Source organism: Hemicordylus capensis, chromosome 1 (assembly GCF_027244095.1).
Source record: "Hemicordylus capensis ecotype Gifberg chromosome 1, rHemCap1.1.pri, whole genome shotgun sequence".
NCBI classification, from domain to species: domain Eukaryota; kingdom Metazoa; phylum Chordata; class Lepidosauria; order Squamata; family Cordylidae; genus Hemicordylus; species Hemicordylus capensis.
The window spans coordinates 124,004,852-124,107,942 of NC_069657.1; the positions used below are offsets into that span (position 1 = coordinate 124,004,852).

Consider the following 103,091-nt stretch of genomic DNA (forward strand, 5'->3'; position numbering starts at 1 on the left):
TCATTAGTTCTCTGACATAATTGACACATTGCTGTACAGCTTGAAACACAATATAGTGAAGGTTGCAGTTCTTAAAATATTTTCTTAGAATATTTATTCTGGGAGACTCATACTGTATATACTGAAGATATAATACCTCTGTATTTGCTTTAAAATTGCAGCCAGTAGCTGATATCCAGACTAAGTTACTCAATACTACTATTCAGGAGTTACTCTAAAGGACTACTTAATTTCAATGGGGCTTCCAGCGAGTGCTTTAATCAGGAAGTCAGCCAATATTATACACATTGTACAAAAATTAACCATTAAAAAAGGTTTACTAATGCAAAGAAACATAATGTAGATAATCATTTTTTCCTGGGATATTTTCTTTTCTTTTTGCAAAAATGTTTTTGAATTGCACAAAGCAATTCATCAGGCAGAATCAAAAGGTAAGTAGTTCTCCACTACAAAGTGCAAAATGAACTACTTAGGCTGTCTACATGAGCAATCTTTCACGCAAAATTTCTTTTCACAAGAAACTTTATTGGTTTCTTATATGTTTGTTGACTACATTTTGCAAAGGTTGGCATAGGAACATTGTGGGTAAATTCCCTGTGTTAGGCTGGGGTGTTTACTCTCAAGCAGCTCCACCTGTAGGTGACACCTCAATTTGCTATTTCAAACAGCAAGTATATCACCATCCTGCAAATGTAGGCAATCAGACTATTTTGTTCTTTGGCATAACTAACACATGCATTGTGGCAAATTACATTCTTAGATTACACTCCTAGCTTCCATTTCAAGTGTCAAACTTGCAGGGAATGGTGTTCACAATGTCTGGATATTGTGTGAGGTACCTCTCTCTACAGTAAGGACTTCCCTACAACATAATCCAGGGGAAGCCCTGTAGAGTGTTGTATTCTATCCAATATCTTTTAATGTTTTGTTGTTTAGAAGTTTGCCCGAGTGGGATTCTGTAGAGAGTGTGGTGGGTAGAGTCAGAAAGGAAAAGGGAAGGAAAGGAGGAGAAAAGTGTAGTGGTTAGAGTACTGGACTAGGACCGGGGAGACCCAAGTTCAAATCCCCATTCTGCCATGAAACTAGTTGGGTGACTCTGGGCCAGTCACTTCTCTCTCAGCCTAACCTACTACACAGGGTTGTTGTGAAAGAGAAACTCAAGTATGTAGTACATACTTATGTAGTACTCTGGGCAACTTGGAGAAGAGCGGGATATAAATGTAATAATAATAATAATAATAATAATAATACATAGGGGCCACAGAAATCACCATCAGCCAATTACAAAAAGCAACTTTACTTGGAACAGCCTATATTCTGCGACGATATCTAGAACAACAGCAACAACATTAACAATAAAATTCAGCCATCTCAGGTCCTTGGGAAGGACTCGATATCTGGATAAAACAAACCAGTCAATAACACCTGTCTGACTGTGTAAATAAATAAATAAATAAATAATAAAGAAAAAGAAAACTGAAAGCAAAGAAAATTTAAAATTGGACTGCACCAGGCAACGAAGAACTGCATGGCTTTTGGCGTAAACACCTTACAAGCCTTCATAAACAACTATCAAAACAGTTCAATCACATTTTGCAAGGAGGTGATATTGAACAATGGCTAACAACTGGGAAAACTCATCTCATAATGAAAGACCCAGCAAAAGGTGCAGTTCCAAGTAATTATAGACCAATAACCTGCCTGCCAACCATGTTCAAATTATTAACTGGAATAATAGCAGATGAAGTGATGCAACTCTTATTAACTAACAAACAGCTTCCAGTTGAACAGAAAGGAAATTGTCCAAACACCAGAGGCACAAAAGACCAGCTGCTGATTGACAAAATGATTTTAGAAAATTGCAAGAGAAGAAAAACCAATCTAAGTGTTGCATGGATTGACTACAAGAAGGCCTTCGATTCATTGCCTCACACGGTTACTAAAATGTTTTGAAACAACTTGTGTCAGCAAAAACATTCAGATGTTTATTAAAAAAGCAATGAGCATGTGGAGTACACAGTTAACAATCAATGGCGAAACACTTGGACAGGTTAGCATTAGAAAAGGTATTTTCCAAGGGGACTCACTATCCCCTCTGTTGTTTGTAATCGCCATGACCCCACTTTCACAAATACTAAACAAAACAGCCCTTGGATACCAAACATCTAAAACATCAAGTCAAATCAACCATCTGTTGTACATGGACGATCTGAAGTTGTATGGAAAGTCCCAGTCAGAAATCGAATCACTGCTAAACACTGTCCATATATTCAGTAGCGATATAGCAATGGAGTTTGGACTAGACAAGTGTGCTGCATTAATAATGAACAGAGGGAAAATAAGAAAAACAGAAGGAATAGAACTACCCAATGGAAGCAAGATCAAGAACCTGGAAGAGAAAGAACATTACAAATACTTGGGCATTCTCCAGGCTGATAACATCGCACACACTGAAGTTAAAAGAAAAATTGGAAGTGAATACATCAGGAGAGTTAGAAAAATCCTCAAGTCCAAACGCAATGGCGGGAACACCATACAAGCCATCAACACCTGGGCTATACCTGTTATCAGATACACTGCAGGAATAATAGACTGGACCCAGGCAGAGCTAGAGACGCTAGATTGTAAGACCAGGAAAATAATGACCATCAATCATGCTCTGCACCCCCGCAGTGATGTAGATAGGCTATACCTCCCTCGCAGCTCAGGTGGAAGAGGAATGCTGCAAGTCCATCAAACAGTAGAGGAGGAGAAAAGAGGCCTTGAAGAATATATCAAGGACAGTGAAGAAGATGCACTTAAAATGGTCAATAATGAGAAACTATTCAACACCAATGAAAGAAAGCAGGCCTACAAGAAAGAACAAGTCAAGAACCGAGCAGAAAAATGGAAAAAGAAGCCCCTGCATGGTCAATATTTGCACAATATAAGTGGAAAATCAGACATCACCAAGACCTGGCAATGGCTTAAGAATGGCAACTTGAAGAAAGAAACTGTGGGTTTAATACTGGCTGCACAAGAACAGGCACTAAGATAAAATGCAATAAGAGCAAAAGTCGAAAAATCAACCACAAACAGCAAGTGCCACCTTTGTAAAGAAGCAGATGAAACAGTGGACCACCTAATCAGCTGTTGCAAAAAGATCGCACAGACTGACTACAAACAAAGGCATGACAAGGTAGCAGGGATGATACACTGGAACATCTGCAAAAAATACAAGCTACCTGTAGCCAAAAATTGGTGGGACCATAAAATTGAAAAAGTGGTAGAAAATGAAGATGCAAAATTATTATGGGACTTCCGACTACAAACAGACAAACATCTGCCACACAATACACCAGATATAATTGTAGTCGAGAAGAAAGAAAGAAAGAAAAGTCAAAATAATCGACATAGCAATACCAGGGGATAGCAGAATAGAAGAAAAAGAAATAGAAAAAAATCATCAAATACAAAGATCTACATATTGAAATTGAAAGGCTGTGGCAGAAGAAGACCAAAATAATCCCAGAGGTAATTGGCGCCCTAGGTGCAGTTCCAAAAGACCTTGAAGAGCACCTCAACACCATAGGGGCCACAGAAATCACCATCAGCCAGTTACAAAAAGCAGCATTACTGGGAACAGCCTATATTCTGCGACGATATCTATAATAACAACAAGAACAATATTGATAACAAAATTCTGACATCCCAGGTCCTTGGAAAGGACTCGATGTCTGGATAAAACAATCCAGTCAATAACACCTGCCAGCCTGACTGTGTAAACAAGAAATAATAAACTTAGTTAAATCTATATAAGATTACTTTCTGTTTGTGAGGAAGCAGCCATACAACATAGAGGCTGTTCACATGCGTAGCCAAGAATGGTCTAAGGTAGCCAAGCCTTATCTTGACTGTGCATGTGTACTGCCGGGAAGCAAGCGGCTGGGTTTTGGGTGCAAAGGCGCCCTGAAACCGGGCTTAGTGCTTGTGTCAGTGCCATGTGACTCCGCATGGCACCTACACACAAATAGCCTCCCAGACAGTGCAGGGAGAATCCCTATAGTGCACCGCACTCTGCATCTGGGAAGATGCATCCCAGCCCCCAACGCTCCATGCTGGCAATAGCTGGCAATCGTCTGGGCTTCCCCTGCCCAGAAAGGAGCCCTCAATCATCTACCTGGGAGGTAAGCATTTTAAGGCTTCCTCCCCTGCAGGTTGAAGCCCTTTCTCACCGATTGTGAGAATGGTGTCACAGAATCTTGAGAATTAAGGATGATAATATACACACAGTAGCTTGGATCAAGGATTGGATTTCCTACAAACACCACAAGCCCTACTCAGCTGCTCCTGGTATATCCTAGGACGTATTCTGGTTGGTCAAAAGAAATCTGTTTTGGGGCTCAAAAAGGTGCTAGATGGCTCTAACTAGATAATTTGGCAGCAGAGTCAAGGCACTTTGCTCTCTGTGCCACAGCAACGGCTGACAGTTGGAGAGACTAGCTGGTCATTGTTGAATAACAACACAGCCCCCCTTGCCTTGTCTTCCCTCACTTTGGCTATTGATGGAATCTGATCCCCAACCTGTCTTCGTCCCCTCCCCACCCAGCCACCCCCATCATTTGCATCTGTCCCGGCTGGGCCATGACAGGCCCCTTCTGATGAGTGCTGATCTGAAATATATTTCCTTTAGCCATTTCAGAGGAATGTCAGGATGCTGCCCCCACCCCTGCAATTCTGGAGTGGGATGAACTTTAGCAAATCTTGTGGGGACTTGGGAAGATGCTCCACATTTTTGAAAAGACTTGGGGTTGTGGTGGCTTATCAGAATAAGTGATTGGGGTGGCAGCAGCAGTGGTGTATAATCTTTATTGTACAGAAAAAGGAAAGAATATACTCTCCTCTGTGGAGTGGGGTGGCAGCAGTCTTTGAAGCCACCATTTTTTTTCATGGAATGCACTGAAAATGATGGTATCCTGAGTCATATACTGATAAATAAATTGTGATATTTATTTTTAAAGTGGGTCCTCTCACCAAACTGTTGAAAGGCCCCTCAATCCTGTGATCTGCAAAGGGCATTATGAAAATTGACTGGGGCAGTGGTGGGGAGGGGAGAGTTTGGATCAGTGTTACTTCAGGCATTATCTTTGCAATATGGGAAGCATTGGGTCATGTGCCCTTCCTGTATTACGCTTATAAGAAAATCTAAGCTGTATATCGTGCACTGGGATCACTCAGGCATGGCTTGACTTGCAGAACTCTGTGGGACAGGTGATAGTCAACAGTTGGGAGCAGAAGCAGTCTTTCTTGGCAGAAGTTCAGGGAGCAGAGGAGTGAACTGAAGCAACTCTCTGTAATGGAACTGTGAGCACTGTTTTTGTAGTGCAATGGAAGCATGTTCAGGAAGTAAAGAAAAGGAATTTTTATGTGACAGAGAGAGGCTGCAGTAGTGGGACCCCTGCAGGCAGCTGGGGAAACCCTGTTTGGAATGTAAGATGAGGAAGAAAACAGTTAATATAAACAAGGGAAAGGAGTTAGTTGGTATGTTTTTGAGAGGGTGATTCTTGAGTTGGGGAAGTAAATATGATTGAACAAGAAAGTGATTACTCCAACAAAGAGAGATGAGAAGATTGTATCTAGAGGCAGAGGAGTTTCTGTCCTCTAAAAGGAAAACCAAATTTCTCTTCAGGGAAAACCTGGGGGAGTCCTCAACTGGGAGGCAGGCAGGTCTGAAATGAAACAAAATAAAGGCCGAATTCAGATGTAGCATAAAACCGGAGTTAAACGTGGCAGAGGTTGGAACTCCAGTACATCCAAATTCATGAAACGGTAGCTTCAGAGTAAAAGCAACATTCCTCCCTGCCGCCCCTGCCCCCATCGTTGGCCGGAAAAAGGGGGAAGTTGCCTCCACGCATGCACCCGTTGCGGCGTGCGTCTGTCGCCACCGTGCGCGCGAGCCGCACACATCACACGTTGGGTGAGTGTGACGTGCGTGTGTGCCGCAACAGGCACATGCGTGGAGGCAACTTCCCCTTTTTCCGGCCAATGGTGGGGGCAGGGGCGGCAGGGAGGAACACTGCCGCCCCAAAATCTTTGCTCTGAAGTGGAGCACTGGAGGGGGGAAAGTGGCGGGAGGGGTAAGTACTACCCCCCTGCCCTTAAAGCTACATACCTCCCAGTGCCGGACCATGCCTCCGTGGTTCAATGCACATCCCTACTCCATAACTGCGGTTTCATGCCGATTTTCAACCCGCAATCATAGAGGCATTGCTGTAGAGACACTTGGGATCATGGCCACTCCATGGCTGCAGCGATTCTCGCTGGCTGCCTCTCCGAGCACCAGGTCCACCCCACCTGTCACCTATCTAGCTATGGAGTTGCCCGGAAACATGGATGCCACCATGTCCCACCCCAGACTTGTCAGCCTCTCAAGTGTCACAGTTACACAGGTGCATTCCTTCTTCGTACTCTGTCCCCTGCTCCCCCCACACAATAAGCAAGAGGGAAAGGGGATGGAACGATGGAACAGGCACAAAGTGCTTTGCTCCCAGAGAAGGAAGTGGCAATGATGTATGCTCACAATCACAAACATTCCAGGTGGCAACATAAGTAGGGCACCCCATCACAGCGCTGGGAGGGGAACAAGTGGCTGTGGGGGCTTTGTGTGCCCAGGGGCAGGTTTAAAAATCAGCCCCAACCAGGGATTCTTCAGCAGCCAAATTCTATTCTTTTTTTCACAGAAAGGTTAGGGAATGGCCCCCCAGCCCCCTTCCCTTTGGGGGGTTTGCTGTCCCTAGACTTCCTCATGAAAAGGGCCAGTCACCATGGTCAGCAGTGCTCCAGTCAAAGGAGCTATTCGACATATGTGATGATGATGGATGCTGACCCGAGGTGGACTGCACTCACTCAGGAGAGTGCCAGGCCATGGGGACTCCCCCTAACAACTCACAAGAAGAACCATCAGAGTGGAGGGGAGAGAACTGCCGAGCAAGATCTCTAATCATGTCTGATGACAAAACATCCACTTCTCCCTTGGACTGCTCCCTCACGAGAGTATATCGAGCCAGGTTACTGTATGGAGGAAATCCACAGGGACAGTACTACTATTCTCCCTGTCTTAGTGACTGCCACCAAGTAGCTGTCAAAGTGTGCCCCCTGTCAGCCCACCTGCTTACGTGGACATGTGCACCCTTGCTTGTGCCTCGAAATGGCGACCCCGCTTTCCCGGAGTTGCTGGAAATCAGGGTTCCCCTCTCCCGTGATTCCCTGTACTGGCAGATCTGCATACGGTGCAATGCCAGACTGAACCCAGGAATTTGAATGGGTTTAAAGATCCGTTCATGCACTCAAAGTTCCCCCTGTCTGTGCATGTGGCCAGATTCTGACACATCAAGCGCCAAAATCTCATTTGGGTGTGCACAAGACTTCACAGGGAAAGGATTGCAGCAATACTTTTCTATTTTTGACCATGGACAGCTGAGGGTCCCACACAAGCTGGGTCTCTTTTGCTGGATTAGCTCAACTCATGAGCGTGCAGTCTGAAGGGAGACCTAGGGGTTCCAGCCTCATGGTTCTCTCCAGTAGTCTGGCCCTCTCATGAGAGTATGAGCCCACTGGCAGAAAGCTGGAGTTGGAGTTCAGGTCTGGTCTACATGGAATGCAACACCACCTAGGTCATGGCAGGACAGACCCCCGCTCCCCAGTTCCTTTGCCTTTCCTTAATAACATGGAAATAGTGCCCCCCTCCCACAGATCCCCCAATCATGCTTGTGCGGGACTGTTTGGGTGCAGGGCTCTTGGGGGCGGGTGGAAGTCGCATTGGCACGGAATAGGGAAAAGGGACTAGATGCCCTTTTCATGCTGAGGGTGAATGGAGCACTCCGAAAATGCATGATCATGTTCCCTTCAAGATCATAGCCAATTGCATCTACTCCAATAGTGTGCAGACACTTTCCCCACAGTCTGGCTGTGGAGCTTGCTGGGATCAGCTTCAGTGGCTGAGCAGCAGGGCAGGGCTCTCTTCTCCTGGAACTAGAGGCTTGCGGTTTGCGGTTGGATGAACATCTGTATGATTTACAGTTTAGAATGGAAATGGCAGGTTTGCCAACCTCTGGTTTTGTGCTATGCCCGATTTCAGCCAAAGTATCCAAGCAAGGCATCCTAACCTTAAAAAGGAAAATCACAGAGAAATATTCATATCAGTAAAACTTCACCAAATATCAACACTGTTATAAGTTATGTTTACATTTTGATGCCTAAAACCATTACGCCTATAAGAATTTGTTCAATGTTTGAGTAAGCCTAAGTAAAATAGAAGCTGTGACTTCCATGTTATAAAGGTGCTTCTTTTCTCTCCCATGTTCACCAGAAGCATTTTACCATGCTATAGAGTAACAGCATATTGGAGAAATATAAAAAAAAATAATAAGCTCTGTCACAAGTCTTTCATAAGATTGTGATATTTGTCTCAGATGTGTCAAAGTGTCTGAGTGGTGGCAGCAGAGTTACTTAGAAGAAGGGTCACAGGGTCATCACAGACCCCTTGGAAGGCAAGTTTCTGGCAGCAAGATGTGCATTTCTATGTTTAGTTTGGAGGATTTATCTGATTTGGTGGTGCCTTCAAGTTTGAGGGCTTCAAGGACCCTATTAGATGGGCGATGCAGGGGGATTCCTGTAGTGGTCCTTGGAGAAAGGTTTCTGCAGAGATTCTAGCTCTGAAGGTGCAGGGGTGATTCCCAGGGGTTCTTCAGGTCAGAGCCAGAGTCAGTGGGAACCTCCTCAGATCAGCAAGAAGGGATCAGGAGGAACCAACTCCCCACCCCCCAGTGGAGAATTCAGGACAGCTACTATGAAGGACACCCCATCCCTGGACCCCACTGAATCAAGAGAACCCAGGCCTCATGAGTCCATGATTAGGCTATTCCTATTCCTGTGCCACAGCCTATATCCCGCACAATTAATTACCTCCCCACCAATCCAAATAACAGAGCTATCAGTGGATGCAGGTAGAATCCACCATTAAAAGAACACCATTAGAGAGCAGAGCAAAGACTTCCTCCACCATGTTCTGCTCCTGAGGACAACAAAAACTTTACAAAGTGCTTCTCAGATAAGCAGCAGACTGTAAGGCCTACTAGAATACCTCCCCCCCTGCTTCCTGGTTAATGTTAGTGCAAAACCTATCCTGCTCAGCTCCTTAGCTTAGCACTCAAGTAGACTGTTCCCACACAGTCTGTGGCTACACATTGTCTTCCCATATAGTAGTTGATCTAAAGAGAACAGGAGGTTTGCCTACACCTAACACACATCCAGTTTGAATGATTTGTGTAATCTACACCACATGCACTGCTGTCAGTGTCTAGCACAGGGACAGCACAGATTGGAATAATCAAGAGCTTTGTCTTGTTATTCACCATACTATTTCTATTTAAGCAGAAAGAGTTTGTTCTGCTCCTGTTTCTTCCTCTACTAGTGTTAGTGTGATGGACACATATGCTTAAGAGACACTGAATTATTCCAGCTATGATATGTAAGCATGCCTGCCAATATGTCCCTATTTTCCTGTTTAGGTGAATGGGAAAATAGGGACATGTTGCAGGTATATCTGAGCAGAACACAGACACTGAATTCAATGAGCTGTCTTGTACTGTTAGACCATTGCTCATGGAAGTCTATTCGGCTGGTGTGAAGTGAGGCCACTTTGCTTCAGATCTCCTGAGGTGTCCCCAGTTTGCCTTGGCCCCTTTCGGCCTCTCTTTGAGGTGGGATGCTTCACTTCAAGCTGAACCTCGAAGCAAAGCTTTGGCTCCCCTTCACCCCTCAAAGTGCTTAGCAAGACCAGCAAGGAGGAAAGACTCATTGTCTTCACTTCCTGTCATGAGAGAGCAAGCAGCTGTTCTGCGGCTTGACTTTAGAAAGTTATCTTTATGAGAAAAGATAACTTTCTAAAGTAAAGTTGCAGAACAGCTGCATTCTCTTTCATGAAGTCCCAGGAAACAGAGTCCCAGGAAATGGTTCAGAGGTGTTCCTGGAATTTGTAGTCTTTTCTGAGGCTGCAGCAACAGAACTGTGCCAAAGAGTGGGAGGGGTGAGGGTGAGTTGAAGAAGAGCTTTGACAGGCTGAAGGGTTTGGCTTGACTTGCTTTGCTTTGGCCCCCCAGATTGTGCTTTGCTTCAGGCCAAAGAGAATAAAAATGGGTTCAAATGGGCCAAACCTGAATAGGACCCCAAAACCTTGCACGACCCTACTGCTTATGGTCCTCTGACTGGAAGTAGCTCTCCAGTCCCTGCCCTTTCCCCAGCCCTCTTTCAAGCTGAGATGTGTTCCACTACTTACAACCCCGGACATACCGTAATTTCAATACTTTTCTGTTATAAAGTGTTCTAAGGTGATTACTGATAATCCTTACCAATTTTATTCTAGTTATCTTGCATTTTGCCTTCTTGGGGGTGAGTGGAGAACAAGGATTCACTGAATCCTCTGCACTGCTCAACTTATGACTTTTGGAGGGTTTTGTGTGTGTGCTGGATACATAAGAATGCTTTAAATCAGGGATTCTCAACGTTGGGTCCCCAGATGTTACTGGACTTCAGCTCCCATGATTCCCCAGCCCCAGTGGCCTTTAGTTGGGGATTATGGGGGTTGAAGTCCAATAACATCTGGGGACCCAACGTTAGATATGTTAGGACCCAATGTTGAGAATCCCTGCTTTAAATAGTGCCAAAACATAAACTAAATAGGATACTACAACTGATTTTTGTAATGCCTAGCAATTTTTTACATTGTCTCATTCACAGCTCTGATACTGTTTTGGTCAATAAGGAAAATAATTGACATTAATGTGTTGAGAAGTATTCAAAGTGCAGTGTGGATACAAATAGCTTGCCTTTTGCTAACAGTTAAAGAGTAGTATAATTATTAATAGGAAAGCAGGATGTAATTCTTTAGGTGTACGAACAGTATTTATCTGTGGGTTCTTAAGTATGCTAATTATCACAGATACCAAGCATTCTTTTTAGATATCTCCTCGGTAATGGCATGGAGCCAAGAGTCTGAGCAGTGATAGTACAGTCATCCCTCGCCAACTGCTAGGGTTCTGCTCTGGCAAAACCTCGCCTTTGGCAAATTCGCAGTTGGTGAGGCATTAAAGTCTATGGGAAACAGGAGGTTAGGGGAACTGTGACTGCAAAAAGACCCAGAAGTAACGGAATTTTTTAAAAAAATGCTTTAAACATCACAAAAAATCCTTTAATATCGCCAAGAGCCACCAAGAAGAATGAGCAGTCGAACCTCGAGAAAATTTTTGAACTCCCCCCCAAATCACTCAAATCATTCAAAAATCACCCCCCCACACACACACAAATCACAACTCACATATACTCAAAACACGATTGGTAAAACTGTGGTTGGCAAGGGATGGATGTATACCTTTCTGACATTTAAGGTTACAGCTGTACTAGAAAAAGTATCTCAGGTCCTTGCACTTACTATTCAGCACTGAAAGTTGCCTTTACTTTCTGTCTTGCACTGTCTTGTTCTGTTCATGGAAACAAACAAATAATTCAGGGAATGAAAATTATTTTGCATTCCTTTGCATTTTAACATGACTACAAAAGTTTTGTACTTCTACTTTATGTGGCCTAATGTCTCAGCCCTCAAAGTAGAAGCTTTCAAAGGCTAGCCCACTCTAGAAGTTTTTCTAATATTTTAGAAATATTAGAAATATATTTTCTTATATTTTTCCAGCTATCATTGCATCATATTCTGACCTGGAATGAACATGGTGGAGTTCTCCAGGATCACAGATAAGACACACAACTCATGTATAGATGTTAAGCTTGTCATTTTCAATTTAGCTATGTTGTCAATCATTTTAATACATGTGAACAAAAAGCAAACAATATAGGGTATTCAGGACTGTGCTTAATTCTGCATTATTCATATAGGCTTTATGTATAGGATGGCATTCTCTAGTTTCCATACATAGTGAACTTCATATTCAGTGAAGTCATATTAGGCTATCCCAGAGCATTGCAACACTTTCTCAAAAGAAGGTAGTCTTTGTTGGAAGGAAAGGACTTTGCGCTGTCTCTTTGCCTCAGACAGTGGAGGACAGACTAGTAAGTCAGAGGGCTAGAAGGTCAAAGACATTTGGTCATCACTTCCTGCTGCTCTGATGCTATCCCTTTGAAATGTAGATTGCTAATCTTAGGGGATTCAACTTCCTTCCTCCTTCTCTCTCTTCCTACCTGGCTGTTGACCTTGCAACATGGCAAGTCTCTTGCCCTGCACCATATGTGCAGAGAAGATGGTGAATCCATCTGCATCCATTTAGATAGATAGATTAGAGATCCTAAATCCTCACTTTCCTATCTAGAATGGAGTTCCTTAATAAATACCTTTTTATATTGATTTGAAACTAGCAATTGGCTCCAAGTTACTTTACTCTTAGCACACATGCATGCATAACTAAATCCGCTGTGTTTGTGCCTCTGTGCACTCTGCTATATTGAAAAAGGGATTCTCTCACCACAGAGAATTTCCAACAGGTTATGGGCTCCAGCCAGTTATGGGAGCAGTATTTTGAGCTGCGTGTGCTGCAACTAGATAGTTAGGTTTGTTCCAGGAGATCCATTGAGATCTAGCGTGGACACTTTGAATTGCTAATCTACAGCAACTGCCTTTTGGAGCCGGTGAGCATGGCTGCATACCTGGAGGGAAAACTCAGGCTTACCATCCTGGAAGCGGATAATTACTTGGAATGGAAGACTCGACTGAGGATTGCACTGAAAGCAGAGGGACTCCACCAAGTTACTGAGGAAGACCCGCCGCCAGATGGAACCTCGGATGCTGAGAAAAAGGAGAAGGAACTCTGGCTAATTAAGGACCGAAAATCACAAGCGATGATTGCAGCTTCCGTGAGTAAAACTTTCCTTTATGCTATTTGTGATCTTGGAACCTCAAAGGAGATGCTAAACAAGCTAGATTCTATGCATATGAGGAAAGGATGGGCATACACGTTTAATTTACGCCGAAAATTGCAAGATCTCCAATATAAAGATGGGGACTGTTTCTCTACTTTTATTGGGACTTTGGAAGATTTCTTTTTTCAATTTAGACAAGCAGGAGAGGAATTTACAGAGAGTCAAAAGCTGGAGACTCTGTTCTTGAGCTTGCCTGCTTCCTATAGCACTATAATTGGGCAATTGGAAACCCACACCAATCTAAACTTTGAAAAGGCTGTAGAAACATTGTCTTCGGAGGCTAACCGAAGAAACCTTTTAAACTCACGCTATGAAAGTGAACTGGCTAGCAACTTTGCTCTTAAAGCAACAATTGATCATTCCAGACGTAACCCGAGATGGGGAGGGAATGCTGGAGGAAATGCTGCAAGAGGGAACCGCATGGGCACCTCACATTTGCATACAAAGAGAGCCGATTACACCAGAGAAACTCAGCCCAGAGAGAGAGGTCACATGACCGCCAGTGCTGAAATGAGGTCAGCTGGAAACAAAGCCTTCAGGTGTTTCCTATGTAACGAATTTGGCCACCGGGTGGCGCATTGTCCCAAGAATCAGACCAGGAGGTCTGGGAATATCAGTCAAACAAAGGAGAATGAAAATAGAGATTCCAAGTATACAGACAGACATTTCAACAAGAACTATAGTGTTAATTTAATGAAAAATAATGAAAAGCTGATTTTAGATTCTGGGTCATCTGTCCATATTTCTAAAAATCTAAGTTTCTATACTGAACTGTTTGATATTCCTGAAGAGACCGTTTATTTGGGCAATAATACTACAATTAAAGCAAAGAAAAAGGGCGAAGGAATTTTATATTGCAAATTGCTGGATGGATCTGTTAAACCATTTTTTCTGAGAGATGTTTTGTATATCCCTGAATTCTCAAGCTCCTTGATTTCAATATCCAAGCTAGAGCAACAAGGCTGTGAATTGTATATTAAAAATGGACAATGTGTTGTTACCCAGAATGGAAAAGTTTGCCTTGTGGGCTCGGAATTTCAAGGTCTTTATCATGTGGAAGAGCAATTTACAGACAGAGAAAGACCAGCCCAGTCCAGACCTGAGGCATACCAGCCTAATGTAATGAACCTAGCCAAGTTGTGTCAGCATGGAAACTGCTTACAATTATGGCACAGAAGACTAGGACACAGAAGTTTTGAATCAATTCAAAACATGAAGGAACAGGGATTAGCTAATGGCATTGATTTTGTACCATGTGACACTGTAACTAACTGTGTTTCTTGTCTCGAGTTCAAAGCAGTAAACAAGCCATTCCCAAAGCAGAGTGAAAGGAAGACGAAAGGACCCTTGGATCTGATCCACAGTGACATATCTGGACCACTACCAGCAACCATAGGTAATCATAAATATTTTCTAACTATAACAGATGATTTCTCACGATACACGTGTGTTTATTTACTGAAGGAAAAATCAGAGATGCTGGAGAAATTAAAACAATATGTGGCGATGGCAAGCAACAAATTTGGCTGGAAGCCAAAGATCCTGCGCACAGACAATGGAGGAGAATACATGTCCAATGCTACACAGCAGTTCTTGAGAGAACATGGAATCGTGCATCAAACTACGGTGCCTTACTGCCCGCCCCAAAATGGAATCGCAGAAAGAATGAACAGAACTCTACTGGACATGGTAAGATGCATGCTTGCTGACGCACACCTCCCACAGAAATTCTGGGGAGAAGGCATCATGACTGCTACATACATACACAACAGAATGAACACAAAACCTATTGAAACAACACCTTATGAACTTTGGCATGGTCATAAGCCGTCCATGACGCATCTGCGTGTCTTTGGAAGCACGGCTTACTCATACATCCCAAAGGAAAAAAGGACTAAGTTAGGGCCTAGGGCCACAAAAGGGATTTTTGTAGGCTACGCAGCACAATCCAAAGCCTACAGAATTCTGGATCCTGACACCAACAGGATAACCATAAGCAGAGCAGTGTGTTTTGAAGAGGATGAAAGAGCTACACCTTCAGAGGGGGCCTACACTGAAGCAAGCAACCAGACCAAGCACCCTGATGACTGGATTATGCTTCCTGATCTCAGAGGAACTGAGGAGGAGGAGGAGACAGCAGATCCAGATCCAACCACACTTGACACAGAGACCCCCAGCGATCCACCAGACGCACCTGAGGTGATAGAAGAGACCACAGAGGGTGAGGTGAGGCGATCAACGCGCTCAAACAGAGGTGTTCCAGCTCCGAGGCTGTCCTACCTCGCAAGAACAGCGGAACAACCAGAACCTTCATCATGGGAGGAAATATCCCAGCTACCACAACCAGAAGCCCAGAAGTGGAAACAGGCTGCAATTGAAGAGCTTGAGGCTCTACAGAAAAACAAAACCTGGACTCTTACTAAGTTACCACAAGGAAGAAAAGTTATTGGCTGCAAATGGGTTTTCAAACTCAAACATGATGCTGATGGTGAGATTCAGCGCTACAAAGCCAGATTAGTAGCAAAAGGATATTCACAAAAATATGGAGAAGATTATGATGAAACCTTTGCACCAGTGGTTAAACATACCACAGTAAGGACTCTGTTAAGTATTGCTGCTAGCAAAGGAATGCATGTTGAGCACCTAGACGTGAAAACTGCATTCTTGCATGGTGAACTAGAAGAGGAAATTTACATGCAACAACCACCAGGTTTCTTACAGGAAGGCAAAGAGGACTATGTATGCAAACTGCAAAAGAGCATTTATGGTTTAAAACAAGCTGCCAGAGCATGGAATATAAAACTGAATGATATGCTGCTTCAAGCAAACTTCAAAAGAAGTGAAGCTGATCCCTGCCTGTACACGAGATGCAGAGATGGGAAATGGACTTACATTTTGGCGTATGTTGATGATTTGATTTTTGCCTATGAAAATCCAGATGACAGCAAGGAAATAATGGATCATCTGAACAAAGAAGTGGAAGTCAAGAAACTTGGCAACATTGCACACTACTTGGGCATTCAAGTACAAAGAGAGAAAGATGGAAGTTTCCTGATCAACCAAGAACAGAAAATTAAAGACTTGATAAACTTGCTCAGACTGGAAAATGCAAATCCTACACCAACTCCAATGGAAGTGAACTACATAAAGCAAGAAGATCAAACTGAGCCACTATCTGACAACCATAGATATCGTGAAGCATTGGGTAAGCTTTTATACATTAGTACACTCACTAGGCCAGATATTAGTACAGCAGTTGGTTTACTTTGTAGAAAGACTGCATCACCAACAGTCAAGGACTGGAATGCAATGAAAAGACTTGTTAGGTACCTAAAGGGTACTGCACACTTTAAGCTCAAGCTGCCAGCTAATAGTGAACCAAAACTAGAAGCATACGTAGATGCAGACTGGGGTGGAGATATAACAGACAGGAAATCCACCAGTGGTCACATAATTTTCTATGGAGATGGAGCGATAAGCTGGTCAAGCAGAAAACAAGACATAGTAGCATCATCAACCACTGAAGCGGAATATGTATCAGCTGCACAGGGCTGTCACGAGATACAATGGCTGTGTCAACTACTGAAGGACCTAGGTACAGATGTACCACAGCCCATACCAGTGTATGAAGACAACCAAAGCTGCATTCAACTCTCCAAACAAGAAGATGTAAAGAGGAGTACCAGACATATTGATGTGAAGTACCATGTAGTGAGAAGTCTGCAGAAAGATGGACTAATCAAGTTGCTCTACTGCCCGACAAATGAAATGCTCGCAGACTTACTCACTAAGCCACTACCAAGACCCTGCTTTGAAAAGCTGAGAGAGAAAATGAATATTGTGAACTGAGTCACGAGACAACGAGAGGGGGTGTTGGAAGGAAAGGACTTTGCGCTGTCTCTTTGCCTCAGACAGTGGAGGACAGACTAGTAAGTCAGAGGGCTAGAAGGTCAAAGACATTTGGTCATCACTTCCTGCTGCTCTGATGCTATCCCTTTGAAATGTAGATTGCTAATCTTAGGGGATTCAACTTCCTTCCTCCTTCTCTCTCTTCCTACCTGGCTGTTGACCTTGCAACATGGCAAGTCTCTTGCCCTGCACCATATGTGCAGAGAAGATGGTGAATCCATCTGCATCCATTTAGATAGATAGATTAGAGATCCTAAATCCTCACTTTCCTATCTAGAATGGAGTTCCTTAATAAATACCTTTTTATATTGATTTGAAACTAGCAATTGGCTCCAAGTTACTTTACTCTTAGCACACATGCATGCATAACTAAATCCGCTGTGTTTGTGCCTCTGTGCACTCTGCTATATTGAAAAAGGGATTCTCTCACCACAGAGAATTTCCAACAGTCTTTGCGCTAGATAGAGGTATACTGAGAAGAAAGAGGGTAGGCTCCACATTGGTAATGTTCATACGATCAAATCCTTCTGGAGTTCTGGCTCCTTTTACATGAGGAACCCATATTTTTGCTTCCTCCTTAACTTAGCTCCACTTTCAGGCCAAGTAGACAGGAATAACCTGTGTCAAGGCTGGGCATCTGAAAACTTGCATAATGATGCCCAATGTGGCAGCTAGTTGAATTATAGCAGCCTGGCCAGGCATGGGGTTGTCAGGTCCTGGACTGACCTTACAGGTATGAACCACCAGTCTTCCCAGCAATTCTGCAGTTCTGTTGTATTGTGTTAGAGATGCAGCTTCCGATGGCCTCGACTCTTAGCACCAGCAACCCTATTGACCACTAGGGGCATTGGGGTAGAGATAGCCAGTAAGGCATTCCCCCTCTGATCATGCTTTCTCTACTCTTTCCCCTTTGTTAGACTGACAATCTCAGGTTTAATTCTCTCACCTGAGAGAGAAACTTCTATTTCTTCCCTTCCCCCACTTCCTGTATATAGCTAGCCATGAGGTATGATAAGTCTTAATCTATCTCTGATGGATTTCCTAAATAAACTACTTTATTTGGAACTTTAATTCCATGTTTCCAGACAAGATTTTAATCCCATGTTTCCATGAGAGGAGAACAGCTAAAGAACATCTGAAGACGCAAGCCCAGACAGGTGGCATTGGAGTTGTCATAACTATACGTTTTGATGGATGTGAGCATTCACCTCAAGAGCAGTCAAGGACCAAAAAGAGTATAAAACCATAAAACTCCAGACACAACTTTCAGAGGGCAAGTCCAGAAGATCTAACGCTGCAGCAACCCCGCACCCAGCATCTGCACCTCATCATCTCATCAAACCCTAGCATCTCTGTAATCACAGGGAAAAACTTCGAACTGGCCACTCAAGGTTTCCCTGAACCTTGATAACAAACTTTACCTGCTTTCCTCTCTTCCCTTCTCCTGCTAGGTAACTTGCTTGTCTTAGAGTTAGACAAATTAGCTTTGCTTGCCAGGACAGTATCTCTTCAGATCTGATCCTTTAAGTAAAATAATAAAAGACATATGTGGTCTGGTGGTCTGGATCCTTGTGTCTCTTCACACATCCACTGGGAAGATCCCCTCTAATTCATGTATTGCTTGCATGCCAATCTATGGAGTTCCATAGGATTAGGCCAGGTAGTTAAGCCTTCCCAGAGGAAGCAAGCACTGTGCCTTAAAAGAATAAGATTGGTTTGTGAAGCCCCTCCATGCAAAAGGGTAGGTAAATATCCCCAGGGAGTAAGCCCCTTGAACACTCTGGGTAGTAGTTAATGTCCAACAAACTAGGTGGCAAGGTCCTCCGGGCACCCCTCCTTGTTACAGGCAAGCCTCCCCGAAGGGACTAGATAAGCCAACAGCCCAAGGAGTGAGGACTGAGGCAAGATATTTGAGATCAGCTTAGTCATTGGCTATAGTAGAATTTTCTGGGGCTGAAGCCTGTAGCTACAGTCTAACTTGGATCAGAGAGGAGAGTTGGTCTCGTGGTAAGCAAGCATGACTTGTCCCCTCCACCCTGGTTGCATTTGAATGGGAGACTAGAAGTGTGAGCACATCCACTGAGCACATCCACTTAAGATATTCCCCTTAGGGGATGGAGCCGCTCCAGGAAGAGCAGAAGGTTCCAAGTTCCCTCCCTGGTTTCTCCAAGATAGGGCTGAGAAAGATTCCTGCCTGCAACCTTGGAGAAGCCACTGTCAGTCTGTGAAGACAATACTGAGCTAGATAGACCAATGGTCCGACTCAGTCTGTGGCAGCTTCCTATGTTCCTAACTGGGGTGGTTGGTGAAGACTGTGGCTATAGTCCAATACTGGCTGGTAAAGCTCGGGATACAGTCTAACCACTGCAGTTGGTGAATCCCTGGATATAGTTTGGTGTTGCACTGGTGAAGCCTCTAACCACAGCTTGATAAGGACTGGAGCCTGGGAAATGGATTGGACATTGGAGCTTGACCAAGCATGGATTGGAGCTTGAAAAAGGCAGAACATGACTTTTGCATAACATTCCAGCCAGCCTGTTCACTGGACAAGAAGGATATAAAAGCTTCCAGTCTGGGTTCAGGCTTGTCTTGGTTTCAGTGTCTCCCTGGTCCTGGTGTATTGTACATTTTGGTTCCTGCTTGGCGTGATCCCTGACTTTGTCTTCTTTCTGGCTTGTCTGCTTGGCTTTGACCTTGGATTCGGGTCATGATTCTTCATCATGACTCAGATCTAGAACACCACATTTGGGGAATGAGGGGGGCAGTTAAGAAGATGAGACAGGGTGAAAAGACCCTATGACCCATTTAGAAAATTGGGCAAGGCCACTTTAAATAACAAAGAAGGGGTGGGACCAGTTACTCTGCCTGGACAACAGCCATGAATACCTGCATACATTTGGTTTCAGGTCTGACTCATTTGTCTGCTTGGCTTTGACCCTTGGCTTCAGATCTTACTCATGGCTTGTCTCCTGATCTTGGCTTACCTATTTGGCTTTGGTGTTGACACCCAGCTTGCTTCCTAACCTCCATGATAGCACCAGTTCAAACACTGTGGCACAGGATCATTGCCACTAAAACTTCTGCCCCCACACTAACAGAATGGAAACACTTGAATCTGCTTCATTTCTGCTGTGGACAGGTCTTAATTTTTGACAGGGCTCACCTCTGGGGTCCCTTTCTAGAAAAAATTCTAGAAAGCACAGAGCTAAGAGAGTTTATCTCTGAACTGCTACAGAATTCTATAGCTACAAACAGAACACTGAAAGGCTACATTGGCTCATTACTCTCCCCACACTGAAGGATTTGGGGAGACCAGGAGCAGAGGGTGCTGCTGGCTAGTCATTCCTTCCCCTGGTGCCAATGCATTTGATGGCCACATGTCCCTGGGCATCGTTATATTCAGCACTTGCCTATAGAGGGAAGCACTGAATACAGAGAAAGATCTTCCCTGCGCTTAAGAACCCTGGCCCGTGTGAAAGATCTCTTCCTGCATTCAGCACTACCCTCTATAGAAAAGTGCTGCTTAGGGTGCTGCCCAGGGATGTGGCCAGTTAGCACATCGATGTGGGGACACTCCTGATCCCTTTCTCCCTGCTTTAAATTAAATTAATACAAGGAGAGTAACACGTCAATAGAACCAGATAAATTCCACAATTAGGGGTTAGCAGGAAGGGCTACTCAAGCAGAGAGTTGTGTTCCTAGACAGACCTAAGTCCTGGCTCTCTTTTTCTAGAAATTTAGCTGTGCACATGAGTCCTCTACTTTATGTAGCAAGGTCTACATGCCACTAATACACCTCCTTAAAGCAGTTACTACGAGGAAGGATTTGTGATGTTGCCCAAACATATGAATCAGCAACAAATGAATTGTACTCTTTATAACCGGGGAATTTTTTTTGCTACTAATCTGTATTTCTGAGATCAGGGAGTATCTTTATTTTACAGCATTGTCTAAATATATAAAGTAGGCCTTAATGTGACTGGAATAGGAGTTTTAAAATTCAATCAACGTTGGTTAAAAAGAACATTTAAATAAGAACCAGCTATATTTTCCAGGATATATGTACAGTAGAATGGCTCAGTTTATGGCTGGCTTATTCTACCATGACTACAAAATAAATATGGCATCTGAACACTCTAAATTAAGGATAATTTTCAGGAACAATTTGTTGATTTCTTAGTAACAGGTATGTGCAGTATGTTGCCAAGTGCTATTTCCTTCTTCCTTGAACAAGGAAAATCATTTGGCACAGCCTCCAGATTCTTTACCCTCACGCTGGGAAATAGATCATGTTTGCGGCAGCTGTTTACTAATTGCTGGAACAGTTAGATTATGAAGATTACTTATCATGTATATACTGCATATTTTCTTCGGCCATATAAGTTTTGCACTTAGTTTTCATGGCATTTATCATGACATGCCATGAAAACTAAGTACTGTAGAATCATGCTGTCAATAGTAGCAAATAGAGTTGGTCTCTCAAGCATTTAAGATGCAACAGCCCTGGCAAAATCTAATGATTTCAAATTCAGGCTGGAGTATCATTAATACTGTGAAGTGCACGTGCGCACGTGTGTGTGTGTGTGTGTGTGTGTGTGTGTGTGTGCAGGGAATAAACTCTCCATGGTGGAATTTCATAGTTTCAATAACACAATAGTACTCAGGTTTCGGTTTGGGCACCAATACCTGAACATGATGGGAAAGTTAACCCATCCAAATGGAAATGTTTGGGAGGAAATTGAGGTTGGGGATATGTGCCTGACGATGCGTACCCCCAACTACATTTCATCCCTCTAGGATTCTTTCAGTTGTAATGTGGTCTGCCCCCTACATAGCTTAAATAGTCCTTTGGAGTGAGGTTTAATTTGGAATGGAGGAAGTACTTTTCTCTCCCGTCTATCCCAAAGGACCCTTTAATCTTTGAAGAGGGCAGACCCTCAACAGCTTAAAAGGTTGTGGAGGGAGGAAAACTGGAATAGGGAATGTATATCTGCAATCCAATTTCCCATTAGGCTGAATCTCTCCCAACTCATGTTTGCATGAGTTAAACATCTGCGCCTGATTGTCTGGGAACTTCAGTGCTCCCTCAGATTGCTGTGGGCTCATATTAAGTTCTACATCTCAGAAGGATACTATCAGACAAAACTGTAATATAAATAAATGTTAGTGACAAAAGAGAGATTACTTTAAAAATGTAGTCAGACATTTCACCTTCAACCTTCATCAGTAACACACAGTTGTGATTTAAATGAACATACCAAGTGAAGGTTAAGAGCAAGATGATGTGTGGTGGAATACTAAGCAGAGTGGTACAGGCAGATAACTAAATACACATGTATGCACATGAAATATTTTCTTTAAGATCAAGGCTATGGAGTATTAGGATCTTAAGTATAGATCCAGAAGCTCTCTCTTTCTGTTAGTATTCTTGGGTTACATGGTTTCTTCCACTCACAAGGCTGCTGCCATCAGAATGAAAATACCTTGCAACAGGTTTTTCAAGATTCTCTGTTGTGAATGCTGACTTGTGGTTTCTAACTCATATAGGAAGGCCTATTTTTCCAACATGCCGAATGTTCCATCCAAGTGCTTCAATTCTATAACATGCTGTATATTGTTGGATTTCCATGTGATGTTTTGTTTAATGAAAAAGTTTTATTACAACTTATTCTTCTTGTGAAGCTAGCTGTATCTCTGAGTGCAGGCCAGTGACTGGATTCAGAATGATGTGACCCAGGATTGATGATGAGTGTTTTTATTTCAGCTCTCACAAGTAAGCTATGTAGATCAGGAGGTGTGATGTACTGGACACCAAGGGGTAGTTTTCCTTAATAGTCAGGTCATACTTCAGAGATGATGGACAGAAGTCAACAACAGATGGGATATGGTGTCCTTTGTACACATTCTTCCTGGGGTTTTTTGAGGAGAAACTCACTTGTCTTCTGTCACATACAGAAGATACCTCTGCAAAAGATGTAATGTGTTGGTTCTTTTGCAGTATGTATCTTTATTGCATATACACTTAGCAGATTGTAGATAATGTTTCATTTTATGTGTCCTGGGCAGGAAGAACTCTCGTCCAGGTAAACATGAACATAGATCTCTGATAACAAGACCATAGGGAGCTGCCTTATACCGAGTCAGACCATTGTTCCATCTAGCTCAGTATTGTCTACATAGACTTGGCAGCAGCTTCTCCAGGGTTGCAGGCAGGAGTCTCTCTCAGACCTATCTTGGAGATTCCAGGGACGGAAATTGGAACCTTCTGCATGCAAGCATGCAGATACTGTTTCCAGAGTGGCCCCATCCCCTAAGGGGAATATCTTACAGTGCTCAAACATGTGGAGGCAAGTCTCACAATCAATGAGACTCACCGGGAAGGGGGTTTGCGGGAAGAGTGGGCTTAGCCCACTCTCCCCACAGACGAGCAGGAAAGCAGCCCTGGGTAGCCAGACTGGCCGCCCACATGACTCCATCACAGAGCCGGGGGGGAGGCTGCGGAGATTGGGGGCCGTGCGGCTCCTAGAAGTTCCATGATGCCCTGCACGAGCGTGTGGGGCATCCTGGAGAGACCCCCAGGTCCAATAGGCTTGTTTCAGCCTCCCACCGGGGGTGGGGGGTCTCCTCATGTGTTGCTGTGGTGCGGAGCTGTGCCGCGACAACACACGATCGAAAAGATGGGGTTATCGAAAAGATGGAGAGAGCTAACTTCGTCTAAGGGGGGCAAATTAGGAGGGTCTGCTGCTGGGAGCCACGCAGCTCCCGTGGCAGCAGACGATAGGGCAAAAGCGGGCTAGCCCACTTTTGCCCTATCATGAGAATACCCTCGTAGTCTCCCATTCAAATGCAAACCATGACAGACCCTGTTTAGCAAAGGGGACAGTTCATACTTGCTACCACAAGACCAGCTCTTCTCCAGCATAACAACCAGTACAACAATCTTGTTATGCTAAATTATCAGGAGAACATCAAAGAATATCTCAAGGAAGGAATATATTAGTCACACCCAAACCCATACATACAATTAAATGGGCTCGTGCATAAAAAGGGGTTGGGTTGTTTGACCTGTAGCAACCAACTAGAAATACTCTTGGTGAGCCTGTCACAGTGTACATATGTATGTATGTTAGGCTAAGTGTGAATGTGCCTGTCAGGTAATTGTGAATGTTATTTAATTAAAGGGGAATGAGAGTGCCTCTTTAGTTAAGGCAAGCAGCAAAAAGAAAACAAGTTGTTCTAGTAAGAACTAATCAGCCTACTTTCCTTTCACTGTCTCTACAACTGGACTAAATTTGATTCAAATCAAGGTCCACAAATTAGATCTCTTGTACCTCAAATGTTCATGCATCCACCATCTTGGATTGGGGTGGATGACATCACTACAAACTACACTACTGAGGTGTCCCTGTGTGTCACTCACTACAACTGTACCAAATCTGGTTCAAATCGGTTAGATAGTCCTAAGGTTAGTGCACTTGCACCTCAAAAGTTCACATGTCCACCATCTTGGATCGCAGTGGATGACATCATCACAAACTGTGCCATTGAGGTTTCCCTATGTGCCCCTACAGTTATAGTAAATTCGGTTCAAATTGGTTAGACTGTCCAAAAGTTATTGCACTTGCACCTCAAAAATTTGCATGTCTGCCATCTTGAATTGGGGTGGATGACATCAACACAATCTTCGCCGTTGAGGTGTCCCTATGTGTCCCTACAACTGTAGGGGCAAATTTGCTACAGCTGTAAAGCTGTAGCAATTTTGGTTCAAATAGGTTAAGTGGTTCACAAGTTAGCTCATTTGTGCCTCAAAAGTTTATGCTTCCGCCATCTTCAATCAGGGTGGATGACATCATCACAAACTACACGACTGAGCCGTCCCTGTATGTCACTCACTAAAACAGTACCTAATTGGTTAAACAGTCCACATTAGCCCACTTGCGCCTCAAACATTCACATGTCCACCATCTTGGATTGGGATAGATGACATCAACTCAAACTATGTCATAGAGATTTTCCCATGAACCCTGACTGCTGTAGCCAATTTGGTTTAAATCGGTTAAGCAGTTCAAAAGTTAGCCCACTTGCGCCTCAAATGGCCATGTCCACCATCTTAAATTGAGGTGGATGACATCACAAACTACACCATTGAGGTGTTTCTGTGTGTCACTCACTACAACTGTACCTAATTTGGTTCAAATCAGTTAGACAGTCCACAAGTTAGCCCACTTGAGCTTCAAACATTCACATGTCCACTATCTTGAATTGGGGTGGATGACATCATCACAAACTACACCACTGAGGTGTCCGTATGTGTCTCTACAACTGCAGCAAATTTGGTTCATATTGGTCCAGGCATTGCGAAGTTGATGGGTGGGGGGGCGGACACACAGACACACAGAATACTGGGTGATCTCACAAGCCTTCTAGAAAGTAGGCTAAAAGGGTTCTGCCATTATAAGTTTCAAAATTACATGGTATATATATATATATATATATATATATATATATATATATATGACAACCATTGAACTAATAATTTGAAACTCCTAAATCTCTTTGTTTTACAACAGAAAACTTCATAGGACAGTGATATTCATTATTTTTCAAATGGGGGCCAGTTTGGCAAAAAAAAAAAAAAACCACCCCTGCAATGTGAAATTTATTTTGCACTTGTGTTGGAGAACTCTATTTTCATTCTTGAATGGAGGAAGAGGATAGGAATGAGCTCAGTGATCAAAAATTAGTAAGATATATTTCAAAGGCTTACTGTCAGTAATCTGGCCACCCAGTAGGGAAGTCTAAGATGATAGTTCACAAAAGACCAAACTGGGTAGCAGAAATGAAACACGGCTCAGAAATATTTCTTTCGCTCAGGCTGAAGGCTGTCGACACTAGAGATGACATAAATTACCTTCCAGCCGCTAACTGCAAGCTGTAGACGTGTTTTATAGCTCAAGCTGATAACTCTCAGCTGGCAGGGATTCAAGGTTTATCAGCCCTCTGCAAGAGGCACTTATTTCTCCTGTTTGATTCCATCTGTGCCTGCCTCCTTGTGACCCGTCTCTGCTGGGGAGTCAATGGGGGTTGCCTGCATAGGTCATCCTCCAGTTCGTCAGTCCCTGTCTCTTGCTGCCTCAGACTGCTGTGCATGCTCTGAGACATCAACCGGACCTGCCTCAGCCGTCTCTTGGGAACAGCCAGCCAGGCTATGCCCCTCAGGCACCCCTGCATCAGCTGAAGGGCTGTCAGCATCCCCTTCCTCCTCAATATCTGAGAGCGAGGGTGTGACACTTACTGTGTCTGATAGATCAACCAAAAATATGTCAACATCAAGGAGATAAGAACATTGTAACAACTGAAGGATTGGGTATTGGTTAAGATGGGGCTAGGTATGACAAGGAAGGTGTTGGTGGGGTGGTAAAAGCAGCTTTTAAAAGTATGGCATTTTATATTTGGACCCACAACCTATTTTCATTGCAAACACTTACACGTGTTTTATTAGCATGCAGAGAACCTATTAAACATGTTTACAACACACAACACAAAGCATGTGTGGGTTGGTGAGTTAAAAGAAGCATACAAGGATCTTTAAGGTAATAATTTTTGACACAATAAATGTGCAGCTCGTACTGATTTGTAGCATGGTTGTGAAGATGTCTCTTTTCAAGGTAGTGCTTTTATTATGGGACACTGCATTTTTACCAGTACCAAAAATGTTGCAGTTTAAGTGCTGGGAGACTTGATTACAATTCTAGTTTGGGAAGGGAACACTAATTTAACACTTGCATAACAACAAAAATGGCAAACAGCAGCGTCAGCCACTGCCCCATTGCAATGGCTCACACATTACCTATATGCTAATATTTTACCTATATGCTAATATTTTTTTGAAATTATGTTCTTCCCCTCTTCTTTGCTGGAGTCACAAAAAGGATGGTTACTACACCCACCTCGATCATCTGGGGACAAGATATAGATAGACTTATTCTCAGAAAAGTCGTCCGACTGGTGCCAACTCTACGCTGATAATAAAAGAAAGAAAACATTTTTTTCTCTCTCTTCGTCTAGAAAAAAAGCCAAAAAAGATCAAGTATAGGAAAAGAAACCAAGGGCTTTTAATTAACGTTGTTCAAGAAATGTTCATGTAACTTAACATGGAGGGTTCAGAACCAAAAAAACAACATTAATGGGCTAATCACAGTGTTAAATCTATTGAACTCCTTTAAACAGAACTCCTTTTTGTTTGAAGTATATGATGAAGGGGGAAATGTACATCGAGGGCTATGAAACGGCAAGCGAGTGACTGTTCTATATACGGTTCTGCTGCCCTGCTGTCTGGGTGTGAAATAACTAATCATCCGGTCTTTGTGAGGAGTTCCAGAATTTGGAATCCAGAGACAGAGGACAAGAGACAAAGATCACAAGACAACCCAACCGGTAAGACCTCTCAGGCTTCCCTTATCCGTAAGGAGCCAACCAGTGGAAACTCGGGAAAAACCTTCTTAGCTTCTCCCATTGGCTCTTCTGCCTCGTTTTTCTAGCCCCCTCCGTTTCCCTCTTCAATGCAGCGCGTCAGTGAGGTAAAACAAAACTAGCCCCGCCCACTCTAGTTAACGCCACGTACCTTCACCAGTGCAACGCAGCTTCATCCTTTTTTGCCTGTTTGCTCAACTGAACTTGGCTGCTTTAGAGTCGACCAATCGTAGTCCAACGCGATGCCCAGGAGGAGGGCAGGCCCCGCCAATCCGTGCACGCCAAGAGGTGGTACCTATTACTATGGGAACGGGAACTAGGTTTTGCTAAAGACCTGCTTAAGGGGGTGTATCAGCAAAGAAAGAGAGAAAGAAAGGGAAAACGGAGAGAAAGGACGGACTGAAGGAAGAAAAACATTCACTAAACACCAGCAACCTGGTAACTGGGCTGCTGTTCTCCTAGCATACACGTGCACAAAAGGAGGAAGGTTCATCAGCTGAAGGCAAAAGCGCTCAGGATTACTCTCGTCTCGACCCATCTCCATCGCAATGAATCACCGGAAGATAAAGGTAAGCTAAATTCCCTTTAATGCTGGACTTGTAGGGGCAAGCTGGCTGTGTACCGGGATCACATGCCCTCTTCTTTGCTCTTGGGTCCCCAGGCAATGGGCACTCAGAGCTGGGTAATCAGGTGTCACCCCAAGTTTCGTCTTGGTCCAACAGGTTATCGCAACAGGATCTTCCCCACCCTGGACCAGTTAAGAGTGGTGGCTGATCGGTTTGTTTGGTTTTCAAAAAATTAGGGGCTGTCAAGACTTGTGGGTGTGACCATCTAATGAGCATGACTCTTGTTTGTCCCTCCTTGAGCACTTGGAAAAGTATGATTCTCAAGGCAGGAGAATTGTTGTACTGGTTAAATTGATGGAGCAGAATTGGTTAAAGGGATTACGCTCTCTGAGAAGCTCCCCTTTGAATGGCAGAATGAATGCTACTAAATAAAGCTCTTGGTCGTTACATCAGTTCTTCTGAGGAGAAAGAAGTTTGCTTCAAAAAATCAGTCACTAGGAATCTCGTTACTTGGATAAAGCACTTTACCTGATTCAAAGTACACAAGTAGGATAGACTTATCCGGATGTCATGGTTCAGCTTTCCTTCTATAAAACACAGTGAAGATTTACCCCAACACAATACTTTATTGTTGGGTTACAAAAGTGTTTGAAACAAGTCTGGTGCTTCTTGTATTACCTGTTGGGGAAATGGTATCCAAAATGGGCATACAGTAATCAAACTCCAGGAATAATCCCTGATTATTGTATTTTTGAACAGGTCAGGTGCTGTATGTTTTAGAACCTGGTCTTTCAAGTTCTTATGCAAAGTGTTCCTTATGTGTCAGCCACACCAAAGTTAATTGATTTGTGGGGGGAAATAACTGAGTGATCTGTGGGCAGGCAGAGTTAGCTCTCTCATGTTAGGATGTGGGATGCTCATCTCTGAATGGCAGAATGTTTCTGTGCTGTCTTATTGGGCCATCACAACAATGATCATTTAGTTCTGTAAACCGCCCATGTAACATCTTTTTCCATGTGTGGTTGAGTAGCTGATCCAAAACGTTGTCTAGACCTTAGTGGTCAATAGAGTTTCACACTGTATTCCACCATAAGAAAATTGGTAAATTCATGTAGTTCTTTCCATTGCATTTCTGTCCAGGTGCAGCCACTTCATGAGGCAAGATGAGGCAGTGGTGTCAAGTGGCAAATTACTGGAGTGCCAGCAATAATCCAGCAATAATCCAATCCAGTCAAGATGCTCCCCACTGCTGTCTTGGAGCAGCTCTTCAGGACTCTTCTGATCCTTGCAAGCTTTGCAAGAAGAGTCTCTCCTTACATTTCTTCAAAGCTTGCAAGAAGCATAAGGAGAGAAGAGAAGGCAGCTGGCAACCTTCCCTGTCCCCCCTTCAAAGCTTGCAAAAGTCAGTTTTGAAAGGAAACTGGCCCCCACAAGTCTTTTTCCTACATTCATCTCTCCCTTCCTTTGTTGTTTTCCCAATTAGTCTAGTTTAGACATCACACAAAACCATATTTAATCATGGCTTACTCTGGACTAGTTCAGATAATACTTTGTGAGCCCTGGAATGTGCAATAAGGACATGCACACTCACGTGCATGCACATCTTTTCCCACTCCCAGAATGCTGTTCCTTTTGCATAATTACATGGGGAAGGAAAAGTTCTTCTGAATTATACTAAACAAAACTTTGGTTTCGTATGACATCTGAATTGGGCCATTGTCTCTATAAACTCCTTGAGGGTAGGGACCTGATTGCTGTTGCTATGTAAACAAATATATAATTATTATTTACTATAATTATTAAAGTGGTTATGATGCTGTTGATAGTTGGTTGAACTAGAAAGGCCTGGGTTCAAATCGTCACTTAGCCTTGAAGCTAGGTGACCTTGAGGTCATTCACGCAATCAAAAACTGTAAGGCTGTTCTCACGAGCAGCCTAACCCAGGTTAGAGCAGCTTAGTCTGGGTTAGGCTGTTCGTGTGGAGTGCTGAGATCGCTCCTGATCCTGGTGCTCCCGCCCAGCCTAACCCTTCTTTATGCTCTTAGCTGAAGTTAAGGGTGCAAGCACCCTCTTAACTCTGGCGTTGGGATTGTGTGTTTGCTCAGACTGCTTGCAGCCCGAGCAGACAGAGTCAGGAAGCTAGAGCTCCTTTCTGACTGGGGAATCTCCCAATGCACTGTGCTTGGTGTGCAGTGCATTGTGGGATTCCCATAGACCAAGATGCTTTGATTGCCCTGGCCTCCAATAAGCTGCATGGCTCCAAGGAGTGCTGCTCATATGCACGGCCAAGCTGCATAGCCAGGCAGACAAGGAGACTGTCTGCAGGGAAGGTAAATACAGCACAGCCTTCTTCCTCACCACCCTCTCCACCTCCCGGTAGTGTGAATAGCCTTCATGGGAACTACCTAGGTTTTCCTTCTACCTTGCTTCCATGCAATCCCTTCTACTCAGGTTTTCCTCCTACCTTGCTTCCACACAACCAAAAATTGGGAGCACACTTTGCTCCCAAACCTGGGTAGAACGCAGTTTTTGATTGTGTGTATGCCCCACTTGTGTCAGTCACTACCTCTTAGCATAGGCTGCCTCACAAGTAGATTAGGCTGATGATAAAATGTTTGGTGGAGGAAAGAACCAAGTACAGCACCCTAGAGAATGAGTGGCGGTGGCGGGGTGGTGGTGGAATTAATAGATAAAATATGAATACCTTGGAAATATTTTGAAATGGTGTTGTGTTAAAGCTGAGGAAACTTCAGGTACAACCTCAGGCCACATTTTGACTGTTAAATGTTGAAACAGAAAATAACTCTTTAGGTAAGGTCTTCCTCCATGCAATAGTTTCTTAACTGGACGTGGTTAGCCTAAAAGGAAGAAGCATAATGTGAAATTGTGTCCAAACATCTGAAACAATATTGCAAAGATGGACAAAAGAAATTGATCACTGTTTCCCCTAAAGAAACGAAGCAATGGTTAGACCATTGAATAGTAGGTTATTCCTGGGAATGCGGGCTGTGGAATCTCTTTTCAAGGAAGGTTGGACAATCAGCTGTCAGGGATCCATTAGGAATAGGATATCTTATTGTGGTCTCTAGAAGGTTAGATTAGAAGATACATTAGATGCTTTTGATTTCTCTAAATTCTCTCATTCATTAGCAACACCCGAGTAGAAAATGTGCATGAAAAGATAAAAGGAGCGATGATGATGTAGAAGAGGACAGAATATATTAAAATATTCTAAAATGTTATTTTAGAAAATAGAATGGGAAAGAACATGTAGGAGCTTTTTTTTTTAAAAAAATGTGGCTTTTAAAGAGAGTTTGTGCCACTTCTGCTTTTTCAGTATTAGCTTCAGTATAAATTAGGCCTTGTCTTATGGGAGAACTTCTGAAGACTTGACAATTAGTCTTAAAAGTTGATAAGGCAAAGGTCAGCCACTTTAGTATAAATGTGTATTTTTAAAATAAGGCCGTTAAAAAAAACTTCTATACCACCACCTACATTGACACAAGTTATACAGAAATGTCTTTTTTTTTGCCAGTTGTGTAGCCGCCTTTTTCACTAAGTTATGACAAATCACATGACCTTTCCTTTCTATTCCTCTAGAAAACCTGGGAAGATCAAAATCATGTTTTATGGAAAAATATGAAAGAGCATTTCTTTTAAATGGAAGAAATATAGACAGTGAAGTCTCAAAACAGAGACAGACAGACAGAGCACTTGGGAAAACAGAGGTACAGAGATTTTATCACATGTCATCTAAAGCAAGTTGCCTCTGAGCGCTGAGCAGGGCTGTACAACTTTGGCCCTCCAGCTGTTTTTGAACTACAACTACCATCAGTAGCAAAGGATTCTGGGAGTAGTAGCCTAACACCTGCAGGAGGGCTAAAGTTGTGTAGCCCTGAGTATAGAGTTGAATTTTTTTTACTTCCATTAGCTGGCAAGACCTCAAGAGAATGCCATACATTTCAATTGTTTCGTATTCAGGTGTGACTAAAAGAGAAGAGTGGCTTTAAAGGTAAGGAAGTTGTTGGATGCAAGACTGGATAGGAAGCCAGTTTATTCAGCAACAACTCCATTTTATCCCTCTCCTTTTCCTTCCCCTCCCTTTTCCGTTCTGACTCTGCCCTTCACACTCTCTATACAGGATCCCCAAGGGGACAAACATCCAAACACAACAGATAACTAGACAGAATACAACAGTGTGACTAAAAGAGAAGGGTGTCACAGCCGTGGAGAACTTTGAAGGTAAAGAGGTTGTTGGATGCAAACTGGATAGGAAGCCAGCACAAAAGAGAGATGTTGCATGATCTGAATCATACAATTCTTGTTTAGGAATTCAACCAGTTCATTGTTGTTCAGCACAAGTTTCAAGCCCTCTAGGAGGATTAAAAGATCTTAGTGTAACTTACCTAAATGTTCAAAATCATGAATCAGCTTTTCAGCATCACAGATGGAACCAGAACATATTGGAAACCAAGAATTGTGAAGGTCTTTCTCTGGCTGGATTCAGACACCATACAAAACCAGAGGTGCATTCCCATTGGGTTTCACTAGCCAAACGTCTGGACCTGGGGAACTGGAGTTAAAAGGAAAAAAATGGATTTCCTGCGGTTTCCCTCCCCTAACTCCATTTGTTACCTTCGGCTTTCATTAAATTATGTCATCACTAGTAAACTGCATTTCAGCGGTGACCAAGGTACCTCTGATCCCAGGATTGTAGTTAGCCGTTACCTCAAAAAAGGAGTTGAGGAAGGAAGCTCCTCCCCCACTCTGGCTGCTATTGACTGTATGGGCTGTCCTTCAGGAAAGAAGGAAGCCCGCACAGCCAGCTTCCCCGCCTTTCTGCAGTCTTGCTGACTGCAGAGCCCTTGCTCTCCAGTACATCTGAACACAGATGGGAGAGCGGGCGTGGAACCGTATTTTGTCTGAACTGGCAATCTGTGCTAGAATTTTTTTAAAAAATTGTTGTATATATTACAGTATCATGCAAGTTGAGATTTTTTTTAAATGAAAGATTAAATTCATAAAAGTACATTTCAATACACATGATATTCTTATAACTAGTTCACATATAATGAATGAAACTTAATTTGGCTTCACTGATCAGCACTGTGTTAAACTGAGGTGATACGTTGTTATGCCTACATGTGTACAAGGGGGTTAAGGATTTGTATGTGTGAACCAGCCATTTCTGTGCAAATGTATTTCTCAATATAGTCTAAATAGCTATTTTTCGAATTCCATTATATATGGTATAGTCAGCATAATACCAGACTCTGTTCAGCTTGCCAGTGGGTTTCCCCTGGTTGGTGCAGCCCCGTGCCATCTTCTGCTCATCCACAGCTGAAGGTGAGGCCTTATATATTGTATTGTTCTGGGGTGAGACAGAAATAATAATAATAATAATATAATTAATAAACAACTTTGTTAGTCGCTCCATAACAAATTGTTTTCTGGGCAGCTCACAACACAGCATTGAAACATCAAGTAAAACCACATAACTCATGAAATCATAACACACCAAAAAAAACAAGCAAACCATTTAAACACCTTTTTTTTAAAAAAAAGCCAGTTTTAAAAATCAAATTAAAAATCAAAATTTAAAAGGCCTGAGTGAAGAAAAAGGTCTTTAGCTGCCATCTAAAAGAACAAAGTGATGAAGCCAGGTGAACCTCACTGGGAACGCTATTCCATAAATGGAGTGCAACCACTGAAAACGCCCTCTCCCTAGTAGTCACCCACTGCACCTTGTTTGGCCGGAGCAGCTGGAATAGGACTTCTGAAGAAGATCTTAAGGTCCAAGTTGGGACACATGGGGCAAGGCGCTCTGTCAGGTTAGGGCTTTGTGACCAGGTTAAAGCCCAAGCCATTTAGGTTAACAAGCCATATGGAAGCCCAGGAAGAGGCAAGATGTCTCTGAATACTAGTTGCTGAGGAGCAACACTGAGAAAGAGCTATTGTTTTCAAATCCTGTTTATGATTTCCCAGAGCCATCTGACTGGCTATTGTGGTATCAGGAAGGATGATTAACTAGATGGACTTTTGGTTTGATATCTCAGGGCTCCTTTTATGTAGACCAAGAGGCTATTCACATGCGTGTGCAAAACTGGGCTAAGGGAGCCCAGCCCGGTTTTGCACGTGTGTGTGTGTGTGTACTGCCGAGATGAGGCCGATCCCAGCAGCACCACGGTGGTAAACTCGCCTATGAAGTCTTCCTTTAAAATGAGGTTAAGAGAGCGAGTGAGCGCGCTCCCAACCTCATTTTTAAGATTGTGTGGCAGCTGCGGCTAGCAGACTTGGGGACGGGAGGGGGGATCCACTCGTGTGGTGCATTATTGGAGCTCTGGTGCAGGGAGGGGCGATGCAGGGCAACATGTCCCGGCACCCCAACCCTTGGAGCTGCCAACAGCAGCCAGTGCTTGTCTAGGTGGGTGATCCACCTGCATGAGGAAGGCAGAATGATCATCTGCGGGGAGGTAGCTCTTTAGGGTTTCCTCCCCACAAACCTTGTAGCCTTTTCTCACTGCTCGTGAGAAAGGGCTCCATATTTAGTTGGCCTTACTTTGTTTCATCCATCAGCTGAGGGGGCAAACAATAAAACAATGACACAAGTTAGTGTGGAAAGGGGGGGAAAGGGAAAGAAAACAAGCAAAGCTAGGTGGGAAAGATTAACTATTTGATGGGAAGATGATGCTACTCCTTTTGCATGATAAATATATGATTTCTGTAATTGGTTTCCTTGATTACTTTGCAGTTTTCTTTTTTCCTTCTATTACGTTATAGCATTTTCTGATTTTGAGGCTGGGCTCAGTCCTTCCAAGAACTTAATAAAAGTGCACACACAGAGTCTTTTGTATTTGAGTGACAACTTTTAATGCATCTCTTGATGTAGTAGCCTTCCTCAGCAAAGATTTCCAATAAATAATGCACATTTTCCTGTTTCAAGAGTGAGGACTAGAATTTAGATTATGTCTGTATTGTGCATAAATCTGAAAAAGATAATGTCTACTTTTTTTGGTACTGTTCTTTGTAAGTAAATAATGTGAGATTTGATGACTTGCTAGTCTATATAAAACCTCTTCAGACATTTAGGAAAGGAGGGGTGCTGGGTATGTGCATCATTCAGACCTATTGGACTAAAACACTCCTGTTCCATGAAGGATCATAGCTTACTTGGTGCAGGGAGTGGCTTCCTCTCCAACTTCTAATGCAGTGGTGGCTGGTGGCTCCTGAGACTGGGAGGGTGCTAGGCGGGGCAAGTGATGGGCAGAGCCAGGGATAGTAAGAGGTGGAGCCAATTTTGGGCTTCTCTCTCTCTCTTTTGCCAAGCCTTGCCATGCCCCTTTCTCTTTCTCTCACCAGACCTGTCTGTCTCACTCACACACCAAGCCCCCTCTCTCACCAAGCCTCTTCTCTCTCGCTCCCTCCCTCCAAGCCCATACCTCATTTCTCTCTCTCTCTCTCATCCCCCTAAACCTTGCTTTCTCTCATCAAGCCCCTCTCTCACCAAGCACAGCCTCTCATCAAGCCTCTCCTTCTCTCTTTCTCACCAAGCCTTTCTTTTTTCTGCCCCACAAGCACACCACAAGCCTGCCTCTCTCTCTCCCTCCCTCCCTCCCTCCCTCTCCAAGCTTTGCCATCCAACCCCTGCTTCTCTTTCTTTCTCCCTTGCCCACTCCTTGCTCCCAAACAAAAACAAACATGGAAAGATCAGACTTACAACAGCCAGTGACTTTTCCCAATCCGAGAACTTCCTCCAACCACTCCATCCCCTAACATCTTGTTTTGTTCTTACTGGCTGGAACAGCCTGCTCATCAGGCTGCTCCAACCAGTCTAATTGTTAGGGGGTGCTGGCCTGGCCCTACCACTCAAAGGCAGTAAAGATTGGTGGAAAAAAATACGGTTACTATTGGCTTCAATGAGTGATGACAGGAGCTTCCCACTAGGGATCAGAAGTTGGAGCAACTTGATGTGCGGCTGTTCCAGCCAGGAAGTTACAGGCACAGGGAGGAGGGGCTAGAGAAAGCTCCCTGCTTGAGAGAGTTCCTTGGTTGCTGGTAAGTCCGATATTCTGTTGGATCCTGCCAGCCATCCTTGCTTTGATGGATGTACATTGCTGGAAGAGATTTGTAGAGCAGCCATCTGGGCTTCCGTTTTCACCTTTGTCAATTATAAGATGGACATTTCTGCATCCTTGGATGCAGCCTTTAGCTGGAGGGTCCTTCAGCAGCTTCTCTAAAGAGTCTAGCAGCAGAGGGCCAGGCTGGGATGAGAGAGATTGCTTACTGACATTCCAGTCAGTATCTCCCCCCTACCACTCTCCCAAAGTAGAATGGAATCATGAAATTCCTTCTCTTCAGAGGTAAGGAGGACATCTTGTTTCACCTGCTATTAGGAACTATGGTCATCGCAGCTGGAAACCATCGCTTGACTGTGAGTACACAGACCTTCACTGTGTTTTCTCACAGGTTAGCTTTGTTTAGTTTTATGTTGTTATTATTATCGACTGTTGCTCTTCCTGTTTCTCCTGCCCCTTTAGAGAAAGGTTTTTGTTCAGTTTAAAAATAAAGATATACAGAAGCATTTATTCCTGCAGTACAAAATAATTCTTTTTCTTTGTTGCTAAAATACTTCATAATTACAGAACTGATGTACATAGATCCATTTCTGTATGGTGGAAATAGTTATGCCCTTGACCATATTAAATGGTTTGATTTGGGACTAGTCCTATGCATAGCAGTCATAATGGATATTCTAAGATGTAGGAAAGTGATTCCAACCAACTGGTACCAGTTTCAATCATGTACTTTATGATGTAATTACTGGTACCCATTACCTTGTTTTGGAGAGGTCAGATTGAGAGGTAAGATCTAACATAGCTGGCCAGATTGGGCAGTCTGGAATGCTGTACATTCTTCCACAACAGATGATGTTTGTTTACCAGAGGCGTATCTAGGGAAAATAGCACCTAGGGCAAACACTGAAATTGCGCCCCCTGTCCAAACATCTGACACCCATCTTTGAGATAACTTTACCATAATATCAGCTGAAAAATAGTCAGGCTCGTTAATCTTTTAATATTTCAAAAACTATTTAGCAGTGGACTTAGCCATACCAAAAAATGCTGGAAAACTACAAATTTCAGTATGCTGGGGCTCATGAAATACCCAGATACTATGTGGAGGTGTACTTGGAAAACTAGAAGTGCCTGTCTAATTCTCTACTATGCACTGTAGCATCACCATTACATAAGCTTTAAAAATCAATGGAGAATTTGACTTTTCCCAGATACTCTGTAAATAATTAAAGGATATGCAGAGTAAACTGTCACTGCTTGGAATATATTCTAGTCTTTCAGAAAGAGAGTTAAAATGAGAGAAATAGAGAAAGAAACTCCCAGTGGGCCTTAATATTAAGGATTTCACACTGATTCAAAGACAAACTCACCATTAATAGCCACATTAGCAAGACATCACATTTAACTCACTTATCACAAGAAGCAAAGTAAGAGCAAATGAATACAATACTAGGTCATAAGCTTCAGCTCAGTATTCACAAGCCCTGATTCTCTGTACATAGTGCCAATCTGAATATGTGTACAGTGTCTTATATTATATTAATTTTTTAATTTTTTTTAAACCTGTAGCCCCTTTGGGGGGCTTCCTAAAGTCTGGGGTTTTTTTTTGCCAAGGTTCCCCCTCCCCCTGCTGGACTCTAAGGCCTCGCAGGTAACATTTGAGCATGTGCAGTGGCCATTTTTAAAAATAATCCTTTAAAAAAAGAAATGGCCACTGAAAACAAAATGGCCACCGCGCATGCTCAAATGGCCTCTGCAAGGCCTGGCATGACCTAGGTCCTCACAGAGGCCATTTGAGCATGCACGGTGGCCATTTTGTTTTCGGCAGCCTTAAATTTTTTTTTTAATTTTACAAAATGGCACCCCCTTCAAGTGGTGCCCGGGGCACGTGCCCTGCCTGCCCCACCCTAGATACGCCCCTGTTGTTTACATCTGTCTACCTTATGCTGTAACTATTGGCTCCCAAGTGGCATTTTCGGGTTTGCTATGTCCTGAGTGTTCTAGTAGTTGATCATAAGACTGGCAGTTTTGTAGATGCCACAACTTGTGTAAGATGGCTGGATTGCAACCCTTTTGTACCTTAAGATGCAAATATTTGGGATAGGCACTTGGACTAGTATCTGAGAACAAATAAGTTAGACTAATTTGAAATGCATGACCTCTGATTTCAAACAGTCTTCAGGTAGAAGTGCCATAGACATGATGCTACAATATGGCATTTAATCAGATCTGTGTGCATAAATGTTATTTTACAAGGGAACAGGCATGTTATCCCACAAGAAGACACAGCTAATAGGAAACAAGGCACAAATGATGTGGGATAAGAGTCGCCTTACCTAGATCACTGTTTGTCTCTGGAACATGTTTCCAGGGATGAAGGGGAAATGCTACATGGTTACTTTCTCTTCTGACCTTTTTCAAGAGCTGCATTATAAATGTTGTGATAAGTGTCTTTGGCACCTCAAATCCAAATGGGCTCTGCTACTCAATTGGCATGAGGAAGCTTCCAGATCCCAGCTGCTCTGAGGTGCAAACTAGCTCCCCAAGACCTCTTCCAGATTCTCCTCTACTCCTTGGAGAATAACACAATGCCCAGCCCAGACCCTGAGTGCTTCATTCTGTTTGAAAAGAATTAGGGTTAATTCTTTAATGTGGCACCCACATTAACCGGCTTACCTCCCTTCCTCATTGCTTACCCTCAGCATTACACAAAAGTTGCTTTATACTATAAAAGATAATGTTTTATTGACAAGTAGCGTGAAAGAAAGTAGAACTTAAAAAGAACAAAAACTCATCTAGACTACTCCTAGAGGTATTTTACCTTTCTGGCATAGTGACCTGTAGCAAGTCAGGTTCCCATTTCTGCCCCAGCATTGGAACCTCCAAATCAAAGATAAGGGAAAGATCTCCAAGCACTGGTTATATCAGTCAAAGCTTCATAACTGTGTTCACTTTTAGTGAGCTGCCCCAGGGTTCTCATTCTAATTACATTTTCACTGTTAAAGCTCATCAAACTGGTCTGTACAGTGTCCCCTTCTGCCGGGATTACAATTTGGACAAAAGGGAAAATTATGTTGATTATGATGATTATTGTTACATTATTATTCTGCTTTTCTACAAAAGGGTTCTCAAGAGTTTATATAAAAGGGGGGGGAATGGTCCTCCTGTATCCAAAGGCTGCACAATAATTAAAAAAAGCAACCGCACCATCAACAGCCACTAAAGGGATGCTGTGCTAGAGTTGAATACAATCAGTTGCTCTACTTCTGAAAAGTATGATGGTTCTTAACTGCTGGAAGTTATAAGGAAGTTCCTAGTTTACTTGTGTTTATGAGAGAATTGGGGGAGGGGGGCTATGGGAAGCCCTAGAGAATCCTACAAGGACATCTCAAACACACAGGTATCTAGAACATGGCCAGTGTTTCTTATGCTGGGGGGTATGTTTTCAAGATTACTTCTTTTTTTACAAAAATCATCCTTAATACAAGGGATGTAATGATATACTTAATTAGAATTGAATATTATTATTTATCTAATATAGTTTAGTGGATAAATGATCAGAAATCTAGGATGACCAGTTACCACAGGGAGTTCCTCTACCATTAACACTTGCGTTGAAGATATAATTTCAGCAGTTTCAACTTTTCTTCCCCCTGCATGAAAAACTGCACCTATCAACATTTCCTCTTTTACATAGCTATTAAAGAAGGTCATAACCATTTTTCTTTGGATCTAGGAGCCAGTCCAAAAATTTAGGAGCCAGACAATGGACATTTAACAAAATTACTGAACTTAGTGTCGGACTTTGTAGACAGAAGAGTTAATGGGCTTCTCTTTATCCCTTTAACAATTAACATACTGGACCCAGTGATATGTTAACTTTTAACTTTTCCAATACACCCTGGAACATCATCTCTTGTTACCTCTAAGACTCAGTTCTTCAGGCTCTCTAAAACAAGTGTCTCCATAGTACTAGGTGTTATACAGAAACGACAGTTATCTTGCTATTCAGATGTGTGTATACTTACAGAATTATTTTTCTTAAATATGAATGTGTTTAGGGTTAAGGTGACAATCTCTCAGAGTCAGTTTGCTGCCTATAATGTAAGAATAATAATATTTACTTAAATTTTACTATCTCTCAGGATTGTTATTAGGATTAAGGGCATGATGTTTAGAATGGATTTGATTTCTGGCTTCATAAATCCCTACAGGTAGATCACTGGTAGATTTTTGCATTGTTTTCTTAAAGGCGAAATAATCTGTTTTCCTTTGTATCATCAAGGCTTCTGGTGAGAAGGCATTAAGACATGTAGTGAGCCAGTGCTTTCACTCATCTGCCATATAAACTGTGGCCTATACTGATGTTCACAAAAGTTGCCATGTCAGTGAGAGCTACAAGTCATTATATCCCACTGCGTTGGTAGGTATAAAAATATAATCCTGCTAAAGTTAACCTGACCTGGCATGAACCTTCCCAGGGTAGATAACACTTGAAAAGTCACTTTGTACACCAGCTGTGTACAAAATCTGTTCCAGTCAGGCCTTTGTAGTCACATAGCTTGATCCTAAAGCTTCTTTTACTAGCCAGCATTTGCTTAGGCTGAGTGCACTGCCAAGGAAATATTGCAAAACATGATATTATGCGAGTACTGCAAAGACATTTCTGTTTATTAGATGTTCATGGTTTAACATCTTTACCAGCGTTTAAAAGAGCCCTTAAGACACATTTTTAAGTTAGGCTTTTAGTAATCTTTGAATGTTTTAAACTGTTTTAACAGTTTGTCTTATTTGTTTTTGTTGTGTTTATTTTTGTAAACCACCTAAAACCTTTGGACTCAGGCAGCATATAAAATAAATAAATAAATAAATAAATAAATAAATAAATGAATGTTTTAACTAGGACACAAATTATGAAGTGTGGAATGTAATATTGGAAATAATTAACAAGAAGCAAAAGACTGAAACTATTGGCATAGGTGTATATGTGCTGGTCCAGCTGTGGTAGAGTTGGCCTTTGTTTTAATTCCAGCTCAACCATCAGCTTGTGGGAAGACCTTGGGAAATGCATTTTATCTCTGCCTCAGTTACCTATCCATACAAAGTGAAGTATTGGTAACCTGCCATATAGTATTATCATAGAAGGATTGTACTATAAACGTGCTATGAAAATAATGCATAATATAATGGTGGATGCCAAGATGTCTCTGCCAAGTAAGTTGCACATCCTCTCATGTGCTCACTTGAATTCTTGATGTGAAATGTCATAATTTTGTAATGTAATTGATGTGAAAAGTAATAATGGGTGACTTCAATTACCCACACATAGACTGGGTAAATTCATAGTCAGGTAATGACAAAGGTCAAATTTCTAGATACGCTGAATGACTGTGCCTTAGAACAGTTGGTCTTGGAACCAACTGGAGAGAAGGTCGCCACCTTGGACTTAATCCTGAGTGGCACCCAGGACCTGGTGTGTGATGTCAGTGTCATTGACCCTTTAGGGAACAGTGACCATAGTGCCATCAAATTCAGCATACATGTGGGGATAGAATCACCAAGGAAGTCTAACACAGACACTTTGAATTTCAGAGGAGGAAACTTCTCCAAAATGAGGAGTATGGTGAAAAGAAAGCTAAAAGGGAAAATCAGGAGAGTCACTTCGCTCCAGAATGCATGGAGTTTACTCAAAAACACAATACTAGAAGCCTAGTTAGATTGTATACCCGAAAGGTACCGAAAGGTACCACTAAGTCCAGGAGGATGCCAGAATGGATAACAGGTAAAGTTAAGGAAGCCGTACAAGGGAAGAAGACTTCCTTCTGAAATTGGAAGGCACGCCCAAATGAAGAGAACAAAAAGGAACACAAACTCTGGCAAAAGAAATGAAAGGCGACAATAAGGGAGGCAAAAAGAGAGTTTGAGGCACATTTAGCTAAAAGCATCAAGGGGAATAACAAAAAGTTCTTTAACAACATCAGATGCAGGATGTCAAGGAGGTGGTTGGACCATGAGAGATTGAAAGGGATTATTAAGGAGGATATGGAGGTTGCAGAGAAGCTAAATGAGTTCTTTGCATCTGTGTTCATGGCAGAGGGTACTGAGCAGATACCTGTTCCTGAACCAGGCTTTTTGGGGATGGAGGCTAAAGAACTGAGTCAGATAGAAGTGACAAGAGATGATGTTCTAAACTGTCTGGAAACATTGAAAAATAGCAAATCTCCAGGGCCAGATGGCATCCATCCAAGAGTGCTCAAAGAACTCAAATGTGAAATTGCCAACCTCCTTGCTAAAATATATAAATTATCCCTGCAATCAGGCTCTGTACCGGAGGACTGGAAAGTAGCAAATCTAACACTGATTTTCAAAAAGAGATCCAGGGGTGATCTGGGAAATTATAGGCCAGTTAGCTTAACATCTGTTCCAGGCAAATTGATGGAAAGCATCCTCAAGGATAAAATTGTAAAGCACAGCCAACAACCTGGATTGCTTAAAGAGGGGTTTGGATAACTTTATGGATGAGAGGTCTATCAACGGCTACTAGTCGGAGGGCTATAGGCCACCTCCAGCCTCAAAGGCAGGATGCCTCTGAGTACCAGTTGCAGGGGAGTAACAGCAGGAGAGAGGGCATGCCCTCAACTCCTGCCTGTAGGCTTCCAGCGGCATCTTGTGGGCCACTGTGTGAAACAGGATGCTGGACTAGATGGGCCTTGGGCCTGATCCAACAGGGCTGTTCTTCTATTCTTAAATGTGTAAACTTGAAGTCAAGAGTTATTACCAGTCCTGAGTTCACATTACTATGTAATGCTATTTCCTCTGTTTCAAGCCACTGTGGCAATTTTAGTTCATGAGAGTGTAACCATGAGTAATTCCTGTCATGTTCTAAGGAATTATTCTTGTTTCTCCTTGCATATGGACACAGGTACATTCTTATGGGATCAGCATCCTTTTAATGTGGCTTTTTTTAAAATCATAGAAGCAATCAATGGTTACCATGGATGAGAGCATGGATGTAATGCTGAACATGTCACTTAGAGCAATTACTTTTGTTTGTGTTGTTTCAGATAAGATGGCGAACTGTTTTATTACAACAGTGTGTTTTGCTGTTGACCTATCTTGTAATCACATTGGAAGCAGTTCCTATAGATGTAGACAAGACAAAAGTACAAGAGGAAGAACACGTAGAAAGTGCAAAAGTAGATAATCCGGTAAGCAAATTTTAAAGTTTTTTTTCTTAAAGACAGTGGCTGACATCCAGACCGATGAAGTGCTTTTGCAATGAACAGAGTTGTATTAGTGCAAGAAGATAATGTAGCTGTAACAAAAAACAGGGATGCTCAAATTTGTACTCATGTGCTATTGTGCAAATGTTCTCTTCAAAACATATGAGGCATGCTACTAGTGCAACACTAGTCTGGAATGTAGGCTCCAGACTTAGTGCTAGTGCAACAGCCTTGCACAGGTGCTTGATTAGTGTAGATCTCAGGCACTAACATTATCATCAGCATCATACATGTATAGATTACCATTAGTTCTGAAGTGATAATCTTTTAGATTAGAAGTTAATACTGTTCAGTGCTATCTGTGGCACTCGGGGTTTGTATTCATGTCCTTTTGCTTTTTGACTTGCTGGTTTCAGGAAAGTAATGCAGACAGATAGCCGAGAAGGTCAGATGAAGGAAATCAAAAGAGACATTTAAATATCTGTCTTAGATGACAAAATTACTTAAGAATAGAAGCATGTAGGTATATAGTAATGGTAAAGTGTGCCAGCGAGTCGGTGTCGACTCCTGGCGACCACAGAACCCCATGGTTGTCTTTGGTAGAATACAGGAGGGGTTTACCATTGTCGTCTTCCGCGCAGTATGAGATGATGCCTTCCAGCATCTTCCTATATCGCTGCTGCCCATTATAGGTGTTTCCCATAGTCTGGGAAACATACCAGCGGGGATTTGAACTGGCTACTCTGGCTTGGTAGTCAAGTCATTTCCCTGTTGTGCCATTAGGTGGCAGGTATATAGTACTTCTAACTAATACGTATATACTGCTTTTCAATAAAAGTTTCCAAAGCAGTTTACATGGGAAAATAATACATAATTCCCTGTCCCCAAGGGGCTCGCAATCTAAAAAGAAATCTAAGGTAGACACCAACAGCAGCCACTGCAGGGATGCTTTGCTGGTGGTGGATAGGGACAGTTGCTTCCCCCCTGCTAAATATAGGAGAACCTCAATTTTTGTGGGGGTTCCGTTCTCTGCAATTACCGTGGATAAGGAAACTGCAAATACTGAGTAATTGTGCCTATGGGATTGTGGGGGTTATGTTTCCAGAGGTCAAAAAAGGTGCCAGAAATGGGTAAAATTGCCTGAAAATCACAGGGGAAAGTATCTTACAATGCTCAGTATGTCCCCAGCTGTCCAGCAATGCCCCCCCCCCCAATGCTGCAGTTAGCACTTTTTTTGGCAAAAATGTGTGGTTTTTTCTGGTTTTTTGTTTTGTTTTTACAAAAACGAACCAGAAAATGGCTCCCTTACACAGAATGGCAGTCAGAAATGACCTCAGAGGTCACTTCTGCCCACCCTGACCCATGAATATGCAAAAATTAAGCCTTTTTTGCTGTTTTGTTCCACGTATACCGAGGTCGAGTGCCAATTACCTAATCGCAGATATGTGAAACAGCAGATTTTGAGAACACAATTAATGAGGTTTTTCTGTATAAGAGAATCACTACTTCAAAAAGGTGCCCCTTTGCTCAGTTAGTAAGGGTTAGCCTATTTAGCCTAAAGAAAAGGTTGAAAAAGGCATTGACCATTTTCAAACATTTGAAATAATATCAGAAAGTAGAAAGTTATTTTTCCCAATTATTATTTTTGCGTTTTCTCCCCTGCCCCCCCCCCGACAGATAATAGGACAGAAAACAATGGACTCAAATTATCGGCCAACATGACTCGCAGTGTAATGCTGGTGTTCCTGGAAACAATGGAAGTAGCGTGATGCACGTGCATGCATGCTGTTTTAGATAGCTATGCAAGAATGCTCTTGTACAATGCTGCTGGGGCTGGATTTCATGTGCACAGCATCCCCTGTGGGTCAGAAATTCCAGTGTTAAACTGTGTGTTATATCAGCTTGGGCAGAATTCTGGTTGCATTCTGAGTCATGGGTGGATGCTCATCCTCAGAAGGTGCCGGTGTGACTAGCCCTGACTTGCTCTGCGGCTCTCTTCCCACGGTTGGAACTGCCGTTTCTTTGCTGTGGGAGGCAGTCTCCGCCTTTGTTTCAGCACTGCCCAATGTCATCTCCCACCCTTTGGCCCCTGCAGGTAACGGGGTCCTCGGGGAGGGGGCAAGGTCCCCACAGATGTTTTCAAAGGATATATTCTGTTAGGGGATACTATTCAGCTAGGCATGCGTTTCTGTTTTATGCAAAGACTAGATTATCAGTTTAGGGGTGGAGGACGTTGGCTAAACATTTTCAGCCAACCTCTGTCTCAAAAGCAATTTGCAGGAAGATAGGCTTGGACCTGGCCCAAGTGTTTTGTTGGTGAACTCAGTTGCTTCCAGATTGGTGGTTCAAAGCTAGAGGGAAAATAAAGGAAAGGAATTTAAAGTAATAATAATTACTCATCTACCACTTCTATGCCTTCCCTTATTAGCCCTTCCCACCACCCTGGGTCTGATGAGCAGGTGCCCCACCCATGTTCCCCCAATCATCCCTGCTTCACTCCCTCCCTCCTGTGCTGCTCTCTCTTGTCTGGTCAACCACTCCTGGCAGCACTTTGTGGTCCCAGTGTTGCTTCAAGTTTTGTCAGGTTCTACTGCCTGCCAAAGGAGAGGTTGCATTGGGAGCAACCCCATGGGTTTGTCATGTCAAGTTTGTCAGGTGGGTTTGTCATGTCAGTGTCAAAGGGGGGTGCTCAAGGTGATCCAGGGCTGAGAACCATCACACAAAGCTAGAGGGAAAATAAAGGAAAGGAATCTAAAGGCAAAGTAGCACATGTCCCTTGAATTTTTATGCTCTGCTGCAGAACCTTTTCTTTAGGAAAGGATCATCTGTGAGACTAGTTAAGTCTGTAAAAGTTGAAGTTCAAATAGAAGTGGTCTCACATAAATATGTGTGAACGTCTATATGGCTGATTCTTACAACATGAATACTTTTTATCTTCAGCACTGAATCAAAATTACTTCTTAATTTCTCATCTAATCTAGTCTGAAGCACATCCGTGGGGTAAAAAAGCACCTCCTTCTCCCCGCTCACTCCATTTACTAATCTGATATTTATTTTTCTGAAGGATACTGGGCTTTATTATGATGCATACCTCAGGCAAGTGATAGATGTTCTGGAGACAGATCAACATTTCAGAGAGAAACTCCAGACAGCGGATATAGATGAAATAAAGGTATGTGTATTGACCAACAGATCCTAATACAATGTAGTGGAGTATTCATCAGAAAGATGTGGTGTTATGTTCTTGTTGGTTTCAGTAGGATATTGCTTAAGCACGTGCTTGCCTCTCTCCCTTGGGAACCAATGGTATTTAAAAATGCTCAAGATCATGTTAATTGTTTAGAAAAAGAAAGCTGAAAATTAGTGGATTCGAATAGGTGCCTGCTGAGCATACATGCCATGAAAACAGTTCTAATACAGATCAACACATAAACATAAGAATAAATAGCACAGTTCATTTTAGAGGTCAAGCAAGCAAGATTCAGGCCTTCTCTGTGGCTGTCCCAGGGCTCTGGAATGTGCTCTCTGTGAAAAGCTTCTCCATCTCTGGCTACTCTTTAAAAGGCCCTCAAGATGCACCTGTTTCCTCAGGCTTGTAGTAAAAATTAATTTAAAATTTAATTTAAAACTGTTTTCATTCTGTAAAATTGTTCTTATTCTGGGATGGTTTTTTTGGTATTTTATGTTAGGTATACACATATCAGACAGTATATAAATATGATAGATAGATATTGAGAACTCAAGAAAGTTGTGTCTGCCTCCTGCTCAAATGGCAGTAGTGTTTATATGATGCAGGAAAGAGGAAAAGTGTGCATTGATCTTGCCTTGCATGCTTTTTGCTCTCATTGGTCAGTGAAAGTAGAAAGCATCCAGTGCTTTGATGGGGTGCCTAAAAGTTGCAACAGTGGCCAATATCCTAACTAATGAAGCATGAGTGCTGCTGCTGAGTTTCAGAATGTTTGGGGAAAGAATGCAAGCTAATGTCAAGAATGGGATTTCCAGATCTGTGGTCAGTAGAGTGCATGCTAATGTGGTGGCATTGTGTTACATGTTCTCAATGGAGTCTGCTGCAAGATCAGGGTGCCAAGAGTCCCAGTTCAGTGGCAGATATGGCAGCCTTATTCCTAGATAACAAGGAGAATGTTGTTCCTAGAGAACAAGAGAACCTTCCTAAAGGTTGCCTTTTAATTTAATTTTATTTCAAACATTTGTAGGCCACTTCTCTATTTAAAAATAAGCAAAGTGACTGCAACTGTAAGTATGTGCGTGCACACACACACACACACACACACACACTGTAAAATGTAGACTTGGATTCTATTTCTGCGTCAAAAGTGGGCAATATTCCCTTCCAGCAGAAATACGGAGCTTGGTAAATGCATACTTTATAATGGGTCTGAATGCAATGAGCACATGGCAGTACAGTGTGTATGTAATTGTTTTTATTGATCATTTGTTTCATTGACAGAGTGGAAAGTTGAGCAAAGAGCTAGACTTAGTGAGCCATCATGTGAGAACAAAGCTGGATGAACTGAAAAGACAAGAAGTTGCACGATTAAGAATGTTAATTAAAGCCAAAATTGATTCATTTCAAGGTACGAACACAAAGCAAAACATGGACAGAGTTAATAGGTTGGGCATTTGGCATTGTCTGTCTGTCTTTGCATCAACAGTAGAGATTATATTATGATAGAATTGTGTGAGCATTTGTGATTCCCTTGACCTCATTACACATTCCTGCCCTACTTCAAAATCAGGGAGAACAAGTCAGACTAGCTCTGGGGAAAAAGCAGAACAGAATGAGTGCTTTGGAATCCAACTCATGTCTCAAGTTAAAGAAAAGAGATAAACCAGCTGTGGAATTTCCTTTCTAAGATTATAAATGCATTTGTAGATCTCTCATTAATTTCTCTGAGTTTAGCAAATCTCACTTTTCTCAGAGAGTACTGGTAATATGTTTGATTCAAACATAAACACTAAATTGATGATGCATAAAATATTTTATAAAATAAAATATATTGATGATGCATAAAATATAGTGACTGACATCCTGACTTCCAAAGCACTGGTGCAACTGGAGAAGCACCAGTGTTTCAGAAGAGTTCCACCAGTGCTTCAGAAGAGTTCCAGACTAATGTTGCACCAATGCAACTGCACCAATGTTGCACCAATGCAACTGCATGCAAATTTCATTACCTCCTCATCCCTTGGATGCCCTCTGTGTCACCTGAAAATATGTTCCTGAGGGCTGTGTGCCCCTTGGTGACATATATTTTGGTGGCATATATTTAGGAGTACTACTTTGGGGAAGGAGAAGTTGCTGAAATTTGCTCTGACACAGCAGTTGACTCGAGGAATAAAAGGTAAAAGTGAAATAAAGATACAGGTGGCTGTCATTATCCATGGGGTTCTCACCCACAACTGTGGATAATGTGACCTGAGGCAATGGGAATTCTGGAGTTAGGTTCCTGGAGGTTAAAAGTGGCTAAAAACAGCAGAAATAAAACAAAGTGATGTACTGTGCTCTGCAGGTACCGTGCTCTGCAGCTGTCAATCAATCCCCCCCCCCCCCAATTCCAGCAATTTTCCATGAAAAATCATGATAATTTTTTTTGTTTTGGAATTGAGAGCCACAAAATGGCTCCTTTCAGCAAAATGGTGGCTGGAAATGACCTTGAAGTCCTTGGATAGGCAAATTCCTACTATTGTTTTAACCATGTATAATGAGGACAGGTCTCCATTGCCCGACCACAGATATGCAAAACTGTGGGTACCTGGATCACGGATAATGAGGGCCACCTGTAGTTGTCACTATTTTTGTGGAGTTTGAACAGATTTGTTTCCCTGTTTATTTTTAAAAATAATATAGCACCTTGTTCCTGACTTAAAATAAATGTTTTGTTTTTAACTGTAGTTATTGCTTAAGATAAATATGATAACTAAATATGTTTTGAGTGTTGATCTTAATATTTGCATAAACCACCTAGTGGTATAAAAATGTAATGAATTAATTAATAATTTTGAAACCATCTTGAAATTGCTAAGCATTTTGTGTTCTTTAAATGTCAATACCCTTTTATCCCTTGTAGGATATTGCCCATCTCTGCAGCCCTCTGAGGACTGCAGATCAAAAATGTGTGTTTAAAATATGCCTTGACTTCCATAAGAAACTCCAAACCTATCTTTTATTTGGTATATTGCATGATTAATACATTTAATCGAACATTTTTTTTCTTCTTTTTGTATGGGTGGTTTTCAGATTCTGGCATTGACCATCAGGCTCTTCTCAAACAGTTTGAGCATCTGAACCACCAGAACCCTCATACCTTTGAAGCTAAAGATTTAGACATGCTAATCAAAGCTGTAAGTGTTAAGTGCATGCTTTCCCAGATGCATGCTTGCTACTGTTGCTATGTTGCTCTACAGTTGAGCCCATTCTTGCTCTTTCCCTGTGACTTTGAATAACTTTCCCGGTTACCTCCGGAGTAATAGTCTGGGAATCCCATTTGGTTCTGTAATGTAATATCATGCTACTGAAGCATTCATGTCAACTTAAAAACAGCCTCTTAACTTGTTTCTCATACTGACTCATGTGACTTGCATCCCCATGCCAATATAAGCAGCCTTGGATTTTTACAGAGCCTTTATGTGTAGTGGTATGTCTGAGCAATGCCATTTAAGGCTTCTATACATTTTCTTTTCTGATTTCTTTAAACACACACAGATGGGATAACAGGGTGATGTATACTTACTGTTGATGAATTTTGTAACCAATTAAGCAGTTACATTTACATTTTCATATTACGAAAACCTCAGTATAAGTTCTTTTTGGGATATAAAAAGTATAAGCTGACTTGCAGTTAATAAGCAAAATGTTGTTAGACTATAGCACTTGCTTTTAAAAATTATTTTTATTTCAGTGCCATGTGAGAACCAAAATAGCCTTGGAATATAAACAAATGCACCCTTAACTTGCAGTCTTGCAGACTAATATTGACTTCCACAGATCAGTTTAGTTGGTTAATTTACCAGCTAATCCAATTAAAGCTTGCTGCCCTATTTAAAAAACAATTTAGATATGTAGTTCACCCTCTTCAGAGGTCTTATGGCAAGTAATGGCATTGCATACATGAATGTTGCCAAAGGAATCATTGTTCTTAATAAAAACGAAGGGATGGGAAGAGGAAGACAACTGAAAGGAAAATATATCAATTGAACTTAACATTTCTTATTTGAACTTAGCATTTCTATAAAACCTGTAGTGTTCAAGTGCTTAACATAAATTACCTCAGTAACTGTTACAACAAGCCTGTAATGTAGACCTTTTTTTTTTTGTCTGCATATTGCAGATGGGAGGTTTGAGGCTGTAAGTTATGAGTTCTTATGCTCCTTCACAGGAGAGTGAGATTTCTGTGGGAGAGTTTGTACCTCAGAGCTTAGGCTCTTAGCACAACCCTATACCAGCTGCCATGCATGTCTGTAGAGGAATGCACAAGTTGAACTTACAATGGGGATGGTTGAGGGCCAGAAGACAATGCGTCTTCTCACTTTCCTCAGTAAGGAAAATGGATGATTGAGGAAATGGTACTCTCGGAAATGGTGGACTGGTGGAAGGAGGAATGATGAGGACTGGTGTAGAGACACAGAAAGAAGATATGAGAGCAAAGAGGAATTAGACACAGATGGATCCACCTTGTGGAGATTGGAAACAGGAAGGAAAAAGATGAGGACCTGGGGATTATAAAGAAGCACAGAGTAGCAGAAGGCAAAGCCTGGGCCTGAGACACACTTAAAGCACACATGCACATAGAAGCATTGTTAGCACAAACCTAGTATGTAGATAGTTGAATGCAAAAAGCTGGTGAGGAAAGTGTTGCAGAAGACAATAGCAATACAGCAAGAGAAAAACTCCTGATGTCTGTATGTAAGTGGAAGTAAAAGTGATGTCTATATGTAATGGAACTTCCAAGCCTTAACAAATGCAAGTGGTCATTCTTCTGTGGCATGAGGAACTCCTACGTGCAGGGCAGTGTTTTATGGTGTTGGCCTCCTTCTAAGTCTGGAATTTTATTAGAATCCCTTACTTGTGAATATTTTATAGTAATTAGTCCATCCTTGCTTTAGAGTAGCTGCTGTTATGCTTCTCTCATGACTGATTGGTGGATTCAGAAGAACACACGTGGCACAGTCCTCCTTGAACTCTCCCTAGCTCGTATTCATATTTGTACTTGTCTATGGAATGCTAGCATGGTTGGGAGAAGAGTTCTAGTGCAGGCTGTATGCAGGAAGCTGTTTTGAGCTTTTTTTGTTTTAGTGAGAGAGTATTCAGACATATTTATTCTGATATGTTTATTCATATCAATAAATATTTATTTATATTACATATTCTGGTATAATCCCAGAAAGGCACCATGTACTTTTTCTGAAAGCACAGACCAGCTTATAGTTGCTGCTGAACGCAGCTTAGCAGTACCTTCTCTCAAAGTGGCCACATGGGTTATTTCACATTGGCTGACTTCACATTGGCAGCTATAAAATAACAAAATAGAAGTTTTATATTGCAGTGCTATGAGTTGTTTATTCTTCACATTTACTATAAGTACACTATGGAGATTTGGTAAAGGTATTTTTCTCATTTAGTTGATACATGTCATCCTAACAAGAATGTATGTACATTCTTCCTAACAAGAATATATGTTGATTTTTCTAGCACAGCAAAAAATTCATCCAGAAGAAAGGTTTTTAACTACCCTGGTTACTACAGTGCCCATTGGAGAACGGAATCCACATGTTTAGCACTAGGGAGTGGGCAGCTGGGACAGCCACCTGGGACTCGCAGCTTTGTGAGGACCTACTTGATTGTCAAGAAAAAGCAAAACTGAGTGTGTGCCTATAGACATGGGTGGCAATTGTGCAAAAGAATGCTGGACAACTTAGCACACTGTCAACAAGTAAAGGCAATGCCTCATCAGTGGCATTAGTAGTGACATGGGGAAAGAGAGGGCAGTTTGCAATTCTGTTACTCTTCGTGGTATTTATTTAGACATCCTTATCCAATAATAATGATCGAGTTAGGGGGCCCACTGTCTGTCATCCAAAGAGCTTACAAAATCCTGGAATTAGTCCTGAGAATAATTTTTGTACAGAAAATGCAGACAGTTAAGTTATATTGAAATCCAGCTGTTTTAGCCACTGTGGCTCAGGGTGGTTTACACAGAGAAATAATATATAAGATGGATATTGATATACAGTATACCATCTTTAGGTATTATGTCAGATTTGTGAGATTTTAATATTTCTAAACCACTCCAAACCTGTTTTTTTCTCTTAAGTAAACTGGAGAAAAGGGTGAGGATGGTAGCAGCTGTTTAATTTGTCCTAGGGCATATTTTGGGGGAAATTGCTAGTACAAAGACGTGTTGAGTAAAAGAAATAGTTTGTGCTTCATAGTGTATTGGTTGGCCTCATCCAGAAAGCATCACATTCTCAATACAAGTTGGTTTTTTATTTTATTTGTAGGCTACAAATGACTTAGAAAACTATGATAAGACCCATCATGAGGAGTTTAAGAAATATGAGATGATGAAAGAACATGAAAGAAGAGAATATTTAAAATCGTTGGATGAAGAAAAGAGACGCCAAGAAGAATCCAAGTATGAGGAAATGAAGAAAAAGCATGGCAACCACCCCAAAGTTAACCATCCTGTAAGGTTGCCACTAGAACTTATGCCATGTTTGTGTATGTGTTTGTGTGTGTGTGTGTGTGTGTGTGTGTGTATGAATGAGACATGTCTGGCAGGAAGGAAAGTTGTTTACTCTCACCTCTCTCTTTTCATCTTTGGGGATCTGTCAGTTGCTTTTGTCAAAGTATAGACTTGTGTTACATATATTTGACCATTTGCTGAAACCATGCTTCAGAGGCAGCCTCTCCAACTATCTCAGAAAATCAACTCACATTGGAGGAAGGCAAGAACCACTGTCTCCACCAGTAGGTACAGAGTGGTCCACCAAATCTAGCCTTTTCACTACATGTGCAATGTTTAAATTATGATTCTTTTCTCTGGGAAGATATCTTCTGATTGGCACTCATTTTGTTTCCCCTCATATTATAATTGATATGAATATTATACTATGCTGGTTTAAACTGCCAAATTAGCAAGGGTATGGCAAAATATCCCCCCCTACACACACACACACACACACACCTCTTTCTTTGGTGGTGTGGTATGTTGAATCTATTCTGTCTCTTCCTCCCTTCCTGTAGCTTGTGCCTAATATAATTTGTTTAATTGGATGCTCTGGATTTTGACCATTCAAGCTCTGAAACCGCCCCCCCCCCCCCCCGCCACAAGAGTCAGGTGGCTGTCTCCTGCTACAGGGGTAGGAGAGGGAAGCAGAAATTTTGCTCAGTGGATACTGAGGAGGTAGGCTGTCAGTTCCAGGTACCCCTGTACAGAGTTTGACCTGTTCCTAAGGTGGTTTTTTCTTTAGAGGCAGTATTCTGTGTGAAGATGGTGGCAGTTTTACTCTTTGAGGTAGAGAAATGTAGGGATTGATCCTTATTGACCACATTTGTGCTTCATTCAAAAACCTTAACAGTAACCTTTTATGTGGGTAATTAAGGCTTACTGAATTCCACCCATCTTCACTCCACAGTGTTTATCAGTCAACATGAGAAGTACTGCAGAAAGATTCAAGTAGTTGTTTGCTGTACATACGGAACATATTATTCACATTTTTATCATGCTCTAGTGACAATGTAGGAATTGATACTTAAGATGCTGACATTAATGGATGTCAGGCTGCCTCTTACTTAGTAGACTCTGAATTTTTAAAATGGGTTTGTAAATGTGATGAAGAGGATTTCAAAGCTTTTCTTAGAAATATCCCTTGAAAATAATCACCCTGCTGAATTTACCTTCTGGGTCAGGCTCAGAATGAGTCCCATTGACTATGTAATTGTCTCGGGAAGCCTGCTTCAATTTGCAGATCATTTGGAGGTTGTCCCCCAATTTGATAATGACCACTTTCCAAATCAACTTATGCCTAAAACATTTTGTCCAGCAGCCCCACGCTGAGGCTCTATACCAACCCCACATTCTACCTGCCAGAAGAATCTGTTGCTTCAAATGGTCCAGTCAGCTGGACAAAACAATAACAGAACAACTTTTTTAAACTTGTTTAATTTGGTTAATTTTATTAGTCTGATTTTATATTATATATTATAATATATCATATATTTATATTATTATATTGTAACTGTTTTATAAATGTTGTGAGCCGCCCCGAGCAGTAATGTATTAGAGGGGCGGGGTATAAATGTTTCAAATAAATAATGATAACCAAATAACCCAATCTTAGAGAGCGCAGGAATTACAGAAGCACTCAATTCTTAACAGCACCTGCTGCAAACAACTCCTGCACCAATCCAAACCATGGTTTGACTTGGAATGCATCCAAGCAAAACAACACTCATCACCAACTACAAGGCATACAAAGCCAGCATGAGCCCAGGGACTGCGCAGGCTCTCTTCAAGCAGAAAAGACAATATAAACAACTACTTAAACATAAGGAAAGAGACTCTGTGAAAGCCACCTGGTCACACTTCATTCAAGAAGTCAGAAATAAAGACTCTGCTCTTTTCTGGCGCATCACTGTGAACCAGCCCAGCAATGGCCTGATGCACCTGGACAGCTTCATTCCACCTGAGATCAGGGAATGGCACTTTGGCAAACTGTGCAGAGGAGAAGAATCAGACCTTGGAGGCCCTCAACATGATGCAGAGGACCTGGCTGCCTATGACAACAGAAATCATGGAACTTCTCTCCCAGTGAAAACCTGGGAATGCTCCTGGTGTTGATCTCATTTCCCTAGAGCTAACTGAAAACAACTCGGCATGGTGCACCCCTATTCTGGCCTCGCTGTTCACATACATTGACAGGCACGGCCATATCCCTGGGGACTGGGGGCTAGCAGTTATTATTCCCATCTTCAAAAAAGGTAGAAGCAAACTACAGACCCATCAGCCTGCTCAGCACATTTAGTAAGCTGTATGCTAGACATCTATGCTGGAAAGTAAGGGACTGGCTGAAACAAGAAAACCTAGCAGAGGAACAGGCTGGATTTAGGGAGGGACCAGGGGCGTAACGATAGGGGGGGCAGGGGGGGCACATGCCCCGGGTGCCACCCCGGCGGGCCATGTGGGGGGCACCAAAAGGTGGCTCCCCCCGAGTGTGGCGGCGGGCGTGTGGCGGCGATTTGGCAGTGGCGGGTGGTGGCGGCGGGTCGCCCGCCGAGTGCGGCGGTGGCTGGCGTGGTGGCGATGGGCTGTAGCGTGGCCCGAGCGGCGGCAGCAGATCGCCCGCCGAAGATGGAGTGCAGGCCGCAGAGCGACGCTGAGCCTGCCTCCCGGGATGATTACCCAATCACCCCTGGTGGCGCAGTGGTAAAAACTGCCGCCCTGTAACCAGAAGGTTACAAGTTCGATCCTGACCAGGGGCTCAAGGTTGACTCAGCCTTCCATCCTTCCGAGGTCGGTAAAATGAGTACCCAGAATGTTGGGGGCAATATGCTAAATCATTGTAAACCGCTTAGAGAGCTCCGGCTATAGAGCGGTATATAAATGTAAGTGCTATTGCTATTGCTATTGCTATGGTGGGTCATCTAAACAACCTGGACTTTCATCCCCCCAAGCTCGCAGGAAAACACATCTTCATTCTGCTCTACACAATTGATGCTGCAATCCTCTCTAGGAACTCTATAGGTCTCAGACGAGCCCTGAGAGCCCTTGCTCAGTACTGTAAGGAGGCTCAATAATAAATCAGCTACCACTAAACCAAAATCATGGTCTTCATCAAGAGACCAAAGAGACATCATAGCACATAAATGGGCATACAATTGAGTCATTCAGATGCTTCAAATGCCTGGGGTTTGTCTTCCACATCTCTGGCACCAGTATGACCCATGGCAACCATGCCTCACTAAATGCCCAGCGGAGTGCCACTGCCATCCTAAAATTCTTCTGCACAAGAGGAGGATAATCATAATTATTGGAAGCCAAGTCTCTGGCCCGACTCCTCAGCTGGGCCCCTTCTCCAACTTTGCCCCTCTGGATCTTGTCCAGTCCAAGTTCCTAAGAGCAACATTTCCACTGCCCCATTGTGTTTCTAATGCTGGGTCTACGACTGAAAGCAGGCCTGGTGAAAGTGGGGGCCAAAGTATGGCTGGCCATACTCAATTACTGGCTAAGACTATCCTTCTTCCCAATGGGCCTAGCCCTAACCCTCCCAATCTACAGGATGATTACCCAATCACATGGAAATGAACTCTGGTGGTGAAAATAGCATCATTTGGGCGATCCCCTGCTTACCTCTTCTCCATGGGCTATAAGCAAGCCAGAACACTCCTCAAACGGCACATAATGGACATAGAGTGCCAAGCAGACCTAGGCAGGGTCCCGAACTTCCTTATCTCAGAAAGCCTAAGATACATAGCAACACCTGCTGATTACCTTACACAGTTTGAGGTCCCCAATCACAGAAGGGCCTTCACCTTGGCCCACTTTGGTACCCTCCCCTCGGCTATACTAGATGGAAGATACAGGAAGATCTTTTACTCAGTATGCCTGTGCCTGTGTGACACTGGGCAAGTTGAAACCACAGAGTATGTCCCTCTACCTTGCCCATTCTACAAAGATTCTTGCAATACCCTCATTCTCCCACAACTGACTAGTTTACCTGGCTGCCCTGATCTATTACTCTCCGACCTCAATCCCTCTACAACACACTACATTGCTAAGTTCTGCACAGCTGTATGTGAAATTCGCTGGACTCTGACTACCAGTAACTGCTAACTAAACCTGCTGCAGCACAGCACCTCACCTATAATCTATAGACTGTTTACAATTTTATAGTTTTCAATTTTAATTCTACAATAACTTTTTTAACTTTATAACCTTTTACTTGTAGATTTTAGCTATTTCACAATTTCAACTGTTTTAACCCATACATTTCTAATCTCTTTTAATTTGTGAAAACTTTTAGTCTCCAGTAGTGTTATACTGTAAGCCACCTAATGGCGCAGTGGGGAAGTAACTTGCCTAGGGACCAAGAGGTTGCTGGTTCAAATTCCCACTGGTATGTTTCCCAGACTATGGGAAAAACCTATATTGGGCAGCAGCGATATAGGAAGATGCTGAAAGGCATCATCTCATACTGCGTAGGAGATGGCAATGGTAAACCCCTCCTGTATTCTACCAAAGAAAACCACAGGGCTCTGTGGTCGCCAGGAGTTGACACCAATTCGACGGCACAACTTTACCAACTTTAGTGTTATACTGTAACTGCTGATTCACGGTGCTTTCAGTTTCTGTGCTCTGGCTGCCTTATGACTGCCAAATACCATAAAACAGTCTTTATAAAACTTATAGGTTCTAACCATTTAGCAATGTTATTGCTTTCTCACTGTTTATACTCCCTTGATTTTTATAGCCTTCAATAGCTGCCAGTGTAATGTTTTCTTGCCTTATGCTGGTCAAAGACTGTAATAAAGTTATTGACTGATTGAGACATATAGGAGTACTAGCCAACCCCGCACAGAGCATCTGTGTGCTCTTTGGGGCCGGCGGTTACCTCTTCCCCCCCACCTTCTGCCCCAGTATCCACTTCCAGGCCCTGCCGCCTTTCCTCCCCACCACCAATTCTGCCCCCCCTTTCTCCCCCACCCCTGGGCCTTGCCTCTGCAGCTGGGCTGGGCCCGCTGCTGCTTCTGGCCTCTGTGGCCAGGCCTGCCACTGCCGCGGTGACCAATCCTCCTGGGTGCGCCTCAGCCAATCAGGCCCATCCGCTGCCCAGCCAATCAAGCTGGGATGCACATTCCAAGACACACCCAGGAGAATTATATAGGAGTATAGCAAAATGAGATCACTTGTAATTTCTGTGTAACCATTTTATTTTGACCTAATATTTTATGAACAACTTGCAGGGAAGCAAGGACCAACTGAAAGAGGTGTGGGAAGAGGCAGACGGACTAGATCCTAATGACTTTGATCCAAAGACCTTTTTCAAGTTGCATGGTAGGAAGCATAAGATTTACTATAAAAATGAACAAACTGAGTGAACTTTGCATTGCATTTTGTGGAGGGAAAGCAGTAATATCTAAACATTCAAACACTCGTCTCTGAGGCCCATGATGGAGTTTTGGAATGATATGTGGTGTGTGGTACTGAAACTGGGGTGTTGCTATAATTGAACAAGGGGTGGGGGACAAATGTCTCGGGGTGGGGGAGGTGCACTGGCTGGGAGACAGCATGCCTTCCTGCTGGGAACAGGCAAATAAGAAAGATGGAAACATTGTTGACGTCGTATAAATGTATGAGGTGATTGTAGTAGGTATATATGTTAAAAAATGTTCCTGAGTCAGGAGGATGTGCTTGCATAAGTGTGTGTATGAAAGTGTCTGTATGCATGTGGGGTATGCAATGTTATTTGTACAGGAGTGGGAGAAGAGGCGTGCAGGGAATGTTTTGGTTTTCATCCTGTCCTTATTGTACTTCTGCAGCAAATACACAGTGGGTGGAGGGAGGAGAAGAAGGTATGAAGACCAGGGGCCCATCTTCATTTATTGTCCAAAGGCCTCCTCCAACCTTGCTACCCCTGTATAGTGAAACTGATTTTCAACTGTGCTTGTAATAACAATTTTTCTAACTGGTGGGCTTGTTGTATTTTTTTCTTCATTCTAGCATTAACAACCTCATAGAAGTGTTTTGAGTCAGTGCTGTGGGCTTCTTTTTAGCTTGCCTTTCATCCCCCTCAGAATATTGCCAAAATTGCAAAGGCTTGAAAACTAGTTTGATGATGATGATATGTGGGCCATGTAAGCAGATTGCCCAGTCTGGAAGGTGCTTTATTCGTGTTAAAAGCAGAAGTTCCACAATTGAAACTAATCTCTAGTCCAGAGTAACCGGGTCTGACCTATGTAGCTATGTTTTGTAAAGCCAACCCCCCCCCCGCAAACCCCTTTTCTGTTGTTACTGATTCTGGTGTAGGCTTTATATTGGTTTCCCTCCAAGCATTGTGAAAAACAGGCCCTAGAAATTCAAGAAATTGGCATATTGGTCCCTTTACCACCTCTCTGTGGCCTATTTGTTCCTTCTGCAATGCTCCCTAGAGTTGTATTGTGGCTCTAAATGGCAGAATGAATTTGTCAGAACCTGACAACTGTATATTAAGATGCTTTAGCAAATATGCATGGCATGATATCAACTCTGTCTGAGCAGATTTTGGCTAATATTGGCCTTTATGTTATCTGAGACAGGCAAGTAGTTCTTTCCTGAGAGAATTAGTGCTTCCCATTTCTTTTTCAGCTGTAATTAGTCACTGAAATGTGGGAAGAGTATGGGTGTTCAAAGTTTCAAACCCTCTTTTAAAAGACCTTTGTCTGAAAAGTTAATTATTAAGAGTTAAGTTAGAATAAGTTAATTGGTATCCAAACTCTTTAACTGCATTACCACAGAATCCAAGTTGCAGATTTGTGTAGCTGAGATAGCAAATATGCATTACATTCTGCTGCTTTAAGGACAGTGGCCAACATCCAGACTAACAAAGTGTGCATATAGCAATGCTGCATTCATCTAAGGGAGGGGTGATTTTCATCTGTCTCTTCTTCCTTCTATAACCTACTGTGATTCCTCAAAATACGTCCCTGAGTGCTGCAGAGCCCTCAGGGACATATTTTTGGAAGTCTTTTTCCAGGGCTTCAGAGCCCTCAGGGACATACTTTTGGGAGTCAAAGGCTGCTACAGAGAGAAGGGGGTTGTCCAAAATCATTCCTCCCCAAGAGCACGTGCTGCATGTTCATTGCACCAGAGCTTCGTTAGTCTGGATGTTGGCCAGTGATTACTGTTATTGAGAAAACATGCTGTAATCTTGTGCATGTATATTTAGCAAAAAGCCTCACTGGATAAAATTACTTTCTTCCAAGTAAACATTTGACTGTGCCTCTTGATTTGACCTTTTTAAAATGGTTACACCCCTGCAAGTACTAACAATGTTACATACAGTCAGTGCCAATTCGGGCTGAATATTCTAAAGTTCTGAATGATACTTTTGGCTTTTCTGCTTTATTGACAAATATATTCAATTATCTTGCTATACAGGATTTTTTTTAAAAAAAGTATATGATGAAACAAGTTTAGTAACCTGCTTTCCACTTCTTTTAACATGGTGACTCTCCCATGTGCTGTGAATTTGGTTTATTTCCAACTGTCAGCACATGTGCTACAAAGGGGTGATGCCTGTACTTTGGCCACCATCTTAAAATTACATGGTGAATTCCCCCAATAACAACAACAACAAACCCCTGTTGTAGTGCCCTAGAACTTCCTCTCATGTGCTCTGAATTTGGTTTGTATTGGACTATAAACGCAGATGTTGTTGGGAGGCAGTGACACAAATGCAGCCATGGTGATCTCCAGTGGTCTCTCTATTTTTTTTTTCATCTCTGTGCGGAATGAGTTTTGTTCTGGGCGGCAGTATCAAGGCAGTGTGTGCGCACATGCATTCAGAATGGGGACTTCCTGATTGGGATCTAAAAGGAACTGAGCGGACATCCAAAAACTTATGAGCGTGCACACGTGCGCACGCCTTAGAGGGAACAGTGGTGATCTCATAAGCTTTCTTCCCTCAGAAAGCAAACTAAAAAAACTTTAAAGGGAAACACTGTTCTTAACATCCACTGTAGGATTGTGGATTAGTTTCTTACATTTGGCAAAATATAAATTTGTGCCTCTTTGCTATGGAAATAATTGTTTAATTTAGTTTTGATGTGGCTAACCAGCAATGCTCAGTCTAGACATTCTGTCAGGAATATTAATAGTGAAATGGATGGTAGACTAGCATGGAAATAAGAATTAAAAACAACACATTTTTTCATTATTCTCTATTTGGCACCTTTTGCTGAGCCAGTTTTAAAGTGGGTATCAATTACATACAATAGAGTACTTTGGAAAGTGAACAGCTGTTTCTATGCTAGTTTATATAATACTAGCAAACTGGCTTTCATTGACGCCTGTAGGAAAAAGCAAGGACATACCAATAGTATTATCCAGGAGAAGAAAAGAAAGGGAAGAATTATGTCTCTCTAAACCTCCCTCTTCTGTACCCATCTCACCAATGGGCCTCTCACTATACAGTCATTCCTTGCCAACTGCAAGGTTTCCATTCTGGGAAAACCTCATGGCTGGCAAATTCGTGGCAGACAAGCCATTGAAATCAGTGGCAAACGGGGTTAGGGGGAATCATGGTTGGGGGGGGATCCTCCCAAATCACCCGGAGTGAGTAAGAAGAGTGAAGGGGAACCCCTAAAATGACCCCCTGACCCCCCAAAATCACAACACACACACCCCACCAAAATTGGGGGGGGGGGAAATCTCACTAAACTGTGGATACTCAGGTCTCATTTGGTGAGACCTGCCACAATTTCCTGGCTGCAGATACTCAAATCCGTAATTGGGAAACCCGTGGTTGGCAAGGGATAACTGTACTGTGGATTTTAAATCTTATTAAAATGTCACAGATGTTAAGATTGGCTTTGATCAGTTGTTAAGTGTGTGGTGGGGATCTCAGTGTCATGCTTTTTGCAGTATTGTATTAGATAAAGATGCTAATTAAGTTAAGATTGTAAGCTGTTACATGATGTGAATGAGTGCACTAGTTTTTCAGTGATCTGTATTTTTGTGCATTATACCTTTTTGTTTGTTTGTTTTTTACAGATGTCAATAATGATGGTTTTTTGGATGAGCAAGAGTTAGAAGCCCTGTTTACTAAAGAGGTAGATACGTGTAACTGGAATATTTCAGAACTATTCTCTACTTTTTTGAAGTATTCTAGAAAGTTTTTTTTAAAAATTGCATGCGTGATCTACATATCGGCTGCTGGTATGGCATTCTGGTGTTCTAAGCTTGCTTGTCCTAAGCCTGTTAATTTGTTTAGTGACTGACCCATGTGTTGCATAGGGTTATACTGCTGTTTCCCATCAGCCCTTGCTGCTGCAGGCACCTAAGGAGGTGCTGGCAGTCTTGTGCAAGAGCACAAATGAGCAAAAACGTAAAGTTGCACAATGGCATTTTGGAAGTACAATTTACATTGTTTCCAGTGCAAGTTGCTCTCCTGAAGTGCAGGTTTGCAACTTTAAGTATTTGCACACTTGCTCAAAACCACTGGCATTTCCTTAGATGCTAGTAGCCGCACACGACAACTGGAAACACCAGTGTAAGCCTTTGCAACATGTGGTCCACTATGTATATCTATTGTGTCCCACTGTGATGTGGCACACCAGTTCCGTGATGCACATTCACCCACAGGTGTAAAGTTAGGTCACCAGGTGCAGGTCAGGCTGCAGGGATTGATTTCTGAAGGTCAAGTGTAGTCATGGTCAGCAGGCCAGGGTCAGTTTGTGAGTGAAAAGCAGGCACCACCACGAAGTCAGTTTATGAGTGAAAAGCAGGAATCGAGATTGAGCAGGCTGAGGTCAGTAGCTGAGGAATCAAACAAGGAACAGGCAGAAGAGAGGGTCAAGCAGGCAGAGGTGAGGAACCAAGGAATCCCACAAGGGACAGGTAGAAGAAAGGGTACAGTAGGCCAAGGTCAAGTACCAGAGAATCAGATTTATGCAGGAGCAGGGCTAGGACAAGACAAGGCTTCTACAACCATGTTGCTTCAGCCAGGGACAGAACTCTACTGAGCTTTGATAGAGCCCTGCTCTTTGACTCCTGCCTCATCCCTGCAGCAGCTGCCAGAGTTAAAGCAGTAGTGCCTTATTCCGTAGGTGTTGGCTTCAACAGGGTTGAGGAGCAGACATCTCAGCCAGCTGGTCCTCAGAGGACTCCTCTGTCTGAAGATGTGCCTGCACTGTGCACGGGTTGCTGGGAGCAGCACCACAACTGCGCAGCGGTGCCATGGTGGGGGGCAGCGGAGGAGCAGGTAAGACCTCCTTTTAAAGCTACTGCTCTCTGCCCCCCACGGCTGCATGAAACACTTCATGCACATCCCTACTCTGGCACCATGCATAGATCACCATTTTCACATTGCAGTGCTTCGCTTTGCCCAGTGCTGGGAGGCAGGCTTCTTTAAAGGAAATCGAGCCCTCTTGAGCCTCTGCACCACCTTGGAAGGCATGCACAGAGTGCTGGGAAGTGTGACCCTTCCCAGCACTTTCCTCACATCTCTCTTAAAGGGCACGCCCAGTGCAGTGCTGAAAAGAACAGTACTGTATGGAGGTCAGCAACGTGGGAAATGGCTTTCACATTGACGTTTTTGTTTGGGTTTGGGGTTGTTGTTTTTAAACATAAAATGTCCCTCGCTTGAAAAATAGTGATGATCCCTGATATAGCTTAACAATACAAGGTGTGGATAACCTTTTCTGAATAAAGTCTTCCATAAGCATATTGATGACTCTGACTGTTTTAGCTAGAAAAAGTCTACGATCCTAATAATGAAGAGGATGACATGGTAGAAATGGAAGAGGAGAGACTACGAATGAGAGAACATGTCATGAACGAGGTGAGATTTATGCATCAATACTTGCTTTTTTCAAATAATTCTAAGCAACATTCTGCAAGAGATATAATGCAGTAGAACATAGGGCTGGGTTTTTAATGCACAAAAATGCTTTTTTTGTATATAGTGCCTTTTTTAAAAAAAAGAGACTTGTATTTGTCTGTATTCATGTGGATAAACATAAGATGTGATCTTGGACATGATTAGCAAGCAGTAGGTTTTGGAGTCGTGATGGTACTTTTCCCAGCTGCTGTGACAATGAAAATTGCTGCTGACATCCGCCACAATCCATTTATTCAGATGAAGCATGTTTGTGTATCTATCTATCTATCTATCTATCTATCTATCTATCTATCTATCTATCTATCTATCTATCTATCTATCTCCCCCAGAGGTGTAGCTATAATTGAGCAGATGGGTTCAAAGAACCCAGGCCACTGAGCTCCTGAGGGGCTCCCAGGTCCACCCCTCCCTATCTTCTTCACTATCTCCCTCTCTCCAACGGGCCACCAGAGAGAGAAGTGAACACGGAATCCCTCTCCCCTAGCTACGCCCCTGATCTCCCCACTTTGGGAACTTTTGATGAAAAGCGGTATTTGTTGTATTCGTATTTTGCATTAATCCATGCAAATTCTTACCAAGAACATAATCAGGATTGCTTGTATAGGGAGGAAAGAAACATTGGACTGGTTCAGATGATAATGGTGTCCTCCCAGCCCAGTCACCTGTGATAAATACATCAGTGTGTTGTAAACATGCATGTGTTTCTCTACTCCTGGCACACCCAGGCACATTCCTTTGTTGCATGAGGAAGGTGTCTCATATCAGCTGCCCATCTGCACACAGTCCAGATACTTTAAAAAAAAGAAGACTTTATTTCCCCCTCAAAAAATGTACAGTATTTAAGCAGTGCTTGCCTCACCAAGATCAAGATAACATTTCTCAATAAGTAGCCCCTAATAGGCAGGAACTTCTGTGATATATTTTCACATTCTAGAAAAGGTGCCAGTTCATCTTTTAATGCTGTATGCATATGGAAGTTCAATAACTTAAAATGTTTTTATCTCTTTGCATCTCATTTAAAAGGTTGACATCAACAAAGACCGGTTAGTAACTTTGGATGAGTTCATGAAGGCAACAGAGAAAAGAGAATTTTTGGAACCAGACAGCTGGGAGGTAATATTAACATTTTTTTAAGTGAAACATATTCAGCCATCAGCACAACCAGATCAGCCTGTTTGTCTCTAACTTGATAATTTCCTCACTTCTTTTGTTGCATTTATGTATGTGTCATTATTAATGATTTTATCAAAACAGAATCTGAACAGTGAGGACACAGTGTGTAAGCTACTTGATGGGGACGTTCTTACGGTTTGTGTAGGCATTTGAAACAGATATTCTGGCCACAGATTTTGTTGAACAGGGGATAAACTTTAATTGGAAGTAAAGGAGATACTTAGTTTCAATTATGTGGTCTTTCTTTCCTTATGTGGCCCCCTACTCCCCATCCTGCATTGAACTGAAAATTGAGAATGCTTTTATGTGTATTTGGAGCACCACAGGAAGTCTCTATAACAAGCTAGACGTGCAGTATGTGGGAATGAATATGGTGAGACAGATCCCCTACAACAAGACACACCAATTATCCTGTGTATAATTGCCCTGCTACAACCAACACATAACACATGTACGTGCACATGTACCACAGCAGGTTTCCATGCATGTCTAAATGTCTGGATCCAAGTTTGTGCACATGGAGAAGTGTATCTGTTTGGGAGGAGGGAGGAAAACTTGCTGCAGGATATTCCAGGCTGGAGCTCTTCCCCATAAATGGCTCGTTCAATGAGGAGGGTGATTTCCCTTTGTTATTTTTTTCAAAGCCAGGTTCCAGGCTATTGTCCACGTGTGTGAGCTGTATATTGCAAAGAGAAGGGTAGGAATTTTGATGGAAGAGGAGAGAAACTATGCTCCTCTTCTCCTGGTGAGAATTTCTCTCTATCCAAACCAGATCACCATCAGACACAGTGCATCTTGCAAGCCCCTTTTGATATACATGACTATATACAGTATTTGTGTGATCCTTTCGTAAACTGTCCTATTGAGCCTTGATTATTTTGTTTGTTTTTGTTGTTAAGACTCTCGACCAACAGCAGATCTTCACTGAAGAGGAACTGAAGGAATATGAAAGTCACATTTCTCAGCAAGAAGATGAACTGAGAAAGAAAGGAGAAGAACTTCAGAAACAGAAGGAAGAGCTAGACAGGCAAAATGACCATCTTCAAGCTCAGAGACAAGAACTCCAGCAGGTACCACTGTTACAGTTGTCAGAATTCCTATGATTTGGAAAAACTAATTCACTGTATTTTTAGTAAGAAATGGGACAAATCATCACAGTTATTCTGAAGGCTTCAGACAGTGTGTTAGTTGGGGCTACTGCTTAGAAGTTCTAGACCAGGCCTGCTCAACTTGGGGCCCCCAACTGTTTTTGGACGACAGCTCCCATAATCCCCAGCCACAGTGGCCAATAGCCAGGGATTATGGGAGTTTTAGGACATCTGCTGGAGGGCCGAAGTTGAGAAGTCCTGTTCTAGACATTCTTCTTGTTGTGGTGTAGGTTATCCCAGAGATGGAAAAAGAATAGAATCAACAGATACAAATGTGGATGTATTTAAAAAGTAGGAACCCACTATATTTTGTCTGTGTGCTTCAACTGGAGAATCTAAAATGTTCTTTCAATTAATTTCCATTTTGCTGCTCTCTTTTTGTATTTTTGTTGGTTGGGTGCTATCTTAGTAGGGCTACATTTGGATTATCATAGACTTTTCTCGCCTGAACTCACTGGGCACCCTCCAATACCTCTATGTCACTTATTTACATAAACAGAAGGCCCATTTGTTCATTCTCTTAATCATCTGAAACTTTTGGCTGTTCTTCCTGCTAGGAAGATACTTTACGACAGCCCCCCCCCAAAGGTGCAGTAGAGCTGTGCTTATGTTCCCATGCAAAGAGGCAACATAAGCTGTTAGACAGCATTCAGTTGTGTTGTCTGAAATGAAAACGCTGATATGGCTTGGTTTACATCTTCTCCATTACATATTTTTGACTTTCCAATAGGCTGTACAACATTTGGAACAGAAGAAGTTACAGCAAGGACTTCCTCCCTCAGGACCAGGTGGTGAACTGAAATTCCAGCCACGTATGTGAATCCTTCTTCCCTCTTAACTGACCACTGAATTCCTGTGTCTATTTTATTGTCTCTTTTAACCAGTGTAACTGAGTTTTTTATGAGCATACTCACTTGGTTAAATGTTTTCTGAAAACAGTTTAATATTTACAAAAGATAGTCTGACTCAGTCTAATATACAGTCTAGTTATTTCAAAGGACTCGACTTTTTTTTGTTCCATTTATTGGATAATTTAACATTATCTTATCTAAAACTGGGTATTTAAGCTTAATTGGGTTTATTTAGATACTAATTCATTCCCCCCACTCTGTCAAACACCATATTAAGGCACTTAAGTCATTTGGTTCTTATGTTGTTTAAAAGTTCAGAATTCACTGATAGCATTGGGCCAATCTGGCATCAATATTCAATAAGCACTACCACATTTAACTTGTGAAAACAATCCTTACTTCAATAATTGAGACCGTACAGAATGTAAAATCCATGGCTGGAAATGTATGGCAGAAACTGCTTAGGATTGTAAACTTCCTCAGCCATGAACCTTCTTCCTGCCTGAAGCCTTTGGGGAGAGAAGAAGAACCTCATAGGTGTGGGTGTCATTTTAGAGTTTGTGTGAACTCAAGCTTATGAAGCAGATCACTCAAAGGGATCCTTCTCCTTTTCAAACTGGCTTGAAAACTCAGTGGCTGACATGTTCTGCAGTGTATAGCAGGCCATTCTAAATTGCCCACGGTGCTGCAGGTCTAAAACGCACATCTTTCACAACAGGGCTTTTCCACTACTACTTACCATTGTGTGATTTTGCGTGTTTTGATGCAATTGGCATTGGAATGATGCAAGTTGTGTCGCAGTGTGCAATTGCACAACAGTAAGCAATAGCAGAACATTTCTGTTGCACAGCATCATACATGGGTGTGTATTTTAGATGCTCGCAGAAGCGCAGGCAGTTCAGAACTCCTTGCGTTATGCTGCAGGACATGTCAACCATTATGGTTAAATATGATGCCATTATGGTTAAATATGCCATCAATTTATTTCCCAAAAAGGGTTCGTTGTAGAATTGCTATCGCTGTTTGTCTTCTCTTTTATTTATTTATTTATATACCTCCCCATGTAGTAGCTCTAGGTGGTTTGACATTTACTAATGTCTCATCACACATAACATTATACTCTCAGCAGTGAATCGGATCATCCCTTGAATTTGTTACAGAGAAAAAGAGAAAGTGTTTTTCCATTATATTTTATTTTACATTTGTACACTGCCCCAAAGCTCCATCTCTGGGCAGTTTATATCAGTATTGTTTGATGTATGCAGGATTTCATTAGAAATCATCTTTTATTAAATTATATATTGTTTTAATTGTGTTTTAATTGTGTTTTAAAAGTTAACTTTTAAAATTTTAATTGATGGAATATGTCAATCTTTTTATTGGTTGTTTTTATTGTTTTGTAAAACGCCCAGAGAACTTGTGTTTTGGGCAGTATAAAAATATGTTAAATAGATAAATAGAAATAGATTAAATATCTTTGAAATTGATATTTTAACTTTCACTTTAGCTTCAGTATTAAATAGCATTGAAATTGATATTTTGCTATGTGTCTAGCCAAGCCTGCTCACAAAACCATCTCATCTGTATGCCGTGATTCTGTCAAAGAGATGTACACAATATTATACAGGTCGAGAATCCTTTATCCGGACTGCTTGGGACCAGAGGTGTTCCAGATTTTGGATTTTTCCGGATTTCAGAATATTTTCATAAATGAGATATCTTGGGCATGAAAGGTTACTGGTGTTTTTTGTTTTTTTTTAAGGTTTGATTTAAAGAATATAATCAAATAAGCATTGAATTTACTCAAACATGGCATTTTAGGTGGAAATGAAACTCAGATTTCATCATCTCGGTTGCTGAAGCCTAGGCAGCATTTCTCTCTTTCTCTTCTCATCTATTCCTGTTTGTTCGTATTTATTCTGCTAGATTATTACTCATCTGTTTCCTGTGTGCTCCTGTTATCTCCTAAACTCTTACCTTAAAAAAAAACAACACCTTCTCCTGCCTCCTCCCCACTCCTTTCCTTTCCTTCCCTCCTGCTGGGAGTGAAGCTTAAGTAAACAAAAAGCAGATAGCAAAGCCTGAGGGGAAGAACTAAAAGGAGAGCTTATGAGCTGAGGAATCAACAACAAACTACCAAAGCATACAGTACGTTGCCAAAGCACAATTATATACAAAGTGGTTGTTTGTACATCATATATCTACAAAGATTTACACACAAGGATTTGGAAACCGACAGGGTTATAAAGTATATGCAGGCAGTACTGTAACTCGGGGATGGGGGGATTACAAGGCACATCAGGTAATGGGGGTGGTGGTTTACGTCCAATGTCCATTTCCATAATTGTCCCATTGCTGGTTAGAAGAGATACACTTGTCTTTTTGCACATAACTATACAAACTTTTCCAGAAGAGATTTACTGTCTCGTCCACGTGAACCTCTTGGTCACGTCTTCCCTCTCTATTCCTATGTAGGAGCATTGCATAAATGACATACAGGTTTACTAACCTGACTACGAGAAGGAGAACGTTCCAATTCCCTAGTATGAGGGCACCTGTTCCATCCCGTTTCCTTGAAGGTTTCTTTCTGGGGACCTCGAAAAGAGGTTCTGTCGCTCAAACCCGAGGTTAGATCTTCCCAAGTCTGTTTTTCCAAATCAGGCCACTCTAACAACTTGCTTACTCCCTGCCACACTCTTTTGGCTACCACACACTCGTTTAAGAAATGTGAATGGGTTTCCCTGAATGTTTTGCCTAGCTCCCTAGCTTTCTGTTTACAGGTGATTTTAGGACACTCTTACTGGTCCTCTGGGAGCCATGGCTTAGCCGCATTAAGAGGTAGTACTTAGTGGTATAAATGCCACCTCTTTCCCCATAAATGGAAAGGGACCTTTTTCTCCTTAAAAAGAGCAATAGGGTGATTGGGTTGCAACAAGTACTGTGAAGTGCGGTGTTTGTAGCGTTTACGTTCTAAATCAGGTTTTAAAAAACCCACTTTTAGAATCTCTCCATAAATTGTTTTCCTTAGCTGCTTAACTGAGGAGGACCCTTTAAATAGATCTGGTTCAACCTTCCATTTTAAAAGTGTGAATAGCAAATCTCTCAAGTAGTCCGGGTGTTCTCTTTTTAATACTTGTGTGATATTACCGTTGAAAGATCCTTTCCCCCACCATGCTATGCCCCATGCTGACTTTCGCCAATGCAGAGCGAAAAGCGAGACCCAGGTTTTTTGCAGGCGGTTGGACATATTATGGACATTCACGAAGATCCGGGCCCTTAAGCGATTGCTCCTGCAAACTGGAGGAGGTTGAAGCTACAAGCATTTCTCTCTCTCTCTCTCTCTCTCTCTCTCTCTCTCTCTCTCTCTCTCTCTCTCTCTCTCTCCAGATTTCAGAGCTTTCCGGATTTTGGGAGTCTGGATAAAGGATTCCTAACCTGTAGTCCGTAATTGACATCATTCAAAGGAAGAACCCTGGCAAATTACAAATAGATACAATGTTTATTTGCTGACTAGTTAGGGGATAAAGTTTAACTGGGAGCAAATCATTTCTGCTTTTAAGATTATTGCCATACCAGTCTGTGAGCCAAAGTGTCAACCTCATGAAATACTTTGGAATCTACAGTTGATACTGAATCTGACAGTTTGTGGTTCATATTATACTAGTACTCTGACACTCTCTTCTTGCAGTCTTCTAAGGACAGCACAAGGGATTGGTTTTGACCTATAAAGCTTTACATACAGCATCCTTTGCTGTTCTCCACTGCAATAATTAACAATGTGTACAGACCTACCTGCATACAGGAGCCAGTGCTTTTGTTGTTGTTGCAGAGTAAGTGCTGCTGCTTCATTGCTTTAGTCCTGTAATGACACACTTACCTGGCTCCAAATCCTGCACTGATCTAGGCTTTTAGCTGAGGTGCCTGACATGTGTTTTCAGCTGAATTTAACAGCTTTTAAAAAATAAAACCAGTCCCATTTTATTTTTTTAGTTGAAATATTGCTGCAGACAGGGGAGTAGGGTAATGGCTTTTTGATTGCCATTAAGAGTCAGCCAGTCAGCACCATGTATGGTCAACTGGGAGGTGGTGGTTATTATTGACTGACTTCCAGACTATTAAAGCATGGATGCTACATGTGAAATGCTGTTGTGGCTTCTGAGTTCCTGATTAACACAGCACCATTGCTCACATGAGGGTGGGGGGTGGAATTTCGACAACCTTCTCTTCCTTCAGAAGAGCTCTGTTTCAGGTAAAAATGTGTCAGGCAGTCCTCAGGGTCATATTTTTGGGTGGCACAGAGTGCTTCTGGGGTTAGGGGAGGTCACTGAAACACACTCTCTCTCGCACGCAATACTTAATCAGTCCGGATGTCAGCCATAGTTACAAAGGCTAGCCAGTCGAGCTTTCTGCACAGCCAACTTCTGTCACAAGCAGGAAAAGTCAGCTGTCAGTGGACTTTCCCAGTCACATGTGGAAGGAGCGTTCCACGTGTGCAGCTGTTTTCAAGTGTGGAGCAGCCCCCTCAACTGAAGTGGATAGGAGAGCTCTGTTTATGCCATCAAATCTTATGTGTACATCACAGAACTAGGCAATGACATATAGTTTGACACAAATAGAATTCAGAACTAGGAAGAGGAAATTTAATTCCTGGAGAATCGGTGCAATACGTTATATTTATAGTGAACAGAACTGAAGTATTCCATTCTGCAATACATATATCAAACTGTGTTTGTTTATCTTTCAATGCATTTTTATATTAAAAAAAAAGAATGTAAAAGGAAACTTCAGATATTTGGATTACTAGACAACTGTTTGTCAAGAATGAGAGCCAGCGCAGTGTAGTGGTTAGAGGACCGGGGAGACACAAGTTCAAATCCCCATTCAGCCATGAAACTAGCTGGGCGACTCTGGGCCAGTCACATCTCTCTCAGCCTAACCTACTTCACAGGGTTGTTGTGAGGAGAAACTCAAGTATGTAGTACACCGCTCTGGGCGGAGGAAGAGCGGGATTTAAATGTAGATGTAGTAGTAGTAGTAGTAGTAGTAGTAGTAATAATTAACATTTGGTTTTTATGCTTTCTGTTAACAGCTGGGTCACAAGCAGTTGGAAATGCTCAAAACCATCCTGCAGGAGACACTCAGTCTTTACCACCAGGAAACATACCAATAAAAGAAGCAGCTGTTCAATCGGATCATGTCCAGACTCACCCTTAACCAGTTGTGCCTCAGCTTTATACCATCTTTTGTGTGGAGGAATCGGGGGAAAGGAATGGGCAGATACTAAAACAAATTGAGAAATCAGATTCAACAGGTTCACTTTCACCTCCGCCATTTCAAATCTGGGATTTTTTTAAAGTCTAAAAATCCTAATTCAACATGAAGATTTTCAAAGACACAAATGATATGATAGGGATTAATGAAGTGGTCAGTCTTAACATTTAGAAATATCTGCAAAGATATTCTAGTTTTTTTCAGTAGACTTAAAAAGGCAACAGGACACCATGTAGCTATCTCTCATGAAACCTTTTGCTTGGATTAGTGCGATTTGGCTCCCTTGGCTGTCATTTGTGCCTTAGAAAATCTGCCCCCTTTCAGTGTTTAAATTTAAATGTATCTTTATCAGTTGGCAGATAACAAAGAGCTAAGAGTGAAATCTTTGTTAGCAACAAATGTTTGTTAGCATTTTTATAAATGTTTGTTGTGCTCATGGTCCCAATTGCCAGTGGATATTAAATGGAAGTTTGTTCCATGGAGATATTTTGGACATGTTTATACAAGAGACCCAGAATCCTGGGCAAATGAAAAGATTTTCCTAAACGTGCCAGCGATGAAAAGATTTTCCTAAAATGTGCCAGCAATGGAGATCAGAAACTTTAGGGCTGTGTGGACTGAGTGAGTGAGTTCTTTGTTGAGTTCTGACAATCCTTTTGATCTTTGACACCAAATGAAAAGAAGCTTCCTGTGATTTGATTTAAAGAAATTCTGCACATTTTTCAAAAGTATTGCAACAGAGACTTATGGGAAATAATGAATATTTCTCCTGTTTACAGATATCTAAAAATGCCAATGTAAAAAGCCTTCAGTAGAAACACTGTGCTTCAAGTTTAGTGATTTAGCTATCTTTATTGTTGCTAACTGAATGCAGTGTGTCAACTGGGTACCTTCCTTGCATATCCGCTCCCAAGAAGATACTGTTCTTCTTTCTTTCATAATATGCCAGTTGCATTCAGTCTTCTGTGAGCTATGAAAGTGAGCTCTGTAGATGATGGAACGTATTTTCAGAATTGGCAAAGTCCCTTAATTGACTTTTTCAAGGCAAAACAGCCTACCACCTGCTGTGAAAGATTGCCTTAAACATCAACAACCATGTTTGAAAGAGCAGTTCTCTGAAGCTGCATTCTGAGTTTAAGCTAAAGTAGTCATTCATTTTACAACAAAATTTGATATAATTACATGGATATTCCTGAAAAAGTCATGTAGTTTAGAAGTTGATTTTTCATGGAAGCGCCAAGCTAGCTTTTCCAAGAACTGTTCAAGCTTTTACACATAAATGGCTTTCCTTCCCTATGAGCTTGGCTAAAGCAACATGGTTATAATAGTTCATACCATTTTAACTCAAAGAAAAGCACCCTGTTTCTTTCAGCTGAAGACCTTTTAGTAACTGAAGTCCTGTTTTTTCTTCACTCTGGGTACATTTTTTTCTCTCTTCCTGTGTTTTTCGTGTTTAGATTTTGATTCTGAGACTGTTGAAGTAAATGGGAAAGCTCCACAGGTCTTTGCTGACAGGGTAAAGATTGGTGGCAAAGTATTAAAATAAGACCGAGTGGCCACATTTGGAGAATGTGGAGAAGAGATGGCTCCACAAAATACCACTAAGTCTAGAAAGCTTTTTTGTTAGCGAAGAATTATAATTATTCTTTTCTAGGAAATTGGACATTTATCCGTAATTACTTATACAGTGCTTCAAGAAAGTAAGTGCTATAAGAGAAAATGAAAGACAGGCCCTTTCTGTACAAAAGTTTAGGAAGGGGATTGTGACACAAAATCTGCTTGCTAATGCAATTTCTGGCCTGCAGGTGGAGTAGATACTCTTCGTATAGACAAGTTTTCAAGTGACCGTTGTCCTCCCTTGAGTAACTTTTTTCCAGAGTGTATATTACAAATTATTGGTAGAATATTTTTCCTACTTGCCCATTTAGAACCTATTTATGTGATCATCAAGCATGTGGTAGCTGTATGAAAAACTTGTGTAGGTAGGGACCTTGACCATGATGTGGAGCCAATGTCGTCATGTGCAGAATTCTCTTTTAGTATTCAATGACAAATGCTGTCATTTGAGCAACTGCCAACACATGTGAAAAGCTGAATCCTGTCTGTGATATGAGGTGCTCACAACTGGCTTCCCATAGGCAGGGAGGCAACATGTGTAGCTTTTCATGGAACCAGAGAGACCTGGGAATTGGCCCTGTGTTTCCCTTTTCAGTTTCATTGTCCTAACTGGATTTTGTCCCTTTTGCTCTCTTCCTTGGTATGTCTGACTCTTGATTTGTAAATCATTCAGCCACTTTGTCCTTTTACAATCCTGAAATGAATATGTTGATGCAGTTCTGATCCACATGCTTTATTGTCTCTCTGTAGTTCTAAGGTCCTGTTCCACAACTCATGGTGGTTTATTGTATGAAAGCCATGGGCAAATGCAACCATGCTTAATGCTTTCCTGCTTAAATTGTATCAGGTAATGCCCAAAAGGCAACACAGGATTACTGTACTGAACAATTACTTAGTTCTTATAATTCATATGGCAACCTCTACCAAATCAAAAGGATCTTCCAAAGGAATATTCACTTCTCTCTAAAGGTTATTCAAGAGAAAGTATGATCCATTTGAATATATTCATACAGCAGTTTACATACAGATTGTGATATAAAACAAATGATGAAAGGTTGTATCTACACTTGTTTGTGGCGTCATAAGCCCTAACCAACATGATGCTCTTTAATTTTATGTGCAATTGGTCCCTTTGTTTTAGATGATAAAATCAGATAACTTATAAAAATTTGGATTGTGTGTCACAGAGTCCCCAAGGTTGATTGAAGACTTCAATTAATAGCTTCAAAAGCATTTCAGCATACAAGACTTCTGGAGTTTCACTTATTACCTTAGTGAGCCAATCCACATATGGACTGATATAGGTACATCTTCATTGTTCTGTATGACACAAGTATCATTCAAACTGTCCAAACAATTAAAAGTGTTGATAAGTGGTTGCAATATCCATATTGAATTGAAATGACATTGGGGACAGCTAGTACATCTGATGAAATCAGTTGCTGACTGAGGTTCTATGGTAGATTTGGATTAAGTGAACACTGAATTACTATTTCTTTGTTGTAAATTGAGACATGTCTACCTTGATATTATTTCTTTATCATCATTGAAAGGGCATTAGACACATTAATGGAGGATTGGTTTATCGCTGATTATAAGCCATGATAGCAAGACTGAAATGCTATCATGGCAGAGGCTAGCCATTGAAATGCTAGCCATTGGCAGAGGCTCTGAATACCAGGACAGTCAGTGCAAGAAGCCTGTTGATTTAACACCTTGCTTCTGGACTTCTTAGAAGCATCTGGCTGGCTGCTGTTTCAGATGTTGGACTGGATGAGCACTTTGACTCTAACAGGGATCTGATCAACCCTTAAATACCTCTGAGCTCACATGCTGCCATATTACCTTATTGTGTAACTTTGGATTTCTCTGTCTATGTGCCATCTTCAGTGAACCTCATCATGCCACCATCTCAGTACAAGAAAATATATACTAACTTTTTCTCTGTATCTCATTTATTAATGATCGCATTCTGAACATAATGTCAAAAATGTGACAAGTTTTACACTACTTGGTACCTCAAATTAAAGCAGAACATGCCATCCCATAAGATCCTGTTATAGCTAAAGTAAGTTGCATTTGGAACCAATGGCAAGAGCTGGCCATTACTTTTGATCACATGAAACTACAGCTAATTTTAGCTGGACCTGGGCTTGCTTTTGTTCTAAGAAAGTTCTACAAATTATTTCACAGTGTTCAATTAATAATGTTTATATAATTAGTGATTTATTTCTGTTTCATTGTTGCTGCTTTATAAATGAAATTTGCTCTTTTAATTTTTTTTTTATAAAGCTTACCCCCAAAAGTACTTGTCATCCTTGCTAATGGTTACAGAGGTGCTGTGTATATATAGTGATCCAAAATCCCACAGTTTGGGTGGTGGGGAGGGCAATTTTCACTGATCTCTCCTTCCCTCGGAAGTATTCTTTAACACCTATATAAATAAGGCCTGGAAGGCCCTCTAGGACATATTTATGGGTGTTAAGAGTACTTCAGGGAAAAGGAGAGAGAGGTGAAAATGGCCCTTCGGCCTCCACAGCAAGATTACTAAATGCTGATGATGATTTTGCATGCACCACCTCCACATTGTTTGTGAGGATGTTGGGCAGTATTATCATGTGATTCTCCCCTTTGGCAGTCATTTGTTTAGGAACCTTTCGGGTCTTGATAGGAAACATTTCCACTGATGGTAATAACATAACTCTTCTGAATATCCTGCAAAGTTTCCAGGTGAGGAGTCTTAGCTCAATGATATAGACCACATCCACATGCTTTATTTACTGAAGTTCCCAGGTTCACTCCATGGCATCTCCAGTTAAAGGCCACTGGAAGTGGGACTGGCTAGATAGACCAACTTAGTATGAGGTAGCTTCATGGAAGGCAACATTTCCAGTGATTGGCACTTCTTTCCTCAATGTATTTACTTTGAAATCATGCACATTGGTTTTTAACGGAATGTTTCCCCCCACAAGTGCATTTTGGGAGGTGGCCTACATATCATGAAAGCTATTGGTATTACTGTGCTTGCTTTAGCTTAAGACATGCAGATCATGTTCCTTCTCCCAACACACCCTACTGTTGAAGCTTTTTTTAGTACCAAGAAATCTTTGGTTGCGAGGTATGACAACGTTGTGTAAATCCATATTTATTCTGGTGCAGTAATTCCAAGAAAAATGTTCTGCCCGTACTTTGTATAAATTAGCTTTTAATTGGATTAAATTTAATTCAAAATAAGTTGCTTTGGGTATTCCATGGCCAGCTCTTCCTTCCAGTGATCATTGTGCTTGATAGAAATGAAAGTATATTATTAAATTAATAGCTGGAAAAATATAGATCATAAGCAAATATTAGGGATGTGCAAAAAATTTCGGGCACAGATAGATCTGTGCCCGAAATGAGCAATTTCGGGTGATTCGGGGCTGGACCGAATCACCCTCGATGTCCCCTGATATTTTTCGGGGCCGAGCCGAATCACCCGAATTTCGGGACCTAAAAATTTGGGTGATTCGGCTCATGACCGATTTTGGGGGATTTTTTTGAAGTTTTAGTGACTTTGGGGCAGTTCGGGGGCATAGCATGGGATCTGGGCAAAAAGAGTGGGGTGGGGTGGTAGTGCCTAATGGGTGCAGGCTACCACCCCAATTTCAGGGGGATTGGGCAAAGGGCTGATTTTTGGGGAATTTTTGAAGTTTTGGTGTCTTTGGGGCAGATTGGGGGCAGAAAGTGGATCTGCCCCAAAAGAGTGGGGTGGGCTGGTAGATAGTGTCTAATGGGTGGAGGCTACCACCCGTTCCCAATTTCAGAGTGATTGGGCAGAAGGCTGGATTTTGGTGAATTTCTGAGGTTTTTCTTCATAAGGTGCAGTGTGCTAGATTGATATTCATAGTAAATGAGAGTGTGAAAAAGCGAAAGGGGGGTCATGAGAGTTCTTTAATTGAAAAAAATCTCATTTGCTATCATTGAATGAGAATTCACACCTCAGAAGTTTTTCTGAAGGGATGTTATTCCCTTATTTTCTGAGGTGTGAATTCACACAATCCCAGAAATGCACAATCCCAGAAAATTAGAATATTACATGAAACCAATAAAACAAGGATTGTCAATAGAACAATATCGGACCTCTGAAAAGTATAAGCATGCATATGTATTCAGTACTTGGTTTGGGCCCCTTTTGCAGCAATTACTGCCTCAATGCGGCGTGGCATGGATGCTATCAGCCTGTGGCACTGCTGAGGTGTTATGGAAGACCAGGATGCTTCAATAGCGGCCTTCAGCTCTTCTGCATTGTTTGGTCTCATGTCTCTCATCCTTCTCTTGGCAATGCCCCATAGATTCTCTATGGGGTTCAGGTCAGGCGAGTTTGCTGGCCAATCAAGCACAGTAATCCCATGGTCACTGAACCAGGTTTTGGTACTTTGGGCAGTGTGGGCAGGTGCCAAGTCCTGCTGGAAAATGAAGTCAGCATCCCCATACAGCTCGTCTGCGGAAGGAAGCATGAAGTGCTCCAAAATCTCCTGATAGACGGCTGTGTTGACCCTGGACTTAATGAAGCACAGTGGACCAACACCAGCAGATGACATGGCTCCCCAAATCAACACAGACTGTGGAAACTTCACACTGGACTTCAAGCATCTTTCATTGTGTGCCTCTCCATTCTTCCTCCAGACTCTGGGTCCTTGGTTTCCAAATGAGATGCAAAAGTTGCTCTCATCAGAAAAGAGGACTTTGGACCACTGAGCAACAGACCAGTTCTTTTTTTCTTGAGCCCAGGTAAGACGCTTCTGGCGTTGTTTGTTGTTCAGGAGCGGCTTGACAAGAGGAATACGACATTTGAAGCCCATGTCCAGGATCCGTCTGTGTGTGGTGGCTCTTGATGCACTAACTCCAGCCTCAGTCCACTCCTTTGTGAAAGTCCCCAACACTTTTGAATGGCCTTTTCCTAACAATCCTCTCCAGGCTGCGGTCATCCCTGCTGCTTGTGCACCTTTTTCTTCCACACTTTTCCCTGCCACATAACTTTCTATTAATGTGCTTTGATACAGCACTTTGGGAACATCCAACTTCTTTTGCAATTACCTTTTGAGGCTTTCCCTCCTTATGGAGGGTGTCAGTGATGGTTTTCTGCACAACTGTCAAGTCAGCAGTCTTTCCCATGATTGTGATTCCTAATGAACCAGACTGAGAGACCATTTAAAGGCTCAGGAACCCTTTGCAGGTGTTATGGATTGATTAGCTGATTGGAGTGGGACACCTGGAGCCTAGACTGTTGAACCTTTTCACAATATTCTAATTTTCTGGGATTGTGGATTTGGGGTTCTCATGAGCTGTACGCCATGATCATCACAATTATAACAAATTAAGGCTTGACTTATCTCGCTTTGCATGTAATGCGTCTATCTCATATATCATTTTCACCTTTTAATTTGCATTACTGAAATTAATGAACTTTTGCACGATATTCTAATTTTTCGAGTTTCACCTGTAGATAATAGATAACACATGAGCTGACTTTTTGCCAAGAAGATAGAAACACTTTCAGAGACCAGTGTATCTCATGGCTTCTTTCATCTCACCCTTAACATTAATATTAGGTTTCAAATGTTCTATTTATTATTATTTATTTACACAGTCAGACAAGTGTTATTGACTGGTTTGTTTTATCCAGACATCGAGTCCTTCCCAAGGACCTGGGATGTCAGAATTTTGTTATCAATATTGTTCTTGTTGTTATTATAGATATCGTCGCAGAATATAGGCTGTTCCCAGTAATGCTGCTTTTTGTAATTAGCTGGTGGTGATTTCTGCGGCCCCTAAGGTGTTGAGGTGCTCTTCAAGGTCTTCTGGAACTGCACCCAGGGCGCCAATTACCACTGGGATTATTTTGGTCTTTTTCTGCCACAACCTTTCCATTTCAATTTGTAGATCTTTGTATTTTGGGATTTTTTCTATTTCTTTTTCTTCTATTCTGCTATCCCCTGGTATTGCTATGTCGATTACTTTAACAAGTTTTTCTTTCTTCTCGACTACAGTTATATCTGGTGTATTGTGTGGCAGATGTTTGTCTGTTTGTAGTTGGAAGTCCCATAATATTTTTACATCTTCATTTTCTTCAACTTTTTCAATTTTATGGTCACACCAATTTTTGGCTACAGGTAGCTTATATTTTTTGCAGATGTTCCAGTGTATCATCCCTGCTACCTTGTCATGCCTTTGTTTGTAGTCAGTCTGTGCGATCTTTTTACAACTGCTGATTAGGTAGTCCACGGTTTCATCTGCTTCATCTAAGACAGTGTTTAGCAGTGATTCGATTTCTGACTGGGACTTTCCATACAACTTCAGATCATCCATGTACAGCAGATGGCTGATTTTACTGGATGTTTTAGATGTTTGATATCTGAGGCCTGTTTTGTTTAGTATTTGTGAAAGTGGAGTCATGGCGATTACAAACAACAGAGGGGATAGTGAGTCCCCTTGGAAAATATCTCTTCTAATGCTAATCTGTCCAAGTGTCTCGCCATTGATTGTTAACTGTGTACTCCACATGCTCATTGCTTTTTAAAATAAATATCTGAATGTTTTTGCTGACACCAGTAGTTTCTAAACATTTTAGTATCCATGTGTGAGGCAATGAATCGAAGGCTTTCTTGTAGTCAATCCATGCAACACTTAGATTGGTTTTTCTTCTCTTGCAATTTTCTTAAATCATTTTGTCAATCAGCAACTCGTCTTTTGTGCCTCTAGTGTTCGGGCAATTTCCTTTCTGTTCAACTGGAAGCTGTTTGTTAGTTAATAAGTGTTGCATGACTTCATCTGCTATTATTCCAGTTAATAATTTGAAGATGGTTGGCAGGCAGGTTATCGGTCTATAATTACTTGGAACTGCACCTTTTGTTGGGTCTTTCATGATGAGATGAGTTTTCCCAGTTGTTAGCCAATGTTCAATATCACCTCCTTGCAAAATGTGATTGAACTGTTTTGATAGTTGTTTATGAAGGCTTGTTAGGTGTTTAAGCCAAAAGCCATGCAGTTCATCGTCGCCTGGTGCAGTCTAATTTTTAATTTTCTTTGCTCTTTCACTTATTAATTCTGTGTTATTATTAGATCTTGCATTTGTTGGTTACATTTTTTGACCTCTTTCCTCCAGCCTGCTTTTTTATTTTAATCTATTGGATTGTCCCATAATTTTCCCCAGAATTGCACTGTTTCTTCTTTATTTGGTGTTTCTAGGTTTCCTGCAGTTTCTCCTTCTATGCTTTGGTAGAAAGGTCTCTGATTCGACTGGAATTGGAGATTCTGCCTGTGTTGTGTAGTTCTGGCTTCATATCTGCTAATTTTCTTTGACACTGTTGTTATTTGCTGCTTTATTATTTCCAGGACTTCTCTAATTTTCCTTGAATCTAGGTGGTATTTTTGGATCAGATACTGTTTGGTGTTTTCATTCTTCAGCTTCTTGTCTTTCATATCTTTCAATTTACTAGCATCTGATCTAAGCCTGGAGATTTTATTTTCTACTCTAATCTTCCATTTAGGTGATGTACTACTTTCTTTTTTTACAGGTCCACTGATCTTATATCCGAGCTCTTGTGTTGTTATTGTTGCTGCACTGTACATTAGTTGGTTTGTTTCTTGCAAATTATTGGTTGTTATTTCTGCAAGTGCAGCATTTGTATCTTTTAACGCCTGAGCAAGTTGTTTTTTGGCAAGTGTTTTTAGCACTGGAAGTTGAACCCTGGTGGTTGTTTGGTTCATGTGCTCAGTTGTTTTTTTGCTTTCGTTCTTGTTGCTTTTCTGTTAAACGGGTTTTTGGGTTTTGCTTTTCTCTTAAACGGGTTTTTGAGGTGAAGGCAAAGGGGTGGTTGCCTGGTTTTGATTTTGAAACAGTTCAGCAACAGTGGCATCCTCTATTTCCAACACCTCCTCCACCTGCGCCTGAGCAACTGCTTCAGTTGGTGGTAATTCTTCTTCCATATCTTGAGCCTGTGTTGCTCTTTGCAGTTCTTCCACCTCAACTCCTGTGAATACTTTATTTCTTATTATGAATCTTCTCTGGTCTGCTAGCCTTTGTTCTGTTATTTCTGTATCTGGATGCTTCTCTTTCCAAATCTGGTACATTCTTTTTAAATAAGGTATTTTGCCCAGCTGGTGCCCCAGTAACCTGCTGGGATTACCAACTCTTCTAGTTGGACTAGACTTGTAATAGCAGATCATTATTTCCTTGTTGGCATTTTTCGTATATTTTTTTCGGTTAAGTGACGTTTCTTCCAGTAACTTTGGTGTCTTCAGCCCTGGTTGCTCAACTGAAGATCCTGAGTCCTGTTGCCCACTTGCCACCAGATGTCTAGGGACTCCAGCACCTGGCGCGGTCCTTGTTGACCCGGGCGATGACCGATCCGGTATAAATTTATTAAAGTTACGTCTCACCATATTGTTGATGGGAGAGGCACTCTTTGTCTGGCTCCTCTGGTGAGACCTGTCCAGTATGGTTGGACCTCTGGCATAGCTCTCACCTTCCTCAGAGCACGCAAGCCCCACAATCACGCCAAGGTAGTGCCTCACTGGGGGTTGTTGTTGTTGTTGTTGTTATTAATTACATTTATAAACCGCCCCCTCCAGAGGCTATGAACATTGCTTCCTTGATCTTGCGTCTTACTAAATTCCCTTGAACAGCCAATATTGATACTTTTCTTTTAGTCACTTTTCCATTGTGTTATTTCATATGTATTGCCCACAGTTTTTAAGGAAACACTTTTCTGGTAACATAAAAATTGATTTTGTTGTAGCATTTTGCTCTAGTTTCATTAAAATCAGGGTTTATTCTCAGTATTCAAAGTTATATTGAAGAAATTACTTGTATTCTGAGTATTTGCTACTTAATTATGTATGATGGGAATACAAGGATTTCTCAATTGTGGGTTTAATCCACATTTGGACAGTTCATCTGTTCAAGTATTCAGCCTGCGCCTGGACAGAGGGTTTGCAGGGGTGTGACATTGCTATCTGTCCAGAGCTTGCCTCTCCAGATGAATGATAAATGCAGGGAGAGCAGAAAGAGCATGGTGATATAGCTAGTTAGTGTGCTCCTGATCAGGGTGGAGTGCATGAACACTCCATCTTATATCATTCATGCACATAGTGAACGTTGCTGTAACACATCTGTGCATTTTTCTTGTGCCTTCACATATTTTTGGACACACCCGGGGTGGTCTTTCCAGGAGGCAAGGAGAGGTGGTCACCTCAGGCAGCAGGTTACTGGGGCACCAGCTGGGCTGCAAAATACCTCCCACTATTCTCTGCCACCTCCAACCACAGGAAAAGCTGTTTTCTCCTTGCTGCTGCCACCACCACCTACCTTAGCATGGAATGGGAACAGCCTCCTCCCTCATGCACTGCTGGGTTGATTGTGAATTGTATTTCCTTCTCCTTATCAGCCCAGTGGCAAGAGAAGAGGTGTAGGACAGCATGTGCAGCACTTGGCAGCTGTTGCAAGGGAAGAGGCGGCAGAGGTGAGCGTGTGTGCACACAGGCGCATGGAATCGAATGATGGTTTTTGCTGTGGCCACTTGAAAAAATGGGGAGGAAGGTGCATATGAGGAGAAGCAACATATGACACCCTGCGACAGGCATCACCTTGGGATTGTTTTTAATGAAAGGCGTTATATAAATTTAACAATATGGATGGATGGATGTCTTGGACTACCTACTGCGCACACCAGCCTCCACTCATTGACTAATTACAATCATCTTTATCCCACTTTAGAGAGCAGATTTACCAAATAATTAGTGGCATTAGCATGACCTGGGACTTTACTGGCAGGAAAGTGCTTCTACATGTATGCACACTGAATTTTCCCTACTACTGAATAACACAGTTCAGAGATTGTAAAGGTAAAGTGTGCCTTCGAGTCAGTGTTGACTCCTGGTGACCACAGAGCCCCGTGATTGTCTTTGTAGAGATTGTACCACAACCATATTACACATGCTACATTTAGATGTACTTTTAAAAAATGCCACAATGTTGCCTCTTTAACCTGCTGTGTTCTGAATGCTTGGAGCATTCCCATCCCCAGGTGCCAATGGTGCCAATTCAATAGTGTTCATTTTGCAACCCTTAAAAGTTCAAACTGAACACCTAAAGCCAGATGTGGATGTCTTGGCCCTGATTTTCCAGTGGCAGAACTCATTGGACAGTCAGAAGTGAAAGTGAAATCATTTTTGTATTAGAATCACTAAGAACTGGCCTCGTTCCTTCAAATGTAGACCCCAGACTCGATGATTAGCAAGCATGAAGTGGAGAGGAGGTTTGTTGGCACATATTGCTGCTTTGTGACCTCCTGGTGTGTCTCCATGGTGTGCTCTACTCCAGCCAGCACATATAGGGAACAGCACATGGGCAATGGTGGGGCTTTTCCAGGATCCCTTCTGAGTTAGCAGGCAGAGTGCAATGACTGCATGGCATTAATTTAGTACTTTACCATTATAGCCTCTCAATGAATGCTGTGGTCAAGGGAGAGAAAACCAAAGAAACATCTTGGGAAGAAACAAAGTCTTCTTTGTTTTTAAGTAGACGGGAAAGTCATGGGTGGCATAGGCCACTTATTGTTATGTTGCTTGGAGGAGGGGCGATTTCTGCCAAGGGATGAAATACATATTAAAGGCCTTAACAAAATGTAAATGGACAAGGACGGGGTATCTTTTACTTTTAAAAGAGCCTTATGAGCGTGGAGTTAAGCTCACTAGTTCCTTACCTGCCAATTTGTGGGTACACACATACGATCGCTCTCACTTCTACTTTTGGTAATAGTTCCTGGAGCAGGAAACTCAGCAGCAAGGCATTCTGCAATTGATTGCAACGTGGCACTGGTTGCCTTCTCACATAACACCAAACTGGAGGCAAATGAAGCAGAGGTCCGATTTTGTGGTCGTTCAAATGTGTGAAACCATGATTTTGCAACAAGCAATCTGACGTTTGCGAGCTCAAGCTGTAATATGAACCTTCAGTTTGTAGTATTTTTCTGATCGTACCTTAGGTTTGAAGGCGGCATTGTGTTGCCCAACTTCCGTGGCCGCTGTAACCTGTGCTGTGCTGTGCCGGCTCCCAAAACCATACAGATGGCAGTTCTGACAAGCCCAGAAATGAGTCAGCTCTATGCTTGCCGCACTACTTACTGGCCGACTCTCCAATCAGTTGCCCCGCCCAATACGGTCTCAGCACTCCTACTAACATTGCTTGGCAATGGGGGTGCTGTATTGTTGCATCCCAATCTCCAGTGCATGCAATGGGGATGCCACAGTGCTGCATTCCAATCTCCAGTGAATGCAGAGGGAGAAAACCATATTGTGAAAACTCCACTTTCCATTATGTCTTATGCTTCCCGCCTTTCCCAATCTGCACAACAAAAGCTGGGGATGACAAGACAGGCACAGCAGGAGAGCTCTCCACAAATATAGGGCTGCAGAAGTATTTGCACAAGCACATGGAGTCCCGGTTATACAAGGAACCAGATAGCTCAGTTGTTCCACAACAACTGAGAGCTCATGCCAGGGGAGAGAGATTCTGTGTGAAAAGGTGGCCTTTTGAATTATTGAGTGGTACTACTCTATTTTTTTTGTACAAGTTTGTAGGGGAAGTGGGGCTCAATCCCTTCCTCTTGGATGCAAACATGCACTCTGTGGCAGGGGGGTAGCAAGGTTGGAGTGGGCCCAGAGATGAGATTTTGAAACGCCCCCCCCCCCCACTCAAAGTCCAGGGCCTCCGCACACCCCAGGCCCCCAAGGATTTAAGTCTGATATTTCAAAATAAGTATGCTGCCTAGAAATACATTTCACTGAATACACACACACACACACACTTCACAATATATAGTGATAGACATTGAGTACTATATATTTGTGCTACTTTTAATGCCTAGAACACACTAGAAACACTAATTATTAAAATGGGACCCTCGCTGCAGATTAGCAAAGGAGACTCTCAACCATGCAGTGTGAGCCTATGTATGTTTTCTCAGAATTTTGAACAAATTCAGTAAAGTTTGATTGCAGGAGGTTTTTCACAGGAGCCTTTTAAAGCCCTTTAACACACATCTCCTCTGCAATGGAGGTGCTGCATTCACATGTTGGCCAGATTGACCCTAAAGTCCCTCCGAGTTATTGGGGAGCAGTTCACACACAAGAAAAATAAAATAGAATAAAAGCACCACACATGCGTCACAGTTCTCATTCAGACCTTCTGGATTGCAAAACAACTTGAGCATAAGTGCATTTATAAATCAATCAATGAATAAATCAATATAATATTGTTTGTTCCAGAAGTTTTTATAATTTTCTGCCATGAAACAAGCCACTTATAGGACTTTTTAGATAGTTTTTTTTTTTTAAGCCAGCAAATTTTCCAAGCTGTTTTAAATGAAATATTCAGAGACTTCTCAGTCTCTCCCCCCTCCACCCATATCAAAGCCCTATGGCAAGCAGATCCCTATATATGGGCGGGAGGGGGGTGACCACAAAAAGGAGTTCACATTCTACCTGGCAAATGCTGGGCTGGGCAGAGGGTCTGCTGCAGAGAGCTGTGGGGGCCACTCTGCCTGCCTGCCTCCTTCCTTCCTTCCTTGGGGCCTCCCTGCAAGCCTACTCCAGTTCAGGCTTCACGGAGGCCTAATCGGAGGCCTCCCTGGAAGCCCCGCCCACCCGCCGATCAGCTGAGAGGCGGGGGGGGGGGGGGGAAGGAGCTCTTTGCAGGCAGCTTGTCTGCTGCTTAGATTGCCGGCCAGGAGGACAAGCAGGAGAGAGGGCGAACAGGGCAAGTGGCTGAGGGGACTTGGGACGGGGCAGGGGGCAATGGAGAGTCATGTGAGGTGTCTCTGGGGGGCCCCCAAGGCAGTGGGGCCCCCAGGCAACTGCCTCCCCTTGCCTAATAGTAGTTATGCCCCTGCTCTGTGGCATTACTCATGAGAAGAACTGACCATTTGGAGCATTGTTCAATCCAATCACATGAGAGAATCTTCCTAAGTGATAAGGATGGATGGTGCTCCAGAGCGGACCACTCTATCATGAGAATGAGAGGCCATGGAAACACGCATGCGGGCCAGAGGGCTATTGCTGCCCAGCCAGGTTACTAGATCCTCACAAGCTGTGGGGAAGGATACTCCAGCAGTACCTCCAGCAACACAGTCCTGGTGACTGCCAGATAGCAGGAGGCAAAGCACTCCCTCTGGCAGTATGATCGCCCCATAGCACATATGCATGTTTTTATTTGCCCAGCACTGCCACCCGGCTTGGCAGGGAATGAAAAAAACAATGCCTCCCCTCACCGAGGATTCCCTGCAGAAGCCGATCTACGTACGCTGCATTGCCACGGCCAACCTGGGAATTTTGAATTTTTGTTAGGAGACACAATTCTGCCCAACTGGAAGTGCCCAGTCACACAGAGTGGCCTGGACTTCTTGGGAGTCTGTAAGGGTGGAGTGGAGAGTGGAAGGCATGTAGTGTGAGCTCTATTGTTAAACAGAGATACTTGGGGCCCACATTGGTGGGGTCCTCTATGGTTGGATGGGCTATCTCATAATGGCACAGTCTGACAGAAAACCAAAGCTCATGGAGCCTCCAGTCCTCCCCAGTGGACTGGCCCTTTGATGAGAAGGCTAATCCCCGGCCGGCAAACCAGCAATGAGGGCAGGAGTGCATTGGAGCTTCCTGGATGGCTTGCACCGGGTCTACCATCACAAGACCACCCTTTGTCATGATGGACCAAACCCCAGGATCCTTTGCCCATCCCAATATACATATTCCCTCCTTCCTGGAGTAACAGAAAACTAGTGCCCCTCTGCTATCCTTGATACCAATAGTTCTACTTGTGCGAGACTGCATGGCCTTGATGGAGGGGTTTAAATGCCCTTTCCCTCCCGAAGGTAGCCGCCTGATGCCAAAAAGGCATGATCATGCTTGGCATGCCCCCTTGAAAATCATGGACAATGGTTGCAGCCCTGCCGGTGTGCTGATGACCTGCCCAGAGTCTGGCAACATGAGTGCTAGGGAGCTTGCTGGGGTGCAGCTTCAGCGGACTAGGGGGAGGGAGTGGCTTGCTGCCCTGAAACTGGAGGTTGCTGGGCCATGGCTCAGCAATCATCTGTGGGATGATTCCCGGCTTCCAGATTTATCCTTGGGTTTGTCAACCCAGAGTTGCATGCTATGTCTGAAAGCAGCTATTGGATGGCCCCCGGAAGAACAGCTTCTGGTCATTCAAGTTAATAAGACAAATACCCTCTATTTGTTCCCAAGCCAAAGAGCCTTGGAGTTCAATCCTATGCAGGCAGAATCGGGAAAGTAATGAGATCATGCCCTAGCTTGATGTCTTCTTTTTTGACATCACATTTCCTAGCAGAGTAAAATTCATTCACAAAGACAAATATCTAGAAAAACCAAAAACCATCTTTAAAACTTTAAAATTGGAAGTTAACACTACAGACACTGGTGAAATGTTATTGACAGGCCATTTGTCTATGCTAGTGATCTGAATGAGAGGTTGTTTACATCATGTGATCCCCCCCGCTACATCTGTGTAAATAAGAACAGCCCTGCTGGATCAGGCCCAAGGCCTATCTAGTCCAGCGTCCTGTTTCACACAGTGGCCCACCAAATGCCTCTAAGAAGGTAGTCCTACCCTCTGTTTTCTGTCCCTCAACCAGTTACCAATCCACATATGAACCTGTGCCCTTATCCCATGACTGCTAAGTTTATCCCAGAGCCTTTGATAGGGAATTTTGTCAGAAGCTTTTTGGACATCCAGTTATACTATGCCAACCAGAAAATGCCTGTTGACACTCTCAAAGAACTCCAAAAGGTTAGTGAGGCAATAAGTTGCAGAAGCCACTCTGGTTTTCCTTCAGCAAGGCCTGTTCTTCTATATGTTTAACAATTTTGTTCTTAATGCTTTCCATCAATTTACCTGGCATAGAAGTTAAGCTAACTGGCCTGTAGTTTCCAGGCTCTTCCCTGGATCCCTTTTTGAAAATTGGAGTTACATTAGCTACTTTCCAGTCCTCTGGTTCAGAGCTGATTGTAGGGAGAAGTTACATTTTTTTTGCTAGGAGACCAGCAATTTCACATTTGAGTTCCTTCAGAACTGTTGCGTGGATGCCATCTGGCTCTGGTGATGTGTTAATTTTTAATTTTTGAAGACTCTCTCATCACCTCAAATGGGTCCAGTTCTTCAGCCTCCAAGCCTGAGAAGCTCAGTTCTGGAATGGGTATATGGTCAGTATCCTCCACCGTGAAGACAGATGCAAAGAACTCATTTAGCTTCTCTGCAATCTCCTTATCTTCCTTAATAATCCCTTTCACATTCTCATCATCTAAGGGTCCAACTGCCTCCCTGGCAGGTTTTCTACTTCTAATATATTTAAAGAAATTTGTGTTACTTCCCTTGAGACTTCTAGCTCTATGTTACTCAAACTCTCTTTTTGCGTCTCTTATTTTCTCCTTGCATTTGTTCTTGCCAGAGTTTGTGTTCTTTTCTGTTCTCTTCATTTGGGCAGGAGTCAGGACTTCCATTTTCTGAAGGAAGTCTTCTTCCCTTTTATAGCTTCCCTGACTCTACTTGTTAGCCACGCTGGGATCCTCCTGAACTTGGTGGTACCTTTCCTCCTCCTTGGTATACATTCCAACTGAGCTTCTAGTATTGTGGTTTTAAATAAGTTCCACGCTTTCTGGTGTGATTTGTCCCTCCTCATTTTCCCTTTCAGCTTTTATCAGTCCCCTCATCTTCCAAACAGCATACAATAAAAAGTCAAAATACAAATTTTATAAATTTCAAAGTATAAAACACTTACAAATCTACACACTCCAAACTTTTAAAAAAGTGAAAGCAAAAATTCACACAGCCACAATTAAAATCAGAATCAGATTCAAACCAATCTGGGCAGGCTCAAATATTGGGCCCAAACAAACAAGATGAATTTGAACAAAGAAAGTCCTGTGTTTATGTAAGATAAACCAAATGCACAAGTGCAAGATGGGATTGACCCATCTTAGCAGCAGTACATATGAAAAGGATCTAGGTGTTGGACTTCAAGTTGAACATGAGCCAGCATGTGATGCTCAGCTGCTAAGAAAACTAATGTAGTTTTAGGCTGCATCAGTAGAGGCATTGTGTTTAGATCATGAGAAGTAATGCCACTTTATTTTGCACCAATCTCACTTGAGACTGGTGTCTAGTTGGCAACACATTTTAAGGATGATCTTGATAAACGCGGATGGGTTCAGAGAAGACGACGAAGGTAAAAAAACCAAGACTTTTGAGGCTCTATCCAACCCCAGCACAGCATTCCTCCAATTGCTGGTATCTTATGTTTCTTTCTAGATTGTGAGCCCTTTGGGGACAGGGCTCTATCTTTATTGACTTATTTTTTAATTTCTCTATGTAAACCACTTTGGGAACTTTTGTTGAAAAGCGGTATATAAATGTTCATAGTAGTAGTAGTAGCAGTAACATCAGGAATAGTAGTAGTAAGAGTTGAAGGAGCTGGGTATGTTTAGGCTGGGGAAAAGAAGACAATGGGGGGATATGATCGCATCTTCAAATATCTGATGGGCTATCACAGAGAAGAAGGAACAGACTTGTTCTCTCTTGCTCCTGAGGGGCAGGAGTAGAAGCAGCAGGTTAAAATGAAGAGGAAGCAGATTTTGGCTATCTATCTATCTATCTATCTATCTATCTATCTATCTATCTATCTATCTATCTATCTATCTAATTTTACACCACCCCAAACTTTTGTCTCTGAGTGGTCATTAAGAAGAATTTCCTAACTGTAAGAGCTATATGATAGTGGAAGAGTCTGCCTTGTACAGTGGTTGGCTTTCCTTCGCTGGAAGTTTTCAAACAGAGGCAGAGCATCCATCTCAGGGATGCAGTTGCAGTTTCCTGTGCTGAGCAGAGAATTGCACTAGAGGACCTCTGAGTCCCTTCCAGCTCTACAATTCTGTGATTCCCAAACAAATCAACTCTCAAAAAGACTACACATTGCAGCTGTTTAGAATTTGACAGAAGAAGTTTGTTGTAGGTTACTAGCAATGTTGTGGGTACTTGTTATGGTGCCTGTGCTCCACGAAAGGGTGAATGACTGATTTGCCCCTGAGAAATTGAGCTATTTGCTCTGTATAGGGGTTCTTGGGAGGACCTGCTGATGACGCACTGTGCAGAGCAGTTCAGCTAGATGCTGTACTACAGGGCCTAGTCTAGGGTCTTCCTGCCAGGGGTCAGTAACTCCATCCTTCCTGTCTATCCCACTAGAAATGCTCCAGACATTAATGAAAAGAGATTGGTGTGGAAGAGTAAGCATAATTTAACAGTAAGCATAATTTCAATTAATGTAAAAAATATGATAATAGAATGCTCTTATTCTCTTATGTTGAAATTTTGATAGTAATTGACTATGATTGTTTCCAGTTTATCCTCATAAGCCAAAGACTAGCAAAGCTCGTAGTCTTCCAAAATGTGTTCTGATGTGACAGATATTCTAGGTGCATTGGAACCATCTTGTCTTTTAATAGCCTATGCTGGAACAGGATATTTCATTTTGTATCAGGTCTCTTCTTGCCACTGAATCAAAAATAGCATATAGAATCATTGCTACAGAGACAGCAAAGTGCTTCTCAAACTCTTTGAATTTACTTACTCCAATCCCCACCCAGTCTTCTTTGAAGCAACATTCTCTCTGCAAGAATCCAAGCATTTAAAGGATTAGGAACCCTGTTGTACAACCCAGTTTAGTTCAGTTGATGCTGGACTTGCTTTTGTGGCTCCATTTGCCACCAGTTGATGTGCCTTTCACATAGTTTTTAAAATTGCTCATATTTTGATTGCTTTTCGATTGTATATTCAATAATATATTTTATTGCTTTTAGATTGTATATATTATAGTTGATAATTGTACACTGCCTTGGGACTAATGAGTGAAAGGCAGTATATACATTGAAAAAATAAAAATGTCTTGCACTATATTGTTTTTAGACTTAAAAATGTCTCAGCAAAGCATCAGGTCTTATTCCATGCAGGACAGCCCTTCTTTATGTCTAAGCATACTCAGGAATGTGTGCTCTGCAGAGGATGTTATGATGGGCGTGGTTTGGGCACATTCCCTTAGTAATCACGTGGGCCAGTAAGGAATCATCCAAATCAGTCATATGACATGTTTAAGCAGATTTTGGCTCTTAGAAGGATCAGTCTTCTCAAAAATTCACCATTCCTCTCTCCTGTATCCAGGGGCATATCTAGGGTGGGGCAGGCAGGGCACATGCCCCGGGTGCCACTTGAAGGGGGGCGCCATTTCGTAAAATTAAAAAATGGCCACCAAAAACAAAACGGCCACAATGCATGCTCAAATGGCTTCTAAGAGGCCCTAGGCCATGCCAGGCCTTGCAGAGGCCATTTGAGCATGTGCAGTGGCTATTTTGTTTTCTGAGGCCATTAAAAAAAATAATTAAATGGCCACTGCATGTGCTCAAATGGTCCCTGTGAGGCCCTAGGCCTTGCCAGGCCTCACAGAGGCCATTTGAGCATGCATTGCAGCTTCCAAAATGGCCACCAAGCCGATCTTTGCAGGCCCGAAAATCAGCCCGGGACGGGCTGTGGCGGTGAATTAAAAGGCCAGCGGGGGGAGGGGGAATGGTGAGTTTGTCTTTGAATCAGTGTGAAATCCTTAGTATAAGGCCCACTGGGAGTTTCTTGCTCTCTTTCTCTCATTTTAACTGCCTTTCTGAAATACTAGAATATATTCCAAGTGGTGACACAGTTTACTCTGCATATCCTTTAATTATTTTCAGAGTACTTGGGAAAAGTCAAATTCTCCATTTATTTTTAAAACTGATGTAATAGTGATGCTACAATGCATAGTAGAGAATTAGACAGGCACTTCAGTTTAGTTTTCCAAGTATACTTCCACATAGTATTTGAGCCCCAACATACTGAAATTTGTAGTTTCCCAGCATTTTTTGGTCTGGCTACGTCCACTGCTAAATAGTTTTTGAAATATTAAAAGAATAATGAGCTTGACTTGTATTTTTGAGCTGATATTATGGTAAAGTTATCTGAAAGATGGGTGTCAGATGTTTGGATGGGGGCGCAATTTCAGTGCTTGCCCTAGGCACTATTTCCCCTAGATACGCCTCTGCCTGTATCAGTTCTATATATCTGCTCTCCTATCCTGGTAAAGCACATGTGGAACTAAGAAACAGAACAGTGATGGGTAGGTGACCAGATGCTGCACTTTTAAAGGTTTTGTAGATGTAGGACTGAAGGCAGGTACAGCAGAGCACAGCTCCTCCTGCTGAGATTCCCTTTTCTACAAAACTGTTAAAGGAAAAAGAGACAAATTGTCTCTTGTATTGGGTCACCCTAATCATGGTTTCTGTTGCGGGAGCCTTTCATGAGCCTTGAACTACATTAAAGGTTGTGCCATTGAGTTAGTGTCTACTCCTGGCAACCACAGAGCCATATGGTTTTCTTGGTAGAATACGGGGGGGTGGGGTGGGGTGGTTACCATTGCCTTCTCCTGCGCAGTATGAGATGATGCCTTCCTATATCGCTGCTGCCTGATATAGGAGTTTCCCATATTCTGGGAAACACATCAGTGGGGATTTAAAACAAGAGTTACTCATCCATATCCTCAGCTGACTGCTCTTTGCAGCACGAATCATTGTCCAGCTAATTGAAAACCTGACAAACTGTAGAACCGTGAGTGAGTGACTGAGTTTTGCTAGCATGGGTTCTACTCAACATGTGTGTGACACGTGAATCCCATGCACAGAGATCTTTGGCCCCCGTGCACTAGAATGGAGGACATGGAAACAGAAGGAACCCAAATACACATGTTTAGTTACTCAAATGGCTTATTAAGGCCAATATCAAAAGTGGCATAATGAACCTGCATGTATGAAATAAGCAACCAGTCAGTTGTAGCAGTGAAACTATAATGGGTGTAAGGGAGTCAGTGTACAGTAAGGGCTAAACTCATATAGGTTGGGTTTGTCTGCAGCACTGGCTTGTTTGGTGGCAACGCAGGGATGGGCCTTCTCTGTTGCTGCCTTGAGACTCTGGAATGCAACCCCTGCTGAAATAAGAGCCTCCCGCATCAATGACAACTTTAAACAAGTCTCTAAAGACTTCCCCCCCGCCAAGCTTTTTAACCGAACTGTGGTTTTAAATTGTTTTAAGGTTTTCATTTTTACTTTGTTTTACTTTGTTGTAAAGCTCCCAGAGAAAGAAGTTTGTGGAGGTCTACAAATTTGAAAATCAAATAAATAACTAAAAATAGAATAAAATAAATAAATAGAATGTGGAGGTTTGCGAGAGTGGCAGAAAGTGCAAGAGGTGGAAGGGATCTTAGCAATTGCAAAAGAAAAGCTCAGGGAGAGAAAGCAACATGAGAGAGAGAGGAGTCGATTGGGAGATCAAGACATTCGTAAAGAAATTGAAATGAGCATACTGTATGTATGTGTTGCTAGAACAGCAGAGGAGGGTGGGGAAAGAAACATGAGGGAGACTGAGGGGAGACCCTAAGAAGAGAGGTTCTATTATCGACAGACCCTAGGAAGATAGTTGAAGGTAACAAACTAGCAGTCGGTGAGTAAGAGGAAAGAGTGGTCTAAGAGTAATAGGAGCACATCTGCTTCATGGGGTGTGATGAATCCTATTAATGCAAGGGAAATGATTTATTGGGAAGAATACAGCCAGATGACCCTAGGAGGGCTTTCAAGTGAAGCACGCAGTTACTCCTGGATTGCTAAAAGGGCTAGCAGAAGTTTCACTTTCTACTTTCCAGAGTGGGGCCTTAATTAATAAAAACTTTCAAAAGAACAGAATGGCTGACACTCAGACTAAGCAAGTGACAGTACTGCATGAGAAGTACTGGTGCTTTCAGTGGCTTTGACTAACTTTGAAATTTGCTCTCCTGCACAATTGCCATTTCTAAGACTTTGCCTTCTTGCAGAAGCACTCTGTGCCACATGGAAAATTAGAGGAGAGCTGGTCTTGTGGTAGTAAACATGACTTGTCCCCTTTGCTAAGCAGGGTCCATCCTGGTTGCAGATTCCCCTTAGGGGATGGGAAGAGCCCTGGGAAGAGCATCTGCATGCTTGCATGCAGAAAGTTCCAAGTTCCCTTCCTGGCATCTCCAAGAAAGGGCTGAGAGAGATTCCCTTCTGCAACCTTGGAGAAGCCCCTGCCAGTCTGTGTAGAAAATACTGACCTAGATGGACCAATGGTTTGCCTTAGTATATGGCAGCTTCCTATGTCCCTATGGGTTGTGCAACACTCAGGAACATATTTTCATGTGGCATGGAGTGCATCTGGGGGAAGAGGAGGTTGTCAAAATTTGCCCTTCCACATGCAGTACCGGTGCTGCGTAAGTCAGAAAACCATTAGGAGCACCACCACTTCTCATGCAGTGCTGGCACTCCCTTAGTTTGGATGTCAGCCACTGAGGTCTCCAGATAATCTCAAATAAACTAGTCCTGATGACTAAAGACAAACCTTTTTGAATAGATTGGGGTTTACTGGTTTGATTGCTTTTCTGGATGCATAACTGAGTCATATTTTTACCTCCTGGGTTTTATGAGCCACTTTGAAATATCTCTATGAAAGGCAGGATAGAAAATTCTTAAATAAATAAATAAATGGTCATCATTTGCTAAAGTGGACCCTCTCTTATCAGTCATAGTCATCCTGGATTATACTGGCACTTTGGCCAGTCTTTCACTCATGACAAGATCCTCTTGAATGAGTGTGTGAGCTTGCATATACAAAGGTCATAACCACCTTACCTGGAGACATGCCTTGGCATATCTCAGTTTCAGAGATCCCACAGTTCAGTTCCTGTTCTCTTTTACACAGCTTGTGAGTGGGGGAAAGGTCCAAAATAAAGAGGTCATTTACCACAGCACCCAGCTTTCTTGAGATGCACTTTGGGGGAAAGAGGGAGAGGGAGCATTTATACAGACATATGTGGACAGGTTCCAAGAAGTTTCAAGGGTCTGCTTTGTTGAGCGGTCAGAGTGTGTCATTAGAGAACACAGAGCATGTGTTTCTGTTGTTCATGGTAGCCCTAGAATCCTAGTCCAATAACTGAGCCTCATTATTACAAATGATGCCAGCAGTCCTACACAGGAGTGTAAGCCCTATTTGCAAGAACACTAAGTGAGAATCCCTAACACAAGGAGTTTGTATTCCATACATACATATGTACACACACACACACACACAGATTGGGGGGAAAGAGAACTATATGCAACTTGAACAGAACTGATATCAAAAAGAGTAAGAAAAATGAATTCTGAAGAATGAATTGCAAGAAAAACATTAGACAAAAAGTTTAGACAGTTTAAACATTAGACAAGTTTAGAAGTTTAAACATTAGACAAACCTTCCATCTCTAGGACAAATTATACCCATTCCTACAACATGCAATGTGATTTGCCTCTTTCAGTCCTTTTTTGTTTCTTTCTTTCTCTCTTTTTCTCCTCCAAAAGAATCTCCTGCCATCTTAGGTCAAGTTGCAATTGGCTAGAAGGTTGCTCCTACCAATTGAAGAAGACCAGTGAATTAGGCAATGTAAGACTCATCCCTTCTCACTGCTGATGATGTGCTTTGGTGTGGCAAATGGGGTCTGGTTTCTTTAAAATCTCATTTAAAGACTCTGGCATATCAAACAAGACTTTGACATATCACACAAGGGTACATATAATCTCCCTAAATGCCTGCCTGTAGGCGGTGACGGGCATGATGAGGGATAACAAACTGAGAATGAATCCAAATACTCAGCAGCGATATAGGAAGATGCTGAAAGGCATCATCTCATACTGTGCAGGAGAAGGCAATGGTAAACCCCTCCTGTATTCTATCAAAGAAAACCACAGGGCTCTGTTGTCATCAGGAGTTGGCACTGACTCGGTGACACTGTACCTTTACTTATTGTGTGGGTTGAAACTCAAGAGAAAACTTTGATCTCCCTGTCCTGGACAGGGTTACACTTCCACAAAAGGAACAGGTATGCAGTCTGAGAGTGCTTCTGGATCCAGACCTCTCTTTGGTGTCTCAGGTGGAGGCAGTGGCCAGAGGTGCTTTTTATCAGTTTCACTTGATACGCTAGCTGCATCCGTTTCTTGAGATAAATGACCACAGAACAGGAGTGCATCAAAGGAGTATCTCATTTTGGATCATGCTCCACAAAGCCAGGAAATTGGAACCTAAGGCTGATGCTTTAACAGACATCCCTCATGATTGCCATGAATGCCTTTGATGCACTCACATTGACAAACGTGGGGCATCTTTGCTAGTGCTAGACACTCCATCCTCCCCATTTTCACCTGGGTCTCAAAGATCAAGGAGAAGAGTGGGTGCATGGAGGACAAGTTGTAAGCCAGCACAATTGGTGACATTGCACAATATCATTACTAATCCCATGGAATGTCTGTTAAGACATCAGCTTTAGGTTCCAATTTCCTGTGTCTTAACAGCCCTTTAAAAAGCTGTCAGAGATGGAGAGGCTCTTATTTCAGCTGGGAGCGTATTCCAAAATTCGGGGCAGCAATGGAGAAGACCCATTCCTGAGTAGCCACAAGACAAGCTGGTGGCAGCTGCAAAAATGAACCTTCCCAGATTATCTCAATAAGCAGTAGGGCTTGTAACAGAGAAGGTGTTCTCTTAAATACCCTGGGCCTAAGATGTTTAAGGCTTTATAGGTTATAACCGACACTTTGTATTGGTAACCAATGTAATTCTTGTACTAATATGGTCTCTTCGAGATGACCCAGAGACCAACTTGACTCCATACAAACAGACAACATACAAAGGCAGAAGTGACTGGCCCAAAGTAATCCAGTGAATATCATTGCTGCATGGGGATTTTAACTGAGGTCTTTCTGGTTCTAGTTCAACGCTCCAACCATACCACAACACCACACTGGTTCTACTGCACTAATGTAGTGCAGAATATCCTACAACTGCACTATAATCCACTGCATTATATCATATTGTACAGAATTCATTAGCATTAAATGGGTACTGGATTGACAACACTAAATGATAAATTTCCTTTTCACAAACAATGGAAATTAGATAGTGGGGGGAAAAAAACAACCCTTCATATAAAGGGCCTGTTCCGGTTCAGAATGGAACATCTCGTTTTGAGTCAGAACCTTCTGAGCATTCCGAGTGCCATTTTGGAATCCAAAATCTCTGCAAATGTGCAGGGGCCATTTGCATGGTCAGCACCACTATGCAAATGGCCACCATACATGCACAAAGGCCAAAGGAGTGCCATTTTAGATTCTAAAATGGTGCTCAGAACATTCCAATGGTACCGTCTGGCAATTTCAAGTTCTGTTCAGAGCTTGAAACAGAACGCTAAATCCGTTCAGTGCACATTCCTACACAAAGTTGTTGCAAGAATAAACATAACGATATACATCACACATATGGTTATGTTTTTTCTCACAACAAACCTGTGTAGGAATCTGCACGAAACGGATTTAGCATTCTGTTCCAAGCTCGGAACAGAATGCTAAATCCCCAGGACGTTTGGTTGGAATGTTCTGAGTGCCATTTTGGAATCCAAAATGGCACTCTTCTGGCCTCTGTGCATAACTAACTAAATATTAGTTGTGTCTTGTATATTTTAAAGGCCTTAACTAACTAGATGATGATTTTGAAGTGATTAAATAACCTAGATCAAAATAGCACCCCAAACTGCTGGCTCCTACAATCCAAGCCTTGTGTTTTTAAATGACACACACACACACTCACAACCCTCTGCATCAGGAAGTATCCTCTGTAACACTCTGCACATATTAGTGGGTGAAATTCAGACTAAGTTATTCAAGAGTACTACTTAAGAGCTAAAGGTCTACTTAATTTCAATAGCGGACATTATGTGCAAATTTCATGGAGATGGGAGGGACTTACAGCACTGCTGAGGAGAACCATTACTGCAGTTTCCCCTATCTACAGCAATGGGAAGAAATACAGGAATGCTTGCAGTACAACTGCTGTTCTTTACAGTTATGCTGCTGGTTCTGGGTCCACTACAGTAGCACCAGAGGTCCCTCCCATCTCCATAGATCACCAGCATCATGTCAGCCATTAGGACCTCCATTGAGGAATTGAGTCAGCCAGTCACTGACACACTGCACAGAGAAATGCAGGCGGTTGGAAGTACTAAGTGTGCTGCTGCGCATGTTTAAACTCTGTCGGCAGTGTTGCAGAACAGGGCTGTTTTGCTCTGTCTTAAAGTTGTGCAAAGCAGTTGCATGCTGCCTACTATTCTCAATGGGCATTTGTCACGTGGAGCCAGCGTGGTGTAGTGGTTAGAGTGCGGGACTAGGACTGGGGAGAACCGAGTTCAAATCCTCATTCAGCCATGATACTTGGTGGGTGACTCTGGGCCAGTCACTTCTCTCTCAGCCTAACCTACTTCACAGGGTTGTTGTGAGGAGGAACTTAAGTATGTAGTACACTGCTCTGGGTTCCTTGGAGGAAGAGTGGGATATAAATGTAATAATAATAATAATAATAATAATAATAATAATAATAATAATTATTATTATTATTATTATTATTATATTAATTGTGTTTGTTCAGCTTTAAGGTGGAGTGGAACAGCCCTATTCTGCAATACTGCCCTTCTGCACCACCCAGACCCTTTTGGATGAGGTGGTATAAGAATGTAATAATCAATCAATCAATCAGGAGCATAGGGAGGCTGTGTGTGGCTGCTGCCATGGCCCCCTGGCCCTGCCCCCGCGTCTGACATCAGATGCAGGGGCTTGGCTAGCCATGCCCCCGCGTCTGATGTCAGATGCAGGGGACATGGTCTCCCTCCCAAATGGGGTCTCATGTTCCCGTTTGGAAGGGAGGTCAGCCTGCGCTGATTGGGCATTGGGCAGCGTGGGCTGGAGTGACTCTCCCTGCCTTAAAGGCAGGGAGTGCTGTTCCAGCTGAGCTGTCAATGCAGCGTGGGCCGATCTCTCTCCTAAATGGGGCCACGTGGCCCCATTTGGGAGAGAAACCACGTCCCTGCATCTGACATCAGACGTGGGGGTGTGGCTAGCCGAGCTCCTGCATTTGATGTCAGATGCGGGGGCAGGGCCAGGGGGCCATGGCAGCAGCCACACACAGCCTCCCTATGCAGCAGCCTCCTCCCATGGCAGCAGCCACACACAGCCTCCCTTTAAGGCCGGGAAAGTCACTCTGGCTGCTCTGCCAATGCAGCCTGGGCTGATTTTGGCTCCAAACGGGGCTGTGCAGCCCCATTTGGGACCGAAATAATGCCCCCGCGCCTGACGTCAGACATGGGATGTGTGTCTGGGGCCATGCTTGTGGCCCTTGATTGGTGGTGGCCCAGGTTTTTTGAACCCATTCGCCCAATAGTAGCTCTGCCCCTGCAATCAATCAATACTGTTGGCAGTGTTGGATGCGTATTGGATGGGGAGGTATACGAATGTAATGATCGATCAATTAATACTGTTTGCAGTCAGAGGCGTATCTAAGGAAAATAGCGCCTAGGGCAAGCACTGAAATTGCGCCCCCTGTCCAAACATCTGACAACCACATTTCAGATAGCTTTACCATGATAGCAGCTGAAAAATACAAGTCAAGCTCATTAATCTTTTAATATTTCAAAAGCTATTTAGCAGTGGACATAGCCAGACCAAAAAATGCTGGAAAACTACACATTTCAGTATGCTGGGGCTCATGAAATACCCAAATATTATGTGGAGGTGTACTTGGAAAACTAAACAGAAGTGCCTGTCTAATTCTCTACTATGCATTGTAGCATCACTATTACATAAGTTTTAAAAATAAATGGAGAATTTGACTTTTCCCAGATACTCTGAAAATAATTAAAGGATATGCAGAGTAAACTGTGTCACTGCTTCAAATATATTCTAGTATTTCAGAAAGACAGTTAAAATGAGAGAAAAGAGCAAGAAACTCCTAGTGGGCCTTAATACTAAGGATTTCACACTGATTCAAAGACAAACTCATCATTAATAGCCATATTATTAAGACATCACATTTAACTCACTTATCACAAGAAGCAAAGTAAGAGCATATGAATACAATCCTAGCTCATAAGCTTCAGCTCAGTATTCACAAGCTCTGATTCTCTGTACATAGTGCCAAACTGAATAATGTGTACAGTGACATATTATATTAATTAAAAAAATTTTTTTTCACCTGTAGCCCCTTCAAGGGGCTTCCTAAAGGCCATGGGTGGGAGGGGGAGCAAAGGATCCCCCTTCCCCCTGCCGGCCTCTTAATTCACCACTGTAGCCTGTCCTGGGCTGATTTTCAGGCCTGTTCGGGCCTGCAAAGATTGGCATGGTGGCCATTTTGGAGGCTGCCACATATGCTCAAATGGCCTCTGTGAGGCCTGGCAAGGCCTAGGGCCTTTCAGGGACCATTTGAGCATGTGTGATGACCATTTTTAAAAATCATTTTTTAAAATGGCTGTCAAAACCAAAATGTTCACCACGCATGCTCAAATGGCCGCTGTGAGGCCTGGCATGGCCTAGTTCCTCACAGAGGCCATTTGAGCATGTGCCATGGCCATTTTGTTTTTGATGGCCATTTTTTTTTTTAATTTTTAAAAATGGCACCCCCTTCAAGTGGTGCCCGGGGTATGTGCCCTGCCTGCCCCACCATAGATACACCCCTGTTTGCATTCCCCACCATATGGGGCGGTATAAAATGTAATAATCAATCGATCAATCAATCAGTTAATACTGTTGGTAGTGTTTAAATGCACACAGCAGTGTGGGTATCACCGCAATACCTGCATTTTGCTGCGTAGTATATCAGCAGCAAGAATTCTTAGTTGCTGTCACTATCAGACTATTATGTTGAAAATATTTCATGTTAAAAAAATCCACAAGGAAAGATGGCACTCTGGGATTCATGTTCATATAAAGCTTCCAAACTGTGTTTACTAGTACCATTATACAAACAAACAAACAAACTAAAAGTACATACAAACATCATACTGGCAATACTCCAATGAAACAAAGCAAAAATAAGAGGTGGGAAAAGTTAAGGATTTATTTTAAAAGGTCATTTATAATGCACACATAGCTTCTTTTTACATATTATTAGAATTAGCAGACCATCAACAAACAGGTGCTGGAATTCCCTGAGTGGTGACTGCTTCATGTAGGGAGCTCTTCAGGACATACCGTAGTGTTGACTCAGTGTCTTGAGCAACTGTGATCCGATTACACTGACTCTAGATTCTCTGCATTGGTAACCCATGAAGAGACAAGAATGGATGGTGAATTCATCCTGCTAATTTTCAGAGAAATGATGGCTTTCCTGAAGCAAATAACAAAATACTCATTGCGGTCATTCACACAACCAGAAACTATTCTACCTGGGTTGGGAGCTGTGTGTGCTCCCAATTTTCAGTTGTGTGGAAGCAAAGTAGGAAAACCTGGGTAGAAGTGATTGTATGGAAGCAAGTTCGGAGGAAAAGCTACCCAGGTTTTCTGCCTACCTTGCTTCCACACAACTGTAAATTGGGAGCATGCACAACTCCCAAACCTGGGTAGAACACAGCTTTTGATTGTGTGAATGATTTCATTGACTTCAGTGATGCCAAAATCCCCATCTAGTTCTGTATTGACATTTCCCTCAGCTCATCCTTCGTTGGCAGCTGCTCAGGTTTTTCCAGCCAAGCCTCTTCTTGATATGTTGCTGTGATGGTGCCACATTGTGAAGGACACAACTTGTATTAGAACAGCTTGTGTTGATTTATTACCCATGTGTTCTGACTGGCAAAGGATGTGCTGCATTTGCCTGTATTATTAAAGTTGTCCTGCAAATTTTTGGCTGCTCTTTCAAGCACTCCTGCAGTACTAGATTTGCTTTCATTGGATTGTCCCTCCATTCTGAAGTTCACTTTCCCAGATTTTAGAAACCAAAGATTAAATGTTCAGTCCTATACCACTGAATTGAAGCAGAAGCTCACAACATCAATAACTGGACGGACGGCTCTGGTGGGACACTACTGATGACCAATCTGCCTGCACTGGAAACTGATTCCAGGCCCACTACTGTTACAGCTATCCACTACTGTGCATAGATGAATCCTGCTTGTATTTATGTGGACATGCAGATCTTGCAGGCACTCTGCCTTGCTTTTCCAAACGGCTTTAA

At 42.3% G+C, this 103,091-nt stretch overlaps 1 protein-coding gene and 1 long non-coding RNA gene across 4 annotated transcripts; one reads left to right on the plus strand and one right to left on the minus strand.

Moving 5' to 3' along the window:
* The first annotated feature begins 27,306 nt into the window (after positions 1-27,306).
* On the plus strand, positions 27,307-74,611 carry NUCB2 (nucleobindin 2). 3 transcript variants are annotated; one of them, XM_053282829.1, is made up of 14 exons: positions 27,309-27,914; positions 31,512-31,639; positions 43,051-43,194; positions 46,274-46,381; positions 47,678-47,804; positions 49,469-49,572; positions 52,729-52,914; positions 58,193-58,283; positions 61,980-62,038; positions 63,676-63,768; positions 64,852-64,941; positions 65,901-66,071; positions 66,880-66,961; positions 72,090-74,611. In XM_053282829.1, exons 2-14 carry the CDS (start codon positions 31,541-31,543, stop codon positions 72,212-72,214), a joined length of 1,479 nt encoding a protein of 492 aa, XP_053138804.1. In that variant the 5' UTR covers positions 27,309-27,914; positions 31,512-31,540; the 3' UTR covers positions 72,215-74,611. The 3 variants fall into 3 exon arrangements, with proteins under 3 accessions (XP_053138806.1, XP_053138804.1, XP_053138805.1); XM_053282831.1 differs by lacking the exon at positions 72,090-74,611 and having other exon boundaries at positions 27,307-27,914; positions 66,880-66,969; XM_053282830.1 differs by lacking the exon at positions 31,512-31,639 and having other exon boundaries at positions 27,312-27,914.
* On the minus strand, positions 28,451-86,530 carry LOC128339252 (uncharacterized). The gene is made up of 6 exons (XR_008312926.1): positions 86,414-86,530; positions 84,634-84,772; positions 33,179-33,282; positions 32,318-32,484; positions 30,616-30,769; positions 28,451-28,589 (listed from the first exon to the last, which is right to left on the minus strand). It is a non-coding gene; the product is annotated as an uncharacterized LOC128339252 (long non-coding RNA).
* Between the last annotated feature and the right edge of the window lie 16,561 nt (positions 86,531-103,091).

Excerpts from the sequence above, each read along its gene's own strand:
- NUCB2 (XM_053282829.1), top strand. The coding sequence starts at position 31,541 with ATGGAAAAATATGAAAGAGCATTTCTTTTAAATGGAAGAAATATAGAC. Across the intron at positions 63,769-64,851 it reads GAGAACATGTCATGAACGAG|GTTGACATCAACAAAGACCG; the intron begins GTGAGATTTATG and ends CTCATTTAAAAG. Across the intron at positions 66,072-66,879 it reads AGAGACAAGAACTCCAGCAG|GCTGTACAACATTTGGAACA; the intron begins GTACCACTGTTA and ends ACTTTCCAATAG.